The 126,005-nt window shown below is 44.3% G+C and overlaps 1 protein-coding gene across 1 annotated transcript; it reads left to right on the top strand.

The window, feature by feature from the left end:
• The first annotated feature begins 36,026 nt into the window (after positions 1–36,026).
• opn8b (opsin 8, group member b) lies at positions 36,027–122,585 on the top strand. The gene is made up of 4 exons (XM_041860282.2): positions 36,027–36,317; positions 91,470–91,763; positions 95,485–95,810; positions 121,465–122,585. Exons 1-4 carry the CDS (start codon positions 36,239–36,241, stop codon positions 121,870–121,872), a joined length of 1,107 nt encoding a protein of 368 aa, XP_041716216.2. The 5' UTR covers positions 36,027–36,238; the 3' UTR covers positions 121,873–122,585.
• The last annotated feature ends 3,420 nt before the right edge of the window (positions 122,586–126,005 follow it).

The following is a 126,005-nucleotide window of genomic DNA, read 5'->3' as shown; positions in this document are numbered from 1 at the left end:
GCTCATACGTGTTTATAAAAAGTTGTAAAGCATTGTGTTTATCAAAGTTTGTTTGTAAAGTTCACTTTATTGTTAAATGTTGTTGTGAGGTACTGTAGCAATGAACTTAACCTTCACAATGGTCACTATGGCCATACTTCTGGTCCCTTTCGTCGTATTTTGAGAGGTTTTGTTGGATATTGTAGCATTGTAGCTATTAGGTGGCCATTTTAACCATCCCCACGTCTACAGTGTTCTGTGTGTCTGTCCCCACACAGGAACCATCAGGATAGTAGAGCAAATCTGAAATGGCACCCTATTCCCTACATCATCCACTACTTTTATCCAGAGCCCTTTGTATCTAACATTAGTCCTACAAGGCTCTGGTTGTAAACTATGTAAGGAATAGCGGGAATAGTGTGCCATTTTGGAGGCTGCTGGAAACTTCAGGAAGTATTCCCAGGTGTTTCACATTCTGACCTTGTTTGTGTGACCGCTAATGATTGTAACAGTGAGAACATTTAACAGCTTTAGAAAATGTGAAAGATAGGGGGCTCTGTAGTTTTTTATTTTGCTTTCTGTCTCTCTGTTTCTCCCCCTCCCCGCTCTCTCCCTCTCTCCCTTCCCACCGCTGTTTAGAAAAGGCTCTTCGAGCTAAATCACTTTTTCTTCAAGATAAGAAGACCCTCAATAATTAGTTAATAACGCCATGGCAATAAAGCAACCACATAATCCTCCCAGCCAATAAGGCGCTACACTCCATGTAGGCAGGTAGACACACACACACTACAACATACTACAACATGTGTGGGCTGGTTATTTTCTCCAACAGGGAAGAAATCATGAAAGTAAAGGGGTTGCTGATCCCCTGACATAGAAATCAATACCTGCAGGTTGATTCACAGCTATAAGTCCCCCATTAGTCTGTCTGATGTAAATTCCTCACCATCACCAAAACCACTGGGCAGGATTATTGTGTGATTATTGTGAGATTATGAAAAGGGGACAATCACCTGCATTGATAAGGTTTCACAACCAACAGGTTCTTTAAGGTCAGTGGTCTTAGGAGAAAGGTCAGTTGATTACAGTTTGATAGACTGATAAGCTGTAGACCAGTAACGTTACCCTGTCTGTTTGTTGAATGCAGAGCTTAGTATACATATTAATACTGGAACACTATGACAGCCTTCTTGCTCAGGTTTGATATTAAATTATGCTTATTATTAGCCTGTAATAAGGTATACATTCCTTCCACATTTCCAGCACTTTCCGGTGCTGTACTGTGTGGCTGGCCCTGTGCTCCAACCTCTCTGGGAGTTGGGATAAAGCAAAAAGACTAATCGATTTCTTATGGACAATAATGTAATAATGTTCTATACAAGGATAATCTGATTCTCTTAAAGACAACTAACCTGTGGTGCCTATGGCAAAGTAATGACATCCTAACAATATTTGCAAAAGTCTCTTGTTACCCTTCCATAGTGTGCAGTAACGTTGTCTTACCACATTTGGTGGTATTACTTTATTTTGGCTTGCTATCACCCATGTAGATCTGAGTCTGGGTTCACTCACACGTTGTGGGGCGTATATTGACCATGACATGAAGCCCAAACTTCACATCTCTCTGATGTCTCTGCCTCTGATGGATCACCGAAGTGCATACGTATTAACCCCCTTTGCTATGAAGCCCATAAATAAGATCTGGTGCAACCAATTACCTTCAGAAGTCACATAATTAGTTAAATAAAGTCCACCTGTGTGCAATCTAAGTGTCACATGATCTGTCAGATGATCTCAGTATATATACACCTGTTTTGAAAGGCCCCAGAGTCGGCAACACCACTAAGCAAGGGGCACCACCAAGCAAGCGGCACCATGAAGACCAAGGAGCTCTCCAAACAGGTCAGGGACAAAGTTGTGGAGAAGTACAGTTCAGGGTTGGGTTATAAAAAAATATCAGAAACTTTGAACATCCCACGGAAGCACCATTAAATCCATTATTAAAAAATGGAAAGAATATGTTACCACAACAAACCTGCCAAGAGAGAGCCACCCACCAAAACTCACGGACCAGGCAAGGAGGGCATCAGAGAGGCAACAAAGAGACCAAAGATAACCCTGAAAGAGCTGCAAAGCTCCACAGCGGAGATTGGAGTATTTGTCCATAGGACCACTTTAAGCCATACACTCCACAGAGCTGGGCTTTACGGAAGAGTGGCCAGAAAAAAGCCATTGCTTCAAGAACAAAATAAGCAAACACGTTTGGTGTTCGCCAAAAGGCATGTGGGAGACTCCCCAAACATATAGAAGAAGGTACTCTCGTCAGATGAGACTAAAATTGAGCTTTTTGGCCATCAAGAAAAACGCTATGTCTGGCGCAATCCCAACACCTCTCATCATCCCGAGAACACCATCCCGTGCAGATGTTTTTCATCGGCAGGGACTGGGAAACTGGTCAGAATTGAAGGAATGATGGATGGCGCTAAATACAGGGCAATTCTTGAGGGAAACCTGTTTCAGTCTTCCAGAGATTTGAGACTGGGACAGAGGTTCACCTTCCAGCAGGACAATGACCCTAAGCATACTGCTGAAGCAACACTCGAGTGGTTTAAGGGGAAACATTTAAATGTCTTGGAATGGCCTAGTCAAAGCCCAGACCTCAATCCAATTGAGAATCTGTGGTATGACTTAAAGATTGCTGTACACCAGCGGAACCCATCCATCTTCAGTTTTGCCTTGAAGAATGGGCAAAAATCCCAGTGGCTAGATGTGGCAAGCTTATGGAGACATACCCCAAGAGACTTGCAGCTGTAATTGCTTGTCACGACTTCCTCAGAAGCTGCCTCCTCTCCTTGTTCAGGCAGGCTTCGGCGGTCGTCGTCACCGGCCTTCTAGCCACTACCGCTCCTCATCTCATCATTCCATTTGTTTTGTCTTGTTTTTTACACACCTGGTTCATATCCCCTCATCAGTACCTGTATAAGTGTTCCCTCTGCCCACTTGTCTTTGTGTGTGATTGTTTATTGTGGAGGATAGTGAAGCTTGGTGGAGCTCCGTGTATTTTGTATCACAGGGATATTTTCCTGTGTGCCTTGTTTTTCCAGTGCGCCTGTTTTGCGAACTGGAGTGTTTTTTGACGCATTACTGCGTAACTTTGTATTTGCGGAATAAAGCCTGTTATTCTGTGATTTACCCTCCTACGCCTGACTCCTTCAACATCACCTCATCACAGAATCACACACCCGACATGGAGTCAGCAGGAGAAACGAACATGCCAGGAGTCGTGGCACGGGTCCGGGAGCATTCTGATATGCTAGCCAGCTTGGGAGAAGCGATGGATCGGGTTCTCCAGGTTGTCCAATGCCTGGAGAGGAGAGGACCCGATCCTTCGAGACCAGCTGAGAGACCGGATCCAGCCACCCACAACCCAGCACCCAGAGGGATTCAACTATCCCAACCAAGGGAGTGTGACGGGACAGCTGCCCGCTGCCAGGGATTTCTCCTGTAGCTGGACCTCTACTTTACAACCATCAGCCCGGCTCCATTGGAGCGGGAGAAGTTGTCCGCCCTCGTCTCCTGTCTTTCTGGGAAAGCCCTGGAGTGGGCCAATGCGGTTTGTAGTGAAGGAGGAGCCGCGTTGGAGGACTACAGGGAGTTCGCTCGCCTTTTTCCGTCAGTCTTCGACCACCCGCCCGAAGGTAGAGAGGCGGGAGAGCGGCTGGTCCACCTGAGACAGGTGACGAAGACCGCGCAGTACTTCGCCCTGGAGTTTCGGACTCTAGCGGCTGGGTCCGGGTAGAACGAGCGAGCCCTCATCGACCACTTCCGGTGCCAGCTACGAGAGGACATCCGAAGGGATCTAGCCTGCCGGGACACCACGTTGTCCTTCGATCAACTGGTGTACATGGCCATCCGGTTGGAAAACCTGCTGGCTTCTAGAGGACATCCTGGAAGGGGCCTGCACCAGTCACTATGGTTACACACGAGACGCATCGAGAGCAAGTCACTTTTTTATTATTATTGAGTCTCCTGATTAACCTGTTGTGTTTGGTCTTCCCTGGTTAGCACTACACAACCCCACCTTTTCATGGCCGCAGAGGGTTCTCACGGGGTGGTCTTGAGAGTGTCAGGGTGTCTAGGTGTTTCCGTTGGTGCAACCACCCCACCGTGTTCATTCCCCCTGAATACCTCGATTTGGCGCACGCGTTTTCCAAAACGCAGGCGACCAAATTACCACCTCATCGGGCGGGGGATGGCGCGATAAACCACCGGGTAGACGCTGTGCCTCCCAGGAGTCATGTATACCCCCTGTCACAGACTAAAATGGAGGCTATGGACACATACGTATCCGAGTCCCTGCGCCAGGGGTTCATACGTCCCTCCACTTCGCCCGCCTCCTCGAGTTTCTTTTTTGTGAAGAAGGTCTGCTCCCTTGCATTGATTACCGACCACTGAGGGGACTATACGTTATAGTTATCCTTTACCCCTCATTCCATCTGTGATCGAGTCAATGCACGGGGTGCGCTTCTTCACAAATTAGATCTCCGGAGTGCATACAACCTGGTGCGTGTCCGAGAGGGGGATGAGTGGAAGACAGCATTCAGCACAACCACGGGGCATTACGAATACCTGGTGATGCCTTACAATTTGATGAATGCTCCATCTGTCTTCCAGTCCTTTGTGAACGAGGTGTTTCGGGAAATGCTTGGTCGCGGTGTAGTGGTCTACATCGATGACATTCTGGTATATTCCTCTAAGCGTGCCGAGCATGTGGTTCGCAAAGTGCTGGTTCGCAAAGTACTGGCCCGACTGATGGAACGTGACCTTTATGCCAAGGCAGAAAAGTGTCTGTTTTTCCAACAGTCCGTCTCATTCCTCGGATACCGCATTACCACCTCAGATGTGGAGATGGAGGGAGATTGCATTTCAGCCAGGCTGACTCCAACCACGGTTAAGGAGGTGCAGCGCTTTTTTGGCTTTACCAACTACTATCGGAGGTTTATACGGGGCTTTGGCAAGGTTGGAGCTCCCATCACATCACTGTTGAAGGGTGGGCCATCCCGGCTCCGATGGTCTGCTGAGGCTGACAGGGCCTTCAGTAACCTGAGGGTTCTGTTCACCTCAGCCCCGGTACTGGCCCATCCCGATCCATCACTACCGTTCGTAGTGGAGGTGGATGCGTCCGAGGTAGGGATAGGCGCTGTCCTATCTCAACGCTCGGGCACGCCACCCAAGCTCCGCCCCTGTGCCTTCTTCTCCAAGAAGCTCAGCCCGGCGGAGCAGAACTACAATGTTGGTGATCGGGAGCTGTTGGCTGTTGTCCGAGCCCTGACCGTGTGGAGGCATTGGCTCGAAGGGGGCGAAACACCCTTTCCTCGTCTGGATGGACCACCGTAACCTGGAGTACATCCGGTCAGCGAGGAGGCTGAACCCTCGCCAGGCCAGATGGGCCCTATTCTTCACCCGGTTTGATTTCACCCTATCTTACATCCCGGGTACAAAGAACGTGAAGGCAGACGCACTGTCACGGCTGTACGGCCCAGAGGAGAGGCCCATAGACAACACCCCCATACTCCCGGCCTCCTGCATTGTGGCGCCGGTAGTATGGGCGATGGACGTGGACATAGAGCGGGCGTTACGCACAGAGCCATCTCCACCTCAGTGTCCAACTGGGCTGCAGTACGTGCCTGCTCTTGTCCGTGACCTGATCTATTGGGCACACACGTCCCCCTCCTCTGGTCACCCAGGTATCGGTCGTACAGTGCGCTGCCTGACCGGAAAGTACTGGTGGCCCACCTTGGCTATGGACGTAAGGGTGTATGTCTCCTCCTGCTCGGTGTGTGCCCAGAGTAAGGCACCTAGGCACCTCCCAGCGGGTAAGTTACAGCCCTTACCAGTTCCACAACGGCCATGGTCCCACTTGAGTATTGACTTCCTTACTGATCTTCCTCTCTCTCAAGGTAACACCACCATCCTGGTCGTTGTGGACCGCTTTTCCAAAGCCTGCCGCCTCCTTCCTCTGCCCGGTCTCCCCACGGCCCAGCAGACTGTGGAGGCCCTGTTTACACACGTCTTCCGGCACTACTGGGTGCCAGAGGACATAGTGTTTGACCAGGGTCCTCAGTTCACATCCAGGGTCTGGAAGGGATTCATGGAACGTCTGGGGGTCTCGGTCAGCCTGACCTCTGGTTTTCACCCCGAGTCTAATGGGCAGGTGGAACGGGTGAATCAGGATGTGGGTAGGTTCCTGCGGTCCTACTGCCAGGACCGGCCGGGGGAGTGGTCGGTGTTCTTGCTATGGGCCGAATATGCCCAGAACTCTCTCCGCCACTCCTCCACTAACCTAACACCATTTCAATGTGTTTTAGGTTATCAGCCGGTTCTGGCACCATGGCATCAGAGCCAGACCGAGGCTCCTGCGGTGGATGACTGGTTTCGGTGCGCGGTGGAGATGTGCAACGCTGCTCACGTCCACCTCCAAAACGTTGTGCGTCACCAGAAGGCGAACGCTGACCGCCACCGCAGTGAGGCCCCGTTCTTTGTACCAGGTGATTGGGTCAGGCTCTCGACCCGGAATCTGCCCCTCCGCCTGCCCTGCTAGAAGCTGAGCCTGCGGATTGTGGGGCCATTCAAAGTCCTGAGGAGAATAAACTAGGTTACCTACAGTGGCTTGCGAAAGTATTCACCACCCTTGGCATTTTTCCTATTTTGTTGCCTTACAACCTGGAATTAAAATTGATTTTTGGGGGTTTGTATAATTTGATTTACACAACATGCCTACCACTTTGAAAATGCAAAATATTTTTGGAGGTGAAACAAACAAAAAATAAGACAAAAAAACAGAAAACTTGAGCGTGCATAACTATTTACCCCCCCAAAGTTAATATTTTGTAGAGCCACCTTTGCAGCAATTACAGCTGCAAGTCTCTTGGGGTATGTAATTCTGACCAGTTTCCCAGTCCCTGCCGATGAAAAACATCCCCACAGCATGATGCTGCCACCACCATGCTTCACTGTGGGGATGATGTTCTCGGGGTGATGAGAGGTGTTGGGTTTGCGCCAGACATAGCGTTTTCCTTGATGGCCAAAAAGCTCAATTTTAGTCTCATCTGACCAGAGTACCTTCTTCCATATGTTTGGGGAGTCTCCCACATGCCTTTTGGCGAACACCAAACATGTTTGCAAATTTTTTCTTTAAGCAATGGCTTTTTTCTGGCCACTCTTCCATAAATCCCAGCTCTGTGGAGTGTATGGATTAAAGTGGTCCTATGGACAGATACTCCAATCTCTGCTGTGGAGCTTTGCAGCTCCTTCAGGGTTATCTTTGGTCTCTTTGTTGCCTCTCTGACTAATGTCCTCCTTGCCTGGTCCATGAGTTTTGGTGGGCGGCCCTCTCTTGGCAGGTTTGTTGTGATGCCATATTCTTTCCATTTTTTAATAATGGATTTAATGGTGATCCGTGGGATGTTCAAAGTGTCTGATATTTTTCTATAACCCAACCCTGAACTGTACTTCTCCACAACTTTGTCCCTGACCTGTTTGGAGAGCTCCTTGGTCTTCATGGTGCCGCTTGGTAGAGTATGGCGTTTGCAACGCCAGGGTTGTGGGTTCGATTCCCACGGGGGGCCAGTATGAAAAATATATATAATGTATGCACTCACTAACTGTAAGTCGCTCTGGATAAGAGCGTCTGCTAAATGACTAAAATATAAAAATGCTTGCTTGGTGGTGCCCCTTGCTTAGTGGTGTTGCAGACTCTGGGGCCTTTCAGAACAGGTGTATATATACTGAGATCATGTGACACTTAGATTGCACACAGGTGAACTTTATTTAACTAAGTATGTGACTTCTGAAGGTAATTGGTTGCACCATATCTTCTTTAGGGGCTTCATAGCAAAGGGGGTGAATACATATGCACGCACCACTTTTCTGTTATTTATTTTTTTATACTTTTTTGAAACAAGTTGTTATTTTCATTTCACTTCACCAATTTGAACTATTTTGTTTATGTCCTTTACATGAAATCCAAATAAAATCAATTTAAATTACAGGTTGTAATGTAACAAAATAGGAAAAACTACTCCCTCCAGATTACTGTATTAAACCCTTGTTTCATGTGTCTCTCCTCAGGCCGGTGGTGGCTGGTCCGCTCCAGGAGTCTGAGGTGCGGGAGGTCCCTCCGCCCCCTCTGGACATCAAGGGGGTCCCGGCGTACTCCGTCCGTTCCATCCTGGATTCGAGGCGTCGGGTGGGGGGCCTTCAGTACCTCGTGGATTGGGAGGGGTACGGTCCGGAGGAGAGGTGCTGGGTCCCAGTGAGGGATATCCTCAATCCCTCCCGGTAGCAGGATTTCCATTGTCGCCATCCGGCTCACCCTGCTCCGCGTCCTCCTGGCCGTCCCCGAGGCCGGTGTCGGCGCGCTGCTGGAGCTGGGCGTCAAAGGGGGGTACTGTCACGACTTCCTCAGAAGCTGCCTCCTCTCCTTGTTCGGGCAGGCTTCGGCAGTCGTCGTCACCGGCCTTCTAGACACTGCCACTCCACTCCTCATCATTCCATTTGTTTTGTCTTGTTTCTTACACACCTGGTTCATATCCCCTCATCAGTACCTGTGTAAGTGTTCACTCTGCCCCCTTGTCTTTGTGTGTGATTGTTTATTGTGGAGGATAGTGAAGCTCGGTGGAGCTCCATGTATTTTGTATCGCCGGGATATTTTCCTGTGTGCCTTGTATTTTCCAGTGCGCCTGTTTTGACGCATTACTGTGTAAGTATGTTTTTGCGGAATAAAGCCTGTTATTCTGTGATTTACCCTCCTGCGCCTGACTCCTTCAACATCACCTCATCACATTGCTGCAAAATGTGGCTCTACAAAGTATTGGCTTTGGGGGGGTGAATAGTTATGCATGCTCAAGTTTTCTGTTTTTTTGTCTTATTTTTGCTTCTTCAAAGTGGTAGGCATGTTGTGTAAATGAAATAATACATACCCCCAAAAAATCCATTTTAATTCCAGGTTGTAAGGCAACAAAATAGGAAAAATGCCAAGGGGGTGAATACTTTCGCAAGCCACTGTAGGCAAAGAGGGTGACATGTCACACTCTTCTCAGCTGTGATGTGTGACTGTGACTGTGAGGGTTCCATGTGCACTCGTTCACACATTACACCACAGGTCATCCCAGTCAAATGCAGTCTTAACACCTGAGGCCAATCTTCCTCTTCTCACAACATTTTATTACACATCCAGCAGCCCAGATACAACATTATCAGAAATACAACATCAACTACAAAGGACTGCTTTCACTTGAGGTATTATTCAAAATCGAACATGCATAATGATACCTCTGGAATACAATGATATCGCAAAATGCACACACACTGTAACAAATAGCTGAATACATTTTTGATATTGAAAATTAAGTTGGCTATTATTGGTGTACAACCTCCTTATGAATTCACGGGTATGGAGTGGAGTCCCATAGATAATTGATGTTTGTGAGGGCATGGTGTGATACAAAAAAACATGTTCCCAGTTTGTCATGCATTTATCATTAGCTGAATCATAATACCTGTCTATCTGGTTCCTACCTACAGATGGTCAAATCTCCAGCCCCACTTGCTTTATTATGAACCTAAACCACCTATTGGATATTAGTGTGACTGGGAGGACCTGTGGTGTAATGTGTGAACAAGTTTTCCCTCAAAGCACCACCTATCCCTGCCATCCTCTGGCTCCCAGAATGATGTGGCAATCATGGATTCTTTGAAAAAGCCCCTGAGTTATTAAATAAAAGGATCAAACATACAAAATCAGCAGGGGATCAAATACTTTTTTCCCTCACTGTATACACCCTTATGTTATACTAGGGAAATTGTGTTTCCATAGCTAGGGCTGACAGTGAGGACTTATGAAGAACAGAATCAACAACCTCTGCATAATCAAAACAGTTGCTTTGTGGGAAGTTGTTAAAGTTCACAGTTAGCCATTGTTATGTAAATAAGCTGAAAAGTACCAGTGGCCTGGCTTTGGCCCCAAGTGAGAGCAGGTCCGCCGGAGCCAGCGTAGATGTAGAGAGAAAAGTCTGAGCCTTTTGGGTAAAACACTGGGGTAAATCCGGTATGGAAATACGCCACAAGAGTAGGACTGGGTCAGGTCCCACTAGTCAATATAATTTGATTTATTATGATCTAAAAGGGAAAACTTTTATCCTAGATCAGCACTCCTACTCTGAGACGCTTTGTGAATACGGGTCCAGATAAGACAAGTTGACCCTAGCCCCCGGCACATAAGCTATTGCAGAATAATTACTGGGGACTGAGACAGGGGAGTTGGGAGACACTGTGGCCCCATCCAATGTCACCCCTGAAAAGGGCCAGCCAGGAAGGAGCTTACCCAACCACTCTGAGGCAGTGGTTGTGTGGCTAGCAGATCTGAAAGAGAGACAACATTATTTGAATGAGAATTCAGCCCACTTCAGTATTCTTCATGCTGATGATTTGTACAACTTGAGACAGATAGCAATACAGTACAAATATATTAAAACATAATATGGAATGTAACACAGATACAGATGATGAGCATGTGGTGGTTTCAAATATAATGTTACTACAGATAGCTAGCTCAATCCATGCTTTTCCTGAAAAAGTATATCTGATATTATAGCTAGCTAGTTGATGTTGTTCTAGCCAAAGCAGGCTTTTCACATCCTCGCTGGTCTGCAGATGCATGACTACATGATCATGATGCTGTGACTGTAACATATAACAGACACTAGAACAACAACAGCTAGCTATATCAGAAAGACATTTTCAGGAAAAGCAACTCATATAGCAAGCAAATAAAATGTATATCTTTGAATTGGTTAGACATTGACATCTAGCTTGCTGATCAAGATAGAAAGGTGAGATCTCTCAGATTCTATCTATGTAGCAGTTAGCTCTCATCTCGTCTGGGCATCAGCCAGATGAAGCAACTGCACATCTAATCTTCTTTCCCATCCCTGTCTTGATTCTGCAGGGCCAACTTGAGCAGAGGACTCAGCTTGCTAACTAGAAAAGTCAACCAACTACATACCAAATATAAGCAGAGCAAACAATTATTTTCTAAACCAAATGACAAGTACACATAAAACACATTTTCAAATCAAATTATATTTGATGCATGATTCATAGACAACAGGTGTAGACTAACAGTGAAATTTTTCAACAATGCAAAGGGTAAAGATAAGATAAAAACGTGTGTGCATGTTATGTGTGTGGGGGCGTATGTAGTGTGTGTGTGTTGGGGTGTCAGTGTAAGTATGTGTGAGTGTGTGGGTAGAGTCCATTGTGTGTTCATAGAGTCAATGCAAGAGAGTTAGTGCAAAAAGGGTCAATGCAGGTAGTCCAGGTAGCCATTTGATTAGCTATTTAGCAGTCGTATGGCTTGGTGGTAGAAGCTGTTCAGGGTCCTATTGGTTCCAGACTTGGTGCATTGGGAAGCTGGAGTTTAATATATATATATATTGTGATGTCACGAGAGGCTGTGTCCTGGAGGGACGTTACATCCCCCTGAGGTGGCTGCAAACCCAGACAGCTATGGCTCCATCTGCTGGTATGGTCGGGAACTCCACCCCTCTATGGCCAATCTTCCCACGCAGCTGAAACAAATGAGGAGCTGATGAGCTGAAGGTTTGGGAAGGGAAGAGACACACTGAGGGAGTGTGTGGGGGTGAAGAGACACAGTCTCCAACCTGGGCTCTCTGGAGGACAAGAGTGCTGCACGTCCACTTCCATGAGGAATATAAGGATTTGGAGATACTTACCTTTGGGAAATACTCACCTTTGGATATATGCACCTGTGGAAATACGTGAGAGACATTTGGAAGGACTTTTTGCTGGGTTGGCCACTAGCTGCAACGTGGACTACAGTAAGGCTGGGGAAAAGTTATCTGAGCGAGTGAGAATTATGACTTTGGATGTGGAAGAGACATCCCTGAACTGTTAACCCTTAAAGAGCCACAAGAGAACAGAATTTTGTTATATTTTCGTTAATTTCCCAAGACCTATAATAAAATCCTTGTTTTGTTTGAACCTTGTCTCCTTGCACTACTTGAGCAATCCCGCTGAAAGCTGTGTAGCCTCTCGTGACGTCACAGATGGTGGAGAAAACGGGCACGCTCAAGCGTTAATAGTGCATGTCAGAGGAGGATACCGAAGGTTTGATCACCCAGTTTTCCAAGTTGGCCGTAGGCTCCCCGCCGACTGAAATGGAGGACATATTGAAAGCCCTTGTTGCTGGCCAGCAAGCCCAGATGCAAGCAAACGTGGCTCTCTTGGAGGAGCAAAAGAAAGCCAACCTTCTGAAGGCAGAGGAGTTGCAGTTGCAGAGACAGAGGGTGGTCCAAAATACCCGCCCAATAAAGGCAAGTGACTTTATATCTAAGATGGGAGCTACCGATGACATTGAGGCATACCTGCATGCATTTGAGGCCACGGCCACTAGGGAAGCCTGGTCCAAGCAACAGTGGGTTGGTCTGTTAGCCCCCTTTCTAACCGGGGAATCGCTGAATGCTGTCCGGGACCTGGGCCCTGACCAGGTTACTGACTATGATGCCCTGAAGTCTGAGATCCTCAGCAGATATGGACTCACAAAGTTTGGTATGGCCCAGCGCTTTCACAGTTGGACCTTCCAACCAGACCAACCTCCTCGGGCGCAGATGCATGAACTTGTCCGAATCGCAAGGAAATGGCTGGATCCGCAGAGGAATACAGCAGCGGCGGTGGTGGAGGCCGTTGTGGTGGATCGTTACCTCACGCGCCCTGCCTTATGAGGCAAAACGGTTCATCAGTCAACAGGCCTTGACCACGGCTGATCTGACCGTGGAAGCTGTGGAAAAGTACCAGGCCACAGCGGAGATGCTGAATGCTTCCCGAAAAGACCCCAGGAGTGCGGCCCCACCACAAATGGGAAGAACCCGTCCAAAGGACCCCAAGGTCTCGAACCCAGCCACGTCAGGACTTATCCCGGCTCCAGGGGGAGCCAGAAACCAGTCGGGTCCAAGAAGAGTACACCAGGAGGGGGAAACTCGACAGTGTTACCGGTGTGGGGAGATGGGACATATCTCCTGGCAGTGTGGGAAACCAGCCGATGAACCTATGCCCACTGCGGAGTCCTCCAGCTCAGCACCCACACACCGTTTTGCCTCGCTCTTGGGAGTCGTAGATGGCGGCCCAGATCGACCCCCCACCTGCCCGGTAACTGTGAATCACCATGATGTGGAGGCCTTACTGGATTCTGGTAGCCGGGCCACCCTGGTGCGTAAGGATTTGGTGGGCCCCACGTGTCTGACCCCGGGGAAAGTCCTCCCAGTTTCCTGTGTCCAGGGGGACACCAGAGAATACCCCATTACTGAACTTACAATGACCAGCACACGGGGAACCATACACACGACGGCGGGGGTGGTTGATTCCCTCCCCGTCCCTGTCCTAATTGGACGAGACTGCCCAGCCTTTTACCCACTCTGGAGAGAGTCTCAGGAGAGGATAACCCGAGTACCTCGGAAACGGAGAGGCAAGACTCATCCTGGGAAGGCTCCGGTGCAATCCTCCGAGTTACTCACTCCCGCCCGGGCTCTGATAGGGATGGCAGGTGCCCAGACCGACACAGAGACGGAGCTACAGAATCTGGACAAAGAACTGTCTGGTCTGAAGGGGACCGCTGAGAGGTATCGTTTGTTAAAGCAACAGTTAGACATGAAGACAGAAGAGTTAGATATCCTCCAGGCTAAACTCCAACAGAGCTCCTTCCATAAGCAACAGGAGGAGCTGGAGAGGCTGCGCAGGACCATCGAGGAGTGTGAGGAGACCCTGCGCAGTAGTAAGGAGGTCCAGAAGAAGGCAGAGGAGAAGTACAAGGTGTTGGAGAACAAGATGAAGAATGCGGAGGCAGAGAGAGAGAAGGAACTGAAAGCTGCTCAACAGAAGCTAAACTCTGCTAAAACCAAGGCGGATGCGTTCAGTAAGAAACTCAAGGAGAGACAACAGGAGGCTGAGTCCCTGGTCCTAGAGGTGGAGGAGTTGAAGAGAGAGCAGGCTGGCAAGCACCACGGCAATGCGGACGCCCTCTCCCGGCGTGATGCCTTCTTCGCTGCCTTTACCCCGACGAGGACGTCGGTCCCGAGGAGGGGATGTGTGATGTCACGAGAGGCTGTGTCCTGGAGGGACGTTACATCCCCCTGAGGTGGCTGCAAACCCAGACAGCTATGGCTCCATCTGCTGGTATGGTCGGGAACTCCACCCCTCTATGGCCAATCTTCCCACGCAGCTGAAACAAATGAGGAGCTGATGAGCTGAAGGTTTGGGAAGGGAAGAGACACACTGAGGGAGTGTGTGGGGGGTGAAGAGACACAGTCTCCAACCTGGGCTCTCTGGAGGACAAGAGTGCTGCACGTCCACTTCCATGAGGAATATAAGGATTTGGAGATACTTACCTTTGGGAAATACTCACCTTTGGATATATGCACCTGTGGAAATACGTGAGAGACATTTGGAAGGACTTTTTGCTGGGTTGGCCACTAGCTGCAACGTGGACTACAGTAAGGCTGGGGAAAAGTTATCTGAGCGAGTGAGAATTATGACTTTGGATGTGGAAGAGACATCCCTGAACTGTTAACCCTTAAAGAGCCACAAGAGAACAGAATTTTGTTATATTTTCGTTAATTTCCCAAGACCTATAATAAAATCCTTGTTTTGTTTGAACCTTGTCTCCTTGCACTACTTGAGCAATCCCGCTGAAAGCTGTGTAGCCTCTCGTGACGTCACAATATATATTTTTTTAGGGTATTTTACGCCCTTTTACTCCCCAATTTCGTGGTATCCAATTGGAAGTTACAGTCTTGTCCCATCGCGAAATTGGATCACTCCTACAGACAGTGAGTCACATGGCCGTGGTTTACTATATAAAGCAGGCAGACAGGCATCCAGGCAAACAGACAAATAATGGCGCAGTACAACAGATGCAGAACGGCATCTCGGAACGCACAACTCGTCGATCCTTGCCACGAATGGGCTATTGCAGCAGACGACCACACCAGGTTCCACTTCTATCAGTTATAAACAAGAGGAAGTGGCTCCAGTGGGCACACGATCACCAACATTGGAGAATTGCGGAGTGGAAAAACATTGCCTGGTCCGACGAATCCTGGTTCCTGTTGTGTCATTCGGATGGCAGAGTCAGGATTTGGCGTAAGCAGCCAGCCGGGTACATGTTTTCCTTGCACACATTAGGTCCCTTGATAACAATTGAGCAACAAACGTTTCCGACACCTTGTAGAATCAATGCCCCGAAGAATTCAGGGTGTTCTGGAGGCGAAGGGGGGTCTGACCCAGTACTAGATGGGTGTACCTAATCAACTGTCCACTGAGTGTATATACAGGGTCAGTCAGTTCCAGTACCATATTTACAATGTGCAGGGATACTGGAGTGATAGAGGTAGATATGTATAAGGGTAAGGTGACTAGGCATTAGGATATACACTGAGTATACAAAACATTACGAACACCTGCTCTTTCCATGACACAAGTAAATCCAGGTGAAAGCTATAATCCCTTATTGATGTCAGTTGTTAAATCCACTTCAATCAGTGTAGATGAAGGGGAGGAGACAGGTTAAAGATGGATTTTTAAGCCTTGAGACAATTGAGACATGGATTGTGTATGTGTGCCATTCAGAGGGTGAATGGGCAAGACAAAAGATTTAAGTGCCTTTGAACAGGGTATGGTAGTAGGGCTGCAACTCAATATTAGGAAGATGTTCATAATGTTTTGTATATTCAGTGTATGATAAACAGAATAGGAGCAGCGTATATGATGATTGTATGTGAGTGGGTGTGCGTGTGTGTAGAGTCAATATAAATGTATGTGCATATTGGCTTCTTGGCTTCTTATATGATGTTGAGTAAAGCTTAAACCATGTATTTAGATTGTAGGTAGGTATTGTAGTTAGGTATTATAGGTAGTTTACTCAGGTAGTTATTGTAGGTTATTGTAGGTAATTATTGTAGGTAAGGACTGTATTCTCAACTGGTTTACCTGGTTAAATAAAGGTGAAATAAAAAAATATATAAAAAATTCGGCGGACCCCGGCGAAGCACGAGGCTAGCTTACCCACTACTTGGACCAACAAAGCTAGCTAGCTAGCTAGCGGGTAGCTACTGGTAACTTTTAGCAACAGTGGTTAATTGTTTCCAATGTTATTTCACGCTTAAGAGTACCTGTGATTGAGCCAGCTAGCCGTCACCATTCAGCTGTTTTTCTAACCTCATTATCATTAACGTTAGGTGGTTGGTAGCTGCTGTACTTAATTACGGCTACTGATTGCAGTCTGCCAGTTTGGGTTTATACATAGCTTGGGCTTTGTCGAGTAAGGCTTAAACTATGTATTTAGATTGTAGTTAGGTATTATAGGTAGGCATCGTGGGCTGTATATTATTAAGTAGTATAGGTAGGCATCGTGGGCTGTTGTGGGTAGCTGTTGTGTAGTTATTGTAGGTTACTTTTGTATTCGGCGGTGCCGGGTGTAGCACGAAGCTAGCTAGCTAACTCACCTCCTGGATTAGCTGGCGAGTAGCTATTAGCAACGGTAGCAACTAAAACAATATCCTTTTAGCCAGCTACATTCGTTCGCAGCGACGCCGTTTTTCAAACAAAGTCAACACAGCAGCCATTGCTAGCCAGCCAACACTACCAGCTGGCTGTACTGTGGTAGCTAAATACAATATCTTTGTGCTAGCTACCCAACGTTTAATCATTGCTGCGTTATGAAAGGTAAGCTTGGCTTCTTATATGGTGTTGAGTTAAGCTTAAACCATGTATTTAGATTGTAGGTAGGTATTGTAGTTTGGTATTATAGGTAGCTTACTCAGGTAGTTATTGAAGGTTATTGTAGGTAATTATTGTAGGTAAGTATTGTATTCGGCAGACCCCGGCGAAGCACGAGGCTAGCTTACCCACTACTTGGACCAACAAAGCTAGCTAGCTAGCTAGCGGGTAGCTACTGGTAACTTTTTGCAACTGTGGTTAATTGTTTCCAATGTTATTTCATGCTTAAGAGTACCTGTGATTGAGCCAGCTAGCTGCTACCATTGAGCTGTTTTTCTAACCTCATCCGAGGCATTAACGTTAGGTGGTTGGTAGCTGCTGTACTTAATTACAGCTACTGATAACAGTCTGCTGTAGTTTACAACAATTCTAATTTCTAAAGTGGAAGTTGGGAGAGTTTTACTCGGGTGGTTCAGTGAAACAATTATAGTTTCTGAGGTGGAAGTTGGGAGAGTTATATATATATTTTTTTTTTTGGTGAGGGAGGCCTGCTCTCTCCTTTCCCAGATGTTTAGTTCATTTCATTCCGATCTCCTCTGCATTATTGTAGCCATCTGCTGCAGCCTGTCAACTATGCCTCTGCCTATCCCTGTTCTCTCCTCTCCGCACAGGCTACACAAACGCCTCACACCGCGTGGCTGCTGCCTCTCTAACCTGGTGGTCCCTGCACGCACCACACACCTGGAGTTCCAGGTCTCAGGCAGCCTCTGGAACTGCCGTTCTGCCGCCAACAAGGCTGACTTCATCCCAGCCTATGCTACCCTCCAGTCCCTCGACTTCCTGGCGCTGACGGAAACATGGATTACCACTGAAAACACTGCTACTCCTACTGCTCTCTCCTCGTCTGACCATGTGTTCTCGCATACCCCGAGAGCATCTGGTCAGAGGGGTGGTGGCACAGGAATCCTCATCTCTCCCAAGTGGTCATTCTCAATTTTTCCCCTAACCCATCTGTCTATCTCCTCATTTGAATTCCACGCTGTCACAGTCACTAGCCCATTTAAGCTTAATATCCTTGTCATCTATCGCCCTCCAGGTTCCCTTGGAGAGTTCATCAATGAGCTTGACGCCTTGATAAGTTCCTTTCCTGAGGATGGCTCACCCTTCACAGTTTTGGGGGATTTCAACCTCCCTACGTCTACATTTGACTCATTTCTCTCTGCCTCCTTCTTTCCACTCCTCTCCTCTTTTGACCTCACCCTCTCACCATCCCCCCCCCACTCACAAGGCAGGCAATACGCTTGACTTCATCTTTACTAGATGTTGCTCTTCTACTAATCTCACTGCAACTCCCCTCCATGTCTCCGACCACTACATTGTATCCTTTTCTCTCTCGCTCTCCTCCAACACTACTCACTCTGCCCCTACACAGATGGTAACGCGCCGCCGCAACCTTCGCTCTCTCTCTCCCACTACTCTCTCCTCTTCCATCCTATCATCTCTTCCCTCTGCTCAATCCTTCTCCCTCCAATCTCCTGATTCTGCCTCCTCAACCCTCCTCTCCTCCCTTTCTGCATCCTTTGACTCCCTGTGTCCCCTATCCTCCCGGCCGGCTCGGTCCTCCCCTCCAGCTCCGTGGCTTGATGACTCATTGCGAGCTCACAGAACAGAGCTCCGGGCAGCTGAGCGGAAATGGAAGAAAACTAAACTCCCTGCCGACCTGGCATCTTTTCACTCCCTCCTCTCTACATTTTCTTCATCTGTTTCTGCTGCTAAGGCCACTTTCTACCACTCTAAATTCCAAGCATCTGCCTCTAACCCTAGGAAGCTCTTTGCCACATTCTCCTCACTGCTGAATCCTCCCCCCCTCCTCCCTCTCTGTGGATGACTTTGTCAACCACTTTGAAAAGAAGGTTGACGACATCCGATCCTCGTTTGTTAAGTCTAATGACACTGCTGGTCCTGCTCACACTGCCCTACCCTATGCTTTGACTTCTTTCTCCCCTCTCTCTCCAGATAAAATCTTGCGACTAGTGACTGCAGGCCGCCCAACAACCTGCCCGCTTGACCCCATCCCCTCCTCTCTTCTCCAGACCATCTCCGGTGACCTTCTCCCCTACCTCACCTCGCTGATCAACTCATCCTTGACCGCTGGCCATGTCCCTTCCGTCTTCAAGAGAGCGAGAGTTGCACCCCTTCTCAAAAAAACCAACACTCGATCCCACTGATGTCAACAACTACAGACCAGTATCCCTTCTTTCTTTTCTTTCCAAAACTATTGAGCGTGCCGTCTTTAGCCAACTCTCTTGCTATCTCTCTCAGAATGACCTTCTTGATCCAAACCAGTCAGGTTTCAGGACTGGTCATTCAACTGAGACTGCTCTTCTCTGTGTCACGGAGGCTCTCCGCACTGCTAAAGCTAACTATCTCTCCTCTGCTCTTGTCCTTCTAGACCTGTCTGCTGCCTTTGATACAGTGAACCATCAGATCCTCCTCTCCACCCTCTCCGAGCTGGGCATCTCCGGCGCGGCTCACTCCTGGATTGCGTCCTACCTGACCGGTCGCTCCTACCAAGTGGCGTGGCGAGAAGCTGTCTCCGCACCACGTGCTCTCACCACTGGTGTCCCCCAGGGCTCAGTTCTAGGCCTTCTCCTTTTCTCCCTATACACCAAGTCACTTGGCTCTGTCATATCCTCACATGGCCTCTCCTATCATTGCTACGCTGACGATACACAACTAATCTTCTCCTTTCCCCCTTCTGATAACCAGGTGGCGAATCGCATCTCTGCATGTCTGGCCGACATATCAGTATGGATGACGGATCACCACCTCAAGCTGAACCCTGGCAAGACGGAGCTGCTCTTCCTCCCGGGGAAGGACTGCCCGTTCCATGATCTCGCCATCACGGTTAACAACTCCGTTGTGTCCTCCTCCCAGAGTGCGAAGAGCCTTGGCGTGACCCTGGACAACACCCTGTCGTTCTCCGCTAACATCAAGGCGGTGACCCGATCCTGCAGGTTCATGCTCTACAACATTCGGCGAGTACGACCCTGCCTTACACAGGAAGCGGCACAGGTCCTAATCCAGGCACTTGTCATCTCCCGTCTGGATTACTGCAACTCGCTGTTGGCTGGGCTCACTGCCTGTGCCATTAAACCCCTACAACTCATCCAGAATGCCGCTTCCCGTCTGGTGTTCAACCTTCCCAAGTTCTCTCACGTCACCCCCCTCCTCCGCACACTCCACTGGCTTCCAGTTGAAGCTCGCATCCGTTACAAGACCATGGTGCTTGCCTATGGAGCAGTGAGGGGAACGGCACCTCCGTACCTTCAGGCTCTGATCAGTCCCTACACCCAAACGAGGGCATTGCGTTCATCCACCTCTGGCCTGCTGGCTCCCCTTCCTCTGCGGAAGCATAGTTCCCGCTCAGCCCAGTCAAAACTGTTCGCTGCTCTGGCACCCCAATGGTGGAACAAGCTCCCTCACGACGCCAGGACAGCGGAGTCACTCACCACCTTCCGGAGACATTTGAAACCCCACCTCTTTAAGGAACACCTGGGATAGGATAAAGTACCCCCAAAGTATAATTGTAAAGTGGTTATCCCACTGGCTATAGGGTGAATGCACCAATTTGTAGTCGCTCTGGATAAGAGCGTCTGCTAAATGACGTAAATGTGCCCTTGAGCAAGGCACTTAACCCTAATTGCTCCTGTAAGTCGCTCTGGATAAGAGCGTCTGCTAAATGACTAAAATGTAAATGTAAATGTAAATATTATGTGTGTGTGAGCAAATGATGAAGTGAGTGTTTGTGTGTGTGTTGGAGTGTCAGTGTGTGGGAGTGTGTAGGTGTCACGACTTCCTCCGAAGCTGGCCCCTCTCCTTGTTCGGGCAGGCTTCGGCGTTCGTCGTCTCCGGCCTTCTAGCCACTGCCGCTCCTCATCTCATCATTCCATTTGTTTTGTCTTGTTTATTACAAACACCTGGTTCATATCCCCTCATCAGTACCTGTATAAGTGTTCCCTCTGCCCCCTTGTCTTTGTGTGTGATTGTTTATTGTGGAGGTTATTATAGCTCGGTGGAGCTCTTTTGTATTTTGTATCGCCGGGATATTCACCCATGTGCCTTGTTGTTTTCCAGTGCGCCGTATTTCCGCACTGGAGTGTTTTACGCATTGCTGCGTACCGCTGTGTTACGGAATAAACCTTTTATTCTGTGATTTACCCTCCTGCGCCTGACTCCTTCTAAATCACTCACCACATTAGGGCTCTGTGAGTGTGCATAGAGACAGTGCAAAAATAAAATAGGGTCAACTCAGATAGTCCGTGTAGCCATTTAGTTAGCTATTTAGTTAGCTATTTAGCAGTCTTATGGCTTGGGGGTAGAAGCTGTTCAGGAGCCTGTTGGTGTCAGACTTGATGCATCGGTACCTCTTGCCGTGCGGAAGCAGAGAGAACAATCTATGGCTTGGGTGGATCTTTAATAATTTTCCGGCACTTCCTTTCACATCGCCTGATATAGAGGTCCTGGATGGCAGGGAGCTCGGCCCCAGTGATATACTGGGCTGTCCGCACAACCCTCTATAGAACCACGCGATCGAAGGCGGTGCTATTGCCATACCAAGCAGTGATGCAGCCTGTCAAGATGCTCTCAAAGGTACTCACATCGGCCTTGGAGAGTGAGATCACCCAGTCCTCTAGGTCGGTGATGGCCCTTACACCCGGTATGATGTTGTTATTGTCAAAGCGTGCATAAAATGCATTGAGTTCGTCTGGTAATGAGGCATCATTGGGCAGATCACAGCTGGGTCTTCCTTTGTATTCCGTAATGGACTGTAGCCCCTGCCACATGCGGCGGGTGGCGGATCCTGTGTAATATGATAGCAATAGCCCTGTGTGCTGTAGCCCTATCCTTTAGTTTAGCGCCAACCTCTGTGTTAATCCAGGGCTTTTGAATGGGGAAGCAGCGAACCTTAACTGTGGGGACAACGTCACTGATGCATTTCCTAATGAAGCTGGTGACGGAGGTGGTTAGCTCGTCGATGTTATCGAAACATATTCCAATCAGCGCTAGCAAAGCAGTCCTGTAGCATAATCTCTGATTAGCGAGTCACGGGTACTTCCTGTTTGAGCTTCTGCTTGTAAACAGGAAGCAGGAGTACGGAGTCATGATCTGATTTCCCGAATGGTGGACAAGGGAGGGCCTTGTATGCTTGCTTGTGGGTAGAATACCAGTGGTCTAGGACACTATTGCTCCTAGTGGCAAAGGAGACGTGTTGATGGAAGTTGGGTATCACGTGTCTTAATGATTCGGAATTAAAATCGCCGGCAATCAGAAAAGCAGCCTCCGGACGTACGTTTTCCTGCTTGTTTATACCCTCTTACAGTTCGTTAATTTTTCTTGTCCTGAGGTGGAATGTATAAAAAAGTCACAATAACAGCTGAAAACTCCCTTGGGAGGTAGAAGGGTCGGCATTTGACCATCAGGTTTTCCAAGACAGGTGAACAATGAGTTGACACTTCCACCACGCTCGAGTCAGCACACCAGTTGTTGTTGATGAAGAAGCAAACCCCTCCCCCTCTGGATTTCCCTGACTCCACTGTTCTGTCCACATGGTGAATGGAGCATCCATCGAATTGGTTAGCCATGGGGGTATTTAGTCCGAAAGCCCTGTTCCAGAAATGCTGAGAATATTGCAGTTTCGAGAGTCACGTTGGTAGTGTGACGATCCCGGCTGTCTGAGTCGGGTCCTGTCTGGTGACTAGTGTTCCTGCTCGTATTCTCCAGTTTCCCGAGTGTTCGGGAACGCTCCGGGGAGCGCTTTGGTTTTCCGCACCTGCATCCCATCAGCAATCTGCACACCTGGTCCTGATCATCACCCTTCTTAGGCTCTGGCCCAACATCCAGTTCCTGCCGGATCGTTAGCCATGAACAGTATGTTTGTCAGCGTATCAGCCTTTGAGTTCTAGCGTTAGTTTTGTTGTTTTGCACCTTGTTGATTTGCTGTGTACTCACCTCCGTTTTGTTCTGTCTGCAGTCTCTCACCCGGAACCTTCACCCAACCTCTGCCTGATGGTCGGCGGCTGCCGAGCCAGTACCGGACCAACCACTGCACCCTCAACAACCCATCCACGCCACCCGCTCTGTTCCCTGGATTATTCAGCTTCACTCGGACTCTATAAATAAACACTCACCTTTGTCTCACGTACCGTGTCCTGGTCTGCTTCTGGGTTCTGGCTTAGTTAACCGTGACAGGTAGCAAATCTGCGATCGGAGGTCATCCATCAAGTGACTGTACATTGGACAGTAGAATGGAGGGAAGAGGTGGTTGTTTTCCCTTCGTCTTAATCTTGCCAGGATCCCCCCTCTATGTAACGCTGGCGTTTCCTCTTGGGTATCCCAAACACTGGGTCGGAATTACAGAAATAGCTAACTGCCACTGTCTTGGAGATAGAATTGCCTGTGCTAATGCAGATACAAACAAGAGTAATGGAGAGCACGCAAATCAAATCAAATGTTATTTGTCACATGCTTCGTAAACAACAGGTGTAGACTAACAGTGAAATGCTTACTTACGGGCCCTTCCCAACAATGCAGAGAGAAAAATAGAAAAAAATAACAGCTCAGGCCATGCACACTACCCTCTGTAGCGCCTTGAGGTCTGATGCCAAGCAGTTGCCATACCAAGCGGTGATGCAGCCAGTCAAGATGGGGGGAGTCATATACCATTCCATAAATATGTTTCTGACTGGTTTCATGCACAGTAACACCACACACCATTCCATAAATTTATTTCTGACTGGTTTCATGCACAGCAACACCATATACCATTACATAAATGTTTCTGACTGGTTTCATGCACAGCAACACCATATACCATTCCATAAATGTGTTTCTGACTGGTTTCATGCACAGCAACACCATTACCATTCCATAAATGTGTTTCTGACTGGTTTCATGCACAGCAACACCATCCACCATTTGTTGACCTTTCTATTTTGTGTGGTTTTATGCTCACGGCTATACCATTAGGATCTTAGGATATATTATAGCCTGTTACACTATATAGTCCTGGGCGGCAAGTAGCCTTGTGGTTAGAGCGCTAGGCCAGTAATCGAAAGGTTTAGGGTTCAATGAGCCGACAAGGTGAAAAATCTGTCGATGTCCCCTTGAGCAAGGCACTTAATCCTAATTTTAACCAGGTGCGCTGTACTACTATGGCGACTCAGTAAAAAAACATATTTCACTGCACCTATCTGGTGTATGTGACAATAAAACATATATTTTTATGTAGCTATATAACAACAGCGTTCAGAAATAATGCCTGGTTTCTAAAGGAGACACATTTCCTACAACCTCTAAATGAGACGTGTAACAACAACCCCATCCCCCATGTCCTCACACAAATACAAACAGACACTAATATGAAACACATGCATACACAGACACACACGTGAACACACAGACACAAACACCCTCTCTCTCACACATAAAGACAAACTGTAATTATCACTATAGAAAACATAATGTTAACTTTCACTGCTATGCGGATGACACACAGCTGTACATTTCAATGAAACATGGTGAAGCCCCAAAATTGCCCTCGCTAGAAGCCTGTGTTTCAGACATAAGGAAGTGGATGGCTGAAAACTTTTTACTTTTAAACTCGGACAAAACAGAGATGCTTGTACTAGGTCCCAAGAAACAAAGAGATCTTCTGTTAAATCTGACAATTCATCTTGATGGTTGTAAAGTCGTCTCAAATAAAACTGTGAAGGACCTAGGCGTTACTCTTGACCCTGATCTCTCTTTTGACGAACATATCAAGACTGTTTCAAGGACAGCTTTTTTCCATCTACGTAACATTGCAAAAATCAGAAATTTTCTGTCCAAAAATGATGCAGAAAAATTAATCCATGCATTTGTTACTTCTAGATTAGACTACTGCAATGCTCTATTTTCCGGCTACCGGATAAAGCACTAAATAAACTTCAGTTAGTGCTAAATACGGCTGCTAGAATCCTGACTAGAACCAAGAAATTTGATCATATTACTCCAGTGCTAGCTTCCCTACACTGGCTTCCTGTTAAGGCAAGGGCTGATTTCAAGGTTTTACTGTTAACCTATAAAGCGTTACATGGGCTTGCTCCTACCTATCTTTCCGAGTTGGTCCTGCCGTACATACCAATACGTACGCTACGGTCACAAGACGCAGGCCTCCTAATTGTCCCTAGAATTTCTAAGCAAACAGCGGGAGGCAGGGCTTTCTCCTATAGATCTCCATTTTTATGGAACAGTCTGCCTACCCATGTGAGAGACGCAGACTCGGTCTCAACCTTTAAGTCTTTACTGAAGACTTATCTCTTCAGTAGGTCATATGATTGAGTGTAGTCTGGCCCAGGAGTGTGAAGGTGAACGGAAAGGCTGGAGCAACGAACAGCCCTTGCTGTCTCTGCCGGGCCGGTTCCCCTCTCCACTGGGGTTCTCTGCCTCTAACCCTGTTGCAGGGGCTGAGTCACTGGCTTGCTGGTGCTCTTTCATGCCGTCCCTGGGAGGGGTGCGTCACTTGAGTGGGTTGAGTTACTGACGTGATCTTCCTGTCTGGGTTGGCGCCCCCTTGGTTTGTGCTGTGGTGGAGACCTCTGTGGGCTATACTCGGCCTTGTCTCAGGATTGTAAGTTGGTGGTTGGGGATATCCCTCTAGTGGTGCGGGGCTGTGCTTTGGCGGAGTGGGTGGGGTTATATCCTTCCTGTTTGGCCCTGTCCGGGGTTTCTTCGGATGGGGCCACAGTGTCTCCGGACCGCTCCTGTCTCAGCCTCCAGTATTTATGCTGCAGTAGTTTATGTGTCGGGGGCTGGGGTTAGTTGGTTATACCTGGAGTACTTCTCCTGTCTTATCCAGTGTCCTGTGTGAATTTAAGTATGCTCTCTCTAATTCTCTCGTTCTCTCTTTCTCTCTGAGAACCTGAGCCCTAGGACCATACGTCAGGACTACCGGGCATGATGACACCTTGCTGTCCCCAGTCCGCCTGGCATTGCTGCTATTCCAGTTTCAACTGTTCTGCCTGCGGCTACGAAACCCCTACCTGTCCCAGACCTGCTGTTTTCAACTCTAAATGATCGGCTATGAAAAGCCAACTGAGAGACCTGAGCCCTAGGACCATACGTCGGGACTACCGGCCGTGGTGACTCCTTGCTGTCCCCAGTCCGCCTGGCCTTGCTGCTATTCCAGTTTAAACTGTTCTGCCTGCGGTTATGGAACCCCTACCTGTCCCAGACCTGCTGTTTTAAACTCTAATGATCGGCTATGAAAAGCCAACTGAGACTTATTCCTGATTATTATTTGACCATGCTTGTCACTTATGAACATTTTTGAACATCTTGGCATGGTTCTGTTATAATCTCCACCCGGCACAGCCAGAAGAGGACTGGCCACCCCTCATAGCCTGGTTCCTCTCTAGGTTTCTTCCTAGGTTTTGCCTTTCTAGGGAGTTTTTCCTAGCCACCGTGCTTCTACACCTGCATTACTAGCTGTTTGGGGTTTTAGGCTGGGTTTCTGTACAGCACTTCGAGATATTAGCTGATGTAAGAAGGGCTATATAAAATAAAATTGATTGAAAATTGATTGAATATTCCCTCCCATCTCATTTGGAGACAAGTTCTTTCACACCAATTCACGCCTCATTGACCACGTACCCCCTGTATTAAACAGTGTTTTAGCATGGTTACAGTTACACATAAAGCTCTGAATTAACATATGCATTAACATATGCATGTATTTCAGTGGAGGCTGCTGGGGAGGACGGCTCATAATAATGGCTGCAACGCAGCAAACGGAATGGCATCAAACACATGGAAACCATGTGTTTGATGTATTTGATACCATTACACCTATTCCGCTCCAGCCATTACCATGAGCCTGTCCTCCCCAATTAAGGTGCCACCAACCTCCTGTGATGTAATTACATGGGGATGAGACGAATAGATGCATGATGAGGCCAAACACATGAACCAGAGGAATGCAGCCAAACAACCAGGACCTTTGTTGCAGTATTTACACCTGGTGCCAATCCTCCTCCTGTAGAGCTACTTTGTGTGCAGGATTTTCATCCAGCCCTGCACTAACACTTCCGATACTACTAATGAGCTGCCATCGGACCTTGATAAGCTGAATCAAGTGTGTTAGAGCAGGGTTGGAGCAAAAGCCGGCACTCTTAGACTCTCACCTGCCCTACTGTGACCTGTCTACTGGCTATGAGTATCTGCAGATGCACACACACACACACACACACACACACACACACACACACACACACACACCTACTGGCTATAAATGTAATTAGTTGTAGACTGGGTGTGTGTTATTATGGGTCACTGAGTGAGAGACAAACTATTAGGAATTTCACCCTGTCTTTCCTCCTTTCGATTCCAGCAACAAAAAGTAATGTCACAAAAAATTCCATTAACTTCTAACAAGTATTGAGGGAGTGGATTTCTACGAAATCTAAGAAATGCTAAGATTTAAAAAAAAACTTTATTTATACTGGTCCTAATAATAATCACTGTCCTAATAACGTTGATATTTAGATATCTACGCTATTCAGCCACAGGTGATGGAAAAGATAGCCCACACACAATCTATAAGGGGCACAGATAAGAACTATTGGATGGATAATAATAATACCTAATATCCATCTGTTAGCAGAGGTCAGGTCAGTGATGCTGAGAGATTTCCTAGGAATCATCTTCTTTCAGGAAGAAACAAAACTAGAAACAAAACTCAATCAACTTGAATGTATAGAAAAGCAGATTCTGAGAAATCATCACTCACTCTTGTTGCATCCTTTTGAGTGTGGGACTGACCTTTTGGATAATTTGTTTACTGGTGATATGCCTACAGTGGAGTCAAAGGTACAAAATACCCACCGCCAGCCAACCCACTGATGTTACATGGCAACAGCTCTTCTAAATAGCTAAAACTGTGTAGCCTACTTGTCATAATTTTCTCTCTCTCCTACGCTGGTTTCAATCTGTCTTTCAATCAGGAGTCAATATGTTGACGAGAGGCTTCCTGGGTTGAGAGATGAGATGGAAAGATCAGCTTCAAATCAATGTGCTCTGCCTCAGGTAATCAGAGTTATAATGAGGATGAGGAGACCTAGGATACCTCTGGCTACAGATCCCAATAACGCCTATCTAATAGTGTAACATAGACCTATGCCGTCTGTCTGTCTGTCTGTCTGTCTGTCTGTCTGTCTGTCTATCTATCTATCTATCTATCTATCTATCTATCTATCTATCTATCTATCTATCTATCTATCTATCTATCTATCTATCTATCTATCTATCTGGGTGGCAGGTAGCTTAGTGGTTAAGAGCGTTGTGCCAGTAACCGAAGGGTCGCTGGTTCTAATCCCTGAGCTGACTAGGTGAAAAATCTGTCGATGTGCCCTTGAGCAAGGCACTTAACCCTAATTGCTCTGGATAAGAGCGTCTGCTAAATGACTAAAATGTAAATCTATCTATCTCTGTTCTCTTTCTGGATGAAATGTAATAAAGGTCAAATAAATGATCAACTGACACAAATTGATGAATACTCAAGTGACAGTAATTTATCACTTGATCTTGTCAAGTTAGGATGTTTTGCATATGCATGGTCAGGGAATAGAGCAGAGAGCAGTAATATGTTGCCTGTCTGAAATTAGGAGTGGTGAAAATAATGATGGAGCCTTGACACCTTGAAAATAATGTTAAAACAATTAATGTATCTTGTTGTTTTCCCTTCAATACAACACATCGTTGTCTCTCTCTCTCAACTGACTATTCTGTTATTACACAACTACTAAATAAATAGCCAATATATTTAAAACAATTTCTAAACAAGTAACATTACAGTTTTTCTCAGTCGCTTTGGTGCATTTTTCACATCATCCCTAACATGTGCAAAATAATAAGTGCATTTCTCAGAACAATTTGTACAAACTGCAATATACAATAGATATGTTTCTAAAGCTAGTCAGTCACTAAAAATCCTTAGTACATCTCTCAAAAGTAAATATTCATGCCAATGATCATGTCAGTGTCATCAGAATGATAAGTCATTGAGTCATTGTTCACGAACAAGGTTGTCAAAATGTTTAGGCATGTTGTCAATGGAACTGTGTACTTTGACAGTATTACCTGATGTAAACTTAGGCTACAGTTTGGATGACAGTTACTGTATTGAAAATGCACAAGGCTGTACTTCTATGGCATATATCAATTTCAACAGTACTATTTACATATTACTGTATGTGGGTTATTGATTGAAAGAGACTGGACAACCCAAGGGGCACAAAGGAAAAAAAACTAAATTAGAAAGAAACACAGGAAACCACCCCTAAGGCACAACTTTGCCCACAGCACTGTTCTAGTGCTGTCTCTACACATCCAGACGTTCCTGTCTGTCAGCCCACATATTCTCATCCACATCACACCGGATATTTTCCCTTCCAATGCAACGTGGAAAGAATCTTTTGGAATGCCTTATCCATCCTCTGCAGGCGTCTACTGTGGTGTCCTCACATGCTGCATCCATTGCAGCCAGCAGGGTCATCTGTGTGTGTGGCTGACGATCGTACACCTTCCACCTCCATGCTGAAAAGAACTCCTCAATTTGGTTAAGGAATGGTGAATAAGGTGGGAGGAATTCTATGAGCATCCTCGGGTGGGTCACAAACCATTGCCTTATGATGTTTGATCAATGGAAACTCACATTATCACAAATGACCACATACTTTGGCAAATCCTCTCTAAACAGACCCCTCTCATCATCAGGGATGAGAGCCCTGTAGAGAGTTTCTAAAAAGTTGAGTAGATGCTGGGTGTTGTATGGCCCTAAAAGGGGGATATGGGTTAGGACACCATGCTCCGAAATAGCAGCACACATGGTGATATTTCCTCCCCGTTGGCCTGGCAAATCCACAGTAGCTCTGTGACCGATGATATTCCGATCCCGCCTTCTGCATTTGGTCAGGTTGAAGCCAGCCTCATCCACGTATACAAAGTTGTGAGAGGGTTCACTTGATTCCAACTCCATTATACGCTATATCCCAGAACACACAGTTGAATTTGTTTTGGTAAGGAAGAGTGACATAAAATGTACATATATTGCATGTTCCTTCCACAGCAATGGAAATGTGTGCAGTTTATGCTACTGTACTATGTAACACTATAAAATGTTGCTGTAAAGTAGTTACATAGATATATGTTTTACCTGTACATACTGGTACCGTAGCTCCTTAACTCTGTCCTCATTCCTTTGGAATGGTACACGGTACAGCTGTTTCATACTCATCTGGTTTCTATGCAGCACCCTGTCGATGGTTGAGATGCTAACCGTATGGATGTTTTCAAAGACATCGTTGTCTTCTATAATGGTCCTTTGTATTTCCCTGAGTCTCATGGCATTGTTTGCTCGGACCATGGTGCAAATAGCCTCCTCCTGTTGAGGTGTGAAAAGGCGTCCTCTGCCACCGGTTTGAGGTAATCTTGCAGTCCTATGTGTGGAAAAATGCAGTGATGCATCGCACACTTTCACATAGACAAAAACTATGCGAACACACATTTTACTGTAAAAGGTGGGTGCATGTAAGGTGCAGTATGTATCTGTATAGAGTATATTTCTGTATGCTGTGAAATACAAGTGGACTACTGTAATATGAAGCATTGTAGGAAGTATACAGTATACTGCTTATATACAGTAACAGTGCACTGTACATTGGTGGACATACCTGTTCTCTCTTCGAAACGTTTGTACTATTGAGGACACGGTTGATCTCCCAATATTCGGCTGCACCCTTCGACCCGCCTCAGCCATTGTAAGGCCATGATTGACAACATGGTCTACAATAGTGGCCCTTATGTCATCAGATATGCGCCTATGTCCTCTTCTGCCGCTTCCTCTGTTTTGCCTTCCACCACGCATCCTTGCTCCTCTTCTTCCTCCTCTTGGCTGTTGACCCTGTTCGTTCCCTGGTCCATCCATTATTGGAAAATTGCAACTCTGTGTTGTGGTCTGTCTATATATGCTTGCCAATTGATTCTTCATGAGATGCACCTTTGAGCAATTTAGACAACTGGTTGATTGTTGGTTGAACTAACACTTTACATTCCTTCATGAGTGAGGGTTAATTTCACCTGCACGATTCAGCAATTTACGTTTTTGTACAAAAGGTCTAATAGAAATGTGTAAAACTATGCTTGACAGTTTATGACAAATAGTTCAACAATTTTGCATGTAATGGCTTATGCAAGGAACTAATGCCTAGATGTTTTGAGGGGTAAGACTATTCAACAGAGAACCATCTACTATATTTTGATCAACATGACATGAGCAATTGAAAATGTGGAAAAAAGCTGACACTTGTACATTATCAATTGCAATATGTACAAAAGCAATTGCAATTTGTTCAAAGGAATAAGAAATTGCTTTAATGATGTGCACAAGTGACTAGATGATTTGGAATTTGTACAAGTAGTATCAAGAATTGCACTTTTGATCTAAGAAATGCACCAAAGCGACTGAGAAAAACTGTAAACTATTTCAGGGGTATTTAACCGGGGGATCCGTGGCCCTCTAGGGGTCCGTGGAGATACTGCAGGGGGTCCGAAAACCCCCCACCAAAATTTGATTTAAAGAATACAGTGAGGGAAAAAAGTATTTGATCCCCTGCTGATTTTGTACGTTTGCCCACTGACAAAGAAATGATCAGTCTATAATTTTAATGGTAGGTTTATTTGAACAGTGAGAGACAGAATAACAACAACAAAAAATCCAGAAAAACGCATGTCAAATATGTTATAAATTGATTAGCATATTAATGAGGGAAATAAGTATTTGACCCCCTCTCAATCACAAAGATTTCTGGCTCCCAGGTGTCTTTTATACAGGTAACGAGCTGAGATTAGGAGCACACTCTTAAAGGGAGTGCTCCTAATCTCAGCTTGTTACCTGTATAAAAGACACCTGTCCACAGAAGCAATCAATCAATCAGATTCCAAACTCTCCACCATGGCCAAGACCAAAGAGCTCTCCAAGGATGTCAGGGACAAGATTGTAGACCTACACAAGGCTGGAATGGGCTACAAGACCATCGCCAAGCAGCTTGGTGAGAAGGTGACAACAGTTGGTGCGATTATTCGCAAATGGAAGAAACACAAAAGAACTGTCAATCTCCCTTGGCCTGGGGCTCCATGCAAGATCTCACCTCGTGGAGTTGCAATGATCATGAGAACGGTGAGGAATCAGCCCAGAACTACATGGGAGGATCTTGTCAATGATCTCTAGGCAGCTGGGACCATAGTCACCAAGAAAACAATTGGTAACACATTATGCCGTGAAGGACTGAAATCCTGCAGTTTGCCAATGAACATCTGAATGATTCAGATGATAACTGGGTGAAAGTGTTGTGGTCAGATGAGACCAAAATTGAGCTCTTTGGCATCAACTCAACTCACCGTGTTTGGAGGAGGAGGAATGCTGCCTATGACCCCAAGAACACCATCCCCACCGTCAAACATGGAGGTGGAAACATTATGCTTTGGGGGTGTTTTTCTGCCAAGGGGACAGGACAACTTCACCGCATCAAAGGGACGATGGACGGGGCCATGTACCGTCAAATCTTGGGTGAGAACCTCCTTCCCTCAGCCAGGGCATTGAAAATGGGTCGTGGATGGGTATTCCAGCATGACAATGACCCAAAACACACAGCCAAGGCAACAAAGGAGTGGCTCAAGAAGAAGCACATTAAGGTCCTGGAGTGGCCTAGCCAGTCTCCAGACCTTAATCCCATAGAACATCTGTGGAGGGAGCTGAAGGTTCGAGTTGCCAAACGTCAGCCTCAAAACCTTAATGACTTGGAGAAGAACTGCAAAGAGGAGTGGGACAAAATCCCTCCTGAGATGTGTGCAAACCTGGTGGCCAACTACAAGAAACGTCTGACCTCTGTGATTGCCAACAAGGGTTTTGCCACCAAGTACTAAGTCATGTTTTGCAGAGGGGTCAAATACTTATTTCCCTCATTAAAATGCAAATCAATTTATAACATTTTTGAAATGCGTTTTTCTGGATTTTGTTGTTGTTATTCTGTCTCTCACTGTTCAAATAAACCTACATTTAAAATTATAATCTGATCATTTCTTTGTCAGTGGGCAAACGTACAAAATCAGCAGGGGATCAAATACTTTTTTCCCTCACTGTATATGTTTTTATGAATATTGCAAGCAACAACAGAATAGGCCTAAACAAATGTTGAATTACATACCTACAGTAGAAAATAGTATATCTTTCTCGTCTCCTAATATCGAGCAAATTACACTCATTGGAGCCAATTACACTCGCTGGAGTATCTGACATAGGCTTTGAAAAAGCACCTGCGAAAAGGCAGGCTACCAGTGTGGCAAGTGCCGCTGGCTGCTGGTTAGCTTTCTTGACTTGGACATACACTACATGACCAAAAGTATGTGGACACCTGCTCGACGAACATCTCATTCCAAAATCATGGGCATTAATATGGTGTTGGTCCCCCCTTTGCTGCTATAACAGCCTCCACTCTTCTGGGAAGGCTTTCCACTAGATGTTGGAACATTGCTGTGGGAACTTGCTTCCATTCAGCCACAAGAGCATTAGTGAGGTCTGGCACTGATGTTGGGCGATTAGGCCTGGCTCGCAGTTTGCGTTCCAATTCATCCCAAAGGTGTTCGATGGGGTTGAGGTCAGGGCTCTGTGCAGGCCAGTCAAGTTCTTCCACACCGATCTCGACAAACCATTTCTGTATGGACCTCGCTTTGTGCACGGGGCATTGTCATGCTGAAACAGGAAAGGGCCTTCCCCAAACTGTTGCCAGAATGTTGGAAGCACAGAATTTTCAATAATGTCATTGTATGCTGCAGCATTAAGATTTCCCTTCGCTGGAACTAAGGGGCCTAGCCCGAACCAATGAAAAACAGCCCCAGACCATTATTCCTCCTCCACCAAACTTTACAGTTGACACTATACATTCGGGCAGGTAATGTTCTCCTGGTATCCACCAAACCCAGATTCGTCCATCAGACTGCCAGATGGTGAAGTGTGATTCATCACTCCAGAGAACGCATTTCCACTGCTCCAGAGTCCAATGGCGGCGAGCTTTACACTCCTCCAGCCGACGCTTGGCATTGCGCATGGTGATCTTAGGCTTGTGTGCAGCTGCTCGGCCATGGAAACCCATTTCATGAAGCTCCCGACGAACAGTTATTGTGCTGACGTTGCTTTCAGAGGCAGTTTGGAACTCGCTAGTGAATGCTGCAACTGAGGATTTTTAGACCCTACGCGCTTCAGCACTCGGCAGTCCCGTTCTGTGAGCTTGTGTGGTTTAACACTTCCGTTGTTGCTCCTAGACGTTTCCACTTCACAATAACAGCACTTACAGTTGACTGGGACAGCTCTAGCAGGGCAGCAATTTGACAAACTGACTTGTTGGAAAGGTGGCATCCTATGACGAGCCACGTTGAAAGTCACTGAGCTCTTCAGTAAGGCGATTCTACTGCTAATGTTTGTCTATGGAGATTGCATGGCGGTGTCTTCGATTGTATACACCTGTCAGCAACAGGTGTGGCTGAAATAGCCGAATCCACTAATTTGAAGGGCTGTCCACATACTTTTGTATATATAGTGTACATATTTGGCAACACATGGCTAACCTTTGTTTAGCCAGCTAATTAGCTGCTCTTAGCGAAAATGTGTTTGGAGTTACCTTTCTAGATAGTAGGCTATGTTAGTTTACACTTCCTCTTCCATTTATAATGTGGGGAGGTCAAATTGTGAAAAACGATCTACCAAATCTATTCATTTTAAAATGTTGACTACTTCTCCTTGCCATTATCATTAACCTGATGATAAGACAAGACATGTGCAACATATATTTTTTGCAAACATATGATGGGGGTCCCTGGGTCACCGGGTTGCCTTGGAGGGGGTCCCTGGGCAAGAAAAGGTGAAGACCCCTGGTCTAGGCTAGTGTGAGAACCTGAGCATGAGAGCACTTGAAGCAACCTTGCGAGAGGCCCCCTCTGCTGGCCGAAAAGCACAACAAATGCATGTGAAAAAGATGATCCATCACACATGCATGCAATCTAAGCGTGACCAACTGGCTATATATGGGACTGGTCGTCTGCGCCAACCTGGTCTCAAAGCATTTGGTTTTATTCTGTACGTAAATCTGAGACATGCCATTTAGTATGATAAGTTATGTTTCCTATGGTATGTATTCATTTCTGGATGACCATCATCCATTTCGTATGATATGTTATGAATTAAAATGTGTTTATATGTTACGAATGTGAAAAACATACAATATGTAATTTTTTTTTATTTTTTTACATATGACATGTTACGAATTCTAGCTAGGTGGCTAGATGGCTAATATTAGCTAGCTGGTTAACATTAGCTAGGCTAGGGGTTAGGGTTAGCGGTTAGGGTTAAGGTTAGGCTTAAGGTTAGGAGTTAGGTTAAATGGTTAAGGTTAGGGTTAGGTGAAGGGTTAGCTAAAAGGGTTAAGGTTAGGATTAGGTTTAGGGAAAGGGTTACCTAACATGCTAAGTAGTTGCAAAGTATCTAAAAAGTAGTAGAAAAGTTGCTAATTAGCTCAAATGCTAAAGTTGTCCGTGATGAGATTTTACATTTACATTTACATTTTAGTCATTTAGCAGACACTCTTATCCAGAGCGACTTACAGTTAGTGAGTGCATACATGTTTTCATACTGGCCCCCCATGGGAAACGAACCCACAACCCTGACGTTGCAAGCGCCATGCTCTACCAACTGAGCTACAGGGGACTTTTTTACCTATGATATGCCTACCCATCCACCCCGACCAACTACCCTCCTTTTGTGTTTGCCTTAAGTAACCATCTGTGGTATGTAACCATACCAAACATAACATATCAGAAAACTGTTAATGGAGGGTCTCGGATTTATGTACAGAATAATACTAAATGCTCTGAGACCAGGTTGTCTGCGCTGGTCGGCGACCTCTACTTTACACACAAGTTTATTTTACGCACGCCCAATATATGTTTTCATGGACAAAGACAGTGACTGTTCTGTTATGTGACTGAATTTTATTCAACATAACACTCCCCAGACGATAGTGTTTGGTATACACATGGGCTGCATAGGCGTTCAGATACCGAGCCAACCCTTCTCTCACACTCACTCACTGACTTGGTTGGAAGCGGTGTCAACTCCATCTAAACACGCTCCTCTCTCACATCGCAGTTAGCCCAGTACAGGCTGCTGGTCTGGATACTTCAAGTCAGATGGTTTTGACACAAGTAATCAATTGTGTCTGTCTCCGCTGCGTATTTAGGTTTGCGTTTACAAGAAAGCAGAATATTTCACAGCTTTTTGCCTTTGGTTGGATTTTGTGCTTCAGCGCAAATCTACAAATTAATGTCCCATATGGATATTTATTCGTCGAAGTTATCACCTGCAGTGGATTTCGCAGCCGGTGCTTTCCTGCTCGTTATAGGTAAGCGCTTTTTCTTCTGTCACTGTAACTTTTTTGCCTAATTTGTCGGCGCCAAATGGTTAGCCTTTTATGATTTATCTCAATAGTTTTGAAGATAAGAAACTGATGAAGCATTTACCTAATGTAGCGAAATGATTAAAAGGGCAATCTGGGATTGGTGCATGATTCTTGAAGAATATAATTTATAAAAGCTTCATGAGTTTAGTTAAACTATCTCACCCCATCGAACCCAAAATAAGCCTATGCTTGTTTTACTCCATTGTTTGTAAACAATGTAATCGTAAACAAACACTGTAGCGTCAAAACATAGCCTATCATTTTGATCTCATGGTGGTCAGCACTTACATCTATATCTATTTGAGTGTGGTTACATTTTTTCAGCTCCATCCCTCAGCTTTTTACCAAAACACATGGCGGGTGATGGCTGTGTTGTTAGCCTACTCAACTAGTCTATTGAAGAACTTCATTCATGGATTTTGAAATATATGTCTTTCAAGTTACCATCTGATTCGAAAGATAATTTTTGTAACGTCGTTATTTGTCTACACTTCTAAACAGTCTTGTGATTAGGGATCATAAAGGCTCTCAAGACAAATTCGCACTTTCTCATACATTTCACACTTTTCTATTCTGTCTTACACTCTCTTTCGCTCTCTCATTCTCCCTCTCTCTGTCTCTCTCTCTCTCTTTCACACACACACACAAATCAACACAAACATGTCACTGTTCATCTAGTGTCAGAGACAGAAGTCAGTGGCAGGCAAGTGGTTAGCGGAGGATGTGAACCAGACCATGATTAGTGTGTCTGTCTGTGTCTGCGCGCGCGCGTGTGTGTGTGCACACGTGCCTGCTTGCAGCGTGTGAGTGTAAATCAAATCAAATCAAAGCGAACAGGCAGGTGCGCTGAAAACAACAGGTGTAGACCTTACCCTGAAATGCTTACTTACAAGCCCCTTAACCAACAATGTAGTTCAAGAAATAGAGTTAAGAAAAATATTTACTAAATAAACTAAAGTTAAAAAAAGTATAAAGAATAAAACACAATAAAATAACAATAATGAGGCTATATACAGCGGGTACAGGTATCCAGTCAAGTGTGGGGGGTACAGGTTAGTCAAGGTAATTTGTACAGGTAGGTCGGGGTAAAGTGACACGGGGCGAGGGGGATTGTCAATGTAAATAGTCGGGTGGCCATTTCATTAATTGTTCAGCAGTCTTATGGCTTGGGGGTAGAAGCTGTTGAGGAGCCTTTTGGTGCTAGACTTGGCACTCCGGTACTGCTTGCCGTGCGGTAGCAGAGAGTATAGTCTATGACTTTGGTGACTGGACTCCTTGACAATTTTTTGGGCCTTCCTCTGACACCTCCTGGTATATGGGTCCTAGATGGCAGGAAGCTTGGCCCCAGTGATCAAATCAAAATAAAATAAAATCAAAATAAAATGTATTGGTCACATACACATGGTTAGCAGATGCTATTGCGAGTGTAGTGAAATGCTTGTGCTTCTAGTTCCGACAGTGCAGCAATATCTAGCAAGTAATATCTAACAGTTCCACAACAAAAACCTAATACACACAAATATAAGTAAAGGAATGGAATAAGAATATATAAATATATGGATGAGCAATGTCATTATCAAAGTGGCATAGGCTAAGATGCAATAGATAGTATAGAATACAGTATATACAGTGGGGAGAACAAGTATTTGATACACTGCCGATTTTGCAGGTTTTCCTACTTACAAAGCATGCAGAGGTCTGTAATTTTTATCATAGCTACACTTCAACTGTGAGAGACGGAATCTAAAACAAAAATCCAGAAAATCACATTGTATGATTTTTAAGTAATTAATTTGCATTTTATTGCATGACATAAGTATTTGATCACCTACCAACCAGTAAGAATTCCGGCTCTCACAGACCTGTTAGTTTTTCTTTAAGAAGCCCTCCTGTTCTCCACTCATTACCTGTATTAACTGTACCTGTTTGAACTCGTTACCTGTATAAAAGACACCTGTCCACACACTCAATCAAACAGACTCCAACCTCTCCACAATGGCCAAGACCAGAGAGCTGTGTAAGGACATCAGGGATAAAATTGTAGACCTGCACAAGGCTGGGATGGGCTACCGGACAATAGGCAAGCAGTTTGGTGAGAAGGCAACAACTGTTGGCGCAATTATTATAAAATGGAAGAAGTTCAAGATGACCGTCAATCACCTTCGGTCTGGGGCTCCATGCAATATCTCACCTCGTGGGGCATCAATGATCATGAGGAAGGTGAGGGAACAGCCCAGAACTACACGGCAGGACCTGGTCAATGACCTGAAGAGAGCTGGGACCACAGTCTCAAAGAAAACCATTAGTAACACACTACGCCGTCATGGATTAAAATCCTGCAGCGCACGCAAGGTCCCCCTGCTCAAGCCAGCGCATGTCCAGGCCCGTCTGAAGTTTTCCAATGACCATCTGGATGATCCAGAGGAGGAATGGGAGAAGGTCATGTGGTCTGATGAGAAAAAAATAGAGCTTTTTGGTCTAAACTCCACTCGCCGTGTTTGGAGGAAGAAGAAGAATGAGTACAACCCCAAGAACACCATCCCAACCGTGAAGCATGGAGGTGGAAACATCATTCTTTGGGGATGCTTTTCTGCAAAGGGGACAGGGACGACTGCACCGTATTGAGGGGAGGATGGATGGGGCCATGTATCGCGAGATCTTGGCCAACAACCTCCTTCCCTCAGTAAGAGCATTGAAGATGGGTCGTGGCTGGGTCTTCCAGCATGACAACGACCCGAAACACACAGCCAGGGCAACTAAGGAGTGGCTCCGTAAGAAGCATCTCAAGGTCCTGGAGTGGCCTAGCCAGTCTCCAGACCTGAACCCAATAGAAAATCTTTGGAGGGAGCTGAAAGTCCGTATTGCCCAGCGACAGCCCCGAAACCTGAAGGATCTGGAGAAGGTCTGTATGGAGGAGTGGGCCAAAATCCCTGCTGCAGTGTGTGCAAACCTGGTCAAGACCTACAGGAAACTGATGATCTCTGTAATTGCAAACAAAGGTTTCTGTACCAAATATTAAGTTCTGCTTTTCTGATGTATCAAATACTTATGTCATGCAATAAAATGCAAATTAATTACTTAAAAATCATTCAATGTGATTTTCTGGATTTTTGTTTTAGATTCCGTCTCTCACAGTTGAAGTGTAACTATGATAAAAATTACAGACCTCTACATGATTTGTAAGTAGGAAAACCTGCAAAATCGGCAGTGTATCAAATACTTGTTCTCCCCACTGTACATATGAGATGGGTAATGCAAGATGTGTAAACATTATTAAAACAACAAAATGCTGTGAGATCCTAAGACAGATAGGTGTCTCCCAAAGCATAACACTGACCAAGGTGACCCCTAGTTCACTGGAGAAGCTAAGGTTTAGAGTTAACGTTGGGTCAGGTCAAGTGGTCAGGAGTGCTTAGGGGAAAATTATACCTGGAATGTCTCCTACGACTACCCTGACACCTGTATATGACTTACAGTGCATTCGGAAAGTATTCAGATCCCTTGATTTTTTCCACATTTTGTTACGTTACAGCCTCATTGTCTGCTTACTTCCTGTTTTAGTTTTTGCTTGTAAGCAGGAATCAGGAGGATAGAATTATAGTCAGATTTGCCAAATGGAGGGCGAGGGAGTGCTTTGTATGCGTCTCTGTGTGTGGAGTAAAGGTGGTCGATACCACGACGGCCCTCAAAGAACTTCACTGGATTTTATGCAAACTGGAAACCACATATCCTGAGGCTGCATTTATTGTAGCCTGGGATTTTAACAAAGCAAATTTGAGGACTAGGCTGCCAAAGTTCTTTCTTATCGACTGTTGTACTCGGGCTGCTAAAATCCTCGACCATTGCTATTCGAACTTCCGGGATGGTTATAAGGCCCTCCCCCGCCCTCCTTAAGGAAAATCTGACCACGACTCCATTTTGCTCCTCCCTTCCAATACTAGTCTGACCAATCGGAATCCACGCTTCAAGATTGTTTTGATCACATGGACTGGGATATGTTCCGGGTAGCTTGCGAAAATAATTTAGACAAATACACTGAAACGGTGACTGAGTTTATCAGGAAGTGTATAGGTGATGTTGTGCCCACTGTGACTATTAAAACCAACCCTAACCAGAAACTGTGGATAGATGGCAGCATTCGCGCAAAACTGAAAGGGCGAACCATCGCATTTAACCATGGCAAGGTGACTGGGAATATGGCAGAATACAAACAGTGTAGCCACTCACTCCGCAAGGCAATTAAACTGGCAAAACATTAGTATAGAGACAAAGTGGAGTCACAATTCAACGGCTCAGACACAAGACGTATGTGGCAGAGTCTACAGACAATCACGGACTACAAAAGGAAAACCAGCCACGTCGCCGACACCGACGTCTCGCTTCCAGACAAGCTAAACACCTTCTTCTCCCGCTTTGAGGATAACACAGTGCCACCAACGAGGCTCACTACCAAGGACTGTGGCCTCTCCTTCTCTGTGGCCGACGTGAGTAAGACATGCATGTTAACCCCCGCAGGGCTGCCGGCCCAGACGGCATCCCTAGCCGCATCCTCAGAGCATGCGCAGACCAGCTGGCTGGTGTGTTTACGGACATATTTAATCTCTCCCTTTCCTAGTCTGCTGTCCCCACATGCTTCAAGATGTCCACCATCGTTCCTTTACACAAGAAACCAAAGGTAACTGAACTAAATGACTATCGCCCCGTAGCACTCATCTCTGTCATCATGAAGTGCTTTGTCACCCTAGACCCACTTCAATTTGCTTACCGCCCCAATAGATCCACAAACGATGCAATCGCCATCACACTGCACACTGCCCTATCCCATCTGGACAAGAGGAATACCTATGTAAGAATGCTGTTCATTGACCATAGCTCAGCCTTCAACACCATAGTACCCTCCAAGCTCATCATTAAGCTCAAGGCCCTGGGTCTGAACCCCGCCCTGTGCAACTGGGTCCAGGACTTCCTGACGGGCCGCCCCCCAGGTGGTGAAGGTAGGAAACAACATCTCCACTTCGCTGATCCTCAACACTTTTCTATTCTGTCTTACACTCTCTTTCTCTCTCTCATTCTCCCTCTCTCTGTCTATCTCTCTCTATTTCACACACACACACACAAATCAACACAAACATGTCACTGTTCATCTAGTGTCAGAGACAGAAGTCAGTGGCAGACAAGTGGTTAGCGGAGGTTGTGAACCAGACCATGATTAGGGTGCATGCTCAGCCCCCTCCTGTACTCCCTGTTCACCCATGACTGCGTGGCCAAGCACGCCTCCAACTCAATCATCAGGTTTGCAGACTACACAACAGTAGTATGCTTGATTACCAACAATGACGAGACAGCCTACAGGGAGGAGGTGAGGGCTCTGGGAGTGTGGCGCCAGGAAAATAACCTCTCACTCAACGTCAACAAAACAAAGGAGATGATTGTGGACTTCAGGAAACAGCAGAGGGTGCACCCCCCTATCCACATCGACAGGACCGCAGTGGAGAAGGTGGAAAGCTTCAAGTTCCTTGGCAAACACATCACTGACAAACTTAAATGGTCCTGTCTGGTTGTATCACCGCCTGGTATGGCAACTGCACCACCCGCAACCGCAGGGCTCTCCAGAGGGTGGTGCGGTCTGCCGAACGCATTACCGGGGGCAAACTACCCGCCCTCCAGGACACCCGATGTCACAGGAAGGCCAAAAAGATTGTCAAGGACATCAACCACCCAAGCCTGTTCAGCCCGCTATCATCCAGAAGGTGAGGTCAGTACAGGTGCATCAAAGCTGGGACCGAGAGAATGAAAAACAGCTTCTATCTCAAGGCCATCAGACTGTTAAATAGCCATCACTAGCACATTAGAGGATGCTGCTGCCTATTGAAATCACTGGCCACTTTAAGAAATGGAACACTAGTCACTTTAATAATGTTTACATATCTTGCATTACTCATCTCATATGTATATACTGTATTCTATAATATTCTACTGTATCTTAGTCCATGCCGCTCTGTCATTGCTTGTCCATATATGTATATATTCTTAAATTTCATTCCTTCCTTAGATTTGTGTGTATTGGGTACAGTGGGGAAAAAAAGTATTTAGTCAGCCACCAATTGTGCAAGTTCTCCCACTTAAAAAGATGAGAGAGGCCTGTAATTTTCATCATAGGTACACGTCAACTATGACAGACAAATTGAGGAAAAAAAATCCAGAAAATCACATTGTAGGATTTTTAATGAATTTAATTGCAAATGATGGTGGAAAATAAGTATTTGGTCACCTACAAACAAGCAAGATTTCTGGCTCTCACAGACCTGTAACTTCTTCTTTAAGAGGCTCCTCTGTCCTCCACTCGTTACCTGTATTAATGGCACCTGTTTGAACTTGTTATCAGTATAAAAGACACCTGTCCACAACCTCAAACAGTCACACTACAAACTCCACTATGGCCAAGACCAAAGAGCTGTCAAAGAACACCAGAAACAAAATTGTAGACCTGCACCAGGCTGGGAAGACTGAATCTGCAATAGGTAAGCAGCTTGGTTTGAATAAATCAACTGTGGGAGCAATTATTAGGAAATGGAAGACATACAAGACCACTGATAATCTCCCTCGATCTGGGGCGCCACGCAAGATCTCACCCCGTGGGGTCAAAATGATCACAAGAACGGTGAGCAAAAATCCCAGAACCACACGGGGGGACCTAGTGAATGACCTGCAGAGAGCTGGGACCAAAATAACAAAGCCTACCATCAGTAACACACTACGCCGCCAGGGACTCAAATCCTGCAGTGCAGACGTGTCCCCCTGCTTAAGCCAGGACATGTCCAGGCCCATCTGAAGTTTGCTAGACTGCATTTTGATGATCCAGAAGATGATTGGGAGAATGTCATATGGTCAGATGAAACCAAAATATAACTTTTTGGTAAAAACTCAACTCGGTCGTGTTTGGAGGACAAAGAATGCTGAGTTGCATCCATACCTACTGTGATGCATGGGGGTGGAAACATCATGCTTTGGGGCTGTTTTTCTGCAAAGGGACCAGGGACGACTGATCCGTGTAAATGAAAGAATGAATGGGGCCATGTATCGTGAGATTTTGAGTGAAAACCTCCTTCCATCAGCAAGGGCATTGAAGATGAAACGTGGCTGGGTCTTTCAGCATGACAATGATCCCAAACACACCGCCCGGGCAACGAATGAGTGGCTTCGTAAGAAGCATTTCAAGGTCCTGGAGTGGCCTCCAGATCTCAACCCCATAGAAAATCTTTGGAGGGAGTTGAAAGTCTGTGTTGCCCAGCGACAGCCCCAAAACATCACTGCTCTAGAGGAGATCTGCATGGAGGAATGGGCCAAAATACCAGCAACAGTGTGTGAAAACCTTGTGAAGACTTACAGAAAACGTTTGACCTGTGTCATTGCCAACAAAGGGTATATAACAAAGTATTGAGAAACTTTTGTTATTGACCAAATACTTATTTTCCACCATAATTTGCAAATAAATTCATTAAAAATCCTACAATGTGATTTTCTGGATTTTTTTTTCTCATTTTGTCTGTCATAGTTGACGTGTACCTATGAGGAAAATTACAGGCCTCTCTCATCTTTTTAAGTAGGAGAACTTGCACAATTGGTGGCTGACTAAATACTTTTTTTCCCCACTGTATATGTTGTGAAATTGTTAGATATTACTGCACTGTCGGAGCTAGAAGCACAAGCAATTTGCTACACCCACAATAACATCTGCTAAACACGTGTATGTGACAAATACAATTTGATTTGATTTGTAGGTTTTTAGGTAAAGTATTTCTGTGAGAGGTCTTGTGATTTTTTTGTAGCTAATGTTTTAAGATTGAGGTTATGTGAGGGTTAGGAGCTGATTCCGCCTTACACTCTCAACGCTTTGCCCTCCGGTACACAGTGTTCATAAAACCTTTTAAGTTACACAAAATGTCCTCCTGATTATCCCAAGATGTCCCAAGTTATGCAAACATGAAGTTTGTGATGAATATCGTGTAGCATGTGGGCAATTCCACAGTAACGGAATTACGCGGAGACTCAGATTTTTCTATTTAAAATGTATGTCGAACAAAAAACATTGATTTCAAAGTTTAATAAACCATACAACTCTATGCAGAAGGTCTACTTTGAACAACTTACACAGAAAATGTCACAAAACACAGAACATTTCACAAAACACATTTACTGGAAGAACTGTGCAGTTTATTTAACTAATAAATCCTATTAAATATATGCTCAGAATTTAAGTTTGAAAATACGTTTTGTTATTGAACTAGTTATCATGGGTCCCTGATCTGTACTAAACAGAAATGCATAATTATGGATATGAAAGTCATTCTCTTCATGGTGATGTATCTTGAATAGCTACACAAAGGTAGAAATATGCAATGTCATCCTTTGCATATATGGGTATTATTCTACACACTGGCTATTATTATTATTATGAATATAGTATAGTACAGTATAGTTCAGTACAGTACATTATACTGTACTCTACTCTAGTGTGCTCTACTGTACTGAACTGTGCATTCCAAACTTGTGAAACAAAGACATCTATGATTAGTTCAGATTTGGTCTGGTCACTAATCATGGACGTCTATGTTTGGGACTGGACCAAAAATCCATGCCTGTGGATGTTGAAATCAAGGCGCATGTGCGTACCGATAGGACGTATGGGGTGTGAGTAGCTCCGTTTTGTACCGACAAAACTGTGGTTGTATGTAGAAACCAGACAACAAAGTTTAAATCAAGCCAAAAAAAATAAAATAGATAAATCAACATATCCCCAAGCAACTGTGAGTGTGAGCGATCAGTTATGTACAACAGCAAACCAATCAGTTGGTAAAGCGGCGCGGCGACACGAATCCAACAAGCCATGGCTTTCCCCAGAGGAAAAGACAAGGAGGAATTTGGAGATGCAAACGAGAGTAATGAACAGTTAAAGGCTATCCAGGAAAACATAGCTAAAACGCTCTCAATGCAGACCAAAGCAAACTAACTGCTACAATCTGTTATTATAAAAGTAGATTTGCTCGAAAAGTAGAGGCTAACGTGTCAGACACGCACAAACAAGGCATGCGCATGAACGAAGAAGACAACAAAATGTGCCTTTGTGGAAAGCAAAGTTGCAAACTTTAGAAGATAAATTGGACCAGCAAGAAAACAGAATGAGACGAAACAACATGAGAATATTGTCCTTACCGGAAAACAAGGAAGAAGGAGACCTTTCCAGCTACGTGGTCAAACTGATATCAGAGGAACTTGACGTGGATATAGATCTGGTGATATATCACCATAGGATCGGCGTGAAACAGAAGAATGCTAAATACCCACGCATGGTCATCTTCAAACTGTGGAACTATCAGACCAAAATAAACAAGAGGGAAAGGAGATCAAAATCCACGGTTGGTCCATTCGACCTGTCTGTTAGGGTGAGAAAGAGACACAAGGAATACATTCTGATGAGACAGTCACTGGAGGAAATGGGGATCAAGTCTCAGCTCTGCTTCCCGGCAGTGCTGTGGGTATGGAAGGGAACACTAAGGATGAAATTCACAAGTGCCGATGAAGCCCTAATTAAGCTACAAGAAACCTTCCCAGTTGAAGGAGGAGAGCCCCCTGCTCTGAGAAGAGGACGAAGTAGGAAAACATGATGAGCGCACTAGGCTACATACAGTGATGCCTAAGACCAGCTTATTGTAATATGAGACAATATCCTTTCCCCCTCCCCAAGTAACCTTTCTTCTCTATGAAGTAACGATAGAAGTAGCCGATGCCAATGGGCTACATGGACACTGAAAATACAATTTAAAGGGGGGACATATAGCAAGTACTGTATGTCAATAACTGTTCTATAGATGTGTGTGTGTGTGGGAGTGTAGGTGTGTATTTGTGTGTGTTTGTGTATATGAATGGGATTGTGAAGGAAGAGTGAGGGATGGTGAATGTGAATATGTGTAGGAGGGTGGGAGAGAATGGGTGTGTGGATGCATAGAGTATATGTTGGGCGGGAATGAATGAGAATGTGTGAGTAAGTCGATTGATGGATGGATGGATGGATGGGTGTGTGTCTGAGAGGTAGGGAGGGTGGGAAAAGATGGGAGGTTGGGACAAGCTTGGCTTGGGTGGGGTAAAGGGGGGAGAAAACCGGGAGGGGAGGTGGAGAGGGATGGTATGGCTTGGGAGAGAGAGAAGGAAGGATTTAACTATTTCTTGCAAACATGCTGTAAAATGAATATGAGTTCTGGACAGATTAGGAGAGGATGTTGAGTTATTATTATTCCTTGTTTGTCATTATAGCTAATGTATAGCTAATTCAATGGTGGTTATTGGTGAGAGTGGAGGGGCTCTATCCAAAGGATGGACGGGGAGACTGGGAGGGCATTAGACACTTCTCTGAAGTATGTGTGAGGCCTCCACTCATCTCACTTCAGTCTCTCGGTGGACCCATTCTCCCCAAGTAGACCCCCACCAGCCACTATACTTTAATTTACAAGGTAATACAAACTGACCACAATACTTAAGTGAGTCTTTCTCCAATGTATGTACAATGACATAATCCACAGACTTTTGGTACATTGGGTGAGTAGTTGGATCTTAAAAACCCTAAAAAGGCATAGCACCTCAAAGTACAAAGATGTAATGTTTATGTTTTTTGTGTGTTCTCTGTTAAATGTCTGCTCAGCCCACATGCTCACACGCTCTATACAGTGAGGGAAAAAAGTATTTGATCCCCTACTGATTTTGTACGTTTGCCCACTGACAAAGAAATGATCAATCTATAATTTTAATGGTAGGTTTATTTGAACAGAGAGAGACAGAATAACAACAAAAAAATCCAGAAACACGCATGTCAAAAATGTTATAAATTGATTTGCATTTTAATGAGGGAAATAAGTATTTGACCCCCTCTCAATCAGAAAGATTTCTTGCTCCCAGGTGTCTTTTATACAGGTAACGAGCTGAGATTAGGAGCACACTCTTAAAGGGAGTGCTCCTAATCTCAGCTTGTTACCTGTATAAAAGACTCCTGTCCACAGAAGCAATCAATCAGATTCCAAACTCTCCACCATGGCCAAGACCAAAGAGTACTCCAAGGATGTCAGGGACAAGATTGTAGACCTACACAAGGCTGGAATGGCTACAAGACCATCGCCAAGCAGCTTGGTGAGAAGGTGACAACAGTTGGTGCGATTATTCGCAAATGAAAGAAAGACAAAATAACTGTCAATCTCCCTCGGCCTGGGGCTCCATGCAAGATCTTACCTCGTGGAGTTGCAATGATCATGAGAATGGTGAGGAATCAGCCCAGAACTACACAGGAGGATATTGTCAATGATCTCAAGGCAGCTGGGACCATAGTCACCAAGAAAACAATTGGTAACACACTACGCCGTGAAGGACTGAAATCCTGCAGTGCCCGCAAGGTCCCCCTGCTCAAGAAAGCACATATACAGGCCCGTCTGAAGTTTGCCAATGAACATCTGAATGATTCAGAGGAGAACTGGGTGAATGTGTTGTGGTCAGATGAGACCAAAATTGAGCTCTTTGGCATCAACTCAACTCACCGTGTTTGGAGGTGGAGGAATGCTGCCTATGACCCCAAGAACACCATCCCCACCGTCAAACATGGAGATGGAAACATTATGCTTTGGGGGTGTTTTTCTGCTAAGGGGACAGGACAACTTCACTGCATCAAAGGGACGATGGACGGGGCCATGTACCGTCAAATCTTGGGTGAGAACCTCCTTCCCTCAGCCAGGGCATTGAAAATGGGTCGTGGATGGGTATTCCAGCATGACAATGACCCAAAACACACAGCCAAGGCAACAAAGGAGTGGCTCAAGAAGAAGCACATTAAGGTCCTGGAGTGGCCTAGCCAGTCTCCAGACCTTAATCCCATAGAAAATCTGTGGAGGGAGCTGAAGGTTTGAGTTGCCAAACGTCAGCCTCGAAACCGTAATGACTTGGAGAAGATCTGCAAAGAGGAGTGGAACAAAATCCCTCCTGAGATGTGTGCAAACCTGGTGGCCAACTACAAGAAACGTCTGACCTCTGTTATTGCCAACAAGGGTTTTGCCACCTAGTACTAAGTCATGTTTTGCAGAGGGGTGTCATGAGAATTTCTATCTCTAATTCAACCAAAGCTTGAATCATTACCAGGGGTTGTAAGGCTCTGGTTTTAATCATAAATGATTCAAGGTCCACAACCAGCAAGAATTATCTGTATTTTTAATCATGGAGAGCTCTCCCGCCAAAACCCATACATTCAGCTTTATACCCCTTGACACACAAAGGCACTTTGCTCCGCCCACCTTTAGGAGGCTTTTTTTAACCCGTTCTCTCAGTCCCCTTCACCCTGGAATGTTTAGTCCCGCCCCCCTCTGTTAGTGGGTTGCCACTACATTATAACTCTTAACACCGTTCACACATTTATACTGTATTTGGGGTGAAATCCTTTAGTCATTATTCTTAAAATACAAATTAATCTAACAATCCACCCCTTTGACTAAATGTTTTCACATTCAGGATAAATGTATTTTACAAGCATGATTAATATCAGAGATTACGTCAGAATTAATAAACATTTCATCCAATTGCGGTCTTTCAGGGTCCAAATCCTCGTCATCCACCAAGCCTGGAGGATCGTTTTTCACATTCCCCTGGTCAGAGTCCGGAGTCAGTCCATCTCTCATCATTGTTGAGATACTGCATTTCACCAACGCCTGACTCACCAATCCTCGGACACAGGGAACAAGACAACAACCACATAATACAAGAATACCCATACGAACACTGACCGCTCCTAAGATGGTGGCTGCTATGGTTTTCCATTTACCAAACATTTCATCAAACCACCCTATCCACAATGTACTAACTTCTGAGTTCTCAGTTCATTCTTCACTTAGTGCAGTTAATTCTGCAAGAGCTCTGGTGACTGTCCCATCCAGTGTGGTGTTGTTAGGGATAAATGTGCAACAATGGCTTATCATTCTATAGACACCGGCCTTTTCTGCCTGATCTAGAACCAACCTCTACTAAGTTATGAGTGGGATGGTGGATAATTGCTCGGAGATCCCCTTTACTGCATCTCTAGTCTGGTTAATAAATCGTTGTTGGTTGTAATAGATATAATTTATCCAATCCACATTCTTGTTTATTATCACCCACCAGAAAAATGTTGTGGTAAAACCCTCCCATATTTGATTCATAGCTTTGTATTCGTCTGGAACACCCCTGGGGATGCCTATACCATCTATCCAAATTGGGCTATTTCCTTCCTGACCTATATTTCTTCTCCTCCTGATTATTCTTCCTGTCACTGGTCTTTGATGACTAATTCTTACAGGTTTGGACCAACAATACTGGTGCACAAGTACCCACCCATCCTTCTGGTAATGTCTGTCAAATGCTCCCTTTGTTAGTACATGCCCACCACACATCAGTCAGGGGGATGGTAAGGTTCATAATTTTTCCCCTCCCTTCCTTATCTAAAGCAGTCACATTAATTATCTCCTTACAGCCATCAAAATCACCCAAGTTACGGGTGCCATTTCTATGTCTGTAACACTGGTATTCGCCAGGAGTTAAAGTGAATCTAGGTGGGCTGGCCGAGTAAGTCAACTTTGCCAGCCCAATCCCTGTGCAATTGGGCTCTTTTTGATTGGACCCCAGGTCTAATACACAGGGAAACATTGCCTTTGGCATTGGGGCGGTCAACATTGTCGGTCGCCCAATGGAGCATGCATAACAATTGGTCTCCCCCAAGGCCCTAGCGGTGTACTTCATCCACTTTAACCCCTCTACTTCCCCTTGGTTCCATTCTTGGAGGAGAAAATCTTTCATAGTGGACGGGTTAGTCGAATTGACTCCGTCATCCCTTGACTGATCTACTCGGTCTATTGCTATTAATGGATTAATGACAGTACCTTTGTCCTCCATATCTTTCGACTCCATCAAATGTAATCTTAGACAAGTATCCCGTCCGTATTCGTCCGCGCAAGCCCAGTAAGTTATTTTCATGTCCTCTTTAGTGACCTTTATTATTGTTACTACCATCTCCGTGGGGATGTCCGTGGGGATTATTGTTACTACCATCTCCCGTCTCATATCTCCATCCCCCAGTATGTCTAAATACCTGAGCCCAGGAACAATCCCCCGAGGGAGCTCAACATAAATACAATGGGATTTTATAATCCCACGTTGCTTGCTTATCCGCCCTGATAAAATCCCTAATCCTAATTTTGAATCTTACTCCCCACCCTTCTCTGACTCCTATTTTGTATATCACTCGTCCTTGACGGTCAGTATGTCGGGTCGCTTCCCTTTTATTTCTTAATAATGGTAAGGCCATAGCGTAATTGGTGCGGGGTGGTGGTGGATCTTGACATACCAGGACTATTGCAGAGACTATGATGCAGCTCAGGGTCACCCATATTCCCAAAAACCTTGTTAACAGAGGTCTTCGTTAACAGAGGTGATTTTCGTTAACAGAGGTGACCCCCGGACCCTATTGGTCCAGTTAACAGAGGTGACCCCCGGACCCTATTGGTCCAGTTCTTCTCTCCAACTCTGCGTGTGTTCAGTGGTGCTTGTATGTGGTCTTACCTTCTTGCTCTTTCTGCTATTCTAATGGCAAAGGCGGTGACCAACAAAACCTGATAGGGGCCTTCCCAACCGGCCTGCTTCCAGTTTTCTTCTTTAGGGACTGGATGCTCACCAGTCACCTGGTTAGATAGAGTGGGTCACCTTCTCCTTTAGTTCACCTGTGGGGCACAAAACCTCTGACATACGGGTGTGGTTAATAAACTATCTTCACACATGTTCAGATTAATCTAACAATTTCTGACTGCATTTTCTTTCTAGACTGTATCTAAAAAAAAAAAAGTTTAAAAAAAAAGTATTTTGTCCTCTCCTTCGTATATTATTTAATCCTACCATTAGCCTCTTCCCCCCTCTTGACACATAGTTCTGCTCATGTGTCAATATTACCACCTACCTAAACAATCACTTAGGTAATTTATCATCCAATTGCCATGCCTTATTTATTTTTGAGACTGTCCCTTGCTTCTTTATTGCTCCTCCCACATCCTTTGTCTTTTATGGCTGCTAAATTCGACTTTCATTCAGTTCAGAATCAATTAGTAATCCAATCAATCAATCTCTTATCTTGTAAAAACACTTATGTTTAGTTCAAACTCTGTTCTACCCTGGCTCTCCCGGGCTTGACCTGAAGACTGATGGTTGGACATGACAAGTCCATATTTAAATCTTTAAAACCTAACACAACCCCCCTTCATGCTGTAATCAATCAAGAAGATAGCAAAGGAGAGACAGGGTTTAGCCTGAACTCTGCTTAATCCTGGTGCCGCTCCCTTCACAATGTTTGAAGAGAGACAAAAGACAGCCATGGATTGAAGTAAGAGCAAGCACTTCGACCCTAGGTCACCTAAGCCTTCTGCCTAGCAACAAATAATAAAAAACTCTATGTTCGTGATTAACCCAGTTATATCTAATAGCTCACCAAAAAAAAAAAAAAAACATCACCATCTTTAAATCACGACCAATGTCATATCCCTCTTTACTCTCTACCATTTGGGTAAAATCCCTGATATATTTAGGAAAAGCTAAGACTGTTTGGGAAGTGAGCAACAACATAAACTGTTCTTCCTCCTCAGAGTTCCAAATGATTTTACCATGGGCTGCCATTGCCTTCCCATAGATAAGATCACTTAATTTACCGGTATGCAGTACATAATGGAGTACCCAAGCTTTACAGCAGTATCATTCCCAAAAAGCTCATCATTCTTCATCTATTTCTGGACATCTAGTCCCTATCTTCCTGATCTTATTACTAAATCAATGATCTAGGCAATAGCTGTTTCGCATTAAATTGTGCCTTCCTCTGATTACTGCAGCTCATTGCATTAATTTAGTTTCAAATACCAACTTGTTGTTTATTAAAGCCTAATAAAAATGAAATGTACATGACAACATTTGATAATATCTCAACTTACTTCTATCCCGTAAAAGTAATCCAAGATTAGTACAATTGACTAGCAACAGGTATCTTTCATTCAGGGAAAGCTCTCTCCCTCTTCTGTTATTTTAATGTTTCAAATATCACCCAACAAACCGTTCCATCCCACAGCATAGTAAACACCACCTATCAACTGTTGAAAATCCCCTAAATTCAACATAACAACCCTTTATAAACATCATGCTGGGTGCGTTGTATTATTATTATTTTTAAACCCAATTGAAAAACAACAATCAAAGATAGCCAGGCTCATCTTAATTTGGTAGCTCACTTTTATGACCTAAATACTGCCTAACTTCACTACTGCTCCCCCTCGCCCTGAGCAACATTTCAATGAGATAAGCTAATCTCCTTCTCCTGGTTATACATTTTGTTAACCTTCAATTACCATCAGTAATCTAAAGATGGTAGTACACACAAAACATGATACAGATATCCCCAGTCCTAACCCATCAATAATGTTTGTATCAATCTAATTCCTCATAACTAATCCATAAAACCACTCAAAATTCCTCGAGTATACAATGATTATTTAATTGATTACCCTAAATCTGCTACATGTGATCTCATCTCAAATGATCCATTATCAATTATTTGATCAACCCCCTAGGAAAATCTGTCTCCCCTACTATTGTTCCTGTTGAAGTGCTAAGTCAATAGTAGCCAATTCAAACACCTCACAATTTGGATCAAAGGGTCCTACTCTTTCTCCCTCAAGGACTAGTCATGCCCTCTCTTCCTCACACTCAAAGCTGGGAAATAGACGTCTGCTAGGCTTCTCTATCTTTTCTTTCTTACCTGGCTCTGTCCTGTCTGTTATTCTGCTCATGATGGATTGCATGTCTCTCTGAGGCTATTACACAATTCAGTTATTTTCCCAACATACTCTCCGTGATCGGCCCATGGCAAAAGTGTCCTCTGGGCATCCCCTGAAACCCATTGCCCTCTAACGGCAGCCCAAACCTTACTATTCTTGTTTTTGGGTGGGTCATTCCTTCTACCGCTCTGGCCACGTCCTCTGTGTTCATGGCCTGTCTGCTAAATGGCATATTATTATTATTACTGTATATTCCCAATTTACTATTACTTTAATCATTGCAACCTGTTGCATTGATGTTTTTAAAATATACACCTATTGTTTAATAACTTCATATATATAACCAATGTTTATTCAATCCATCATCCTAATAGTAAAAACGATATCCCATTGTTCACGTAACGAAACCAAATTAAACATTTTTGAATCCACCACTTATTTTCATACACCACTGGCGTTACTCAACCTATACAATAAAGTAATAACCATTTGAATTCATCAAAGCACTTCCTTCCAGTAAAGTCTTTAGACCTCTACTTGAAATTTTCCAGCTCAATCTAACTCGCTGGACTGTCTCTATTTTTTCCCGCTAACCAGAGCCATAAATTATTCTCCTTTGTCCTCAACTCAATTTTCACAGCTCTATCGCCATTTCAGTTCGCTATTCAATTTCTTTAACTGTTCTCTCTGATTCGGCCCTAATTAATAAAACAAATACTTGATATCGTTGATAAGCATACATTTAATGATATTCCTATCATCTGAACTATGTACTGTCTCTCACCCCCCAACCACGCTTCAAATCTTTCATTCAACATCAACAAACCCAATCCTCAGTATCCGGTTACCATTCATACCAGCCGTTGAATTCCCTCATACACACAGATTTCACCTTATGCCATTCAAATGCCCAACAAAACATACTAGTTCAATGGAACCCTCGATTGGCTCTCTACTATTTATACATTACTTCTATAACCACATTAGTTATATAATTATTATTATTATTATTATTATTAGTTATGGTCCGATTACCCATTAAACCTTATCACATAATCAAACAGCGGCACAACCTTAAACTCATATCGGCCGGCTGGTAGCCCAGTAACCAAGAGCACCGTGTCAGCAACCAAGAGGTCGCCGGTTCCAATCCCCGAGCCGACCAGGCGAAAAATCTGCCGATGTGCCCCCGAGCAAGGCACCCAACCCCAATTGCTCCTGCAAGTCGCTCCGGACAAGAGCGTCTGCTAAATGACCAAAAATGCAAATGTAAATATTCTCTACTTTCTCACCCATGACGTACGTCTACATTTGGGTGAGAAAGTTCATACGTATATATCGTTAGAAATTTATAGGTACCTCTCAAACAATCGCTTCGTGGTGTTTTAGCCAATTCTTAATCGACACAAATCATTTCTTCAAACATTTTACCTGTGGAACCAAAAAATAGACTGTCATATCCCGGACACTGCCCTTTCCTTTATCCCTGCAGTCACGATGGTTATGACCTGTTCTGTTACAGTATTTACACGGGGCCTTACACTCCCTGGCCAAATATCCCTCTTTGTTACAGTTAAAGCACTTCCTCTCTCCTTCGCGCTTCCAAAAGCCATACCCTCGCTGTCTCTAGCCCCTCCCCTCGCTGTTTCTTCAAATCCGTTCCACAGTTTACATGCCTCTGCTTAATCATAATTTCTAACTTCTCCACATCGAGATGCCCAATAAATCCATACCTCTTCTCCCAAATGGATCCATAAAACATATATCTTCGATCTCTTCCTAACATATATATTTCATCCCCTGTTAATTCTCGGACCTCTTTAGAATATTTATTTCCCATGGTGGAAAAATAAGAAATCCCCCCGTTTAGTAATAATTCAATCCAGAATTATTTTCCTGGGACTTATTATTAGGTGCGACTCTTGAGCCAATGTTTATGATCTGCTTTTGTAATTAACCATTTAAATTATCCAACCCGTAACCCAGTTTCATGAAAGGGATCGGACAACCATTCTTTCTCACGCGACCTATTTTAGTTCCTTAAAGGGATCGGACAACCATTTTTTTCTCACGCTACCTATTTTAGTTCCTTCCTTGAAACAATTATCACGTATTTCGATGGATCATTAAGTCTCACACGTATACAACCTTATACGATTTTTTGCTAACACTATCCGTAACCTAGAGGTCGTAACTGCTCCAGTTTCATGAAATAGACAGAGTTAGAGCAAATCCCCAGTTGTTTATGCGACTTTCGACCTGTTTAATGTATCTATCTCACACAACGATAATTATCCCCCTTCCTGTTTATATTGTAAAGACTGTATCTCGTACAATCTCAATATTAACTAGATTATTTTGGTAATAGCTATTCACCTAGGGTCAATTCCGGACCCCCCTTCCTTCCTTTAATAATTATTATTTCCTTTGAGATTTTGGTAACTATTCTCTGCCCTTCACAATAATTACTATTCTTATAAAAGTTCAAATAATTACACCAAAATCCATGAATAAAAATGACTGACCTTCTCCTTGCAGTTTGGATTTAAATGCTTTTTCAATCTCGTTAACGTCTTTATCGTTCATAAGATTAATCACCGGCCTGTTTATAACCTTAACGTCGAAGGCCAGGACTATTCTCCACGGATGCAATCATCCGCCCGTGCACGGTTTCAGTGTCCTTAGAACGACAAAGACCTATTTTTAAGCTCCGCTCGAAGGACCACTTGTCATGAGAATTTCTATCTCTAATTCAACCTAAGCTTGAATCATTACCAGGGGTTGTAAGGCTCTGGTTTTAATCATAAATGATTCAAGGTCCACAACCAGCAAGAATTATCTGTATTTTTAATCATGGAGAGCTCTCCCGCCAAAACCCATGCATTCAGCTTTATACCCCTTGACACACAAAGGCACTTTGCTCCGCCCACCTTTAGGAGGCTTTTTTTAACCCGTTCTCTCAGTCCCCTTCACCCTGGAATGTTTAGTCCCGCCCCCCTCTGTTAGTGGGTTGCCACTACATTATAACTCTTAACACCGTTCACACATTTGTACTGTATTTGGTGTGAAATCCTTTAGTCATTATTCTTAAAATACAAATTAATCTAACAGGGGTCAAATACTTATTTCCCTCATTAAAATGCAAATCAATTTATAACATGTTTTACATGCATTTTTCTGGATTTTTTTGTTGTTATTCTGTCTCTCACTGTTCAAATAAACCTACCATTAAAATTATAGACTGATCATGTCTTTGTCAGTGGGTAAACGTACAAAATCAGCAGGGGATCAAATACTTTTTTCCCTCACTGTATATGTAATGTATACGCTAACTATGTATTCATACTATGACTTTCCCACTCCATGGAATGCCCACCGCCTTCATATGACATGTCTGCTAAAATGTTATTCAATGATAGACAGAACAGACAAGATTAACTTTGATTTTATACAAGTAAAGACCAACAAAATCCAACTTATTACATGGAATGTGTAAGGGCTTCATGATGAACACTTAAAGAGATTGTCAGCAGATGTGGTTTTTCTGCAAGAGAAGTTGAAATGTAATATTTAAAGAGGAGTTGGGTTGGAGGGGCCTATGCTGCCACCTACTGTAGTAACAGCAGATGTGTAGGCATCCTGATAAATAAGAATACACCATTTTCCCTTATATCCCAGCACACGGACCAAGAAGACTGTTTTCTAATGTTGAATTGTACCTTACGTGGTGAAAAATACACATTGATTTCATTGTATATCCCACCAGGGGCAAATCTGGAGTTTTTAGATAGAATTAGATCGAATCCGGACAGGAACTATTATTTTAGCAGGCGACCTAAATCATACATTCGATAAGATTGACAGCCGTAGCAATAAAAAAGGCAAATTCAAGGAACCTCCAAAGAGGCTGAACAATGTAATCTCTACAAATAATTTACTCGACACCTGGAGATTATTATTCCCAACTACAAAAGACGACTCCTTTTTTTCTCAAAGTAAGAAAAGCTATTCAATAATTGACTAAATTGTTATTTCCAAAAATGCACTCAACAATTTACTAGGTTACAAAATCGATGGCATAGTTATATCGGATCATTCTCCGGTGTCATGCTGAATTACACCAACAGAAAATACACTTAGCGACAGAATATGGAGAATGAACAGAGCGCATCTTCAAGACCCGAAGTGTATCAAATACGTAAATGAAAAAATGTAACTTTACCATTACAAAGATATAAAGGAAAAGCCGACCCCGATATAATTTGGGATGCTTTTATTAAGGTGTGCATTAGGGGAATGATAATCTCATACTCTGCTAAAGTTAAATCTGAATTAAATTAAAGAAAAATAAATCACTATTTTAGAAAAAGCTCATAAGAAATCTTTACAAGGTAAAGAAGAAAATACAATTTCTGAACTTAAGCAGCAATATGATATTTTACAGCCAACAACTACATGTTAAACTCAAATAAAGCATACTACTTAATGGCAAATAAACCTGGTAAACATCTCACACATACACATTTGTTAATTAGAAACAACACGATTAATGACCATTTTAAAAGCTTCTATGAAAATATATATAAATCAGAATTAAACAACAGTTGGACTGATCCTACAGCCTTCTTAGACTCAACAACCCTGAAGCAATTATCAGCAGACCAAAAATTATCACTAAAAACAGAGATCAACCTAAAATAAATATTAGACACTGTTAAATCATTCCCGCGGTTAAACCATTAGACTTTTACATCACCAGGTCATTGTGGATTACTAAAGTATAATATCCCTTATAACAAATCATGATAACATTTGATAGATAGATGCATCTGCACACACATGTACATGTGTAGCATGTGACAATAGCAGAATCATATCAAGGATAGCATCACAAATGAATACATAAATACCACTTGAAGCTTGATGATGACTTGATCATTTGAATCAGCTGTGTAGTGCTAAGGCAAAAACTAAAATGTGCACCCCTTTGAGTCCCCAGGACCAGGACTGAGAACCACTGCTCTTCATTGGGACCTCTTCATCTGCAGACAGGCTTTCACAGCTCTGTATCTGAGGACAGAAAACCTCACGAGAAACAGACTTCATTATACTCAAATTAGACCGCACTGAATATTATGTTACTATTATCTCCATCCTCACTTCTAGGGACTGGAACTACACAAAAGTACCTGCCCTATCCAGAATATCCTACTCTCTCACTTTGACCGATGGGGCTGCTATCCTTCACCCTCCTCCATGGCTGTTAGCTAGCTAACTACAAATGCATTTGGAGTTTGTTTTTTACAGTGATAAATACATCAAGATAGCTAGCTAATATGAAGCCAATAACATTTAATTAACTTAGCTAGCGATATATACAGTAGGTAAAGTTGGCTAGATAGCTAGCTAGCTATGTTAGCAGCTCATTTGAGTTAGCCTGCACTGTAGCTAGTTAGCTAATAATACACCTTTTTTTATGTATTTACTTACTTGAATAGGTTCTCCCAGCCATGTGGACGATTGGAAACTTTGTTTTTCACCAGAGCGGTTTAGAGCATATTACTATTTACCTGTGAATAAATTCATGAAATGGAGAATGGATTAAACTATTTACCCATTTAATAACCAGACCTTCATACAAACTTGCTATGCTGAATTCTTGACGCACAATCGAACGTGCTGCTATATGCTGCCATATGCTGCCAGCACGACCACAAACAAGCCACTCTGGGCGGCCGAAGCGGTACGCGGCAATTTACCGCGTGCTAGTGTACACAAGCGTAAGTCTAAGGGTGGTTTTAACCTTCCAGACTTGCAATTGTATCTTGCGACATATAGTTAAATACACTAAAGAGGAACAATGTATACATATTGAAGATGCGCATGCTCATCCCCAGATTCTTTTCACTTGTCTATTTTCGAAGAATAGAGCTAAGAACATTAACAAGTTCATAGTTAAGAACTATAACAATATGGAAGAAAATCAAACCGCATTCTACAAGAACCAATTTCACTCCCTAAAAACACAACCCTATGGAACAATCCTTGGATAGCTTTTCAGAATTCACCGATAAATTTGTCGACATGGAAAACTAAAGGCATAGAAACCGTAAAAGACTTGGTATTAGGAAATACATTTATTTCCATGACAGAATTAAAAAGCAATGTTGGACTGACCAATGTAGATATTTTCAAATACATGCAACTTAAATGTTTCATATCACGAAATGTCAATTTGAAATCTTTTGGACATCAGCGCAATCTTGAGGGAATCCTATTTGAGTCAGAAAATGATATGTTAGGTAAGATATACAAAACCTTGCAGAGAGCCTATCCAACTGACAGTCCCATTGAACGCAGAACAAGGGAGAGCTCGGTTTGTTGTTTTGGAAAGTTTGTTGTTTTGAAAGTGTATTGGAAAGTTTCTTAGTAGCTAGCTAACTTTTTAGTTTGGATCCCGCGACACAGTTGACATCAGTTGCTGGGACTGCTACTCTCTGTCCAGTGATCCTGCCGTGTCTGACGAGCTAGCTGCCTATCAAGCTAGCAGGGTTTTCTTGAGGGCTTGAACGCAGCCCGCGACGCGGTTAGCCATTGTGGCTGGGACCGCGGATTGTCCTGGGTTTGTGGCTGTCTAGATCCCTGCTGTTTATTGTTTTCAATCTTCCCTGTGACCTGCCCTGTCTGGAACTGCGAGGAGTAACAGTGTAACCTACATTGCTAGCTACCATGACAAAGACCAAACCCGACGGGAGTACCGTTGAGGACAGTGGTGTCTCTATCACAGTTGAAGGATCTTTTAAACGAACAAAAATAGTTCTACAAGCAGTTCTTACAACAACAAGAAAATAGCTTCAAGTGTTTTGTCCAAATACTGGTGGATTCAACTAATAAAATAATGGACAACCTGACCAGAGAGGTCCAGGACCTATGTCGTAGAAATGTATCACTATACTTATTAAAAATCAAAGTTCTTCCAGAGTTTCTGTAGAATCAAGATATACTTTATTACACAGCGCAACAAAAGCCGAGCTAGTCTGCAGAGCAACTAAACTCCCAACACTTGGCCCTCAGTTTATATACAGTTCTATTCCTGCACATTTTACATACTTTTTGCCTAATCCCTCCCAGTTTAGTTCCTCCACCATTGTTCCAAGCTTTCATCTTTTCACCGCCCACTCTTTATTTATGAGAGTGGCGAAATCTGACTTCTCCTCCTATATATTCAGTTTGAAAACAATAGTGGCAGAACCAAGCCATAATAATAACAGAGCCATCTCCTGGCTCTGCTCTGTTTATTCTAAAACATATCAATCAATACTTAAATATGGTTTAAACATGGCAGGTCCATAACCCATTCTCAACCATATACATTTAAGACATTCCTTATGCATTGCCTCATGCATAGCAGTATAATCAATTCTCAAACATGTAACGTTTTCATGCATAGTGTATATTTCCCACACATAGTGAGATTGAGCAGGCCCATTCCCAAAAGCCATGTCCTGACTCTGGCTCAGGCTCCCTCCCTGTGTACCACTCTGTACCACACTCTGTATTCACTTAGTTGTACTGCTTGTCTTTATGATTAACTATGTTTTAACTTTATAGTCTAAAAATACTTAACTATGTTTAACATATCGTTTAACTGCAAAATACTCAATACATCCCCCCTTTGGGACTTAATAGGTCCCACACTTTAAATGTATATAGTGACTAAGATATGAATACTGGGATATATAGTGAGTAACATAAAAATACTCATATTCATGAACATATATTTTTAAAACATTACTTATTCAAACAATAACAATATAAATGTTTCTACTTTAAAATAAACAATCTAAGTGTTAGTATCCTAACACCTAAAATAAGGCAGCTTTGTTTTAATTATAATATATATTTAAGGCAGTTATCTTGCGGTTTGTATAAGCAATATATGAAATACTAAATCCCTTATAATATTATTCTTCATAATATCATCCCTTATGTTTTACATGGTCTAGTAATGCTTGCTCTCCCTCTCGGACACCTCCCTAACAACCCTTTTCTTAACCTAAGCAGAACCTGTTTAGGGGATTAAGAGACCGTGTAACCGGAAACCCTATGTTACATGCATATACTACATAGAGAAAACATGAGAGAGGCCTAGTCTATCTTTTTAGGATTCCAGGTTTTCCTCAGGCATCCCAGACTCCTAATTCCAACCCCATAATCAATTTAAATGTTGCCTCACCTACTTTCCTTAATAAATACTTAGACTCTTTATTACCACTAAAGTAATATGGAACAGGATATAAATCTGGGAGATTAATATCTCAAAATCTAGTGTGCTTCAGCTATTGCTTGTCCTTGTAGTCATGACAAGCCCATCCTCCTCCTGCAACTACCCCATACAGACATTCTGGGTTTCAAGTGGTCCTCCTTTGACGTTGCAGGACTTCCCATTAGCATCGATGTAATATCCTGGATGTCCTTGAACGGGAAATACTCCTCCTGGAGTTGATTCCATTTCCCAATTTGTTCTAGTGTTCACAGTTGTTATGGCCATCTTTTTTACTGTGTTTTTGATCAAAAGGGATTTCAGCAATGGCAATACAGAGCAGAAGACCACTCCCATTACTACCAATGCTATGCCTATCATTATTGCTATCTTTGTAAGCATTGCTCCCCATTTTCCAAATGATAAGTCCAACCAGGCCCAAGCCTGAGCATCCTGTCCAGCATTGTCCTTGAGTTCTTGTCTCAGTCCTTTAAGCTTGGTCATTGCTACAGTGAATGTTCCCCCTGGGGCAGTATTATTTGGAATAAAAGTGCAACACTCACTTCCAAACATAACACAAACCACCTTTTTCTGCTACGATACAATCTAAAGCCTGTCTATTCTGCCAGGTCATCCTACTTGTAGCCTGTACTTGTTCTCCCAGTGCTGATAAAGCTGAGTCACTGTAATTTATGAACCTCTGCTGATTGTAATATATGTAATTGATACATTCCATATTTTTATTGGGGGTTATCCAAACAAAGATTGATTCAAATTCTGATTTAACCTCACTTCTAGCCTTAAATTCATTGGGAATTCCCCAGGGTTGGCCTATAGCATCTATCTTTACATTTGGGTCAGCTTCATATGCCCTTTTTGATCTTCTTAATTTAATATCCTGTGTATCAGCCTCTAAAGCCTCCCAATCAGCTATCACAAGTTGTTGTATTAACTGTACTCTGGCACAGATCCCTTTCCATCCTTTTGGTAATGTTACCCTGAGTTGCCCCTCACAGAGCCAAAATAAATCTGCAACTGCCAGTGTTTGATCTTCATAAGGAGCAATATGTGGTAATGCCAATGTCTGATTTTCACATATTTCTGGGGTAACTATTACTCCAGTACTTGACCCTACTGCTTGATAGATTTTTCTTTGGGGAGTATCAGCATTCCAAAAGCTATTTTTATCTACAGTTGAAGTCTGAAGTTTACATACACTTAGGTTGGAGTCATTAAAACTCATTTTTCAACCACTCCACACATTTCTTGTTAACAAACTATAGTTTTGGTAAAAGTCAGTTAGGACATCTACTTTGTGCATGACGCAAGTAATATTTCCAACAATTGATTACAGACAGATTATTTCACTTATAATTCACTGTATCACAATTCCAGTGGGTCAGAAGTTTACATACACTAAGTTCACTGTGCCTTTAAACAACTTGGAAAATTTCAGAAAATGATGTCATGGCTTTAGAAGCTTCTGATAGGCTAATTGACATCATTTGAGTTAATTGGAGGTGTACCTGTGGATGTCTTTCAAGGCCTACCTTCAAACTCAGTGCCTCTTTGCTTGACATCATGGGAAAATCTAAAGAAATCAGCCAAGACCTCAGAAAAAAAATTGTAGACCTCCACAAGTCTGGTTCATCCTTGGGAGCAATTTCCAAATGCCTGAAGGTACCACGTTCATCTGTACAAACAATAGTACGCAAGTATAAACACCATGGGACCACGCAGCCGTCATACCGCTCAGGAAGGAGACGCGTTCTGTCTCCTAGAGATAAACGTACTTTGGTGCGAAAAGTGCAAATCAATCCCAGAACAACAGCAAAGGACCTTGTGAAGATGCTGGAGGAAACAGGTACAAAAGTATCTATATCCACAGTAAAACGAGTCCTATATCAACATAACCTGAAAGGCCGCTCAGCAGTTTAAATGCATTTGGCTAAGGTGTATGTAAACTTCCGACACACTACCGGTCAAAAGTTTTAGAACACCTACTCATTCAAGGGTTTTTCTTTATTTGTACTATTTCTACATTGTAGAATAATAGTGAAGACATCAAAACGATGAAATGACACATATGGAATCATGTAGTAACCAAAAAAGTGTTAATCCCATCTGGTTTGCGCTTAGTGGGGCTATAATTTGTTTTTCAACAGGACAATGACCCAAAACACACCTCCAGGCTGTGTAAGGGTTATTTGACCAAGAAGGAGAGTGATTGAGTGCTGCATTAGATGAGCTGGCCTCCAAAATTACCCGATCTCAACCCAATTGAGATGGTTTGTGATGAGTTGGATCGCAGAGTGATGAAAAAGCAGCCAACAAATGCCCAGCATATGTGGGAACTCCTTCAAGACTGTTGGAAAAACATTCGAGGTGAAGCTGGTTGAGAGAATGGCAAGAGTGTGCAAAGCTGTCATCAAGGCAAAGAGGGGCTATTTGAAGAATCTCAAATATATATTTATTTGATTAACACTTTTTTGGTTACTACATACAGTGGGGAGAACAAGTATTTGATACACTGCCGATTTTGCAGGTTTTCCTACTTACAAAGCATGTAGAGGTCTGTAATTTTTATCATAGGTACACTTCAACTGTGAGAGACGAAATCTAAAACAAAAACCCAGAAAATCACATTGTATGATTTTTAAGTATTTGATCACCTACCAACCAGTAAGAATTCCGGCTCTCACAGACCTGTTAGTTTTTCTTTAAGAAGCCCTCCTTTTCTCCATTCATTACCTGTATTAACTGCACCTGTTTGAACTCGTTACCTGTATAAAAGACACCTGTCCACACACTCAATCAAACAGACTCCAACCTCTCCACAATGGCCAAGACCAGAGAGCTGTGTAAGGACATCAGGAATACAATTGTAGACCTGCACAAGGCTGGGATGGGCTACAGGACAATAGGCAAGCAGCTTGGTGAAAAGGCAACAACTGTTGGCGCAATTATTAGAAAATGGAAGAAGTTCAAGATGACGGTCAATCACCCTCGGTCTGGGGCTCCATGCAAGATCACACCTCGTGGGGCATCAATGATCATGAGGAAGGTGAGGGATCAGCCCAGAACTACACGGCAGGACCTGGTCAATGACCTGAAGAGAGCTGGGACCACAGTCTCAAAGAAAACCATTAGTAACACACTACGCCGTCATGGATTAAAATCCTGCAGCGCACGCAAGGTCCCCCTGCTCAAGCCAGCGCATGTCCAGGCCCATCTGAAGTTTGCCAATGACCATCTGGATGATCCAGAGGAGGAATGGGAGAAGGTCATGTGGTCTGATGAGACAAAAAATTGAGCTTTTTGGTCTAAACTCCACTCGCCGTGTTTGGAGGAAGAAGAAGGATGAGTACAACCCCAAGAACACCATCCCAACCGTGAAGCATGGAGGTGGAAACATCATTCTTTGGGGATGCTTTTCTGCAAAGGGGAGAGGACGACTGCACCGTATTGAGGGGAGGATGGATGGGGCCATGTATCGCGAGATGTTGGCCAACAAACTCCTTCCCTCAGTAAGAGCATTGAAGATGGGTCGTGGCTGGGTCTTCCAGCATGACAACGACCCGAAAAACACAGCCAGGGCAACTAATGAGTGGCTCCGTAAGAAGCATCTCAAGGTCCTGGAGTGGCCTAGCCAGTCTCCAGACCTGAACCCAATAGAACATCTTTGGAGGGAGCTGAAAGTCCGTATTGCCCAGCGACAGCCCCGAAACCTGAAGGATCTGGAGAAGGTCTGAATGGTGGAGTGGGCCAAAATCCCTGCTGCAGTGTGTGCAAACCTGGTCAAGACCTACAGGAAACGTATGATCTCTGTAATTGCAAACAAAGGTTTCCTTACCAAATATTAAGTTCTGCTTTTCTGATGTATCAAATACTTAAGTCATGCAATAAAATGCAAATTAATTACTTAAAAATCATACAATGTGATTTTCTGGATTTTTGTTTTAGATTCCGTCTCTCACAGTTGAAGTGTACCTATGATAAAAAGTACAGACCTCTACATGCTTTGTAAGTAGGTAAACCTGCAAAATCGGCAGTGTATCAAATACTTGTTCTCCCCACTGTATGTGTTATTTCATAGTTTTGATGTCTTCACTATTATTCTACAATATAGAACATTTTTAAAATAAAGAAAAACCCTTGAATGAGTAGGTGTTCTAAAACGTTTGACCGGTAGTGTATGTGTCTGTTATTATGACCCTGACCTCAATGAGTCCAGGCCAGGCTTAAGCAATGCAGCCACCTAATGATTTCCTTTCATAATAGAATATCTCCTCGCATTTATGCATTCACTGTGACACACAGAGAGGTGTGGGAATGGAGGGGAGTAGGAGGGGAGATCCCTTTAAGAGCCTGAGGCTTTGAGCTCCAGCACAAGTGTCTATACAGTGGGGGGAAAAAGTATTTAGTCAAATCAAATCAAATCAAAATCAAATTTTATTGGTCACATGCGCCGAATACAACAGGTGCAGACATTACAGTGAAATGCTTACTTACAGCCCTTAACCAACAGTGCATTTATTTTAAACAAAAAAAGTAAGAATAAAACAACAACAAAAAAGTGTTGAGAAAAAAAGAGCAGAAGTAAAATAAAGTGACATAAAGTGACAGTAGGGAGGCTATATATACAGTAAAATAAAGTGACAGTAGGGAGGCTATATATACAGGGGGTACCGTTGCATAGTCAATGTGCGGGGGCACCGGCTAGTTGAGGTAGTTGAGGTAATATGTACATGTGGGTAGAGTTAAAGTGACTATGCATAAATACTTAACAGAGTAGCAGCAGCGTAAAAAGGATGGGGTGGGGGGGCAGTGCAAATAGTCCGGGTAGCCATGATTAGCTGTTCAGGAGTCTTATGGCTTGGGGGTAGAAGCTGTTGAGAAGTCTTTTGGACCTAGTCTTGGCACTCCGGTACCGCTTGCCGTGCGGTAGCAGAGAGAACAGTCTATGACTAGGGTGGCTGGAGTCTTTGACAATTTTGAGGGCCTTCCTCTGACACCGCCTGGTATAGAGGTCCTGGATGGCAGGGAGCTTTGCCCCAGTGATGTACTGGGCCGTACGCACTACCCTCTGTAGTGCCTTGCGGTCAGAGGCCAAGCAGTTGCCATACCAGGCGGTGATGCAACCAGTCAGGATGCTCTCGATGGTGCAGCTGTAGAATTTTTTGAGGATCTGAGGACCCATGCCAAATCTTTTTAGTCTCCTGAGGGGGAATAGGCTTTGTCGTGCCCTCTTCACGACTGTCTTGGTGTGTTTGGACCATGATAGTTCGTTGGTGATGTGGACACCAAGGAACTTGAAGCTCTCAACCTGTTCCACTACAGCCCCGTCGATGAAAATGGGGGCGTGCTCAGTCCTCTTTTTTTTCCTGTAGTCCACAATCATCTCCTTTGTCTTGGTCACGTTGAGGGAGAGGTTGTTGTCCTGGCACCCACACGGCCAGATCTCTGACCTCCTCCCTATAGGCTGTCTCATCGTTGTCGGTGATCAGGCCTACCACTGTTGTGTCGTCGGCAAACTTAATGATGGTGTTGGAGTCGTGCCTGGCCATGCAGTCATGGGTGAACAGAGAGTACAGGAGGGGGACTGAGCACGCACCCCTGAGGGGGCCCCCGTGTTGAGGATCAGTGTGGCAGATGTGTTGTTACCTACCCCTTACCACCTGGGGGCGGCCCGTCAGGAAGTCCAGGATCCAGTTGCAGAGGGAGGTGTTTAGTCCCAGGATCCTTAGCTTAGTGATGAGCTTAGAGGGCACTATGGTGTTGAATGCTGAGCTGTAGTCAATGAATAGCATTCTCACGTAGGTGTTCCTCTTGTCCAGGTGGGAAAGGGCAGTGTGGAGTGCGATAGAGATTGCATCATCTGTGGATCTGTTGGGGCGGTATGCAAATTGGAGTGGGTCTAGGGTTTCTGGGATTATGCTGTTGATGTGAGCCATGACCAGTCTTTCAAAGCACTTCATGGCTACAGACGTCAGTGCTACGGGTCGGTAGTCATTTAGGCAGGTTATCTTAGAGTTCTTGGGCACGGGGACTATGGTGGTCTGCTTGAAACATGTTGGTATTACAGACTCAGTCAGGGACATGTTGAAAATGTCAGTGAAGACACTTGCCAGTTGGTCAGCACATGCTCGGAGTACACGTCCTGGTAATCCGTCTGGCCCTGCGGCCTTGTGAATGTTGACCTGCTTAAAAGTCTTACTCACATCGGCTACGGAGAGCGTGATCACATAGTCGTCCGGAACAGCTGGTGCTCTCGTGCATGCTTCAGTGTTGCTTGCCTCGAAGCGAGCATAGAAGTGGTTTAGCTCGTCTGGTAGGCTTGTGTCACTGGGCAGCTCGCGGCTGTGCTTCCCTTTGTAGTCTGTAATAGTTTTCAAGCCCTGCCACATCCGACGAGCGTCAGAGCCAGTGTAGTATGATTCAATCTTAGACCTGTATTGACTCTTTGCCTGTTTGATGGTTCGTCGGAGGTCATAGCGGGATTTCTTATAAGCGTCCGGGTTAGAGTCCCGTTCCTTGAAAGCGGCAGCTCTACCCTTTAGCTCAGTGCGGATGTTTCCTGTAATCCATGGCTTCTGGTTGGGGTATGTACGTACGGTCACTGTGGGGACGACATCATCGATGCACTTATTGATGAAGCCAGTGACTGATGTGGTGTACTCCTCAATGCTGTCTGAAGAATCCCGGAACATGTTCCAGTCTGTGCTAGCAAAACAGTCCTGTAGCTTAGCATCTGCGTCATCTGACCACTTTTTTATTAACCGAATCACTGGTGCTTCCTGCTTCAGTTTTTGCTTATAAGCAGGAATCAGGAGGATAGAGTTATGGTCAGATTTGCCAAATGGAGGGCGAGGGAGAGCTTTGTATGCGTCTCTGTGTGTGGAGTAAAGGTGGTCTAGAGTTTTTTCCCCTCTGGTTGCACATTTAACATGCTGGTAGAAATTAGGTAGAACGGATTTAAGTTTCCCTGCATTAAAGTCCCCGGCTACTAGGAGCGCTGCATCTGGATGAGCGTTTTCCTGTTGATTAATGGCCTTGTACAACTCATTCAGTGCAATCTTAATGCCAGCATTGGTTTGTGGTGGTAAATAGACAGCTATGAAAAATATAGATGAAAACTCTCTTGGTAAATAGTGTGGTCTACAGCTTATCATAAGATACTCTACCTCAGGCGAGCAAAACCTTGAGACTTCCTTAGTATTTGATTTTGTGCACCAGCTGTTGTTTACAAATATACACAGACCGCCGCCCCTTGTCTTACCAGAGTCAGACGTTCTGTCCTGCCGATGTAGCTTATAGCCTGCTAGCTGAATGTTGTCATTGTTGTCGTTCAGCCACGACTCCGTGAAACATAAGATATTACAGTTTTTAATGTCCCGTTGGTAGGATAACCGTAATCTTAAATCGTCAATTTTATTCTCAAAAGATTGAACGTTGGCTAATAGGATTGATGGGAGAGGCAGTTTACTCGCTCGCCGTCGGATCCTTACAAGGCACCCGGATCTGCGTCCACGATATCTCCGTCTCTTCCTCACGCGAATGACGGGGATCTGGGCCTTGTTGGGTGTCTGTAGAATATCCTTCGCGAACGCCTCGTTGAAGAAAAAGTCTTCGTCCAATGCGAGGTGAGTAATCGCTGTCCTGATATCCAGAAGCTCTCTTTGGTTATAAGAGACGATGGCAGAAACATTATGTACAAAATAAATTACAAATAACGCGGAAAAACACACATAATAGTACAATTGGTTAGAGGGCTGTAAAACGGCAGCCATCTTCTTCCGGCGCTGTTCACTGTTCAGCCACCAATTGTGCAAGTTCTCCCACTTAAAAAGATGAGAGAGGCCTGTAATTTTCATCATAGGTACACGTCAATTATGACAGACAAATTGAGGGAAAAAATTCCAGAAAATCACATTGTAGGATTTTTAATGAATCTATTTGCAAATTATGGTGGAAAATAAGTATTTGGTCACCTACAAACAAGCAAGATTTCTGGCTCTCACAGACCTGTAACTTCTTCTTTAAGAGGCTCCTCTGTCCTCCACTCGTTACCTGTATTAATGGCACCTGTTTGAACTTGTTATCAGTGTAAAAGACACCTGTCCACAACCTCAAACAGTCACACTCCAAACTCCACTATGGCCAAGACCAAAGAGCTGTCAAAGGACACCAGAAACAAAATTGTAGACCTGCACCAGGCTGGGAAGACTGAATCTGCAATAGGTAAGCAGCTTGGTTTGAAGAAGTCTCCTGAGTGGCGCAGTGGTCTAAGGCACTGCATGCATCTCATTTTGTCTGTCATAGTGGACATGTACCTATGATGAAAATTACAGGCCTCTCTCATCTTTTTAAGTGGGAGAACTTGCACAATTGGTGGCTGACTAAATACTTTTTTCCCCCACTGTATATGAGAGTGTGTGTGTGTGTGTATGTGTGTGTGTGTGTGTGTGTGTGTGTGTGTGTGTGTGTGTGTGTGTGTGTGCGAGCATGTGTGAGAGAGTCATTAGTTAGATTAGTAGGCCTGACTGATCTAATGTCATCCACAAGTCCCTCAGGTAGACAGAGAGAGACACTCTTCACAGTCCCTCAGGAACAGGACTGATTTAGGATGGGACACACAACCATGCACACAAACACACACACACAGAGACACTTAAACTGAGTGATGCTGCCATTAATGTCTTCAATAGGTTCCTCTCCTCTCCTGTCATCTATTCTTTACGGATGGCACTTTGTCTCTAATGGCACTCTATTATCTATAGTGTACTACTTTGGTCACCAGGGTAGGGTACAGTACTGCCCATGAAGAGAAATCAGTGCATCATCTAGAGACAATATTATGGTTTATTCGCTAGAAAATATGTTTTTTAAAATTATGGTTCAACATTCATAAAGCACGTTAAAAAAAATATTGAACAAAATATTAATAATAATATGCCATTTAGCAGACGCTTTTATCCAAAGCGACTTACAGTCATGCGTGCATACATATTTTTTTGTGTATGGGTGGTCCCGGGGATCGAACCCACTACCTTGGCGTTACAAGCGCCGTGCTCTACCAGCTGAGCTACAAAAAAAAAATCTATCCAAAATAAACTGACATTCACAAACAGAAACAATACAACACAAAACCAAAAAACACAACAACATGCCGCACTTGCCCACAATCACACACAAAACAAAAACTAGCCAGTCAGAACCAGGAAACTTGGAAACCCCCTTCCGCCAACCGGCCGAACGCGACACGCGCGCAACCACAATCAGTCAGAAAGTTGGAAACCCCGGAGCGGCACGCAAGCGCGGCACAAGTAGCCGTCACTTCCACTCAAGCACCACACTCCCTGAGATGGTCCACATACGGCCTCCAAACTCTGTCATATAAGTCTGGTTTTTGTTTGACTTTATAGTATATAGAAATCTAGTGGGATGTAACTAGATAGTTCAGTCCTCCAGTTTGTTATTGAGGGTGAATATGAGGCGTTTCCAATTGATGGCTATACAATTCTTTGCAGCAATTCGACTTAGATTAGAAAATGTTCTCTGATATTGACCACCAATATTTACATTTCCCAACAGACATAATTGTGGAGATGGATATAAATTCCTAGCCACAATGAAATGATAGCACATACATCAGTGGAGGCTCCTCAGAGGAGGAAGGGGAGGAACATCCTCCTCAATCAATTTAATAAAAATAGAAATAGTGAAACATTAAAAAAGCTATCCTTTTTAGATAAAACTATACTAAATATATTCACATGTCACCAAATAATTGATTAAAACACAAAGAGACTCAAAGAGAAAGAAAATAGTAGAACAGTTTTGAACAAAGTAATTTCTTCAAAAATTAAGGAGAAGCAAGAGAGAGAGCGAGAGCGAGAGCTATATTTTGTAATTTTACTTTAACTTATTTGACTATCAAATGCAGCAAGCTAGTTTAGCCTACTCAAACAACTGGCTCAAGCAGAGGGATGCTATGTTAGTTAGCTGGCTATGACTATCCAACACAACACTGGAACTTTTCCAAGTCAAGGTAAGCGTTTGGTTTGCCTAATTTATTGCAACTGGGGCCCGCCGGTTTAACTGCTAAACTGCTTACTGACTGTACACTGTACTGCATGATTGTAGCGGGTTTACTGATGCGTTAGTTCTATTAGCTATGTTGACTATGATGTTACTTTAGCTCATATGGTGACAACGATGTCGGCTGTGTGTAGCGGTTATGATATGGTTTGGCTTGGAAAGGTTTTTTGCCTGTTCACATACAGCTGATGTGTTGTGCATTGAAGTCCACAAGCGAAGGGAAAAGGTGAGAGGAGGAGAGCGCATAGATGCGAAAAGGAATACAGCGTGGCTGCTATGAAAGTGAACTGGGTTTGTGTGATCAGGGGTGTATTCATTCCGCCGATTCTGTTGAAAAATGTTTCTTAAACGGAAGCACACGTAATGAAACACGGTTAACATACAGTACCTGAATTTGTCCAATAGAAACTCTCGTTTGCAACTGTTGGACTAATGATTACACCCTAGATCAGCTAGATGAAGGCAAGAGTGTGCAAGGCGGTATTGAATGTGTCACTGTCCATGTGTCATTCGGAAAGTATTCAGACCCCTTGACCTCTTCCACATTTTGTTACGTTACAGCCTTATTCTAAAATTGATTAAATTGTTTTATTTCCCTCATCAATCTACACACAATACCCCATAATGACAAAGCAAGAACAGGTTTAGACATTTTTGCTAATTTATAAAAAATAAAAAACTGAAATAATATATTTACATAAATATTCAGACCCTTTAACTCAATACTTTGTTGAAGCACCTTTGGCAGCAATTACAGCCTCGAGACTTCTTGGGTATGACGCTATAAGCTTGGCACCCCTGTATTTGGGGAGTTTCTCCCATTCTTCTCTGCAGATCCTCTCAAGCTCTGTCAGGTTGGATGGGGAGTGTCGCTGCACAGCTATTTTCAGGTCTCTCCAGAGATGTTCGATTGGTTTCAAGTCTGGGCTCTGGCTGGGCCACTCAAGGACATTCAGAGACTTGTCCCGAAGCCACTCCTGCATTATCTTGGCTGTCTGCTTAGGGTCGTTGTCCTGTTGGAAGGTGAACCTTCGCTCCCAGTCTGAGATCCTGAGCGCTCTGGAGCAGGTTTTCATCAAGGATATCTCTGTACTTCACTCCGTTCATCTTTCCCTTGATCCTGACTAGGCTCCCAGTCCCTGCCGCTGAAAAACCACAGCATGATGCTGCCACCACCATGCTTCATCGTAGGAATGGTGCCAGGTTTCCTCCAGACGTGATGCTTGTCATTCAGGCCAAAGAGTTCAATGTTGGGTTCATCAAACCAGAGAATCTTGTTTCTCATGGTGTGCGAGTCCTTTAGGTGCCTTTTGGCAAACTCCAAGCGGGCTGTCATGTGCCTTTTACTGAGGAGTGGCTTCTATTGGCCACTCTACCATAAAGGCCTGATTGGTAGAGTGCTGCAGAGATGGAAGGTTCTCCCATCTCCACAGAGGAACTCTGGAGCTCTGTCAGAGTGACCATCACCTCCCTGACCAAGGCCCTTCTTCCCCAATTGCTCAGTTTGGCTGGGCGGCCAGCTCTAGGAAGAGTCTTAGTGGTTCCAAACTTCTTCCATTTAAGAATGATGGAGGCCACTGTGTTCTTGGGGACCTTCAATGCTGCAGAAATGTTTTAGTACCCTTCCCCGGATCTGTGCCTCGACACAATCCTTTCTCTGAGCTCTACGGACAATCCCTTCGACCTCATGGCTTGGTTTTTGCTTTGACATGCACTGTCAACTGTGGGACCTTATGTAAACAGGTGTGTGCCTTTCCAAATCATGTCCAATCAATTGAATTTACCACAAGTGGACGCCAATCAAGTTGTAGAAACATCTCAAGGATGATCAATGGAAACAGGATGCACCTGAGCTCAATTTCGAGTCACATAGAAAAGGGTCTGAATACGTATGTAAGTAAGGTATTTCTGTTTTTTAATACATTTGCAAAAGTTTCTAAAAACCTGTTTTCGCTTTGTCATTATGGGGTATTGTGTGTATTTTGGTGAGTGAATTTTTTCATTTAATCCATTTTAGAATAAGGCTGTAACCTAACAAAATGTGTAAAAAGTCAAGGGGTCTGAATACTTTACGAATGCACTGTATATATATGTGTATATATATATATATATATAGTATTTGCCAGACTTAAAGGGATACTTCGGGATTTGGTGATTTTGGGTAATGTTCTACGTGCCCAGAGTCAGACGAACTCATGGATAACATTTTTATGTCTCTGCATGCGGTTTGAAGGAAGTTGAAGGTAGCATATCGTTAGCTTAGCGCAATTGCTGAAAGTCAATGGGTATATACTAGCCAGCTCCTGTCAAAAGCTGGGAAGTAGACCTTCAAACTACTCAAAATCTGAGTCATTTATAATTTTAAAAACTATACATAGTAATCTGTATTTTATAAAATAGTTAATTTGACTAATAATCGTAAGAAATTAGATTCCATTTACGGAACGGACTACTTTGGGTTCTGCCTGCGCTTTCTTCCCACAAGACTTGGTGTGGAAAATAGTGCTCAAGTGTCCTTGAATCTTGATGTGTGTGCTGCAATATCCTCCTCCTTGCTGGGTTTTGGGATAGGGGCTATGTTGGCTGCCAGATGATGGCCTCTTCCACAGGATTTTGGCTCCCAGTATTTCACTGAGATCCGGTCATTCCTGAATTTTTGAGTGGTGGGCTGATACATTGGCCGTGCAATCCACTGTTTTCATTGTTTAGGGTAATAGGAAATCCGGAAAGCAAAATAACAGCATTACCTGCTGCAGTGTCCATGTGGGTGCCACGACAACGTACACCACAGAGGTTGAAGACTTGGTGCCTGCCGATGTCTGATGAGGACTTGTCAGCTTCAGACTCAGGGGGGTGAAGCTCTTTTATGGGGTTGAATGTGATGTCACTCCAGCAGACATGGAGTCCTTGTGGTCTGTCCACAGAAGGCACGTCTCCTATCTCAACCTGAAATTAGAAAAAAAGGAAAAGGGAAGTGAAATGTTTGTATTCATTTGAAATAAACAAATGAGAACAAACTTGAAGGCCATGATAGCTGTTCTGTTTTTGTAGCATGCTGTCATCTATTACATGGCTACCACTATAAAGTCAATTTAATGTTTTCGTTTCTCAAGCATTTTATAATTAGTTGGAAAGTACTTGTATGAAGTTCAATAACGACAAACATAATAGACCCCCCACAGTGGATTTGTCATAACACCCATAAAACCTAGCAGTCAAACAGGGAAGTGGTTCCAATCGTTTTTCCACAATTCATTTTTCCCATAGGGGATTTTACAAACACTTAAAATAAGGGCTGTGTTTCGTGTAGGCTTAACCTGCCATGATGTTTTGATAACCATGTACATTTTATCTCGGACGAGGTGACTTTTATCAATATATTTAGCTCTATTTACTCTCAGATTTGAAAATGCTAATTAGCATCAAAGTAGACATCATGCAAAACTACAAATCCCTGCAAGCTCCTGCATGTCATCTCTGGCTGACACCTTTGCTAACAGGTATTGTGTCAATTTAAAACTTCCACAAGACAGTTCACAGAATTGTCAATTTTAAAGAAATGTAGCCAATTTATTAATTACTACATTTAGCTAACATTAGATAGTTAATCCAGAGATTCTTACCTTTGCCTCGATTCAGCAGTTACATCCAGATCATCATGGCATTTGTAGTTCGTTATGAAAGCCATATTAACAGCTAATTACATTTCATTTTTGGGGGGTAAATACAGGCAAATATTGATAAAAGTCACCTTGTTCTAGAGAGATTTACACGGTTATCAAAACGTCACGCCAGGGTAAGCCTACACGAAACACAGCCCTTATTTGAAGTGTTTCTAAAATCCCCTATGGGAAAAATGAACGGTGGAAAAACGATTGGAACCCTTTCCCTGTTTGACCGCTAGGTTTTATGGGTATTATGACTCATACTGTGGTAATCTATGGCACCACTCAATTTAGAATATTGGAAAAAGGACACTCAGCACATAGTTTTGAGCATTCTAGTCATTGTGATGTACTTGGCTAGTATTTGGCTTAGAGAGGAGGTCATTCACACAGATGTAACTGATGTCACATGAAGCAATCTGGAAGCAATTTATGTTGCTTGCAACAAAGTTGCATCTGAATTGCTCCAAAACACTGCCTGCAACTTAGTTGCATTGCATCGCAGAAGATAGAAATCAATCCTATTTCAAGCAACTGACTCAACTTACTGTATGCAATTTCCAATCATTGACTAGAAAAAAGTTTACATGACTCGTCATATAATTCTTGGTTAGCTAACAATAGCTAGCTAGCTTGGTAAAACACGGTTGGCAATTACATTTTGGCCAGCTAGCTAAATTGTACAGTACAGACAAAATGAGAAAAAAAATTCCAGAAAATCACATTGTAGGATTTTTAATGAATTTATTTGCAAATTATGGTGGAAAATAAGTATTTGGTCAATAACAAAAGTTTCTCAATACTTTGTTATATACCCTTTGTTGGCAATGACACAGGTCAAACGTTTTCTGTAAGTCTTCACAAGGTTTTCACACACTGTTGCTGGTATTTTGGCCCATTCCTTCATGCAGATCTCCTCTAGAGCAGTAATGTTTTGGGGCTGTCGCTGGGCAACACGGACTTTCAACTCCCTCCAAAGATTTTCTATGGGGTTGAGATCTGGAGACTGGCTAGGCCACTCCAGGACCTTGAAATACTTCTTACGAAGCCACTCCTTCGTTGCCCGGGCGGTGTGTTTGGGATCATTGTCATGCTGAAAGACCCAGCCACGTTTCATCTTCAATGCCCTTGCTGATGGAAGGAGGTTTTCACTCAAAATCTCACGATACATGGCCCCATTCATTCTTTCCTTTACACGGATCAGTCGTCCTGGTCCCTTTGCAGAAAAACAGCATCCAAACACGACGAGTTGAGTTTTTACCAAAAATTTCTATTTTGGTTTCATCTGACCATATGACATTCTCCCAATCCTCTTCTGGATCATCCAAATGCACTCTAGCAAACTTCAGACGGGCCTGGACATGTACTGGCTTAAGCAGGGGGACACGTCTGGCACTGCAGGATTTGAGTCCCTGGCGGCGTGTGTTACTGATGGTAGGCTTTGTTACTTTGGTCCCAGCTCTCTGCAGGTCATTCACTAGGTCCCTCCGTGTGGTTCTGGGATTTTTGCTCACTGTTCTTGTGATCATTTTGACCCCACGGGGTGAGATCTTGCGTGGAGCCCCAGATCGAGGGAGATTATCAGTGGTCTTGTATGTCTTCCATTTCCTAATAATTGCTCCCACAGTTGATTTCTTCAAACCAAGCTGCTTACCTATGCAGATTCAGTCTTCCCAGCCTGGTGCAGGTCTACAATTTTGTTTCTGGTGTCCTTTGACAGCTCTTTGGTCTTGGCCATAGTGGAGTTTGGAGTGTGACTGTTTGAGGTTGTGGACAGGTGTCTTTTACACTGATAACAAGTTCAAACAGGTGCCATTAATACAGGTAACGAGTGGAGGACAGAGGAGCCTCTTAAAGAAGAAGTTACAGGTCTGTGAGAGCCAGAAATCTTGCTTGTTTGTAGGTGACCAAATACTTATTTTCCACCATAATTTGCAAATAAATTCATAAAAAATCCTACAATGTGATTTTCTGGATTTTTTTCCTCAATTTGTCTGTCATAGTTGACATGTACCTATGATGAAAATTACAGGCCTCTCTCATCTTTTTAAGTGGGAGAACTTGCACAATTGGTGGCTGACTAAAAACTTTTTTTCCCCACTGTATGTGAACTAAATATGTTGACACTATTCTCAACATGCCATGGTATTGCGTATACAATCGTAAGATAAATGTCTTAAATAGATATTATGGTTAAAACAACGCTACATTAGTTATAATGTGTTAGGATACCCTTATGTAATTTATCGCGAGTAGAACGTTTGGAATATTACTGTTTGAAACATGTAAGGTTGATGCAAGGATTGTGCCTGATATCAGGAACATGTTGATTTTTAGGTTACCGTATTCACATATTAGTCACTATATACATTTGAAGTATTTGGAGGTATTGATCTGAAATGGCACTCATTAGACAATATGCAATTGATACTCGCATAGCATTGGATGCTATTACAGCAGCTCAGCGATTGTAGGAGGAGATACATGTTGGGCATACTTGCCATCAGAATCAGGAAGGTCTTGGGAATTTAACAAAGGCTATGGGAAATATTAGGGAAATACAGGATGGAATAAGGAATACGAATAGGGATGCAAAAATAGTGGGGGGGAAATAGCAATTTGAACGCTGTTGAAGTCTTTTCAAGTTTTTTTTTGTGATAATTCAATAGGAAAATGGATGGCAAGCATTCTAGGTCCCATAGTGGCCATAGTCATTATTGTAGCCATAGTTATGGGGTGTTGTTTTCCCATATTTGGGGGATTGATTTTGAGATCTGCACACAAGATTACTAACATGCCAGTGACTACAGCGAGAGATGTATCAGTCAATATTAATGCAAGGAGAGAAAGTACAAATTCTTCAAATGTGCATGTGTCTGCTCAAACGGTCAGAAACAGACTCCATGAGGGTGGTATGAGGGCCCGACGTCCACAGGTGGGGGTTGTGCTTACAGCATTTGCCAGAGAACACCAAGATTGGCAAATTCGCCACTGGCGCCCTGTGCTCTTCACAGATGAAAGCAGGTTCACACTGAGCACATGTGACAGACGTGACAGAGTCTGGAGACGACGTGGAGAACGTTCTGCTGCCTGCAACATCCTCCAGCATGACCGGTTTGGCGGTGGGTCAGTCATGGTGTGGGGTGGCATTTCTTTGGGAGGCCGCACAGCCCTCCATGTGCTCGCCAGAGGTATCCTGACTGCCATTAGGTACCGAGACGAGATCCTCAGACCCCTTGTGAGACCATATGCTGGTGCGGTTGGCCCTGGGTTCCTCCTAATGCAAGACAATGCTAGACCTCATGTGGCTGGAGTGTGTCAGCAGTTCCTGCAAGAGGAAGGCATTGATGCTATGGACTGGCCCGCCCGTTCCCCAGACCTGAATCCAATTGAGCACATCTGGGACATCATGTCTCGCTCCATCCACCAACGCCACGTTGCACCACAGACTGTCCAGGAGTTGGCAGATGCTTTAGTCCAGGTCTGGGAGGAGATCCCTCAGGAGACCATTCACCACCTCATCAGGAGCATGCCCAGGCGTTGTAGGGAGGTCATACAGGCACGTGGAGGCCACACACACTACTGAGCCTCATTTTGACTTGTTTTAAGGACATTACATCAAAGTTGGATCAGCCTGTAGTGTGGTTTTCCACTTTAATTTTGAGTGTGACTCCAAATCCAGACCTCCATGGGTTGATAAATTTGATTTCCATTGATAATTTTTGTGTGATTTTGTTGCCAGCACATTCAACTATGTAAAGCAAAAATTATTTAATAAGATTATTTCATTCATTCAGATCTAGGATGTGTTATTTTTGTGTTCCCTTTATTTTTTTGAGCAGTGTACAATCAAGGTCACTAAAATAAAGATAATGTAAAAAAGCCTGTTCACTGAAGTTTTTAAAGTTCCTCTTTGTGATGACACGAGGCTTAGATTGTTGCATTCTCACATCTCCAACACAAACAACTGGTCAATGGTCACTAATGTCTTTAGCAAAGACACCAGTAGGAACAAATTTACTTTATGTATTCATTAAAATAAGATTAATCAGAGTTGACATTGAAGGATCAATGTAAGCTAGCTAATAGCTTGAACATACTTCCAGCAATGTCAACAATCTTCAGTCACGGTTGCAAGGTAAAGAAAATTGCTTTGAATGAGCAATGGCAGTCTGTTGATGTACTCTTCCCACACTTTGCTTACTTGATATCTAGTGAACTCGTTCAAAACTGCCGCTGTCCTGCTGGCCAACTGTGTTTACAACCTATCCTTGCACCCAACGTCACAGCAGATGAATGAAATGCGTAGTTCTGTGAATTATTTTCTCCAAAAATAAATGCTTTAAAAACAACTATAATCAAAATATTATAATTTAATATATACTTGTACAGAACACTTAGTGTACAAAGTGCTAGCCACACAGCTTTGGAGTAGTTAGAAGGTCTATATCCCTGCTTTTGAAACAACATAAAAAGCACTTGCCATCACTGTGTTAATTGAGAATCAAATGAATTTGATTATTTAGCATTAGGCACCATTATAGTATATTATAGAGAGAAATTAATTCAACTCTCCATATAATTCTTCAATGAAATAAATGCAAACAGATGCAGGCCTATAACCACTGGAGTAGCCTACAGTTCTGTTGTACTGCACGCAACCACATGTGGGGCACACTCATTTTGACCCACCGGGGACAGAGCGAGCTGATCACTAATAGTGGGTTGGTATAATGACTTCAATGCAACATCCATCCGTTCTGGGCACCGGTAGAGCCAAAGCGAGTGTGTCCATTTATTCACTTGATTTTTCAGAGTTTATCGGCTATATGTTAAGTTGACCTAGCTACATTTCTTGTACATTCCACCTTGGGATTCAGTTAATTCATTCATTTCTATATAATTGTCCAACAAAGACCTGGAAATAATAATTGAAAGGTGCATAATTGTGGGCTTCTCCCACGTAGCCTGCTTGTCGGTCAAATTTTTTTCCAAACTCAGCAGTTGCCCATATTTCTTCAACATTCATTAACGTTATTCATTGTACTTCATATGGGAGAATAAAAAGAAAAGGATAATCGACACGTGATGATATCATGTTGCCCACATTGATAACACATTTTTAAATTCATATAGCAATTTCTGCGTTATCATGCCTTAATAGGGCAAAAGAAATTAACATAAGAAAAAAGAAGGAAGGAAGAGAGCAACGGAAATAGAAGTACTGTGTGCTTACAATTTCAGCGTCTAAGGCTGTATGACATTTGATCCCTCACAGTCTTTTTTCACAGATGGAACATTTAAATTCTTTCCACCCACTCAGGCCTTTGTAGCCTATCGGGTATTGCCCAGATCATAGCAATCATCATGTTGTCCTGTTCACTTGTCAGTTCGTTACTTGAACAAATAGATCAGGGCTATAGCCTACCAATGAATGGGTTGTCATTTAGGCTGCATAGCCAATAGTCATTAAAGTGTTCTTCATTTAGACAGATCGCTTGAGTGGTGCTGTGATTGTCTTTTCAAAAGGCGTGCGAGTGAAGGCATTAATAACACATACTTGGTGGGGTGTAATAGTCCCCTGTTCACCTCATTTCAGTAGCCTAAACTGGTCAATATTCCAGTGCCCCATCTGTCGTACATTGTCTGTTGAGAGGCTGTCCTGTAGCCTATACAGTTCATTCATTGCCATTTCCACTGTTGTCCTTGTCCAGGAATCAGGTAGCTTCTTTTGCTGATTTTAGTGTGATGTCTCTTTCCTTCCATTTGACCCGTAGTTGTGCGGGTTACAACAGAGAAAACAAGATTTGTTTTTCCCATAGCTTTTTATTTAAGTCAATGTGCATTGAAATAAAACCAATTTACAATGTTTTATTGAGTTATCAAGATCATTCATGTCGAGGTCTGTGCTCAGGTCAGCGTTGATGTAGATCCGAAGGCCCTCATACATTAAAGGTCCGACTCCTGACTTTTTGCCTTGGATGGCCAGTTGTGAAACGTTATCTTTGTCCCTGTTGGTAAGGAACTTTGATGATGCCCCTTGGTTTGCTGCTCGTGTCCCCTCTCGGGCCGCCTGTTCGATGTGCTCGTTCAGCGGGAGCCCGTGTGAAGTTCTCCTGACCCAGTAGTTGTGGTATTACCTTTTCCAGGAATTCTTCCATTCCAGTTGTTCCACAGCTTTCGGGAAAATGTACGAAATGAAGATTTGATTGCTGATTCAAGTCCTGTTGAATCTTTTTTTCATCTGCTTAGACAGTTTCACATAGCCAGTACAAATTTATATTAGAAGTGTCACTTTAGTCGACTCGGCAGCTACTTGTTCAATTCCAGGCTGTATCACAACCGGCCGTGATTGGGAGTCCCATAGGGTGGCCCAGCGTCGTCCGGGTTTGGGCGGTGTAGGCCGTCATTGTAAATAAGAATTTGTTCTTAACTGATTTGCCTAGTTAAATAAAGGTAAAATAATAAAATAAAACAACTTGGTTGCGTTGTTTCGCTGTGTTTGTTTGTCTCTATTTCTCGATCTAGTATTTGCCAAAACATGCAGTTGCCAACATAACGTTTCAGTTATTTATTGACTTTAGATCGAGTTCTTTCCTATTTAAGAGACATATTTTAGTAAAGAAAGGGAATGCCAACCAGATCACCTTCAACTGACTACCTCATAGTTGCCATACCGGAAATCACTTTTCACCAGCACTTTCACTCTGTCTTATATGGATGTATGGATATATGGATGGATGGATGAGATGAATAATTCCCCAATGTGCATTGAAATAAAACCAGTTAACAAAGTTTTATTGAGTTATCAAGATCATACTGAAGTCTGAATTCGATCTTACTTTATCTTATCTAACTCCTGTGTATTTGGAGTTAAAGGTACAGTGGGGGAAAAAAGTATTTAGTCAGCCACCAATTGTGCAAGTTCTCCCACTTAAAAAGATGAGAGAGGTCTGTAATTTTCATCATAGGTACACGTCAACTATGACAGACAAATTGAGGAAAAAAAATCCAGAAAATCACATTATAGGATTTTTAATGAATTTATTTGCAAATTATGGTGGAAAATAAGTATTTGGTCACCTACAAACAAGCAAGATTTCTGGCTCTCACAGACCTGTAACTTCTTCTTTAAGAGGCTCCTCTGTCCTCCACTCGTTACCTGTATTAATGGCACCTGTTTGAACTTGTTATCAGTATAAAAGACACCTGTCCACAACCTCAAACAGTCACTGTTACGGTCCGGCACTGTTGGTCCTGTTCCTGCTGGTTTTCCTTTCCCTTTTTCCCTGTGTGTGTTGTTTGTGTCTGTCTCCCCCTGCTGTGCAGTCCAGAGGATCTAGGTCAGGGGGCGTGGCCATTCTCTCACAAGATCAGTTACATCCAGCTGCAGCTCGTTGTCAACAATCAACCAGCAGTTATCTACCCGGGCTGGACGCCTCTCCAGCGCCAGTTCGTTCCTACACTACCTGTGGTAACTTGGCCCCGTACAGCAATCTCAGTCTAGTTGTTACTATCTCAGCATTATAGTTGTTTCTGCCACGTTTTGTAACCTGTCTCTCCTTCGACCAGATCCCGTCTGTTCCTGCTGCCTGCCTACCTGCCATTCCCACGCCGCAACCTGCTCATCTGTTGTCTGATATCCTCGTCATCCAGCTCTCCGGACTACTGGCTCTCCCCCCCACTCAGCTCCTACCCCGGTCTGAAGCTATTCCACCCTGAACTGTTTCTCTCTGCCAATTCACGCTGAATAAACGACATCCTAATTCACCCTCTGTTGTCCGTGTGTCCGTCTCTGCACCTGAGTCCCCCACCAAGCCTAATAGAACGAACTGGCCAAACATGGACTCAGCAGAGATGCCACATGAAACAACGGGTGATGGCATACAACGCGCCCTCCATTCACAGGGAATGCTATTGGGACAACACGACCAACTCATCCGGACTCTTGTGGATAACAACCAGCAGTTGTTGGATCAAGTATCTCATCTCACCTCTCAGGTAGCTAACCTGGTAACACTCACTACCCTTCCTCCCTCTGCTTCTCCTCCGCCTGTTCCTCCTACTGTGGCTCCAGGTTCGGCTTCCGCTCCTGCCCTTCGGGAACCCCCTACAACCTCACCCGAACCTTTCACCGGGGACCTGAACAAATGCCGTGGTTTCCTGCTTCAGTGCCGCTTGGTGTTCCAACAGAAGCCCCTGTCTTTCTCCACGGAATCCTCAAAGGTACATTACGCACTGGGGTTAATGAGGGGCAAAGCTTTGATTTGGGCAGAAGCGGCTTGTTCTACTCAGCAGATTGCCAGCCTGTCGTTTGACGATTTTTCCTCTCAATTGAAAGTTGTGTTTGATCACCCGGACCATGCCGGGACCGCCACAAAGAGACTATTGAAGCTACGACAGGGCACGGGTAGCGTGGCTGAATACGCCATTGACTTTTGGACCTTGGCAGCCGATTCCAAGTGGAATGACGAAGCTCTTCAGGGAGCGTTTGTTAACGGTCTAAGTGACCCGATTAAGAATGAACTAGCTGTTCGTGATGAGCCTGCTAACCTTCATGTTCTCGTTTCCCTTGCTACACGAATAGACAACAGGCTACGGGAGAGGAGACAGGAGAGGGGCGGTCGGGTCCACACCTCAGCGGATCCCTCCACGGAACTAGACGAGCCCATGCAGCTGGGCCGTGCTCGCCTGTCCCCTGCCGAAAAGGAACGGCGCATGCGGGCTGGTGAGTGCATGTACTGTGGGGACCGCACTCATTTCCTGGTTAACTGTCCGGTTCGCCCAAAAGGCCAAGCTCGCAGGTAAAAGTGGGCGTACTTGCGAGTGCTACACCTGACTCAATGCCCACAGCACCCCGTCTAGTTATCCCAGCTACAGTCCAGTTCAGGAATCTATCCCTCCCACTAGCTGCTCTAATCGACTCTGGTGCTGAGGATAGTTTCCTTGACGTCAACCTGGTCACTCAGGCTGAGATCCCTGTTAAGCCCCTGCCTAAGCCTATAACAGTAACCGCTATTGACGGCCATCAGTTTGCCAACATCACCCACCAAACTGTCCCCGTTTCTCTCATGCTGTCCGGCAATCACAAAGAAACCATCCAGTTTAAAGTAGTCTCCTCCTCGGCCTCCCCCCTTATCCTCGGTTTCCCTTGGCTTAGCCTTCACAACCCCCCATATTGACTGGCAAAACCACAAGATACACAGTTGGAGCACTCACTGCCATTCTGTTTGCCTTGGGTCGGCTATTCCGCCCTCGGTCGGCTCCCCTGCTTCCCCTGTCAAAACCCCAGACCTCTCTTCAGTCCCTGAGGAGTACCTGGACCTGGCCGAGGTATTCAGTAAGTCCAAGGCACTTTCATTACCACCTCATAGGCCTTACGATTGCGCTATTGAGTTACTGCCTGGAGCCCCCTTTGCCGTCCAGTCGGCTTTTCAATCTGTCCCGTCCTGAGAGAGAAGCTATGGAAACCTACATAGGCGACTCCCTAACCTCTGGCATCATTCGTCCCTCATCTTCCGCTGTTGGAGCTGGGTTCTTTTTTGTAGAGAAGAAGGACAAAACATTACGCCCCTGCATTGACTACAGAGGACTAAATAACATCACAGTCAGAAATACATACCCCCTGCCTCTCATCAACTCAGCATTTGAACCCCTTCATGGTGCCACTGTGTTTACCAAACTCGACCTACGTAACGCTTACCACCTCGTTAGAATCAGGCGGGGAGATGAATGGAAAACTGGGTTCAATACCCCTCTCGGACACTTTGAATACCTAGTCATGCCATTCGGTCTCACTAACGCCCCAGCAGTGTTTCAGGCCATGGTTAACGATGTGTTGAGGGATTTTCTACACCGTTTTGTGTTTGTCTATTTGGATGACATTCTAATATTCTCTAAGTCACAGGATGAACACGTCTCCCACGTCCGTCTGGTTCTCCAACGCCTCATGGAAAACAAACTGTATGTGAAAGCAGAAAAATGTGAGTTCCACCGGCAGTCCGTCCCCTTTTTGGGCTTTATTATCGAGCGGGGACAAGTGTCACCAGACCCTGACAAGATCAGAGCGGTTGTGGAGTGGCCCACACCCACGTCTCGGAAGCAGCTCAACGCTTCCTGGGCTTCGCCAACTTCTACCGCCGCTTCATCAGGGGTTTCAGCCGAGTGGTTGCCCCCTGACCAAGCTCACCTCCCCTAAGGTGCCATTCCTGTGGACGCCTGAGGCCGAGTCAGCCGTGAGTACATTGAAGGAACTGTTCACCACCTCACCTGTTCTTATTCATCCAGACACTAGTTTGCAGTTTATTGTGGAAGTGGACGCCTCTGATTCGGGGGTGGGGGCTGTCCTGTCACAACGTTCCCCCACGGACCAGAAGCTCCATCCTGTGGCCTTTTTCTCCAGGAGATTGACCCCTGCTGAGAAGAACTACGACGTGGGTAACCGGGAGTTGCTTGCTGTCAAGTTGGCGTTGGAAGAGTGGAGGCACTGGCTAGACGGAGCAGAGCAACCCTTCATAGTCTGGACGGACCACAAGAACCTGGCTTACATCCAGTCGTCCAAGAGGCTGAACTCCCGTCAGGCCAGATGGGCTCTGTTCTTCAGCAGGTTCAAGTTTATTTTAACATATCGTCCTGGCACACGTAATGTCAAGCCTGATGCTCTCTCTCGCCAGTTTACAGACAATGAAGACTCCAGCAATCCTGAATCTGTTCTGCCCGCTTCCTGTTTGGTGGCGGCGGTTCACTGGGAAATCGAGTCCCTCGTCCGATCGGCACAAGAGTTGGAACCTGGACCGGCCGATGGCCCCCCCGACCTTCTCTATGTTCCCGCAGCCGTGCGGCCGCAAGTGCTCAACTGGATCCACACCTCACGCTTCTCCTGCCACCCTGGTATGAACCGTACACTGTCGCTACTGAAGAGGCACTTTTGGTGGCCATCCGCCGAGGCTGACGTCCGGGAGTACGTGGCGGCCTGTTCCATCTGTGCCCAAAATAAGGCTTCCCACAGGGCTCCTTCGGGCCTGCTGCGGCCTCTCCCAGTCCCGAGTCGTCCTTGGTCTCACGTGGGCTTGGACTTCGTCACTGGACTTCCTATGTCTGAGGGTAATGACACCATACTCACCATCGTGGACAGATTCTCTAAATCTGCCCATTTTGTTGCATTACCAAAATTACCATCTGCCAGTGAGACAGCCGACCTCTTTGTCCTACATGTATTCCGTCCCCATGGAATACCTGTGGACATAGTGTCCGATAGAGGCCCACAGTTCATTTCTCGGGTATGGAAGGAGTTTTGTTCGGCTCTGGGTGCCACTGTCAGTCTCTCATCAGGTTTCCATCCCCAGTCCAATGGCCAGACTGAGAGGACCAATCAGGACCTGGAGGCTGCTCTACGCTGTGTGACATCCCAGAACCCGTCCACCTGGGCCAAACATCTCCCGTGGGTCGAATATGCCCACAATTCCCTCACCTCATCTGCCACCGGCCTCTCACCATTTGAGGCGGCTTTGGGGGTACCAACCGCCATTGTTCCCGTCTCAGGAAAGGGAGTTAGCCGTCCCGTCAGTTCAGGATAACCTTCTGCCGCTGCCGCAAGGTGTGGGTGGACACCCGTGAGGCTCTTCTACGGACAGCAGAGCGTAACAAGAGGGTGGCGGACAGGCACAGGGTAGTCGCTCCCCCAGTTCCAGCCTGGTCAGCGAGTCTGGCTCTCCTCCAGCAACATCCCCCTGCGCACTGACTCCCGTAAGCTGTCGCCCCGGTATTTGGGTCCTTTCGAGATCGACTCCATCATCAACCCTTCGGCTGTTCGGTTGAAGCTTCCCCAGGCCATGAGAGTCCATCCTACATTTCACGTGTCCCAGCTGAAGCTGGTCTCCTCCAGCCCTTTGTGTCCGCCTGTGGATCCCCCTCCGCCACCGCGTATGTTGACGACCATCCAGCCTACACGGTGCGGAGACTGCTGGACGTCCGGAGGCGTGGTAGAGGGTTTCAGTACCTGGTGGACTGGGAGGGATACGGTCCCGAGGAGAGGTCCTGGATTCCCCGACGATTTATACTGGATCCGCAGCTGGTGGCTGACTTCCATAGGGACCACCCTGACAAGCCGGGTGGGTCGCCGGGTGGCGCCCGTTGAGGGGGGGGTACTGTTACGGTCCGGCACTGTTGGTCCTGTTCCTGCTGGTTTTCCTTTCCCTTTTTCCCTGTGTGTGTTGTTTGTGTCTGTCTCCCCCTGCTGTGCAGTCCAGAGGATCTAGGTCAGGGGGCGTGGCCATTCTCTCACAAGATCAGTTACATCCAGCTGCAGCTCGTTGTCAACAATCAACCAGCAGTTATCTACCCGGGCTGGACGCCTCTCCAGCGCCAGTTCGTTCCTACACTACCTGTGGTAACTTGGCCCCGTACAGCAATCTCAGTCTAGTTGTTACTATCTCAGCATTATAGTTGTTTCTGCCACGTTTTGTAACCTGTCTCTCCTTCGACCAGATCCCGTCTGTTCCTGCTGCCTGCCTACCTGCCATTCCCACGCCGCAACCTGCTCATCTGTTGTCTGATATCCTCGTCATCCAGCTCTCCGGACTACTGGCTCTCCCCCCCACTCAGCTCCTACCCCGGTCTGAAGCTATTCCACCCTGAACTGTTTCTCTCTGCCAATTCACGCTGAATAAACGACATCCTAATTCACCCTCTGTTGTCCGTGTGTCCGTCTCTGCACCTGAGTCCCCCACCAAGCCTAATAGTCACACTCCAAACTCCACTATGGCCAAGACCAAAGAGCTGTCAAAGGACACCAGAAACAAAATTGTAGACCGGCACCAGGCTGGGAAGACTGAATCTGCAATAGGTAAGCAGCTTGGTTTGAAGAAATCAACTTTGGGAGCAATTATTAGGAAATGGAAGACATACAAGACCACTGATAATCTCCCTCGATCTGGGGCTCCACGCAAGATCTCACCCCGTGGGGTCAAAATGATCACAAGAACGGTGAGCAAAAATCCCAGAACCACATGGGGGGACCTAGTGAATGACCTGCAGAGAGCTGGGACCAAAGTAACAAAGCCTACCATCAGTAACACACTACGCCGCCAGGGACTCAAATCCTGCAGTGCCAGACGTGTCCCCCTGCTTAAGCCAGTACATGTCCAGGCCCGTCTGAAGTTTGCTAGAGTGCATTTGGATGATCCAGAAGAGGATTGGGAGAATGTCATATGGTCAGATGAAACCAAAATATAACTTTTTTGGTAAAAACTCAACTCGTCGTGTTTGGAGGACAAAGAATGCTGAGTTGCATCCAAAGAACACCATACCTACTGTGGAGCATGGGTGTGGAAACATCATGCTTTGGGGCTGTTTTTTCTGCAAAGGGACCAGGACGACTGATCCGTGTAAAGGAAAGAATGAATGGGGCCATGTATCGTGAGATTTTGAGTGAAAACCTCCTTCCATCAGCAAGGGCATTGAAGATGAAACGTGGCTGGGTCTTTCAGCATGACAATGATCCCAAACACACCGCCCGGGCAACGAAGGAGTGGCTTCGTAAGAAGCATTTCAAGGTCCTGGAGTGGCCTAGCCAGTCTCCAGATCTCAACCCCATAGAAAATCTTTGGAGGGAGTTGAAAGTCCGTGTTGCCCAGCGACAGCCCCAAAACATCACTGCTCTAGAGGAGATCTGCATGGAGGAATGGGCCAAAATACCAGCAACAGTGTGTGAAAACCTTGTGAAGACTTACAGAAAACGTTTGACCTGTGTCATTGCCAACAAAGGGTATATAACAAAGTATTGAGAAACTTTTGTTATTGACCAAATACTTATTTTCCACCATAATTTGCAAATAAATTCATAAAAAATCCTACAATGTGATTTTCTGGAAAAAAAATCTCGTTTTGTCTGTCATAGTTGACGTGTACCTATGATGAAAATTACAGGCCTCTCTCATCTTTTTAAGTGGGAGAACTTGCACAATTGGTGGCTGTCACACCCTGGCTCTGGGACTCTATATGTTGACCCAGGGTGTGTTCATTCTATGTGTTATATTTCTATGTTGGGGGTTCTAGTTCTTCTGTTTCTTTGTTGGCCTGAGTGACTCCCAATCAGAGGCAACGAGTGTCAGCTGTGGCTGGTTGTCTCTGATTGGGAGCCATATTTAAACTGTCTGTTTTCCCTTGGTGTTTGTGGGTTTTTGTTCCAGTTGGTCATTGTTACCTAGGACGTTACGAGTCGTTTTGTTGTTTTGTATCGTGTTTGCACTTTAACTAATTAAAGTATGTTCGCTCAACACGCTGCGCCTTGGTCCTCCTCTATTAACGACGATCGTGACAGTGGCTGACTGAATACTTTTTTCCCCCACTGTAACTAATTTAATTTACTCAGACGAAGAACCTCTGCCAGAGGCATAAACTCTTCATATTTCTTATATCTGGAAATTATATTAGGCTCAAAATGGGATCCTTGTTAGATCCTATCAGACCTGTTTTCTTGTTTATTGCTGATGACCTCATACTCCCAATTAAACAAAACTGAATGTGCTCGCCATTCATTGGCACAACAAAAGACCCATTGAGAAAAGATTCAGTTTATACAACCTTGATGTTTTTCTGTTGGTAAACAGAGGTTTCTTTTCAATGGTTTTATCGCCATGACGGCTTGAGGAATCTAGTTCTGATCTTTAGTTGACCATCTGTGTTGTCTGAAAAGTAAAAGGTTAACTCTCTCTATGGCTCATGGTATTGCTCTATTTTGTGCTCACTTTATGTAATCTCTTTCACTAAACCATTACACGGGTCTGGGCATTGAAGGGATGTTGGAGTCACGTGGAGACCATGTTGACCAAATCAATCTTTCCCCGGAGGGATTCCTGTGCTTTTTGAAGGCCTAATATTTCAGTGTTTACCCAGACAAGAAAATAACCAATGTTTGCCTGGTGGGATTGTTGGGTCTGGTCTGGGTGTTGGGAAATGGAGCGTTAAGCCAATGTCTAACAGCTTCTCCCTTGCTACTGTGGTGTGTGTGTGTGTGTGTGTGTGTGTGTGTGTGTGAGTGAGTGAGAGACTATACAAGTAACTCAAAAATGCTGTTCACAGTTTGCTGAACGCACAAAACATGATCCAGGAGGGGATTCTCTGCTGTTACCAAGCAAATGCTTGATTTGTGAAGAAGCTAACCACTTAGCTAGATAGCAAATATTTAGTTGTGAATTCCATACTGTCATTAGATCAGTATGGAATTCTGATTCATGCTGCACAACAGTGAGTGACTCACAAGGCTACGGTCTCTCCTCGTTGTGTGCTTGTAAACAAACAATGTGACGTGACTGGGGACTACCGTATGCTTCCTAATAACGTGACAGGTGAAATGAAGAACACAATGTTCTTTATCTCCTGACCTATTGCACAAGTTGGCTGCAGGTATTTGCTTAAAAAGTAGCTACAAATATGACAATTTATTTAAAAAAATCAAATAAATAGTTTTGACGGTATTGAAAAACCATCCAGTGGCTTTTTCCAAATACCACGGTATACGGTATATACGGTTGTCACGAACGTTGAGAGACGGGTCGGACCAAGGTGCAGCGTGAAAAGCGTACATGTTTATTTACTCAATAAACATACAACAAAAAAGAAACAATGTAACGTGAAGTCCTCAGGCTATACACATACACGCCTAAACGGAACAAGATCCCACAACTAAGGTAGGCAACGAGGCTACCTAAGTATGATCCCCAATCAGAGACAACGAACGACAGCTGTCTCTGATTGGGAATCACACCCGGCCAAACATAGAAACACAACCTAGAACTGCAACATAGAAATAGACTAACATAGATCTCAAATAGACATTCACACCCTGACTCAACAAACAAGAGTTCCATAGGTCAGGGCGTGACAACGGTATACCACCCAAAGCCTATTGTTCAGTATGTGTAGACTCATCTCAAAAAGGCAGATGGTTGGGATTCTATTAGATTTTTCCGTATTTTTCTTGTTTGACTTTGTGAATTTAAGTATTTGCAGTTAATCGTTTGGTTTATCATCTCCAGGTCAACTAACAATAACGCTCCCGTTTTCTCTCTCTTCCTCTCATCTTTTCTCTTTTCCTATTTTCTCTTTCTGTTTCTCTCTTTCTTTTTCTCTCCCTCATCATATTGCTCTTTATTCTCCCTTCCCTTTCCCTCTTTCTCTCTCTCCCCTCTCTCTATAGCTGTATTGTCCATCGTGGGGAACTTGCTGGTGCTCATTATAGCATTTAAGCACTCATCTCACATGAAGCCCCCGGAGCTGCTGAGTGTCAACCTGGCGGTGACAGACCTGGGAGCTGCTGTCGCCATGTACCCTCTGGCTGTGGCCTCGGCCTGGAACCACCACTGGCTGGGAGGAGACACCACATGCATCTACTACGGCCTGGTAGGCTTCTTCTTTGGCACGGCCAGCATAATGACCCTGACCGTGATGGCTGTGGTGCGCTTCGTTGTCTCCCTCAGCCTCCAGTCTCCCAGTGAGTATATAGAGCATATGGAGCAGTAGTACCACAGGGATTGATGTTAGGACCATTGGAATTTGTGTATGTTTGAGTCCATTTGTGTATGTTTTAGGGCTGTTCGAGTGAGTGAGTGAGTGAGTGAGTGAGTGAGTGAGTGATACCACCACTTGGCATCATAGGAACATTTTGGAAAGTAATTGTGAATGTTTGGAATAAAAAACACACAAACAAGGAAGCATTTACAAAAGTGGAGTGTGGTTAGGGGCCCCAACTGATTTCTCAATGCCCACCAAGCATTTGCCATGACTTGCCCTCATGGGTTGAGGATCAAACATGCCGGCTAGGCAAAGGTTTGAACACCCCCTTTCCTAGGGGCCAGTTTTATGACCGGTCGTAAATACCGTGCAGACTTTCTTTTCCTTGCCATGAAGTATTGGGAGAAAGGACCCCTTTGTTAACAAAGGAAGTCTTCCTGCCAAGACTCCAACATCCAAAAGTGGATAATGAAACAATATTCCTACTTAAAAGAATGTGGGAAATGGTTGGTGGGGACTTAAAGAACAATCATGTCAAATTCGTTACTATGTTGTGATGTCATTAAAGACGGTTGAACAACATAACTGTGTCTCTGGGGGGCTACACTTTTATGAGGTTTGCATCTAATTGTTGTATAAAACGAATGATTAAGTATAATAATACTTTTCTGAAGATAACAATGTGATTTTAGCATTCTAGATGAGATGATTGTTTTCTATATTGATTTGTTCTCAGTCAGTGGCCACGCCTAGATGAGCACAAACATGACGGAACGCCCCTATTAGGCATAAAAAGCCTTGAAAAACATTTTAACATTAGACCAGCAAGCCCCACGGCTTAAAATAGTTGAAACTCTACAGACCAGCAGACGTGAAGCGTGAGCTAAACGTTACAAAATGGTTTAAAACTACAACTCCATTACCAAAGGAAGACAAAGCATACTACGGTATAAGCCGGATGTTGCAAATGGTTGAATTTCTACAAGACCAGGAAGCGTGAAGCTGAAGCTACACCTTACAAAATGGTAAGACCAGAAAACATGAGACGTTAGTCCACATGTTTGAAATGGAGAAACTCTGAAACTCTCAACCTCTACACGAGGTGATGAAGAAGACAATGCACTAGACCTTATCATTTCAGTCTGCAGCTGGCATGTATAGTCGTCTAGAGAACTTTCACTAAAGACACGAAGTGGGAAGGACAATCCCTCTCCGACAACCGCTGGTACGTCTGAAGTACCCATTCTAACCACTACTCCGATCAGAAACTCTACCAAGGACATCTCTGGTGGGCAAACCAGAGTCTTACATCATCAACTCAACTATCGAGGACAGCTACACATAAATACATGTTGCATTTCTAATCCGAATGAGCGTTTAGTGGGATTTTAAGCGTTTGTATTTCTGTGAGCATAGTTTCCAAAGTAACCACGATAGTTTGAATCTCTGTCTCTCCCTTCCACTCTGACCCTCCTTCTACCCAAGCAGTCATGCTATTGTTAGTCCAGTCCACTAGGGACCTGTTTTCATTGTATTACGTTAGTAATCAATAACCTACAGTGGGGAAAAAAAGTATTTAGTCAGACACCAATTGTGCAAGTTCTCCCACTTAAAAAGATGAGAGAGGCCTGTAATTTTCATCATAGGTAGACGTCAACTATGACAGACAAAATGAGATTTTTTTTCTCCAGGAAATCACATTGTAGGATTTTTAATGAATTTATTTGCTAATTATGGTGGAAAATAACTATTTGGTCAATAACAAAAGTTTCTCAATACAAAGATTTTCTATCGGGTTGAGATCTGGAGACTGGCTAGGCCACTCCAGGACCTTGAAATGCTTCTTACGAAGCCACTCCTTCGTTGCCCGGGCGGTGTGTTTGGGATCATTGTCATGCTGAAAGACCCAGCCACGTTTCATCTTCAATGCCCTTGCTGATGGAAGGAGGTTTTCACTCAAAATCTCACGATACATGGCCCCATTCATTCTTTCTTTTACACGGATCAGTCGTCCTGGTCCCTTTGCAGAAAAACAGCCCCAAAGCATGATGTTTCCAACCCCATGCTTCACAGTAGGTATGGTGTTCTTTGGATGCAACTCAGCATTCTTTGTCCTCCAAACACGACGAGTTGAGTTTTTGGTTTCATCTGACCATATGACATTCTCCCAATCCTCTTCTAGATCATCCAAATGCACTCTAGCAAACTTCAGACGGGCCTGGATATGTACTGGCTTAAGCAGGGGGACACGTCTTGCACTGCAGGATTTGAGTCCCTGGCGGCGTAGTGTGTTACTGATGGTAGGCTTTGTTACTTTGGTCCCAGCTCTCTGCAGGTCATTCACTAGGTCCCCCCGTGTGGTTCTGGGATTTTTGCTCACCGTTCTTGTGATCATTTTGACCCCACGGGGTGAGATCTTGCGTGGAGCCCCAGATCGAGGGAGATTATCAGTGGTCTTGTATGTCTTCCATTTCCTAATAATTGCTCCCAAAGTTGATTTCTTCAAACCAAGCTGCTTACCTATTGCAGATTCAGTCTTCCCAGCCTGGTGCAGGTCTACAATTTTGTTTCTGGTGTCCTTCGACAGCTCTTTGGTCTTGGCCATAGTGGAGTTTGGAGTGTGACTGTTTGAGGTTGTGGACAGGTGTCTTTTATACTGATAACAAGTTCAAACAGGTGCCATTAATACTGGTAACGAGTGGAGGACAGAGGAGCCTCTTAAAGAAGAAGTTACAGGTCTGTGAGAGCCAGAAATCTTGCTTGTTTGTAGGTGACCAAATACTTATTTTCCACCATAATTTGCAAATAAATTCATTAAAAATCCTACAATGTGATTTTCTGGATTTTTTTCTCTCAATTTGTCTGTCATAGTTGACGTGTACCTATGATGAAAATTACAGGCCTCTCTCATCTTTTTAAGTGGGAGAACTTGCACAATTGGTGGCTGACTAAATACTTTTTTCCCCCACTGTGTGTGTGTGTGTGTTTGTATTGTGTTTTTATTTAGTTAGTTAGTAAATAAATAATTAAGCCAATTTGTGTATTGTTGATTCATCAATAAGTTTAGGGTTCTTGCAGGTTCAAGGATTATGCGACGTTCAGAATGAGACTGATAAGAGGTAATTATTTAATAAGTGACTGTTATTGATATATAACATATATATCTTCTAAGTTTAAGTCAAGTTTAATTTGGGAGATGGTAACTCGTTAAACATTTTGGTGCCCAAAATTCCTATTGAGTTAATTGTTACATGATTAATTTAATCGAGTGACAATTAAACATAGACAGGGGATTCGATAAATAACAGTCATACATTAAAGTAAGTCACGTCACGACACATTTAAACCTGAAATATACCTCTTGTTTTTGAAGAGTACAACCTAGAAATAGCTTTTAAATAGGAACAGATAAACTATATAAAGCTTCTCAAATGATATTCTCACTCTCACAGATCAGGTAAAATGTCTCAAATCCGGACCTTGAGGTCAGAAGTGTAATATATACCACTTAGCAGACGCTTTTATCCAAAGCATCTTACAATATAGTGAGTGCTTACATGTTTGGTATGCGTATGTGATCCATGCAGGACATGAGCTCATGGCCTTTCCGTTGCTAGTGTTCTTACCAACTGAGCCACACAGGAAGTACTGCTCTCCCCCTAAACCTCTTAGTGACCCGTTGTCTGTGTGTGTTTCCCTAGAGGAGAAGATCAGCCGGAGGAACGTGAAGCTGCTGTGTTTGTGGACGTGGCTCTACGCCTTGCTGTGGGCCTGCTTCCCTCTCCTGGGCTGGGGCCGGTACGGTCCGGAGTCCTTCGGCCTTTCCTGCACCCTGGCCTGGGGAGAGATGAAGGAACAAGGCTTCTCCTTCGTCATCTCCGTCTTCTCCTTCAACTTGCTGGGGCCCTCCTTCATCATCCTCTGCTGCTACTTTGGCATCGCCTTGAAGCTGTACATTACCTACAAGTCCCTCGACAACATCAACCAGATCCCCAACATCGTCAAGATGCACCGCCGCCTTCTCATAGTGAGTGGCTTGCTGACTTTTAATTCCTTTAATTCCTATAGAGTTGTTTTTGTCACACCGTCTTAATTTAAAGGGATTTTTTAAGGACTATAATAAGGACATTATACAGGCCTATTTACACATACGTTTAACTTTATACATATTATGACATTGTATAAGTTATATTATACTGAACAAAAATAGAAATGCAACAATCAACAGTTACAGTTCATATCAGGAAATCAGTCAATTGAAATAAATTCATTAGGCTATAATCTATGGATTTCAGATGACTGGGAATACAGATATGCTAGTCACAGATACCTTTTTAAAAATGTAGGGGTGTGGATCAGAAAACCAGTCAGTATCTGGTGTGACCACCATTTGCCTCATGCAGCACGACACATCTCCTTCGCATAGAGTTGATCAGGCTGTTGATTGTGGCCTGTGGAATGTTGTTCCACTCCTCTTCAATGGCTCTGCGAAGTTGCTGGATATTGGCGGGAACTGGAACACGTTGTCATACACGTCGATCCAGAGCATCCCAAACATGGGTGACATGTCTAATGAGTATGCAGGCCGTGGAAGAACTGGGACATTTTCAGCTTCCAGGAATTGTGTACAGATCCTTGCGACATGGGGCTGTGCATTATCATGCTGAAACATGAGGTGATGGTGGCGGATGAATGGCATGACAATGGGCCTCAGGATCTCGTCACGGTATCTCTGTGCATTCAAATTGCCAACAATAAAATGCAATTGTGTTCGTTGTCCGTAACTTATTGCCTGCCCATAACATAACCCAACCGCCACCATGGGGCACTCTGTTCACAACATTGGCATCAGCAAACCGCTCGCCCACACAACACCATACACGTGGTCTACGGTTGTGAGGCTGGTTGGACGTACTGCCTAATTCTCTATAACGACATTGGAGGCAGCTTATGGTAGAGAAATGAACGTTCAATTCTCTGGCAACAGCTCTGGTAGACATTCCTGCAGTCAGCATGCCGATTGCACGCTCCCTCAAAACGTGAGACATGTGGCATTGTGTTGTGTGACTGTTAGGCCTACTGCTGCTAGGTAGCTCTCTCTCTGCTCTCCCCCTCCCCTCTGTCTGTCCTTGATTGCAGGAGTGAAGTCTGGTGTGCGGGAGTCAGGGTTCCAGCTGCAGCTCATTCACCATAATCACCTCAGCCTTTAAGACCCGGTCAAACTTTCCACTCATCGTCAGATCATAGTCAAGACAACCATATATTTGGAACCTGACTCCTGCCTCCGCTTCACTCCTGCCACCACCATCCTGCTCTCCACTATCGGGCCTCTCCTTTGGACTCACCACGGACACTAGGACATTACGGTACCACACCTGCCCTGACCTGGATCTGTACCCTCCCTGTAACCTGGACTTGCTCTTCCCCATTTATTGGAAACCTGGACTATTGAACATTATAATAAACCTGTTAAAACTTCTCTGGCTTGGTGTACTTGTCTGCATTTGGGTTCTATCCAGTTAAATCATAACAGTATGATCTGACCAACATGAACCCAGCAGACAGTAGCTCGGATACCACCCCAGAGTGCACTCAAATTTGGACTGCCATAGCCAATCAGGGCATTCTACTTGGCCAACATGATACCCTGTTTAAGACGATTGCTGAGGACAGTCAGGTGCTGCTTAATCAGGTTCAATTACTCACCAATCAAGTGTCTGCCCTTACTACCCCTTCAGCCCAGATCAGAGAGCCTTTTGTTCCTGCTCCAGAGCGCTATGACGGGAACATGGGAACCTGTGGCGATTTTTTGACTCAATGCTCGTTAGTGTTTGAACAACAGCCCCTCACCTACGCCTCAGAAAGAGCCCGTATTGCCTACCTTATCAACTCTACTAGCGGTTCCGCTCGTGCCTGGGGATCCGCGGTCTGGGAGAGTCAGTCGGACATTTGCAACGCTTACGTTGCCTTCACCACTGAGATGAGGAAGGTTTTTGACCACCCCGTACGAGGCAAGGAGGCTGCGAAACGGTTGTTTTCTCTTCGGCAGGGGCTCGCAGTGTGGCGGAGATGGCAGTGGAGTTTCGGACTTTAGCAGCAGTGAGTGGTTGGAATGACGAGGCATTACAAGGGGTGTTCATCAATGCTTTGTCTGAGACTTTAAAAGATGAATTGGTGTCATATGATGAATCGCCTACGCTGGATAATCTTATTTCACTCACTATCAGGTTGGATAATCGGATTCGGGAGCGCCGCCGGGAGAGGAGTGTTAGTTCCAAGCAACCTGTCTGTCATCAACAAACTCCTCCCTGCATCGTCCCTACGGAGAGAGCCGTGTCTTCCCGAGTCGATACGAGGAGCACTGAACCCGAAGCCATGGAGGTGGGTCGTGCACGGTTGTCCTCAGAGGAGCGTGCACGTCGTATTCAGGCTCGGGTCTGCCTGTATTGTGGAGAAGCTGGTCATTTCGTTCCTTCCTGCCCAGTTCGTCCGGGGAAAAGGGCCGGCTCATCATTTATGGGAGAAGTTTTGGTGAGCCGAGCAGCGGATTCTTCCTCTTCTCCCCGCATTCTGCTTCAGGCATCCCTCCAGTGGCTGTCCCAGAATTTCTCTGTTAGTGCGCTGATTGACTCTGGTGCCGACGAAAGCTTTTTGGATAGAGAGTGGGCTCAACAAATGGATTTGGAGACTGTTCCTATGGACTGTCCGCTGCAGGCTAAGGGTCTAAATGGACAATTGTTGACCCGCATTACCCATCAGACTGTTCCTGTTTGTCTTAGAGTGTCGGGAAATCATCAGGAGAACATTCAATTCCATATTATCGACTGCCCACAGACTCCCCTGGTCCTTGGTATCCCCTGGCTCATAAAACACAATCCACACATTGATTGGGTGACAGGTAGCATTGTTTCATGGAGCACATTTTGTCATGTGAATTGTTTGTGTTCTGCTCAGACTCCTGCCAGTACTGTGCCTCAACCTCCACTGGAGTCCATGGATCTTTCTGCTGTTCCTGACGTGTATCATGACCTGGCATCCGTTTTCTGCAAACACAGAGCTACTTCTCTTCCTCCTCACCGGCCTTACGACTGCGCCATTGACCTCCAGCCAGGAGCCCCGCTCCCCAGCAGTCGCCTGTACAATCTCTCCCGGCCGGAGACGGAGGCTATGGAGAACTACATTCGGGACTCCTTGGCGGCAGGTATTATGCGTCCTTCCTCGTCACCTGTAGGAGCGGGATTCTTTTTGTTGCTAAGAAGGATAAGACCCTCAGACCCTGTATTGATTACCGTGGACTTAACAACATCACCATTAAGAACAAGTATTCTCTGCCTTTGATTAATTCTGCTTTTCCCCTCCTTCATGGTGCTACCATCTTTACGAAACTGGATCTACGAAATGCGTATCACCTGGTGCGCATTCGTAAGGGTGATGAATGGAAGACTGCCTTCAACACACCCTTGGGACATTTTGAGTATCGGGTTATGCCTTTTGGGTTGTCTAATGCCCCTGCTGTTTTTCAGGCACTAGTCAATGATGTCCTTCGGGACATGTTGAATCGGTTTGTTTTTGTCTATCTGGATGATATCTTGATTTTCTCTGAGTCCTCCCAGGAACATGAACTGCATGTGCGCCAGGTGTTGCAAAGGTTGTTGGAGAACAAACTGTTTGTGAAGATGGAGAAATGTGAATTTCATGTGTCTGAGACCTCTTTTTTGGGTTACATCATAGCTCAGGGGGAGCTGCGGATGGACCCAGCTAAGATCTCTGCTGTCACGGACTGGCCAGCTCCCTCTACCCGCAAACAACTTCAACGATTCCTGGGGTTTGCGAACTTCTATAGGAGGTTCATCAAGGACTACAGCCGCATTGCGGCGCCACTCACCGCTCTCACCTCCATCTCACGACCGTTCGCTTGGAATGAAGGGGCCGAATCAGCGTTCGAAGAACTGAAACATCGCTTCGCCTCGGCTCCCATTCTGATGCAGCCGGACCCCGACCGCCAGTTTGTCGTGGAGGTGGATGCATCCGACACTGGGGTAGGTGCAGTGTTGTCACAACGTTCTCCTGAAGATAACAAACTGCATCCCTGTGCTTTTCTCTCAAGGAAACTTTCTCAGGCAGAGAGGAATTATGATGTTGGAAATCGTGAACTGCTCGCCGTTAAGCTGGCTCTCGAGGAGTGGCGACATTGGTTGGAGGGGGGCGGAACAACCCTTCATCGTTTGGACGGATCATAAGAATCTGGCTTACCTCCAGTCAGCGAAGCAGCTCAACCCCCGTCAAGCCAGGTGGGCACTATTTTTTGGGAGATTCAATTTTTTCTCTGTCTTACCGTCCTGGGTCACGCAACGTCAAGCCTGACGCCCTGTCTCGTGTTCATTCGGCTGTTGATACTGGTAGTAACCCTGAACCCATTTTGCCTCCTACCTGCAGTATTGCAGTCATCACATGTGACATCGAGGGGATTGTTAGACAGGCTCAACATCATCAAGCTGACCCTGGGAGGGGTCCTCCTAACCGGATGTTTGTCCCTGAGTCTGCTCGCTCCCAGGTACTTCAGTGGGCTCACTCGTCTCCCCTTACCTGTCACCCTGGAGTTTCGCGGACCCTTGACTTTGTGCGACGGAAGTTCTGGTGGGCCACGATGGAGGTGGACACTCGAGCCTTCATTGCTGCTTGTACGGTATGTGCACGAAGTAAAAACTCCACCCAGGCCAGCGCTGGTCATCTACGACCTCTACCTATACCCAGCCGGCCCTGGTCGCATATCGCTATGGATTTTGTCACTGGACTTCCCCCTCATCTGGTAAGACTGTCATTCTTACGGTGATTGATCGTTTTTCTAAGTTCGCTCATTTTTTGGCCCTACCTAAACTGCCCACTGCCAGAGAGACGGCTGATATTTTGGTTGAACATGTGTTCCGCTCTCATGGTCTACCCACGGATATTGTCTCTGACAGGGGTCCCCAGTTTGTCTCCCAGGTGTGGAAAGCTTTCTGTAAAGCTTTGGGCATTACATCCAGCCTGTCCTCTGGATATCACCCCCAGACCAACGGGCAAGCCGAGAGAGCGAACCAGGAGATGGAGACCGCACTTCGGCTGTGTCACTGGGTCTAACCCTGGGTCATGGAGCTCCATGCTCCCCTGGGTGGAATATGCTCATAACACCTTGACTAACGCTTCCTCTGGTTTGTCTCCTTTTCTGTGTGCTCTGGGTTATCAACCTCCCCTGTTCCCTTCCCAAGAGAGGGAACTTGCGGTACCCTCGGTGCAGTCCCACGTGCGCCGCTGCTGCAAGGTCTGGAGGAAGGCCAGGGTAGCTCTGTCCCGAGCTTCGGCGTACATGCAGAGGCAAGCCAACCGTCACCGGTCCCAGGCTCCCGGTTACTCTCCTGGTCAAGAGGTATGGCTGAAGTCACGGGACCTTCCATTGAAGGTGGAGTCGAAGAAGATGGCGCCTCGTTTTATAGGACCGTTCAAGATACTGTCTATTGTTAACCCCTGCGCGGTTAAGCTACAGCTTCCTGCCTCCCTACGGGTTCATTCCACCTTTCATGTTTCCCAGATTAAGCCTGTGTCGGTTAGCCCTTTGTGCCCGCCCTCTCGTCCCCCTCCTCCGCCCAAGATCGTGGGTGGGGGGTCCGGTCTACTCTGTCCGGCGACTTCTGGATGTTCGCCGCCGGGGTCGTGGTTTCCAGTACCTGGTGGATTGGGAGGGTTATGGTCCTGAGGAACGTTCCTGGGTGCCCAGGAGCTTCATTGTGGATCCTGCTCTGGTTCGTGAGTTTCTAGGTTACATCCTGATAAACCCTGTCGGCCGCCAGGTGGCGTCCGTAGAGGGGGGGTACTGTTAGGCCTACTGCTGCTAGGTAGCTCTCTCTCTGCTCTCCCCTCCCCTCTGTCTGTCCTTGATTGCAGGAGTGAAGTCTGGTGTGCGGGAGTCAGGGTTCCAGCTGCAGCTCATTCACCATAATCACCTCAGCCTTTAAGACCCGGTCAAACTTTCCACTCATCGTCAGATCATAGTCAAGACAACCATATATTTGGAACCTGACTCCTGCCTCCGCTTCACTCCTGCCACCACCATCCTGCTCTCCACTATCGGGCCTCTCCTTTGGACTCACCACGGACACTAGGACATTACGGTACCACACCTGCCCTGACCTGGATCTGTACCCTCCCTGTAACCTGGACTTGCTCTTCCCCATTTATTGGAAACCTGGACTATTGAACATTATAATAAACCTGTTAAAACTTCTCTGGCTTGGTGTACTTGTCTGCATTTGGGTTCTATCCAGTTAAATCATAACAGTGACAAGACTGCACATTTTAGAGTGGCCTTTTATTGTCCCCAGCATAATGTGCACCTGTGTAATGATCAGGCTGTTTAATCAGCTTATTGGTATGCCACACCTGTCAGATGGATGGATTATCTTGGCAAAGGAAATAATGCTCACTAACAGGGACGTAAACAAATTTGTGCACAAAATTTGAGATAAAGAAGCTTTTTGTGCGTATGGGACATTTTTGGGATCTTTTATTTCAGCTCATGAAACATGGGACCAACACTTTACATGTTGCATTTATATTTTTGTTCATTGTATAGAATTATAACTTTATTTAATGAGTTGAATGAATGAAACTGCGTCTTTCACTATGGGCTCTATTTTAGGCTGGGGTTAAACCGGCACAATTGTCAAACGCACGCTCGTTTAAATATCGACCTGTTAAAGCCGGCGTTGTTCTATTTTCAAAACCCTAGCACCAGGATTGGTAATTTACCTTTTTTTAATTAGCTCACTCGCGCTGAGGTGGGATGGTTTGCAATATCTGAGGTGTGTCCTTAGAAACGTGCGTCAAAGTGCCAATTTCAGTGTGCACTAGTGGGGATATTTAAGACCAACTGAAAGCTGGTCTTAGTGGTAACACAGTTGGTTATGGCATGAATTTTGACAATGGAAGCGCAGCCTAACCACATGACGCACAGTGCCCATATGTACATGGAACAAGAATGATGTGCTTTTTGTGCCTGTAAACCTTGTGTTTAGTTTCATTAGCTAAAAAACCAAGCATAGCCTCCCCTCTCAATGAAGGCTGTTTTTTTTTGTCATGCCTAATTCATTCGCCAAGTAGTCAAGTCTAAGGACCTGTAATGGTCCAAACACACCAACACAGTCGTGAAGAGGGCACGACAACGCCTCTTCCCCTTCAGGAGGCCGAAAAGATTTGGTATGGGCCCTCAGAGCCTCAAAAAGTTATACAGCTGCACTATTGAGAGGATCTTGACTGGCTGCATCATCGCTTGGTATGGCAACTGCTTGGCCCTAAAAATTGTCAAAGACTCCAGCCACCCAAATCATAGACTGTTCTCTCTGCTACTGCACGGTAAGAACAGTTGAGACTTCTGGCCACTCTTCCATAAAGGCCTGATTGGTGGAGTGCTGCAGAGATGGTTGTCCTTCTGGAAGGTTCTTCCATCTCCACAGAGGAACTCAAGAGCTCTGTCAGAGTGACCATCGGGTTCTTGGTCACCTAATTAATGGTGCCGGAGAAGATGGCTGCCATTTTACAGCCCTCTAACCAATTGTACTATTATGTGTGTTTATTCGCGTTATTTGTAATTTATTCTGTACATAATGTTTCTGCCACCGTCTCTTATGACCAAAAAGAGCTTCTGGATACAGGACAGCGATTACTCACCTCGTATTGGACGAATACTTTTTCTTCAACGAGTCGGACGCAAAGGATATTCTACAGACACCCGACAAGGCCCAAATCACCGTCATTCGCATAAGAAAGAGATGGAGATATCGTGATATGTTTCACCGAGTCATGGCTGAACGACGACATGGATAACATACAGCTGGTGGGATATACGTTACATCGGCAGGATAGAACGGCTGACTCCGGTAAGACAAGGGGTGGCGGTCTGTGTATATTTGTAAACAACAGCTGGTGCATAAAATCTAATACTAAGGAAGTCTCAAGGTTTTGCTTGCCTGAGGTAGAGTATCTCATGATAAGTTGTAGACCACACTATTTACCAAGAGAGTTTTCATCTATATTTTTCGTGGCTGTCTATTTAACACCACAAACCGATGCTGGCACTAAGATTGCACTCAGTGAGCTGTATAAGGCCATAAGTGAACAGGAAAGCGCTCATCCAGAGGCAGCGCCCCAATGGACGGGGACTTTAATGCAGGGAAATTTTAATCCGTTCTACTTAATTTCTACCAGCGTGTTAAATGTGCAACCAGAGAGAAAAAAACTCTAGACCACCTTTACTCCACACACAGAGACGCGTACAAAGCTCTCCCTCGCCCTCCATTTGGAAAATAACTCTATCCTCCTGGTTCCTGCTTATAAGCAAAAACGAAAGCAGGAAGCACCAGTGACTCGGTTAATAAGGAAGTGGTCAGATGACGCAGATGCTAAGCTACAGGACTGTTTTGCTAGCACAGACTGGAATATGTTAAGTGATTCTTCCGATAGCATTGAGGAGTACACATTTAAGTCATTTAGCAGACGCTCTTATCCAGAGCGACTTACAAATTGGTGCATTCAACTTAGGATAGCCAGTGGGACAACCACCCTTTTTTTAATGGGTGGGTGGGGGAGGGGGGGTAGAAGGATTACTGTTATACTATTCCAGGTATTCCTTAAAGAGGTAGGGTTTCAAGTGTCTCCGAAAGGTGGTCAGTGACTCCGCTGTCCTGGCGTCGTGGGGGAGCTTGTTCCACCATTGGGGTGCCAGAGCAGCGAATAGCTTTGACTGGGCTGAGCGGGAACTGTGCTTCCGTAGAGGTAGGGGGGCTAGCAGGCCAGAGGTGGATGAACGTAGTGCCCTCGTTTGGGTGTATGGTCTGATCAGAGCCTGAAGGTAAGGAGGTGCCGTTCCCCTCACAGCTCCGTAGGCAAGCACCATGGTTTTGTAGTAGATGCGAGCTTCATCTGGAAGCCAGTGGAGTGTGCGGTGGAGCGGGTGACATGAGAGAACTTGGGAAGGTTGAACACCAGACGGGCTGCAGCGTTCTGGATAAGTTGTAGGGGTTTAATGGCACAGGCATGGAGCCCAGCCATCAGCGAGTTGCAGTAATCCAGACAGGAGATGACAAGTGCCTGGATTAGGACCTGTGCCGCTTTCTGTGTAAGGTAGGGTCGTACTCTGCGAATGTTGTAGAGCATGAACCTGCAGGATCGGGTCACCGCTTTGATGTTAGCGGAGAACGACAGGGTGTTGTCCAGGGTCACGCCAAGGTTCTTTGCACTCTGGGAGGAGGACACAATGGAGTTGTCAACCGTGATGGCGAGATCATGGAGCGGGCATTCCTTCCCCGGGAGGAAGAGCAGCTCCGTCTTGCCGAGGTTCAGCTTGAGGTGGTGATCCGACATCCACACTGATATGTCTGCCAGACATGCAGAGATGCGATTCACCACCTGGTTATCAGAAGGGGGAAAGGAGAAAATGAATTGTGTGTCGTCTGCTTAGCAATGATAGGAGAGACCATGTGAGGATATGACAGAGCCAAGTGACTTGGTGTATAGAGAGAATAGGAGAGGGCCTAGAACTGAGCCCTGGGGGACACCAGTGGTGAGAGCACGTGCTGCGGAGACAGATTCTCCCCACGCCACCTGGTAGGAGCGACCTGTCAGGTAGGACGCAATCCAAGAGTGAGCAGCGACGGAGATGCCCAACTTGGAGAGGGGGGGCCGGTATGAAAAATAAAAAATAATGTATGCACTCACTAACTGTAAGTCGCTCTGGATAAGAGCGTCTGCTAAATGACTAAAATGTAATGTAAAATGAGAGGGTGGAGAGGAGGATCTGATGGTTCACAGTATCAAAGGCAGCAAATAGCTAGAAGGATAAGAGTAGAGGAGAGAGAGTTAGCTTTAGCAGTATGGAGAGCCTCCGTGACACAGAGAAGAGCAGTCTCAGTTGAATGACCAGTCTTGAAACCTGACTGGTTTGGATCAAGAAGGTCATTCTGAGAGAGATAGCAGGAGAGTTGGCTAGAGACGGCACGCTCAAGAGATTTGGAGAGAAAATAAAGAAGGGATACTGGTCTGTAGTTGTTGACATCGGAGGAATCGAGTGTCGTTTTTTTGAGGAGGGGTGCAACTCTCGCTCTCTTGAAGATGGAAGGGACATAGCCAGCGGTCAAGGATGAGTTGATGAGCGAGGTGAGGTAAGGGAGAAGGTCTCTGGAAATGGTCTGGAGAAGAGAGGGGATAAGGTCAAGCGGGAAGGTTGTTGGGCGGCCGGCCGTCACAAGTCACAAGATTTCATCTGGAGAGAGAGGGGAAAAAGAAGTCAAAGCATAGGGTAGGGCAGTGTGAGCAGGACCAGCGATGTACACCACATCAGTCACTGGCTTCATCAATAAGTGCATTGATGACGTCGTCCCCACAGTGACCGTACGTCCATACCCCAACCAGAAGCCATGGATTACAGGCAACATCCGCACTTTCAAGGAGAGGGACTCTAACCCGGACGCTTATAAGAAATGCCCTCCGACGAACCATCAAACAGGCAAAGAGTCAATACAGGACTAAGATTGAATCGTACTACACCGGCTCCGATGCTCGTCGGATGTGGCAGGGCTTGAAAACAATTACAGACTACAAAGGGAAGCACAGCCGCGAGCTGCCCAGTGACACAAGCCTACCAGACGAGCTAAATCACTTATATGCTCGCTTCGAGGCAAGCAACACTGAAGCATGCATGAGAGCATCAGCTGTTCCAGATGACTATGTGATCACGCTCCCCGTAGCTGATGTGAGTAAGAATTTTAAGCAGGTCAACATTCACAAGGCCACAGGGCCAGACGGATTACCAGGACGTGTACTCCGAGCATGCAAGTGGCAAGTGTCTTCACTGACATTTTCAACATGTCCCTGACTGAGTCTGTAATACCAACATGTTTCAAGCAGACCACCATAGTCCCTGTGCCAAGAACACAAAGATAACCTGCCTAAATGACTACCGACCCATAGCACTCACGTCTGTAGCCATGAAGTGCTTTGAAAGACTGGTCATGGCTAACATCAACACCATTATCCCAGAAACCCTAGACCCACTCCAATTTGCATACCACCCCAACAGATCCACAGATGATGCAATCTCTATTGCACTCCACACTGCCCTTTCCTACCTGGACAAGAGGAACACCTACGTGGGAATGCTATTCCTTGAATACACCTCAGCATTCAACACCATAGTGCCCTCAAAGCTCATCACTAAGCTAAGGACCCTGGGACTAAACACCTCCCTCTGCAACTGGATCCTGGACTTCCTGACGGGCCGCCCCCAGGTGGTAAGGGTAGGTCACAACACATCTGCCACGCTGATCCTCAACACGGGGGCCCCTTAGGGGTGCGTGCTCAGTCCGCTCCTATACTCCCTGTTCACCCATGACTGCATGGCCAGGCACGACTCCAACACCATCATTAAGTTTGCTGACGACACAACAGTGGTAGGCCTGATCACCGACAACGATGAGACAGCCTATAGGGAGGAGGTCAGAGACCTGGCCATGTGGTGCCAGGATAACAACTTCTCCCTCAACGTGATCAAGACAAAGGAGATGATTGTGGACTACAGGGGGGAAAAAGAGGACTGAGCACGCCCCATTCTCATCGACGGGGCTGTAGTGGAACAGGTTGAGAGCTTCAAGTTCCTTGGTGTCCACATCACCAACAAACTATCATGGTCCAAACACACCAAGATAGTCTTGAAGAGGGCACGACAAAGCCTATTCCCCCTCAGGAGACTGAAAAGATTTGGCAGGGGTCCTCAGATCCTCAAAAAGTTATACAGCTGCACCATCGAGAGCATCCTGACTGGTTGCATCACCGCCTGGTATGGCAACTGCTCGGCCTCCGACCGCAAGGCACTACAGAGGGTAGTGCGTACGGCCCAGTACATCACTGGGGCCAAGTTTCCTGCCATCCAGGACCTCTATATCAGGCAGTGTCAGAGGAAGGCCCTCAAAATTGTCAAAGACTCCAGCAACCCTAGTCATAGACTGTTCTCTATGCTACCGCACGGCAAGCGGTACCGGAGCGCCAAATCTAGGTCCAAAAGGCTTCTTAACAGCTTCTACCCCCAAGCCATAAGACTCCTGAACAGCTATTTATGGCTACCTTGACTTTCTTTCTTTTCTTAAAACTGCATTGTTGGTTAAGGGCTTGTAAGTAAGCATGTCACTGTAAGGTCTACAGTCGTGGTCAAAAGCTTTGAGAATGACACAAGTATTGGTCTTCACAAAGTTTGCTGCTTCAGTGTTTTTAAATATTTTTGTCAGATGTTACTATGGTATACTGAAGTATAATTACAAGCATTCCATAAGTGTCAAAGGCTTTTATTGACAATTTCATGAAGTTTATGCAAAGAGTCAATATTTGCGGTGTTTACCCTTCTTTTTCAAGACCTCTGCAATCCACCATGGCATGCTGTCAATTAACTTCTGGGCCACATCCTGACTGATGGCAGCCCATTCTTGTATAAATAATGCTTGGAGTTAGTCAGAATTTGTGGGTTTTTGTTTGTCCACCCGCCTCTTGAGGATTGACCACAAGTTCTCAATAGGATTAAGGTCTGGGGAGTTTCCTGGCCATGGACCCAAAATGTCGATGTTTTGTTCCCCAAGCCACTTAGTTATCACTTTTGCATTATGGCAAGGTGCTCCATCATGCTGGAAAAGGCATTGTTCGTCACCAAACTGTTCTTGGATGGTTGGGAGAAGTTGCTCTCGGAGGATGTGTTGGTACCATTCTTTATTCATGGCTGTGTTCTTAGGCAAAATTGTGAGTGAGCCCACTCCCTTGGCTGAGAAGCAACCCCACACATGAATGGTCTCAGGATGCTTTACTGTTGGCAAGACACAGGACTGTTGGTAGCGCTCACCTTGTCTTCTCCGGACAAGCTTTTTTCCGGATGCCCCAAACAATTGGAAAGGGGATTCATCAGAGAAAATGACTTTACCCCAGTCCTCAGCAGTCCAATCCCTGTACCTTTTGCAGAATATCAGTCTGTCCCTGATGTTTTTCCTGGAGAGAAGTGGCTTCCTCGCTGCCCTTCTTGACACCAGGCCATCCTCCAAAAGTATTCGCCTCACTGTGCGTGCAGATGCACTCACACCTGCCTGCTGCCATTCCTGAGCAAGCTCTGCACTGGTGGTGCCCCGATCCCACAGCTGAATCAACTTTAGGAGACGGTCCTGGCACTTTCTGGACTTTCTTGGGCGCCCAGAAGACTTCTTCACAACAATTGAACCTCTCTCCTTGAAGTTCTTGATGATCCGATAAATGGTTGATTTAGGTGCAATCTTACTAGCAGCAATATCCATGCCTGTGAAGCCTCTAGTCTTCTAGTCTCCTGAGTGGCGCAGTGGTCTAAGGCACTGCATCGCAGTGCTAGCTGTGCCTCTAGAGATCCTGGTATATAAAAAATATAAAAAAAATAATGTATGCACTCACTAACTGTAAGTCGCTCTGGATAAGAGCGTCTGCTAAATGACTTAAATGTAAATGTAAATGTAAGCCCTTTTTGTGCAAAGCAATGATGACGGCACGTGTTTCCTTGTAGGTAACCATGGTTAACAGAGGAAGAACAATGATTTCAAGCACCACCCTCCTTTTAAAGCGTCCAGTCTGTTATTCTAACTCAATCAGCATGACAGACTGATCTCCAGCCTTGTCCTCGTCAACACTCTCACCTGTGTTAACGAGAGAATCACTGACATGATGTCAGCTGGTCCTTTTGTGGCAGGGCTGAAATGCAGTGGAAATGTTTTTTGGGGATTAAATTAATTTTCATGGCAAAGAGGGACTTTGCAATTAATTGCAATTCATCTGATCACTCTTCATAACATTCTGGAGTATATGCAAATTGGCATCATAAAAACTGAGGCAGCAGACTTTGTGAAAATTAATATTTGTGTCATTCTCAAAACTTTTGACCACGACTGTACACCTGTTGTATTCTGCACATGTGGCAAACAAAATTTGATTTGATTTGATCCCTGACCAAGGCCCTTCTCCCCCGATTGCTCAGTTTGGCCAAGATGCCAGCTCTAGGAAGAGTCTTGGTGGTTCCAAACGTCTTCCATTTAAGAATGATGGAGGCCACTGTGTTCTTGGGGACCTTCAATGCTGCAGACATTTTTTGGTAACCTTCCCCAGATCTGTGCCTCGACACAATCCTGTCTCGGCGCTCTTTTGACAATTCCTTCGACCTCATGCTTTGGTTTTTGGTCTGACATGCACTGTCAACTGTGGGACCTTACATAGACATGTGTGTGCCTTTCCAAATCATGTCCAATAAAATGAATTTACCACAGGTGGACTCCAATCAAGTTGTAGAAACATCAAGGATGATCAATGGAAACAGAATGCACCTGAACTCAATTCTGAGTCTCATAGCAAAGGGTCTGGGTACTTGTGTAAATAAGGTATTTATGTTTTTTATTTTGTATACATTTGCAAAAATGTCTAAAACCTGTTTTCGCTTTGTCATTATGGGGTAATGTGTGTAGATTGCTGACAATTGCCACCAATTGTGCAAGTTCTCCCACTTAAAAAGATGAGAGAGGCCTGTAATTTTCATCATAGGTACACGTCAACTATGACAGACAAATTGAGAAAAGAAAATCCAGAAAATCACATTGTAGGATTTTTAATGAATTTATTTGCAAATTATGGTGGAAAATAAGTATTTGGTCACCTACAAACAAGCAAGATTTCTGGCTCTCACAGACCTGTAACTTCTTATTTAAGAGGCTCCTCTTTCCTCCACTCGTTACCTGTATTAATGGCACCTGTTTGAACTTGTTATCAGTATAAAAGACACCTGTCCACAACCTCAAACAGTCACACTCCAAACTCCACTATGGCCAAGACCAAAGAGCTGTCAAAGGACACCAGAAACAAAATTGTAGACCTGCACCAGGCTGGGAAGACTGAATCTGCAATTGGTAAGCAGCTTGGTTTGAAGAAATCAACTGTGGGAGCAATTATTAGGAAATGGAAGACATAAAAGACCACTGATAATCTCCCTCAATCTGGGGCTCCACGCAAGATCTCACCCCGTGGGGTCAAAATGATCTCAAGAACGGTGAGCAAAAATCCCAGAACCACACGGGGGGACCTAGTGAATGACCTGCAGAGAGCTGGGACCAAAGTAACAAAGCCTACCATCAGTAACACACTACGCCGCCAGGGACTCAAATCCTGCAGTGCCAGACGTGTCCCCCTGCTTAAGCCAGTACATGTCCAGGCCCGTCTGAAGTTTTCTAGAGTGCATTTGGATGATCCAGAAGAGGATTGGGAGAATGTCATATGGTCAGATGAAACCAAAATATAACTTTTTGGTAAAAACTCAACTTGTCATGTTTGGAGGACAAAGAATGCTGAGTTGCATCCAAAGAACACCATACCTACTGTGAAGCATGGGGGTGGAAACATCATGCTTTGGGGCTGTTTTTCTGCAAAGGGACCAGGACGACTGATCCGTGTAAAGGAAAGAATGAATGGGGCCATGTATCGTGAGATTTTGAGTGAAAACCTCCTTCCATCAGCAAGGGCATTGAAGATGAAACGTGGCTGGGTCTTTCAGCATGACAATGATCCCAAACACACTGCCCGGGCAACGAAGGAGTGGCTTCGTAAGAAGCATTTCAAGGTCCTGGAGTGGCCTAGCCAGTCTCCAGATCTCAACCCCATAGAAAATCTTTGGAGGGAGTTGAAAGTCTGTGTTGCCCAGCGACAGCCCCAAAACATCACTGCTCTAGAGGAGATCTGCATGGAGGAATGGGCCAAAATACCAGCAACAGTGTGTGAAAACCTTGTGAAGACTTACAGAAAACGTTTGACCTGTGTCATTGCCAACAAAGGGTATATAACAAAGTATTGAGAAACTTTTGTTATTGACCAAATAAATTACAGGCCTCTCTCATCTTTTTAAGTGGGAGAACTTGCACAATTGGTGGCTGACTAAATACTTTTTTTCCCCGCTGTATATTTTTAATCCATTTTAGAATAAGGCTGTAACGTAACAAAATGTGGAAAAAGTCAAGGGGTCTGAATACTTTCCGAAGGCACTGTAGACTATTACACTATTTTAGCCAGCTCCTTTTCATTTTTTGGATGTGTGTAAAAAACCCTCCATAGGCTATATGTCCATTAATGGGACGACAAATTAGATAATCCGACACATTTAAGTAATTTTCCTGTAACAATTTCTTGTTTTCGTTTGATTAAAAAAATCTTACCCTACTATAACGAATGCTGGTTCATCAGCAATGTATCTGGTGTCTTCCAACTGAGCAAAAACTGGTTGAATCAACGTTGTTTCCAAATCATTTCAGCCAAACAAATCTATGTGATGACACTGAATCAACGTGGAAAACTAATTGGATTTGCAAAAAGTAATCAATGTAAGAGCATTTCGTCTTTTTTTAACCCAACTTTTAACCAAATCCAATGACATGGTGAAATGTTTTATTGATTTCACGTTGAATTGACGTTACTTGACAACTCAACCAAATGTAAATCAAAACTAGACGTGGAACTGACCTCTGTGCCCAGTGGGTTTCTTATCCTGACTGTGCACAAGTAGCCTAGCCATAAAAGGTTTCTGCGTAAACTATCTACTCTTGAGGCTTTTGCTGACATGCTTTTGCATGATTCACAATTCACATAGGCCTACCTGCAGTGCTCCATTCGGCTTGTATCCATCCCCATTTCCAAAGAGCGCCTCTTGTCCAGTTACCAAAGACGCGCTCCTCCAAACATACTATATAGAAAGTCTACACCCACTTGAACTTTTTTCACATTTTGTTGTGTTACAAAATGGGATTGAAATAGATTTAATTGTCATGTTTTGTAAGTTATATAAGTTATATGGACTCACTCTGTGTGAAATAATAGGGGTTGACATCTGTCCCAAATACACACAATATCTGTAAGGTCCCTCAGTCAAGTATTGAATTTCAAGCACAGATTCAACTACAAAGACCAGGGAGCTTTTCAAAAGCCTCAAAAGAAGGGTAGTGATTGGTAGATGGGTAACAATTAATAATTATGCTGTGGGGGATGTATTAAACCATCCAGACACATCAAAGATGCAGTTGTCCTTCTGAACTGAGCTGCAGGACAGGAAGGAACCTGCTTAGGGATGTCACCATGAGGCCATTGGTGATTTTAAAACAGCTACAGAGTTTAACGGTTGTGATGGGAGAAAACCAGTGGTTGGAACCGAAATTATTTACCAATCGTTTTGTTCTGAACAGAACCATTATTTTTTTTGTTCTGTTCCACTGTCCGACCACCAAAATAAAGTTCTGAACCGGTTCGAACCCAAGAAACGTCACGGTTTATATCATTCCTTTCTGTTCCTTTTTAAACCTTTGATTTTTTTTTTTACATTTAGCTTGACATTAAATTACTTCACCAATCACTGCAGATAGAGCAGCTTGCTAAGGAGCAGGCAAAAGCTATAGTTGTTTACATGCAAGTATAGGGCGTGAGATGCGACTGAAATTTTGCGGGTGGGGAGGGAACGAGAGAGGGTGGAGGAGAAGGCTTGCTTTGAAACGCTGGGCATCTTGTTGTTATGACATGCATTATCTGAATTAGGCCCACAGAATTATACCTACGGAGGACCGGCTTCTATGAAGGAACTTTGAATGTCTTTGAACTTCACAGAGTTGGTTTAACGTTGGAACACTAGCTAGCTAGCTAGCTAGCTAACAAGCTTGTGTGTGCAGAGCGGCACCAGAATTAAAATAAAAACACGTCATACCTTTTTGTAGCTAATAAGTCTAATTTGAAACGTAATAACTATAGTATCCTTAACTAGCATTGAAAAAGTGAATCCATTCTTCTCTAATTAAAAATCTCTCTCCCTAATTTCACGCTTGTAACGTCAGTAGTAGATTACGCTTCAGAGGGGGAGGGGCAGGCAGCCTACACGCACACACAGTGGCAAAGATTTTCAGCTGGCAGGCAGGCAGACACTGGGAAAAGATGGAGGGCTTTGCATAGGCGCTTTTTTGCGTTTTTTGTGCGACTGAAAAAAAATGCCTGGAATGTAAAAGAACGTTATTAACCGGTTCACATGCTTTTAAAATAACGGTTTTGTTCCGGAACTGTATTGATCACTTTCGTTCCCGGTTTTTGGTTCTGTTCCCTGAACCGGTTCCAACCCCTGGAGAAAACTGAGGATGGATTAACAACAAAAAATATTCCAAAACATGCACATGTATGCAACAAGGCACTAAAGTAATACAAAAAAAAAAGAAAACATGAACAGCAATAGAATACACTTTTTGGCCTAAATGCAAGGCCTTATGTTTTGGGTAAATCCAACACAACACATCACTGAGTAACTGCCTCCTTATTTTCAAGCATGGTGGTGGCTGCATCATGGTATGGGTATGCTTGACACACTCTGGAGTTTTTCAGGATGAAAAGAAACGGGATAGTGCTAAGCACAGACAAAATCCTAGAGGAAAACCTGCTTCACCTTTCAGCAGGACAATAACCACAAGCGCTCCAACCAGAGGGGACTGCTCAACTCAGTTTAGGTCCACCAAATTTGGCCAGACTGCTTTTTCAGTTAGAGCGTCTGGATTATGGAACACTCTGCCAACCAGTCTGACAGAGTGCAGTACCTTTGCTAGCTTCAAGGCAAACCTGAAAAAGTGGCTAAAGCAAACCATTAATGTGAACATTAAAATATTCAGACTCTTAAGATGTCAGATACTGTAGGACCAAGGGGACATTTAAACTCTGATGTAATATTATAATTATATTGTCTATTGTTGTATATTTCATTTTTTTTATATACAGTACCAGTCAAAAGTTTGGACACACCTACTCAGGGGTTTTTCTTTATTTTTACTATTTTCTACATTGTAGAATAATAGTGAAGACATCAAAACTATGAAATAACACATATGGAATCATGTAGTAACCAAAAAAGTGTTAAACAAATCAAAATATATTTAAGATTCTTCAAAGTAGCCACCCTTTGCCTTGATGACAGCTTTGCATACTCTTGGCATTCTCTCAACCAGCTTCACCTGGGATGAATTTCAATTAACAGGTGTGCCTTCTTAAAAGTTAATTTGTGGAATTTCTTTCCTTCTTAATGCGTTTGAGCCAATCAGTTGTGTTGTGACAAGGTAGGGGTGGTATACAGAAGATAGCCCTATTTGGTAAAAGACCATGTCCATATTAAGCAAAGAGAAACGACAGTCCATCATTACTTTAAGACATGAAGGTCAGTCAATCCGGAAAATTTCAAGAACTTTGAAAGTTTGTTGCTATCACTTGTTACTGTAGCCTATGCTATTTAATAAACTGTAGGATCAATCCACAATGGACTAGGACAAGAATATTCCATGCCCCCAGCTGAATTGGAGTTGATGACAATGCAAAGACCGTCAATAACCTACAGAACTTGAGACAAACGCATGCAGTACTAAGCCATGGAATGCCTTGATTGGCCAGTGAGTGACCAAGCCCTCATCACACCTACAACTTGTTTATTCATCAAAACCCAGCCCTTTCGCGCCACTGCCAGCTATTGTGCTCATAATAATCCATCTGCCTGACCTTTCTGACTTTTCAGATTCCCTGAATTTATTTTCTCTTGTGTGTTAATTAATCAATGTATTGTATAAATTATTCTGCCTCCAGCTCCACTGCTTAGACGTTGAGAAATGTGTGATATTCTCTTTCAAAAGGAGAAGAACTAACAGCCCACTTCTTGCTGCTTCTAAATCATTTTTTCTTTTTTCTTTTAGATTTTTGTAGAATATTTTTTAGTAACGTTTTTTTTGTGTGGCATTTTTTAATGATTATACAGATAACAGAGACAGAACAGGTAGAGGGCAAAGCACCAAATCAAATCAAACCCACCCCAACCCCCCCATGCTCCAACATAGCCCCACCCCAATACCAGACTTAAAGCAGGCATGATATAAAATGAGTAATATAATCAAATAGTAAAACAAAAAAAATAGATTATAAAACTAAATGTAAAAAATAGTAAAAATAGTTATACAGATTCTAATTTGGGTTGGTTTATGGAGTCGGGAAATTAGCTAGGTACATGTCTTCTACAAAGGATAGGAAAATTTGGCAGATATTATAAAATGTAATTGCAGATCCCTTAACGGAGTAGCGTATTTTCTCTAGCTTGAGATGTTGCTTAACTTCCTTTATCCAATGGCTAAACGTAGGAGGAAATCGATCCTTCCACTTAAATAGTATAAGATGTCTAGCTAGAAGAGTAGGAAATGCCAGCATGTTGCCCATAGAGCTGTTTAGAGGACCCTCCTGTGGTGCCACTCTGAATAATGAAATAAATGCAGAAGGTTTTATAGGTCTCTCCAGTATCTTAGAAAATGTCAAGAAAATTGATATCCAGAAATCTGTCAATTTCGGGCATGTCCAAAACGTGTGCAATAAAGTAGCAGGAGCCTGCTTACATCGGTCACAAGTGGGATCTATTTCTGGTCTAATCTTGGATAATTTGGCCTTTAAATTGAATTACAGCATGTCTTAGACATATAGATGAAGAATGTATTCTCTGAAGAGTACAAATTTCATCTGAAAGTTGTTAATCTAAATCCCCTTCCCATTGGTTCTTACGAGAGATTGTTCTAGTTTACAGTTTTTTTCAATTGTTTACACGCGATTTTGAAAACAGAGTTCTTTTTGTCAAAATATAATCACAATTATCCAAACACCACAATCAATTAGCAAAATTCCTAGATTGTTTGCAAAATGACACACTTCAGTCAAAACATACACACTTCAGTCAAAACATATACACATATTTGTGAAAATGCTATTTGTTTTCATTTAACCAACACAGTCATCAATGATCATACACTATTGCAGCCAGTTTCACACTGCTGTGATAAATAAAAAACACATTTGTAAAAAAATAAAAAAAAGATTTTTGGCCAGACATTCTTACTGTATGTGAGAGATAATTTAGGTGACAAAAAATAGTGAGAAACTCACAACATTATTCATGATTTGTTTTGAGATATAAGGAGAATGTAGACAAATACTGTAGGCCTACTATAACCTTACCTAGCACTGCACAACACTTGATGCTGCAGACTGAATATTTCAAGTATTTATTTCAATACTTACAGTATTTCTTACCATAATCAGTTACAGTAATCAACCAACAATGATATCAATTACTGTAAACAAATAAAATCCGTAGACAAATAAAAATTACTGCATGAATTACAGTACATACACTTTGACTCTGAAGAAAAGTAAAGTAAAAGTAAACAGAAATGAAAGAAAACTACTGTAAAAGCAACAAGAATACTGTAACTATCCGTCTCTCCGTCTGGCTGGATCAGGCCATAACATTTCATCCACATCACAGGCTATGTCTTCATTGGCAAGGCACCGTTGGAAGAATTGCCTTGTGTGACGAATCCACCCCTGCACTGAAGCTGCTTCAATAAGATCACATGCCTGTTCCATGGCCTGAATGAGGGGCAAACGGTCATAAGGCCGCAGGTCATATACCTTCCACCGCCACGCTGAAAAAAATTATTCTATAGGATTCAGGAAGGGGGAGTATGGGGGAAGGTATACAACTTCAAAATCAGGGTGATCATGGAACCAGTTCTGGACTAGAGCAGCCCGATGAAATGAGACATTGTCCCAAACGACAATGTACCGCATCTGGTCCACTTGGTGTAATGCTGTGACAATCTCATGCAATCGGTCAAGAAATGCAAGTATCAGATTTGCATTATAGGGTCCCAGATTTGCATGGTGGTGGAGGACCCCATTTTGTGTGATAGCAGCGCAAAGGGTGATGTTACCCCCTCGCTGCCCTGGCACATTGGTGATTGCCCTGTGCCCAATTACATTTCTCCCTCTTCTTCTTGTTTTTGCAAGGTTAAATCCAGCCTCATCCACATATATAAATTCATGTTGAATTTCAGCAGCATCCATTTGCAAGACTCTCGGAAACACATTAAAGAAAATAGGATGCTATTCAATATCTATAGCACAGTATTTTTTTTGTGACAGAACATTATGAGCAGTGCATGATACCACACCATAGTCAGATGAACAATGCATACCTCCACATACTCATTGCGCAGATGTTTCACTCTCTCTGAATTTCTGTCAAATGGTACCCGATACAGTTGCTTCATGTATATTTGATTTTTCTTTAGGATTCGACCTAATGTTGACAGAGAGACTCGTTGGATGTTATTGAAAATATTGTCATCATTGATGATATTGGCTTGGATTTCTCGTAGCCTGATACAATTATTGGCCAAAACCATGTTCACAATGGCGGCCTCTTGTGCACGACTAAACATAGGGCCCCTTCCACCTTGGTGTCCTCGACCCTCAATCCTATGTAAAAACAAAATAAGATAAAAATAAAGAAATATATATATATATATATATGCAGCCTACTGTCAAATGTCACAGTAAACAATATTGATTATACAAGCTTCAGTTTCAATGTATACTGTGTGGTTAGCTTACCTGTTTTCTCAATGAAATGTCCGAATTACTGACGCAACAGTATTTCTGCTGAGATTTGGTTGAACTCTTTGTCCAGCTTCCATCAGTGTCAGTCCATGGTTGATAACATGGTCAATAAGTGTTGCACGGATTTCTCGAGTCAAATTTGGTCCTCGTCTTCTTTGTTCAGGTTCTATCAACTCTTCAAGTCCTTCTCTACCTCTTCCTCTACCTAGGTGTCTTCCTCTACCTCCTTCTCTTCCTCTACCTTCTTCTCCTCTACCTATGCCTCTTCCTCTACCTCCTTCTCCTCTTCCTCTACCGCCTTCATCTCCTCTTTGAGCTCCCCCTCTCATTCTCACTCTTCTTCTTCTTCTAACTCCTTCCATTTTTGTTGAAGACAGGTGAACTCACCTGCTGCCTTTTATAGCACACCTGAGTGCTGCGTTTTCAAATTAGCACATGTGTGCTTCCACACCTGGTAGATGTGTTTATCAAATTTGTTCATTAGTGTGGTAATTGGCAATCCGGTGCTTTGTAATTACAAGGAAGTAACCTCACGATCCTTATCTGTGTCTAAGGTGTGAAAATGTGTGTAGAGTTTTACAAATCACTGTGTGTAATGTTTTGCAAAAAGGGTGAGGCGGACATTGTGTGTAATGTTGTGCAAATCTGTGGAGGTGTTTTGCTCATTGGAGTACAATTTTGCTAATTGTGTGGAAATTTTAATTTTAGTGTGTAAACAATCGTAAAAAACTGTAATAACGTATAGATCAAACTTATGACCCCGTTGATGTAAGAAGATACAAAACTACGCAATTGTAGGTATCTAAAGAAATGGGATCTAGGAATATTGAACTTTTGTACTAACTGTTCAAAAGATGCAAAATCCATATCAATGTACAAGTTGTTCAGTGAGGAGATCCCTTTTCCAGACCAGATATGAAACGCCCGGTCTAATAATGATGGAGAGAATGTATGGTTCTTTAATAACGTGGCAGAAGTTGAAAATTCACTGAGACCAAACGATCACCTGGGGCCACAGGATGAAATCTCCAAGGTCAACCATTTCGGGCCTGTAATATCTGGGATTTATGTCATCCAATATAGAACGAATCTTATACAGTGGCTTGCGAAAGTTTTCACCCCGCTTGGCACTTTTCCTATTTTGTTGCCTTACAACCTGGAATTAAAATGGATTTTTGGGGGGTTTGTTTCATTTGATTTACACAACATGCCTACCACTTTGAAGATACAAAATATTTTTTATTTTGAAACAAACAAGAAATAAGACAAAAAAACAGAAAACTTGAGCGTGCATAACTATTCACCCATCCAAAGTCAATACTTTGTAGAGCCACCTTTGCAGCAATTACAGCTGCAAGTCTCTTGGGGTATGTCTCTATAAGCTTGGCACTTCTAGCCACTGGGATTTTTGCCCATTCTTCAAGGCAAAACTGCTCCCGCTCCTTCAATTTGGATGGGTTCCGCTGGTGTACAGCAATCTTTAAGTCATACCACAGATTCTCAATTGGATTGAGGCCATTCCAAGTCATTTAAATGTTTCCCCTTAAACCACTCAAGTGTTGCTTTAGCAGTACTGCTGGAAGGTGAACCGCCGTCCCAGTCTCAAATCTCTGGAAGACTGAAACAGGTTTCCCTCAAGAATTGCCCTGTATTTAGCGCCATCCATCATTCCTTCAATTCTGACCAGTTTCCCAGTCCCTGCCGATGGAAAAACATCCCAACAGCATGATGCTGCCACCACCATGCTTCACTGTGGGGATGGTGTTCTCAGGGTGATGAGAGGTGTTGGGTTTGCGCCAGACATAGCGTTTTCCTTGATGGCCAACAAGCTCAATTTTCGTCTCATCTGACCAGAGTACCTTCATCCATATGTTTGGGGAGTCTCCCACATGCCTTTTGGCGAACACCAAACGTGTTTGCTTATTTTTTTCTTTAAGCAATGGCTTTTTTCTGGCCACTCTTCCGTAAAGCCCATCTCTGTGGAGTGTATGGCTTAAAGTGGTCCTATGGACAGATACTCCAATCTCCGCTGTGGAGCTTTGCAGCACCTTCAGGGTTATCTTTGGTCTCTTTGTTGCCTCTCTGATTAGTGCCCTCCTTGCCTGGTCCGTTTGTTTTCGTTGGCGGCCCTCTCTTGGCAGGTTTGTTGTGGTACCATACTCTTTCAATTTTTTAATAATGGATTTAATGGTGCTCTGTGGGATGTTCAAAGTTTCTGATATTTTTTTATAACCCAACCCTGATCTGTACTTCTCCACAACTTTGTCCCTGACCTGTTTGGAGAGCTCCTTGGTCTTCATGGTGCCGCTTGCTTGGTGTTGCCCCTTGCTTAGTGGTGTTGCAGAACAGGTGTATATATACTGAGATCATGTGACACTTAGATTACACACAGGTGGACTTTATTTAACTAATTATATGACTTCTGAAGGTAATTGGTTGCACCAGATCTTATTTAGGGGCTTCATAGCAAAGGGGGTGAATACATATGCACGCACCACTTTTCCGTTATTTATTTTTTTATACTTTTTTGAAACAAGTTTTTTTTCATTTCACTTCACCAATTTTGACTATTTTGTGTATGTCCATTACATGAAATCCAAATAAAAATCAATTTAAATGACAGGTTGTAATGCAATAAAATAGGAAAAACGCCAAGGGGGATGAATACTTTTGCAAGGCACTGTATTAGCTGCCCAGTAATAATATTGAACGTTCGGAAGTGCTAGGCCACCCTGGGGGCGAGATCTCTGCAATACGCTCTTACGTATCCAAGGGTTTTTCTTTCTTGTGCCAGATAAAAGCAGATATCAGTTTATCTATGGAGATAAAAAAATATTTTGTCAGAAAGATAGGAATACAATGAAATAAGTATAAAAACATAGGTAATACATTCATTTTAACAGTGTTAATTCTTCCGCCCAAAGAAAGAGAAAGTAAATCCCAGCGTTCAAGATCCTGTTTCAGGCAGTGTCCAAATCTGATTTTAACTGAAGATATGGATTCAACAACGTTTCAACTGCATGGTCTTCAAAGTATATTTAGCTGGTTTTCTTTCTGCCCTCTGTCTCAGATAGTTTTCTCTGCCTGCCCATTCTCACAGTGTTTCCTTTATCTTACAGATAGCGGTCCTGATCAGCCTGGGCTTCATCTTATCATGGGCTCCATATGGTATGGTGAGCCTGGTGTCTGTCATCAGGGGCAGTGAGTTCATCACCCCAGAGGTGGCCATGCTGCCCTGCCTGTTCGCCAAGTCCTCCACTTTTTACAACCCCCTGATCTACTATATCTTCAGCAAGACCTTCAAGCAGGAGGTGAAGCAGCTGTGTGGTAGATCCAATGCATGCCGCGCCTCCAGCACCAGGAACAACATCACGGACAACGACATCTACCTGGTGTGTGACGGCAGCCGGACAGAGAAGGAGGAGAAGGTGGTGGCCACGGTGGTTGGGAGGACCACTGAGGATAAGTTGTCCACTGGGAAGAGCCGGGAGATGGAGACCAGGTTAAACTCCTCCGACAGCCAATAGGAAGGCCTAGGGAGGGGGGGGGGCGATCGCCCAATATCCGTGAGCGTCGGTGATGAGATGAGGTTTCACAGGTAGCTGAATTGACTAAATCTTTTAGAGACAATGGTGAATTTTTATGGTCATTTAGACCCTGACTGGATGAGGATTGATAGATTGTCATGAGAAAGTACATCATATAGTATATAATTTTAAACGGCTGTGCCATCAACGAGCTAAGACCAATATCTATGATTTTATTGTTATAAGCCTGAATCAATTGCTGTTGGCATGAAAATATATTTTACATAAAGACATAAATTATACTTTAATAAGCACAACTGGTGTGTGCAACATAATTTGCATGGTAATATAAAATCCTCTATTGAAGGTTCAATTAAAGAGGGCGTGTTTGCACTACTGTATCTTTAACTTCATTGATGTAAGTGAAAAATGGCAACCAATGAGAGGATTTCTGGATTGGTTCCCAAGCCAATTGGCTGCCAAGGTGAAGAGGATTGACAATATACTACAGTATAGCCAATAGGGAATCATAGACAGTATAAGGTTTGAATGGACGGAGCGTACAGTAGGTGGGCTGTTTTCTTTAGAGAAACACAGCTGTCATTGATCAATGCAGAGGAAGGAAGTGACCGTATTCCCATGGAGGAGAGGATGGATGGAGACACTTAGGCTGGGTCCACCCTATCCCCTATGTAGAGCCATATGGGCCCTGCACTAAAGAGGGAATACACTCTTAGAAAAAAGGGCTCCAAAAGGCTTCTTCGGCTGTCCCCAAAGGCAAACCCTTTTTGGTTCCAAGTAGAAGCATTTTGGATTCCATGCAGAACCCTCTGTGGAAAGGGTTCTACATGGAACCAAAAGGCTTCTACCTGCAACCAAAAAGGTTTATTCAAAGGGTTCTTCTATGGGGACAGCCTAAGAACTGTTTTAGGTTCTAGATAGCACCTTTTTTCTAAGAGTGTAGGGTGCCATTTCAGACGCAGCCAGAGGCTTCTGTGCTCAGGACTGATCCCATGAGGAGAGGAGAGGAGAGGATGGAGAAACGGATGCTTCTAGTGCTCAGGGTGGATCCCAGCCCAGCCTCAAAGGTCACCTGCCAGCCATTAAGGGGGTTGAAAAGTCATCGTTGAGGTCGGACGGAATCTGAATTTGTGGCGGATGAATTGGGTGTCTGTTCATATTTCCTTTTAATATCCCCATGGCCGTGTAGCTTGGCAAACCCACTTTACTGTGACTGTAAGTCCTTTTGGATAAAAGCATCTGCTAAATGGCATATATTATATATTATACTGTATTATTATATATTATTATCATATATTATATTTGTCTTGAGACACTTATCTATTACATTTACATTTTAGTCATTTAGCAGGCACTTTTATATAGGATGCTATCATGCTAAGGAGCAGTCAGCCAGGCCTGCGAGCGGAGCCTGCTGAGGCTCCTCTGGGTGGGCCACCATGGATTGATGATGGGGATTTCATGCATCTAGTAGACCGGGCTGTGCCATAGACAGTACACTAATGTCATAGGTGATGCATCTGAGTTCCTACAGATATGTACATAGTTTAGGAGCTCCATGCTTCATTAAGATAAGATATAACCTATTTCCCATGTCTAGTGGAGTGGGCAATATGACCCCAAATAATGTTGTCAAGCTTGTCATGCAACCATGGTATGTATAGTTTGGAACCTTATTGTGAATACAGTCCTGTGGTATTCAGCAGATCTGGTTTTTGGAATGTAGTTATTATGTAAGCGTCTTCATATCTATAGATTATTCATTTCTGCTATCACTGGTTTGTCAATGTCCTCACCCCCAGTGTTGTCTTAAGTGTTATATACTAAATAACTTCACTCTTCGTACTCTTTTTAAAGCACTGTTTGAAAAATACAATGACATTATTGTTATGGAACCAGAAGTTTAAATGTCACAATCATTAGATCGTATTTCTAAACCTTCAGGGAATGAATACATGTAAAAAAATAAATATATATATACACAAATAATGTTGTTATTATTTCATTTTGACCCTTCATGTCCTCAGTGTTACAAAAGCCCACTTTACTCGCTTCAGTTGTCAGGCTAATTTGATGGGTGCTTATATTTGTCCTATTTCACACATGTACAAGTGTTTATTAATACGCATGTGTGAATTGGAAATGTGAGACACCCTTGGAGAGGGTGAACAGCGACCCTGGAGCAACTAGGGTTATCAACAGTGACCCTGGAGCAACTAGGGTTAAGTCCCTACACCCAAACGAGGGCATTGCGTTCATCCACCACTGGCCTGCTGGCCCCCCTACCTCTGCGGAAGCACAGTTCCCGCTCAGCCCAGTCAAAACTGTTCGCTGCTCTGGCACCCCAATGGTGGAACAAGCTCCCTCACGACGCCAGGACAGCGGAGTCACTCACCACCTTCCGGAGACACTTGAAACCCCACCTCTTTAAGGAATACCTGGGATAGGATAAAGTAATCCTTCAGCTTTTTACATTTAGCTTATTAAATTACTTCACCAATAAGTGCGGATAGAGCAAGTAAGCTACTTGTTTACATGAGTTATGGACAGACAAGTATAGCCTATGGTGCAAGATGACTGACATTTTGCAGGTGGGGAGAGAACTAGAGAGTGTTGAGGAGGAGGCTTGAAGCGCTGGGCATCTTGTTATGACATGCATTATCTGAATTAGACTGTTTCAGATGTGGACATTTGAATCACCTAGCATCACTATGAGTAATGTTTTGAACTGATAAAGGACACAATTCACATCCCCAAAACCATCTTTGAATTTTGCAACTCAAGTAAAGATCCCTTTGACACACCTGAAGTACACATTTTACAACAGGTGTATGTATCAGAGAAGGAAAAATGAAGAACTTTGGTTGAAGTGACTCCAGCACACTGTGTACTTGCAAACCAACATTTATTGACTAAGGGCTGGATTCAATCCATAAAGCCGAAGATCAGCATTGTAGTGCAAATTCCCATTGTATTCTAGAATAAAGCTTGATTCTTGCTTCGTCCCGCAACGAGCCATTGTTTACAGAGGTTTCCCGTCAACAGAGGCATATCCAATATCCCTAGGAACAATACTTTCGATTCATCGAGTTGAATGTGTCCTTTAATATCAAATAAACATTTAAAACACGTTTTTATCCAGGGTCTCCCATTTTCCGCCTGTAGAAGTGGAACATTACATAGTAGCCTGGTCTTGCATGGCTGCCTGGTCTACAATGGATTATAATGGCAGAACAGAGGCGTAAAATGGGAGACCCTGAATAAAAACATGTTTTAAAGGACATATTCAACCCAGCAAATCTTAAGTGTTGTTGCTAGAGATATTGGATGTGCCTCTGTTGCGGGTAAACTTTATTTTGGTGAAACCGAATAGTTTAGGTTTGGTTGAAGAAGGACGCCAGGCTACGGAAGCCTCTGCTACTAGCCATTTGTAAACAATGGGTTGTTGCAGGATGAAGCAAGCTTGATTCATGAAAGCATGAGAGGCTTCTCAAAATTATTCAGTTTCCTTATAGCATTGCTATGGTTGACTCCCTTACTGCAAAGCCATAACAAAAACCTGTTCACTTTTTTAGATGTTATGTTCAATTGTGTGGAATGTGACGTCCTGTTTGACTGCAAACCACTTTTATCCCCTTTAATGCCCACGTTCGATTAAAAAAAATCAAATGTTGACAAGAATCTAGACAAAAACAGTGTTTCAACTTTCAAGCGCCAGACTACATCCCCATTTAAAGGTAGACTCAGTGAAATAACGGTGCCACGAGCAGCACCGCAGATATTGAGATGAGTGAGATGCAAGACTTCGCTCTCACACAGTCACACACAGTATCTGTGCATTTGCTCCCGAGTGGCACTGCGGTCTAAGGCACTGCATCTCAGTGCTTGAGGCGTCACTACAGACCGAGTGGCACTGCGGTCTAAGGCACTGCATCTCAGTGCTTGAGGCGTCACTACAGACCCCCTGGTTCGATTCCAGGCTGTATCACAACCGGACGTGATTGGGAGGCCCATAGGGCAGCGCACAATTGGCCCAGCGTTGTCCGGGTTTGGCCGGTGTAGGCCGTCATTGTAAATAAGAATTTGTTCTTAATTGACTTGCCTAGTTAAAT

This window comes from Coregonus clupeaformis, chromosome 33 (genome assembly GCF_020615455.1).
Source record: "Coregonus clupeaformis isolate EN_2021a chromosome 33, ASM2061545v1, whole genome shotgun sequence".
NCBI classification, from domain to species: domain Eukaryota; kingdom Metazoa; phylum Chordata; class Actinopteri; order Salmoniformes; family Salmonidae; genus Coregonus; species Coregonus clupeaformis.
Note: the sequence above shows the minus strand (reverse complement) of the source record. Positions and strands in the feature narration are given on the sequence as shown.

Bases quoted from the DNA above. Each gene is read 5' to 3' on its own strand.
- opn8b (XM_041860282.2), top strand. From the start codon at position 36,239: ATGTCCCATATGGATATTTATTCGTCGAAGTTATCACCTGCAGTGGAT. The intron at 36,318-91,469 runs GTAAGCGCTTTT...CTCTCTCTATAG, and splicing joins TGCTTTCCTGCTCGTTATAG to CTGTATTGTCCATCGTGGGG. The intron at 95,811-121,464 runs GTGAGTGGCTTG...TTTATCTTACAG, and splicing joins TGCACCGCCGCCTTCTCATA to ATAGCGGTCCTGATCAGCCT.